At 40.3% G+C, this 144,179-nt stretch overlaps 5 protein-coding genes across 7 annotated transcripts in view; 4 read left to right on the top strand and 1 right to left on the bottom strand.

The window, feature by feature from the left end:
• The window catches only part of nfatc3a (nuclear factor of activated T cells 3a), a 57,382-nt gene extending 37,206 nt beyond the window's left edge, over positions 1-20,176 (bottom strand). The window contains exons 1-2 of the mRNA XM_054610956.1: positions 19,625-20,176; positions 2,735-3,917 (exon numbers count right to left, since the gene is read on the bottom strand). Coding sequence (XP_054466931.1) covers positions 2,735-3,917; positions 19,625-19,709 — 1,268 coding nt within the window. The 5' untranslated portion in view covers positions 19,710-20,176. The remainder of the gene's footprint in view (positions 1-2,734; positions 3,918-19,624) is intronic.
• Positions 20,177-25,249: 5,073 nt separating this feature from the next.
• On the top strand, positions 25,250-27,793 carry ddx28 (DEAD (Asp-Glu-Ala-Asp) box polypeptide 28). Its single transcript, XM_054618464.1, has one exon. The coding sequence runs from the start codon at positions 25,451-25,453 to the stop codon at positions 27,161-27,163; it is 1,713 nt and encodes a 570-aa protein (XP_054474439.1). The 5' UTR covers positions 25,250-25,450; the 3' UTR covers positions 27,164-27,793.
• Positions 27,794-30,003: 2,210 nt separating this feature from the next.
• tln2a (talin 2a) lies at positions 30,004-115,981 on the top strand. The gene is made up of 58 exons (XM_054607873.1): positions 30,004-30,140; positions 53,145-53,192; positions 69,487-69,658; positions 70,273-70,370; positions 71,357-71,486; positions 71,735-71,887; positions 72,671-72,813; positions 72,942-73,069; positions 73,323-73,386; positions 73,519-73,623; positions 76,707-76,862; positions 77,766-77,867; positions 78,441-78,517; positions 80,366-80,546; positions 80,813-80,926; positions 81,162-81,270; positions 81,972-82,180; positions 83,315-83,413; positions 84,086-84,253; positions 85,008-85,142; positions 85,490-85,649; positions 87,270-87,436; positions 89,963-90,091; positions 91,011-91,124; positions 91,410-91,523; positions 92,034-92,168; positions 92,584-92,712; positions 92,920-93,022; positions 93,654-93,862; positions 94,308-94,427; positions 94,685-94,882; positions 94,999-95,138; positions 95,516-95,609; positions 95,730-95,819; positions 95,951-96,073; positions 96,158-96,301; positions 96,880-97,041; positions 97,310-97,450; positions 97,623-97,804; positions 99,199-99,331; positions 99,879-99,980; positions 100,339-100,509; positions 100,706-100,852; positions 102,295-102,396; positions 102,786-102,905; positions 103,221-103,367; positions 104,619-104,785; positions 105,755-105,938; positions 106,112-106,237; positions 107,779-107,895; positions 108,175-108,360; positions 108,495-108,602; positions 109,236-109,341; positions 110,025-110,149; positions 111,606-111,794; positions 111,888-112,070; positions 112,174-112,299; positions 113,015-115,981. The coding sequence occupies exons 3-58, from the start codon at positions 69,523-69,525 to the stop codon at positions 113,141-113,143; spliced, it is 7,629 nt and encodes a 2,542-aa protein (XP_054463848.1). The 5' UTR covers positions 30,004-30,140; positions 53,145-53,192; positions 69,487-69,522; the 3' UTR covers positions 113,144-115,981.
• Positions 115,982-120,562: 4,581 nt separating this feature from the next.
• On the top strand, positions 120,563-130,484 carry LOC129106016 (tropomyosin alpha-1 chain-like). Of its 3 annotated transcripts, XM_054617331.1 has the most exons (9): positions 120,563-120,790; positions 121,527-121,652; positions 123,955-124,088; positions 125,311-125,428; positions 125,620-125,690; positions 125,830-125,905; positions 126,021-126,083; positions 126,265-126,334; positions 129,833-130,484. In XM_054617331.1, the coding sequence occupies exons 1-9, from the start codon at positions 120,677-120,679 to the stop codon at positions 129,913-129,915; spliced, it is 855 nt and encodes a 284-aa protein (XP_054473306.1). In that variant the 5' UTR covers positions 120,563-120,676; the 3' UTR covers positions 129,916-130,484. The 3 variants fall into 3 exon arrangements, with proteins under 3 accessions (XP_054473306.1, XP_054473299.1, XP_054473291.1); XM_054617324.1 differs by lacking the exons at positions 120,563-120,790; positions 121,527-121,652; positions 129,833-130,484 and adding exons at positions 122,946-123,241; positions 127,042-127,124; XM_054617316.1 differs by lacking the exons at positions 120,563-120,790; positions 121,527-121,652 and adding an exon at positions 122,948-123,241.
• Positions 130,485-131,544: 1,060 nt separating this feature from the next.
• fbxo22 (F-box protein 22) lies at positions 131,545-138,815 on the top strand. The gene is made up of 7 exons (XM_054616353.1): positions 131,545-131,722; positions 131,985-132,117; positions 132,846-132,933; positions 134,798-134,896; positions 136,055-136,207; positions 136,307-136,472; positions 136,939-138,815. The coding sequence occupies exons 1-7, from the start codon at positions 131,592-131,594 to the stop codon at positions 137,330-137,332; spliced, it is 1,164 nt and encodes a 387-aa protein (XP_054472328.1). The 5' UTR covers positions 131,545-131,591; the 3' UTR covers positions 137,333-138,815.
• The last annotated feature ends 5,364 nt before the right edge of the window (positions 138,816-144,179 follow it).

Raw genomic sequence — 144,179 nt, 5'->3', positions numbered from 1 at the left:
CTACAGATGTGCCACACGAATGACATCGAAATGTCAGCTAAAACCACCTGTAACTTGTTACGTAAAGACTAACCTGCCAGGTTGCGCAAATCACATGAGATCAAAAGGCACATATACCACCAATAGGTGTCGTGATAGTTGACATCATATCCTGCTTGAAATCCACTGTAAGGTTAACTATTCTGGGTAACAGTGTTGATGAATGTAAAGTCTGTTGTAGTGTCTGAGTCAACAAAGAGCTGTGCTCAATCCTTTTAAGTTTGACTTTCAAACAAAGGTTTTCTACTGACAGCAGCTCTATCTCAGATCTAACACAGTGTGATAGAGGCATCCTAACCCTTGTGTTTTCCTCCCGACAGCCATGACATAACCACCCAGGAAGTGTGGGTTTGCTGCTACGGTAACAGGAGTAGAGGAGGACAGAGGAAATATGAGCTTTGTGACGGAAGAGAGCAGAAGCGGTGGCCTATGTCCCAACACAGAGCATAACCTTTCTCAAATGTCTGAGGCACGGTGTAGGGGCTCCCAGCCTAATCACAGTCGACTCGTCTCGTCTTTTTTATAGTCTGCATGGTAACACTAGCATCCTTTCCATCCCATGAATTAGGGAATCTTGCATCTACACATGTTGTTCGAATGTTATGCCCAGTCACATATGAAGTCATGAAATGACACCATTAAAAAAGATTATCTTGCAATAGATACCTAACCATAAAGATGTACCTCATAACAATGCAGGGTTATATTATTTTCTTACACCTTTAAATCAAAGCCCATTACTTTAATTATTTCCTGAAAACCAGCTCTGAAAACAACCTCTAACCAATAATACCAGCCGTAACTCTGCTGCTAAAACTGCATTTCCTGTTCCAAAGGAACTCCCATTCAGTTATATTTTTTTCTTTCTGTCACTCCCACTTTAAAGATCCAAATACAAAAATTACAGCAAATTAGTGAAACCAGTGGGTGTGAAACTTGGTTGGTTACAATTTTTTTGCTAACAAGTTGTAGCCTAGTCAGTTAGCTCTGCTTACTGACTGGAGCTGTACATACTTTATTTGCCGCAGAGTAATGCTGGCCTTTTGTTTAAATAAAGCTTTTGGTCGCCAACTCATAAGAGTGTCATTAATATCTCATTGCAGAGAGCTCAGGGAGAAAAGAGTGAGAATAGTCTCAGAAGTGAGTGTCTGAACACCTCACCAATTTTTAACCCACACTCACTCACCCAATCCCACCAATCCCAGCTGGACCATTTGTTCTAAACACCGCTCACACATGTGCATGCACACAGGCAACTCAACAGGCTCCTACTTCAGACACAAACTTACATCACCTGACCTGAAACTGAACTACTGAGGGCAGGTTGTGCAAAGGAACAGTAGCTTCAGTAAAAGCAAGTGTCAGGTATACTAAATAAGAGTAAACAGCATAGTTAGAAAACAAATTATAATAAAAAAAACAGTAGCTGCTGTGTTCTTCATGATAAAGCACTCTACAGTAATGTAGACGTTATTCTGTCACTGCTTTAGCCATGGCCTTAGGAAATCTCACTTACATGGCCAAAGATGCAAATATGAAATAGTGACTCATCATAAAGCCGACCCTTTTACCCTGGCTTGTTAGTGTCTGGAGAGTGTTAGGTCTATGTGAGCAAGCATTTGTGTTATGTCTATGCACGTGTTTGTGTATGTGTGTGTGTGTGTGTGTGTGTGTGTGTGTGTGTGTGTGTGTGTGTGTGTGTGTGTGTGTGTGTGTGTCGTGGCCCCCTTGCCATATGTGCCCTGTGGTGATTTACAGTGCTAGGGGCCAGTGCACACAAACAAGGCCATGTCTTCATCTGCTGCACACATTGGAGAACAGACAGCAGACTCCTCTCCTAAAAAAACTCCAATACGAGTTTGTGATCATCATTCTTTAACGTGGAGATTGTGTTTGTGTGTTTGTGTATGTGCTTGAAAGAGTTGGTAGTGTGCCCCCCCCCCCTCCTCCCGTGTTCCTCTCCACACACTAATAAACTTGTATTAGTATACAATGTTTCTAAGTCAGATTTATGCTGCTGATATAAAGCTCAAAGTTCCCCTGTCACTGAACATTGATCAGCAGAGTTCCATCAACAGGCCTTTTATTCATCCAACGCACTACTTGATACTAATTTACTGCCCTGCAATGTTTTCACATCTCGGCAACATCAAAAAGTGTTTCCAATCTTTATGACATCTTACAACATTCTATAAAAACATTTAACACTCAGGTCTATTGTTTAGCTTTGACCTAGTAAGAGCTTTCAAGGTTGATGACAATTGCTGTCTTGCCAAGCAGTGATTACGTTAATATTTCACAAAAATGACACTACCTTCTGTTTTTAACAAAAAAGTAAAAAATGCTTTCAAGTTTAAGGATGGAATCCATCAAGAATCTATTCCACACTACTACTGCGGTAACTACTGTCGCCAAGTCTGTCTCAAATACAAACAGGAAGCAGAAAAGAACAAATGGATTGCAACAGAAAGTTCTTTCAACCAGTTGAGAAAGTCCTCGCTGACATTTGAACAGATAAAAACGTTTGGATTTTCCAGTCACTTCCTCTCCATTGAGTCTTCTACATCTGCATGAATATTTTGCCTAAACTAGTGACTGCTTCTAGGAGATGGAGCTGAATTTAGAAAAAGATGGTTATTAGTAAAAAAATCTTCCACTGTTTTCTGCCTATTCTCCTCAACATCAGCAAACTTACCTGAATATAGGTGTATGACCAGGTTTGGGTTTATTCCATGAGAAGTGGGAGGGCACTGAGAGGAACTGTTCCCCGGGCCCATCTTTCTTCAGGCTGTGCAAGCCATCATCTGAAGGAGAGTCTAGATTAGGAGACATATTTCCTTGGTCATCTAGCCCCAGTTCTCCTTTCCCAGTTTGCATAGACGTTCTGTCTTGTGAGGTCTTCCTTGTCTTGGATGGGATGTCTGCCTCGGATGGGCAACACTGGAAGGGTGACATGCCTACAGAAGGACTGCCAATCCAGGTGTCCTCCGTCACGCTGCCCCTAGGTGAAGGTCCTGGTGTGGGTGTGGGTGAATGATGCGGAGACAACGAGCCGGGGTAGCAGATGTCGGCGCTAGAGTGGCGCCTCTTGCCGCAGGGTGAGGTGGGACGCGAGGAAGGCCTGGAAGGCGGCCGCGGGCTAAGCCAATTTTCATCCGTGACACTGGTGCGTGGCGAGTGACAGGGGGACTGTCGAGGTGACAGGCTGATGGAGTGAGAGTGGTGCACGAAGGCGGGGTGGGGATGCTGCCAGTGGGGCTGCTCCTCCATAGCCCCGCCACTGGTTTGAGGGGAGACACAGCCTGGGGAAGTGAGAGGGGAGCCCAGGGTGAAGCGGGCCGCCGCTTCATTTAGCTCTGAGTCAACATCGTCATAGACGTGTGAGAATGATTCACAGGAGGAGGCGTCAGAGAACCAGCTCCTCGAGGAGAGGCTGCTGCATGGACTAGGGCTGAGCGAAGAGTCCCGGTATGAGTGGTCCAGGGGCAAATAAAGGTGATCTCTTGACAGGGGCCTTTCACCGTGGTAGTCCCCATCAGGACCGTTGGCCCTCAGATCCTCCTCATTGGCATCCATCTCCTGCTGGCAGCTGGGGGAGATGGAGGTGATCTGGATGCTGGGGCACTCAAAGGCCTTTGGTGCCTCCAGGGGAGCAGAGGGCAGCAGAGGGGAGGTGCCGTACTTGGAGTTCTGTGCCTCATAGCTCGGAGGCTCGGATCCTGGTTTGTGTGAGTGAAGGCGCGGGGAAGTGCCGATGATCTGGGAGTGGGACTGCATGCCATGACGAGGCAGGCCCATAGACTGGTGGTTGGTGACCATAGACTGGGGCTGGCCCACATTTAGGATGTAGAACGACGTGTTGTCATCAGGCTCCAGATCTAGGAGAAGAAAAACAAAGGGGAGGTTAAGATACAGCAATCTGGGGATTATTTTCTTATTACTGGTGCTTTTTCCTGAATGTTCTTAGTTTGACTTCATTGTGTTGATGAAAAAGTACCAAACAAATTTCTCTAAGCGGCAACATCCAGAGCAACTGTTATCAAGACGTTTAAAAGCTTATGTTGGTAACACACACTGTAAATTAAGATAAAATAGTGTTTAGAGTTTTAGGAATACAACTTAGTTGTGTCACAGTTCCTAAAGTCACATTCTTGGGATAAGTACCTAGGGTTGTAGTGGCACAGTTAAGGTTGTGTTTATCACACAAAAGCACTAGAAGGCATATAATTGATACATTTGCATCTAACCAACTCTTCAATCATCCTCATTACAGTTTAAATCAGTCACAAGTATGGCAGACAGGAATAGACAGTGTCAAACATGTAATATGAGGTAATTTGAAGAGGATAAGAGGAGAAGATGTAATTCAACCTGCTGATTCTATATTCCACCTACAAGTAGTTTTTTCCTCCTCACCAGGACTACACTAGAGTCCAAAATTGCATCAAAATATTTAATCACAGATGCAGATACAGTTGCGCCCTGAGTTTGCGCTGGCGATTGAGCCAGTTCAGGAAATTAGAGGCCAGAGTGTTGCTGGGTAGCAGGCAGTTATACAGGCATTGTTCCAAGAGGGATAACCAATGAACACCACTACTCAGGAAACAAATTCACACAACGGTGCGTGCTGTCGGCTGTCATCACAGCTAGCGCCGGCAGGCTATTTATACCAAAGGTCATCCGGCACAGGCATTGAGTACACACACAAACACACACACACACACACACACACAAACAAATAGACAAGAGCCCACTGTCCGCATTGGCACTACTCTGTTAGAGGTTATTGATAAACCAACACTGGTTATGCTCTGCTGCTCTCACTGGGAGTAACCCAATGTTTCACATGTGAAACCTTATTTCACTTGCAGAGACATTTTCAAAATAGAATCCCATTGGGAATTAAACATTTTTATTCATACATATATAACCCATTTTTAACCGACAACATATAACCCATTTTGAATAGAAACTAAGCTTAAAAAAAAAAAAAAGCAAGCATCACGTTACATCAGGTCACGTCCTGTCTTTAGCCTTTAAGCTATGATAAATACAACTTCTGCTTTCTATATGAAAAAGGAAATGATTAATATCCTTCAGAAAATTGCAAAATGATCAAGTTAAAAAGGCCTTAGAGATTGAGGATTCATTAAACCATTAGCTAAGCCAAAACCTAAGTGAAGCCTGCACAGGAGGAAGGAGAAGGTTGTGAAATCGTTACACTTCCCCGTATACCTTAAATGTATCTACCTGCCTTAAGATAAGAGACCCTTTTTTACATTAAACAACTTGAATATTTAACTCTCAAGCACAGTAAGATAAATAGGCCATAGCTTGGAAGTAAGTTGATTTAAGTTCCCATATTTGTTTCCTCCAATTTTAAATGATAACTTCATACCAGTAATATGTAAGCTTTGTAAAATCAGATATTAAAGATGGTGTGTAAAATGTTTTTTTGCTTCCTGCCCTCCTATCCTCTCTATCCAACAGCAGCAACAGAGCCAGTAGCAGCAAGCTCTTTATTTATAGCTGCTCAGTTTCGCGCTGGCCCTGCCTGCCTGTCACAAGACCCAGCAATGGATCCTCTGACGACAACATCTGACTGACTGACACGAGCAAGAGAAGGACAACAGAGTCGATATGAGGGGAGAGACGTTGGGAGAAAAGAACATGGAGAGAACAGACAAAGAAAATAAAAACAGAGTGCACAAGTAAAGACAGAAACACTGCACTGGTGCGTTATACAATACAGCAAATCCATTTCATGAGTGACCCCTGCTTTTTTCCTCTATACACTAATTTAAAAATAATAAAATATATGTATAATTGCAACAAAAAAGATCATGATTAAAAGCATATTACAACAATTTACAAATATACATTGTGTTCATTCTCCCTTATAAAAGCCTCTGTCCTAGAGACTGCTTCAGTAAGTTAGGAACAATTTACAGACAAATTAAAAGCCAGTTAAAGTTGCAGCGATTCTCTCCTGCACTTTTATGTTGGTAAATCTGGAACTACATTTTCCTTTTTCTTTGGCTTGATTTGTGCAATGCATTGTTTTAGTAGTGAAACTTACTTGGAAGGTAAGTTTGTTTATTACAACTGAATATTATAAATAAAATTGTCAAATTTAAAAGATTAGACCAAACAGTCACAACTTATTCCATCTACAATTTTCCTCCACTAGTAATGGCATATTCAGTTAATATACTTTGGTAATTTAAACTTCACGCAGAGCCTCCAGTCTAACGAAGCACCTGATGCCAACCAAAGCTTTCAAGTCCTTCATCAACTGATGCAGGTTTAATTAAGGCTGCACTTACCAACTGGCTAAAAATTGTCAGTTCCTGGATCAGGTAAGTTGTCAAATGTGCTATAAAGAGCAGCAGTCAGTAGAAACTAACTGGAGCATGTTAAAACCTGGGCATTGATAGTTCATTTCTGACACTGTGCTTTGTATTTTGAAGCCTGTGCTCAAAGATAACAACCTGTTTAGTGTAAACTACTGCGAAGAAGGACATTGTTTTGCTTCCATGTCTGTTGTGTACCACCAGTAGCAATGGGTAACCAACTAAGTCATCAAGTATATAGTATCATGTTATACCCATGTTTGGATAAAATGTATGATACATCAAAGTACACATCTTACGCACACTACGGCGGGGGAGAGTCTTGGACTTTGTATTAGATATCTGTGTTGGCCTAGTTGTAGTAATGAGAGCAGTAATTTGTCTCTGGACTGTCTGTTTATCAGTCTCCTCGGATAACAGATTAGAAATCCCTCTTGCTCACCTGTCCTACAGTGTCAGTGGTATAACATTCATTTCAAAGAAGTTCAAATTCTTATTTGAGAGCAATAAAATCCATCTGCTTTCCTATTTATTTTAATTTTTTTTACACATCGTATACACTGTGGACAGAAGTAAGTAGCATTGTTGTACAGATAAGGGTCAGACAGGGGACGAGCATGTTACCTGGCCCAGAGCCCTCTCCTTTCCCTGAGACAAGATTAGCCTGCTACCTAAAATCCTCCAGTGTGAGGAAAGAGGTGGGTGGTGGGAAACCTCCCCCCACCGTCAGAGCCAAACACCAGTCACCTTAGGACAGGAGGTCGGAGAGGACCAACTAGTGGTATTGTTGTTGTTTTTTTTTATCAATGGCCTTCGTTGCAAAGCCCCTACACCGTTCCTGAAAGCCCGGTGCGTCACACACTCCTCAAGTGTCCATACATCAGACAGACAATCTGGTTAAATAAAGATCTGTAAGAGGCTTTGCTGTACCTCAGATAATAATAGCTCCGCCTCACTGGGAGATGTTTCAGCGAGGCGTGTCTTTAATGGATGTTTGTGACGCTCCACAAAGACCATTGTGTTCTCGCGGTAACCACAGGGAACGGCCCGGCCCACTGGTGATGGTGGCATCCACGTTGGCTCCTTGACACAAACCTCAACAAGCCTCCGGCTGACTGTCACACCGCCTGGGGATTCTGGCTCTGGGGATAATCCGCGGATACTTTCCCCCCCCTCACTCCTCCTACTCTCACTACACAAAGTGTGTCAGGGTCCTGTGACCGGAGGTGACACACAGGCCCACATTGTGAGAAAGCCCAGCGTACTACTGAGGGAGGGAAGGATTTATCTCTCTAAGAGAAGATGACAAGCTCATTGGCTGCTGCTGGTGCGCCCACGATCTTTCTGTCTACCTCTCTTTATGTGAATATGTGCATGTGTATGGGTATAAAAGTGTGGGTGGTGTTTGACTGTGTGTATGCTCCTTTGTGCCTGTGGTTGTGCCTTCCTGTGTCTGTTTGCATTTACTGTATGGGTATATGTGAGTGTACCCCTTGTGTGTGTGAGTGTTTGTGTGTGTATATGTATGTGCGTACACCCAAACGCATATTACTGTCTTATGTTACCCGCTAGCCCCAACACCATGTGTTGCTGGAGCTAGAGGGTAACCTTAGTCAGGGTTCCCTTTGTGGTGGGCAGGCAGGTTGATTAGAGCGGGCTCTGCTTACATCCCCAGTACAGAAGGCTTTGTGTTCGGCCCAGTCTCCTCTTTCAGCCCTCGTGAAGAGCTGCTGACCAACAGACCAGAGCAAAAGTGTGCCAACACATCATGTACAGTAAAATCTAAAAGCTCAATACTCATGAACCATTTTTTAAACATTTATTGAGCATCCTTCTCACAGACGATAAACTTTGCTTTTAGTCCATCGACTCCGAGAGACACACGTCTTGCACGAGAATATGCAAACTTTTTATCCTCTGAGTTAGGGATGCACCCATCCAACTTTTTCTTTAAAAACTAAATGATGTATGGAAATTAAGCTCTAAGTTCAGTCAGGAAGATTACGCTTTTGCATGCTTGTTGTCTATTTCTCATACATCTGCCATTCACTCCTCTCACACATTCTCACTCATAATATCCTTGCTGTCACATTTGGGGCTGTCAATCATGATATCAGCTGTTCTAATCAGCGACACAAATACGGCGTTAGCCTATCAACTTGCTGCCGTCTCCTTTTAAATAGGATTGTCTCTCTACCTCGAGTACTTTCATGTTGCTGTTACGCGCCCCTCCACCTCTCTGTCTCCACCCAGTCTTCGCTGATTCATCAGCTTCATCCACTCATCAGCCGCCACCAACATTGCCTGGACTTCACAGGGGTTTTATCTCGATGCTGCTCAGGCCAGAGCGTTCAAGCGCCAAAGACTCTGTCAGGACTTTATCATTGCGTATCATCTGTTTATAATAAACCATTATCATTTCATCATCTGACTTAATTCTCCCAATTTAATTTATTTGGGCTCATTTGTATGTAAGGTGACACCACAGCAAGGGTTGCTGCCACACTCAAAACGGAGTCAGTGGCCCGCTGTGACTTTACGAAGCAATATCATGACAATGATGAAGGGTGTATACCTTGATTAATACATTAAATCATTCATGATAATTCATCATTAACTCCTTTTCAAGCACAAAAGGTCTCAAAAACCTTTTAGAATTTTTTATTATATAGATGATGTAGATATTTGTAGTGATTCCCAGCAGAGCTCACAAAAACAAATTTAATTCCTTACCCCCTGGGTTTTCCAAGAACTGCGGCTGGCTAGTTGCCTACTTTTCTAAACACAGAGCCTGTGACGCACATGGACACACATATTGTAAGGGGTTGGCCTACACCTGTGGCTGTAAACCTTGCTGACTGGGTTTGTGCCAAACCTTCTAATGATCCCTGTACAGTACGTGTAGGTGGATGGATCACCGTATGAAAAAGTAAGAGTGAGCTAGAGAGAAATGCAAATGAAGGGAAGAACGAGGCAGGCTGGATTTCTCTAGAGTTACAAGGTGCATATACAGTAGAATCCTACGGTCTGGGTCTTAGTTTAACCCGACATCTCTATAGTCTTGTTACTGTCTTATCCTAATGTTATGTTAGGGTTACAACAAAAAGCCTTCCTGTGCCGTCACAGCAGACTCACTAGCCAGCAGAGGCTTAACAATGGCAGCCTAAGCCAATGTTAACATATGCCGGCAGCTAAATTAAGCTCCTAATTAACAATCTCATGCCGAGATAACATTATGGGATAAACATAGAGTGCCAAGTAACCACCTGAACTAAATACACACCTACGCACGAAGATTCCTTTAAAACACACCACTAATTGCAATTAGATTAAACCAAATTTGGTACTCTAAAAAGATCTCAGGAAAGATTAGTTCTTACATTTTGATCATAAAAGTTTAAATGGTATTTATTCTATACACAAACTTTAATAGTAAAATCCCTATTAACGGGTTTATTAAGTCTGTGAATGTGTTTAGATCCATCTAAGAAACTGTGTGAACGGATTTTTCAAGTAACCCCGTTTCTTAAGACATCAAGAAACCTGGTTCGGGATAAAAACCATATTGGAAACCTGGTGAACACAGATCAGTTTCTGCTGAGGTTTTCACAGTGTATACTTAACTGGGTTTATACGTTTGTTCATGCATGCATTTGCATAACAAAGCCCAGTGCAGGGATTATTACTTGGAGTTCTCTTATGAGGACAAGCCGAAGAACCCTATATGGTTCTAGTTCACACCCCTATTTCTAAGAGTGTAGTTCACATATATGGTAGGTAGGGAAAACATCTGGTTACTGACCAGCTGCATGTAAATGGTAAATGGATGGACTTGAATAGCGCTTTTTCTAGTCCTACGACCACTCAAAGCGCTTATCACTCCATGTCATTCACCCATTCACAACCATTGATTCACTGATGGCAGACTACCATGCAAGGTGCCGCCTGCACGTCAGAACTAGCTAACATTCACACTCATTCATACAACGCATGCACAGAACTACAGGAGCAAAATGGGGTTAAGTGTCTTGCCCAATGACACATCAACATGGACTTAAGTAGCCAGGGATTGAACTGCAACGGAAGGACGACCCACTTTATCACTGAGCTACCGTTGCCATGTAAACACTGATGATTTTTGAGTAACTAGGTCAAAATTAATGTTGCAACCCCCCCAACTTCCCTCAACAACCTGGTTTAATTTGAGCATTTACACAACAATGTCTCAGATGATTCATTTGTGCATTGATTTTCAGCGGAGCAGGAGAGCTACAGTGCATTACAATATGGTCCTTAAGGCCGAACATGAGCTGCTTGATGGCCTGCAATAACCCAGAGCAGATAACATCAGAGGCTACTGCTAGCAGGGGTGACATTTAAACAATCTGTCAGGGCTGACCGTGCATGTGCCTGAAAAAAGTCAGACTGGGGGAGGGAGAAAGAGAGAGCAAGGGAGAGGGACATACAGGGAAACAGAGCTTTCTTTCCTTTGTGTGCGAGAGAAAAAGAGAGAGACAGAAGGTGTTTGAGAGAGAAATACAGAGCGGTGTGAGTAAAGAGAAAGAGAGGAGTTGACATTTACACTGCGGGTCTTAGTAGTGAGACTACTGTATATACACACTACTGATAAATGCACAAGTGTGTCAACCAATATCCTCCAAACCAAGTTCATAACAAATCATACAGATTATTATACTATATACTGTATATACTATATTCCTGGAATATCCAAGCATTAACAAAGTATTGCCAGTTATAGAAATAAGTGTATGTAGAACACATTGTTTTAAATGTACCTGTACACCTTCCTAATCTCCGCATGTCAACAATGGCCACCCCAACCTCCTGGCCTTGACCCACCTTCACACAGATTGATCAAACAACTGTACCAGCAGAACCACTTCCCATCATCGGTGTTGCTGGTGCAGCAGGGGAATGAATGATGAGGATATAGTCACGTGGTAAAAAGATATGCAGTGTCCTCAAGTAAAGGGTCCACCTGCCCTGCTTTGGGGGAAAGCCTTAGAACAGTCCTGCTACTCTATATCATGGCAAACTCAACAGAAAAATAACTAACAGGAAAAAATAAAGGAAAAAATAAAGGAAGACAGCATTCCTCCTCCAAGAATCATAAATGGAAGTAAAAAAAAAAAACTTGGCTTAATGTAGGAAAAGCCCTTCCTTTACGTTTTGTTCACGGCTCTGCAAGTTCATACATGTTTAGCAAGATGACTGTAATACCTTTTACCATACAGGCCCAATTCATGTTTTACACTGTTGAGTGCATGGAGTGATCAGCAGTTAATATTGTTAAAACCTCTATCCACAATTAGTGTGCCCTTTACTGCCCAGCTGTCAGAGTCCACACGGTCCACATTCCAATTTTGACCCATGTAGTAGTGTCCACTTAAACCACGTGGGCCCAACCTGAAGTGTGTCCAATCATCTCCTTGAAAATCTAACTAAGGCCTCACAAGTTTAAAAGTGACAACTGACGTTACCGGGCATCGCAACGATCACCGTTTCTTGATAACTCATATTTAGGATGTGTCCAAACACCTGATCATTGGACACATAACGGCAGTGGGACCAGAAAAACAGCATGGGGTAGAGGTGTCGATCCCAAGCTTTAGCCCGACTGAAATAAGGCGTTGAGACGTAGCCTAAAATAAAATAAGATTCAAACCAAACTAATCCCTGCGTAGCAAGCCATGCCTCATAGTAAAATGGGAGAGAGAAAGAAAAGAAAAAAGAAAACCAGATGCAGGAGTTCAACAGCTTTCTCTCTGGAGTAATGCAGCCCCTGACATGTTGATACAGCGCAGCCAGCGGTAGCTTCAGTTACACTAAATTTAAACTAGACAGATGCCACACATAGTTACTCATGCCTCGCCCCAGGAAACAAACGTCTCATTCATCACGCTGGGTGCTGGGACCCCTTCAGTTCAGTAGGGTTAGGGGGCACCCACATGGTGATCCACCCCCACATGTGGACCTCATGCAGGACCGTCTGACCTTTCACCTCTCTGTCTTTTACATTTTCATGAAAAGTATTAGAACCTGTAGGTCCATAAACTCCTGATACATAAAGCCCTCAATCTGAAACTATACTATTTAGATAGTCTATATTGGCTTGTCTATCTGTCAAACTCCACTCTCCTATCTGGGCTTGTATGTTTTCCTCTCTTCTTTTATTTTCCATTGGACAGTTTTTTGGGATATAATTTGTGGGGGCATTGTTATAATAACTATACTTTTGCATACCAACAAGCATCAATGTCCCACAGTAAATGTCTGATATGTCGAACGTCAACCAGCTTCATAATCAAGATGGAAAAAAAAAAAAAACGAAAGCTTACTGCACATTAGCAAAGTGGGAGTAAAAGGCAAATAAGACAACATGAACTAATATCAGCAACATTTTAACCATAAATGGGAGAAAAAAAAAAATTTGGAGACCGTTTGCCAAATTGCCCATATGTGTATCAATGAAAAAAAGTATATAGTTATTTTAGGGAAGATGTCATTTCCAACAGGCTTTAGGACAGCCTGCACTCTAATGACCGCTGCTTATATGAGTAGTGGGCTCCAAACCCTCAACATTAAAGTCTAAACAAACACACACCACACACACACCTGGCCAGAGTCCGGGAGTGCCGACACACTCACCTGGCGATGTAGCGCACAGCATTCTTCCACTCCTCTCCTCGGAAAGATCGCAAAGTGCTTGAGCAGTAAAAAGTTGAAGGCTGCAGACGTGCTGAGACGAGAGGGGTTCTCCTTCACTAAGTACGAGTCACTAGAACCTGCCGCCTGCCCTCTGCCACTCTCTTTGGGAGCTCAAAATAGTCCACCATGAGAGCGATGTAATTTCAGTCTTTCCCACGACAAGGACTGAGAGGACCGTGCTCTTGGTTCAAGAGAAGCAGAGCAATGACAACAACATAGACAAGGGGCAAGATTTCTTTCTCCACTAGCTGCTCTCAGTTTGATCCTTTCATTACCATAATAATGTGCCTTGACATGTCTTCATTTCTGAACGTGACAAAGACAATCCTGTTCCTGCGGGTACAAGAAATGTCACAGCATGTTAGCAGAACAGAATCAAACCTGACTAGTCACTAAGTGGCTGCGGTGGCTGCTGGCATCTGGAGATTTCATTAGCCTAGATCAGTCTCTCTGATGTCACTGGTGGTCTCACTCACATCCTGAGAAAGCAGTGAGAAAATAAAGAAGCCTCAGTCGTCCCGGTGGTGGGTCTACAAAGTTCTGTGCCGGTATGGCGGCAACCGACAAACCACAAAAAAACTTCTTTCAATTTGTGAAATAAGAAAGAAGACTAAAAAAATCAATACATATGGATTACATACAAAAAGAATGAGAGAAAGGTCTAAACAATAAGAGCTGTTCATCTTCCCCTTACCAGCAGCTAGAGAGTGGTGTGCCCCCTCTCCTTTCATTCCAGCCTGCCATCTGAACCCCACATGGCATGTCTGGGCAGAAAGCCAGACACCTCCGCTATGGATCTACTACTCTGCCACCCATAAAGGGCACCTACCCCCTGCCTCATACCATCTCTGACGCCCAATGAGGCCACTGCTTCTGCCACCTGCATAGCCCTTATTTCCAAACGCCTTATTTCTACCACTCACACAACCACTTCACTTTAGATCACAAATGGAGTAAGTGATACATTAATGGAATACTCCAAAATACACGTTGTAGCATATTGTGTCAGATGGATTCTGATATCTTTGTACATGAAACTAGAATCCAAAACAGTGAAAGGGATACATGTTCTATAATTAGTATGTACAAACTAATCCTGTTTTATACTATATGAAAGTGGGAGGCCACTGTTGGTAGCAAGCAAAACCATTGTCTAATACTGCCACAATCAGTGCTGTTTGTTTCATAATGATAGTTATCTGAAAGCTTCAAATCTTCAAAAGGCTATGACTGATGGCTGTTATCCATAAAGTTACTAAAAACATGACTTACATACATCTTAACACGTGGTTTCCCCTGCCTATGTTAATCTCCAGGAGGCCGCATAAGTGTTTTTTCTTTCCAGCTGCTTAAAATGACTAATTAAAAGAAGAAAGCAGCACTGAGACAAACTATCACACGAAAAAGTGCTGCGGAAAATGACGGTCACAAGGGAACAAGCAGTAGCGACTATTAGTTATTAAAGCAAAATGGAAACATAAGACAGTATGCTGCTGCTTTTCAGGGTGAACATTTTTAGCAAAGGGAATTTTTAATCGATTTTATTGTTAAATAGCAATGTAGTTTGCTTCAAGTTTGAGAGCAAGGCGGATAAAACATGAACATTTACTTTACTCTTCATTGTCGTTTGATAACAGCTAACAAATAAAACAATGTGTACAGGAGCCGGTAAGAATTGACTTCGGTTGACTAGATTTTTTGATCCACTTTTCAAGTTTTAAAACAATATTAATTACTGGAGATAAGCAGAAGCAGATTTGCTAGAAGGACCTTAAACTGATAGCACACAGCCGCTCAAGTTCAACATTTTGAAACTTAAGAGAAAGATCATTAAAGGGACCGCCGACAAACTGGAGTTCCTGGAAAGTCTGTATCTGTTTTTATGAGTTTTCATGAGTTGCTACTTGTTGTCACAGTACACATGAGTCTGGGAATTTGTCCTTTGACTGTTTGTGGCCAAAAACTAAGGGCTAAAAAGCACCGCACGGTGATCAGGCGCCCGATGAGAATCAGTTGACTTCACTTTTAATTTTTCCACTCCACACAATATTTTGCTACTCCCCTCGTCTTGATTCATAGTTATTGTCTAGACGTTAGCATGGGTTATTTAGGCTTGGACTAGGGTACGATTTTAGTCTAAAGTTAAAATGTAAAAAAATGTTATAAATAAATTCACAGCGGTGAGTTGCCATCATTAACATAATTAACTATAGCTTTAGCTACATGCTAACTAATGGACTTCATCCGATTAATTTTTTTCATACAATGTAGCAAACGGAAAACTAGAGCTGAACTGATTTTTGACACCATACCGATATTGATGTTAGAGAATTCAAAATGCCAATGGCGATATACTGGCCGATACTTCTTTTTTACCACAAACATATAACATAAAGAAATATTTTGAGAACCCTTCAAATTTGATTATCAATATAAAATATAGTGAGAAGATATGTGCTGAGGGGAATAAAAAGTAGAAGATGCTTTGAATAATCACTTTGATTTTAAAGCTATTCTCTGTCCTTTCAGATTTATTTCAGTGAATTCTATATGATCCCATCTCACTCTCTAGTTACACAGATTCACAGAGAGACTTGTTCTTTTATTCAGCTGGCACTGTACATAATCAGGGGAAAACCCTTACAGTGAGCTTGCCCAATGCCTCTGAATAGAACAGTGGACTAGTTCACCTCAAAGAGATGACTGTTCCCAGAGCAACAAGAAAACACTCATAGAGAGCAAGAAAATGAAGACAGACACTCAAAGGAACTGACAAAGAAGAGAGGAATAAGAAGACAGACAGAGAGGCAGGGCATTACACTGCACCCCACCATTACAATGAGTTTAATCACATTCACATATGGAAGTACAAACACTGAAAGACTGGACTGAGAGTAAAAGTGTGCAGGAAGCCAACCTTCATTACTCAGCTCAGGTCCATTAAATAATAAGATATCTAAAACAAAGATGTAAAAGAGATGTCATCAACATGAGGAACCAGCTACCATAACGGCACCATTTTGGAAAGTTATGTACATTAATGTAATATATTGTAATTTTCTACTAAAAGGAGATATATAAATGTGGCACTGATGTTTTGTTTTGATTCTGAGACTTCACAGCCCTGTTCAAGCAGCATTCAACAATACGAATCTCAGTGGAGTGAAAAACCTTTGGATATTCACAGCAGAAGTTCTCCAGGTTGTTACAAAAACAAGCCCTGACTTGATCGTTGCCTCCAGAGAAGGAGACCAACTCCGGAGTGTGCAACTCCCTGTTACTCCGGCTGTGTGAACCTGTATTAGACTCACGTAATTAATTTAGACAGGTGCCCCCCTCTTGGGCCAACTTATACAGTCCGGACCCGATTAAAAACACTCGCACAATGGTGCTTATATTCCGACACTTATTCCAACGGCAGATTTTTTTCCCCCTTGTCCCATCTCCAAATCAAACTTATTTTTTAATCGAAGGAAAAATTGATTTTAAGAATGCAAAAGCCAAAACCTTCATGGAGTCATTACTTTCCCAGAGTTTCATGAAAAGGACACAGCTGAAGAATTCACATGTTTCCAATTGGCACGACCCAAAGACGGAAAACCAATGAAGAAGCTGAATTTAGCGTATGTGAAAATACCAACACTGATGCCCTTAATCAATTAATTAGTTGGTTTCAATCCAGCTCATGGCCTTTGTTATATCATTTATCACACAGCCTTTGTACAATGTAATATCTAAAATACTCTTGCAGACGTATTATCACATTTTAACTCAATGAACGACCCAAACATGAAAAGGCAGAAGCTTCTGTCATTCACAGGAGTAGCTTGGGATGTTGTATGATTCTTGAGCGATCAGATAACTAATATATGGTCACCTAAGCCACCTCCAAAATGTTTTATTTTCCTGCAACACCATCTGAGGCTAGTTTCCACCAAGGACGTTTGGTCTGTCATTGTGATGCTCGGTGCAGACATCTGCAAACCTTTATGAGTGCACGTCCTGATTTATAAGTTAACATATCATATTTTTGAGGTGTCTGTAATGATTAAAGAAACAAGCACAAATTACCAGTCATTCATTAATCATTATATTGCCTCAAGTGATAAAAGGGGAAATCTACCCCTGTCAATCATAATACATATCAACTTCACCTATTTATATTTCGTTAGAGACATTATGCTTAAACAGCAACTGCAAAGTATGGCCTAAATGAAAACACACACTTATGAACCTGTACAAAACAAGTCAATTTATCCACTTATCAAATATGATCAATAACTTATATCTGAAGTCATTTTGATTTCAGTCCTGACACCCATAATATTATTTCAAGCAGTTTTTGGATTCCAGTCAAATGGCCAATATACAATGCATCCCTACGAGTGATAACTTACTTTAACAAGTGTGACCATTTGTATGTTCAACAATAACGGTAATGTTCTATACATCCAGAAACAAAACAAAATCATAAGTTTCTTTTCTCTTTTTTAACTGAAAGTATTTCTCTTAGGCAAGAATTAACTTTTTTTTTACCATTAACAGGTACCATGTTCCATCACTTCACTGCATCTTTATACACTTTGAGTGAGCGAAATATTCAAATCCATGCCAACCATTTTTATGGTTATGATGTTTTTGTTCTCCAAAACTTAATAATCAATCATATATTAAACAGTCCCAACAAATTAAACATTTATTCACTTTATTACCAGTTCTTCAAAATTAGGGTTGGCTGGGCGATAATTAAATTTGATAATTTATTGTGTTTTAATAATTGATAATTATCATTAATATGTTTTAATAATAAATACAATTTGTCAAGTATTTCATTCACACAAGAGTATACAAAACCATGTGGTTCCTTCATATAGACTATTGAGTTATTGAAAGAAAAAAACTATTTGAGTTTTGTCCTTTTTGTTAGGTATTCTCATCTTAGAGGGATAGTTTAGCCTGGGGGGGGGGGGCAGTGTCATGCGGCAAAGATCCTCATCTAGATTCAAACCCGGGGCATCTAATTTATTATGGTCGGAGATCACTGATCCACCAGGACAAAGACTATTTTAAGCTCTTGGTTTTGTCATATTTGTTTGATGCGCTCTGAATCTCAGCAATTTATAACTTATTAGTTGAACTTGAAGCACTTCAAGGATCACATATCCTGAGGTGAAAAGATGGTTTATAACCATCACAAATTCTTAAAGTTTTTTAAATAAAAGTTCTTCACTACTTAGGGTTTTAAGCATAATTACAATTACCTGATGATAAGATTTCAATGGTCATGTAGTTTTAAGAGTTAAAAGACTTGACAGGCTACTCACTACCTGTTCCAACTCGTGACAAAGTTGACAAACTTTAACAGACTTTTCCTTTAACTAGCTAGAGCCTATGTCAAAATGTTTTACCCCCAGACATCAGGCCAATTATGGAATCAAATCTGTGCCTAATAGGAATCTTGCTAATGTACAATATAGGGCCATCTCCTCTGCACTGTACGCCCACTCCTCTTAAAATGTATCTGTAATGTCTTGTGTTGGGTTGGGATTGTTATTGGGGCACCCACAATAATAAATATACACAAATGTACTAAATATAAATATATATATTTAAAAGCCTTAATTATATTTACACTTGTATTCTTGCAATATTTATATTTTCCCTTCCTTTTTTTTTCTCCTATCCAGATTAATTAATATCTGGACCCCGTAGAAGCAAGCTGAATAAAATAAAGCTGTTGTAAATTGTACATAAACACAGCATGGGACAATTTGTTGTCTTTTAAATGAACAAATATCAACATAAACAACCCTGAATCCATGTAATTATAAAGTAACGTTACACGTATCTACAAATATCAACAGGAGAGACTAAGTTTGCAGTGAAATAACACAGTTGACCAGGTTGCTAAAATGTTGCAAAAAAAAAAAAAAAAAAAAAAAAACCCACATCTGTCCTACTTGTAATTTGTTTTGTGCACAACAGGTGAATAAAAAGGGTTTTGACAATATCAGCATGTGTTTCTCTGATAAATGTCATATGTGACATTGCAGAGGTTTCCTCCTTCCTCCATGCCTCACTGACACCATCTGACACGGACTCCCGCCACACGTACACGTCCACACAAGCTCTCTGCTGCAAACATTTACAAGTTTTGACTTGGGTGCATAATGAATAAGCCATGTGGCAATAACTGCACTTGTAGCTAACCTGCTAGCATGTCAAGCTATAATGACATGCTGGTGTTGTGGACGGTGGCTGGGCGACGTGTGATGCTTTTATTTCACCTCCAAAAAAAAAAAAAAAAACCAAATAAAAAACCACTCTTATTATTATTATGGTCTGTTCCTCTTTTACAGGAAGAAGGACACACAGGATACTAGTGCGGTTTCAAGCTGCAGGGCTAAATAAGAGCCTGCAGTAATAGTAGCTAAAGGGGTGAGTAACTTCCACGTTACTGTGCCCGCAAGTTCACTACCAAACACCCGGGAGAACCCACTGACCTGCGGGGCCTAGCGGCTCCCCGTCCTCTCCGAAGATCAGTCGGAAGTCCAGCTCCTCATTCCCGGGGCAGTTTGCAGTCGTCATCGGGTTTGACAGCTCGGGGTTTTTTTTTTTTGTTTTGGTTTTTTTTTCACCCCCGCCGCCACTCGAAACGTCGACCCGCTGGAGCAATGTATGCTCTCCTACGAAATGTCACAACATCTACCGACTGCCACGACGCCTAAACTTCAACTTCACAACGTTTGACTCAACGCGCGCGTGGCCATGCACGAGCTCCGTGTTTTTATCCTCGCGGGTTTGACAAATCCAGAATACAGCTCGTTAAGCTGCTCTTCCTCCGGCTTCAACTTCAGAGAAAGTCGTCTGCTCTTCTTCTTCTCCTTCTTCTCCTTCTCCTTCTTCTTCCCCTCACTGTTTCTCTGTTAATAAACAAAGAAGCGTCTTTAAAGCTGATGAATTGCCCGTTTTAATTGCCCCGTCCCCCTCTTCCTCTCCCCGGTCTGTCTCTCTCTCTCGCTCTCTCCGGAGCTCCTATCCCAACTTTTACTAACCCCGCGTGACAAGGCTGTTCCAGCGGTGACGTCAGCAGACACAACACAACACAACACGGGCACGCACATATATGCACGCACACACACACACGGACACACACATAGCTCCTCAGAGTTCACAAACAGCTGATGAAAGTAGAAGTTACAGGCCCTGAAATAACTTTTATTTATATTTTTTTAAGTGTTGACCAGCGTGAAGCAAAAATAATATATATATATCTATATATATATACAGTACCAGTCAAAAGTTTGGACACACCTTCTCATTCAATGGTTTTTCTTTATTTTTCTACATTGTAGATTAATATTGAAGACATCCAAACTATGAAGGAACACATATGGAATTATGTGGTAAACAAACAAATGCTCAACAAACCAGGATATGTTTTATATTTTAGATTCTTCAAAGTAGTTGAATGAGAAGGTGTGTCCAAACTTTTGACTGGTACTGTACACAAGTACATATTTGAGATACTTGTTCTTAATTAGTTTTAAGTATTTCCACAAAAATCTGCTTTTAAGAGGGAAATATTGATCTTTTTTTTTTAATACAGTACCAGTCAAAAGTTTGGACACACCTTCTCATTCAATGGTTTTTCTTTATTTTTATTTTTATACATTGTAATTAATATTGAAGACATCCAAACTATGAAGGAACACATATGGAATTATGTGGTAAACAAACAAATGCTCAACAAACCAGGATATGTTTTATATTTTGGATTCTTCAAAGTAGTTGAATGAGAAGGTGTGTCCAAACATTTGGCTGGTACTGTATGTATAATATATAATTACATACAATAGGCTGCATAGGAAGCTTTTGTACCTAAAACTCTTTTTCAATGTCTTTGATAATGTGTTATCACTGTGTTAATAAGCTGTTTTGGAAAAATAAATACAAAATGTACTAGCATTTGAAATTGTGTATAGCGAAACCTTTTGACCTTGCAACAACTAGGTCTTACAGCCACTTTGCTCTATTTAATTGGCCCTCCATTTTCTTCCAACCACCCATCATTAGATTACATCCGATTGCGCCTGGCTCTCAACACTACCTCTTTGTGTGGTTCCAATCCAAACCAGCATTGGTAAATCTAATGACATGATGCACTTTCTACCTTTAGATCCCTCCAGCCTGTCAGCAGGTGGGCCCATTTATTTCTAACCAGCCAATTTGGTCTTGTGAATAGGACTGTACTGTTGGTAGGGAAGAACAGACATTTTGAGCGTATCTTTTTGGATTATTTAGGTTATGATTCAGCCTGAATAGCACGTCAATTATGGCCATTGAAAAGAAAAATGCTGTTTATGTTCTGAGAGCACAGAGTTTAAAAACCTGTAGTTATTTGTCACTTTTATCCCTGATATCTCCAGGCTTTAGAGGGTTGTTTCACACTCAGTTTGAAATGTTCTACACTTATCGCCTCCTCAAATTATAATTTTGCACAAGGTTTTGCACTTGGTGGGACTGAGTGGGTATTTCAAACAAGGACACTACGCTAAAATATTGGCCAAAAGGTGCAATATGTTTAGGATATGAACATGTTGCGATCCAACCATTTGTAAATGTCAACAGTAAATCTATGTGGCCAGTCATAGACATATTTTTAGGCCGCTCCTTAGACCTGCAATTTTTTTTTTTTAAGTCTGACAGGGCAAGCTAATGACAAGTTTTGCTCTGAGGGATTCCTTTCTGCCATTGGTTTATATATATCACAATGCAATTTATTGGAATTTCTTACGAGAGAAAGGGTGGCAAGAGTAAATCTGTGGCTAGAATAAAGCAGAGGTAAACCCATCTGTATGTGGGCTGTTCAACTCCCTTTAACCTCTGTGTCTCTATCCAAAGCATAAATCTACTCAGGTTAATCTTTATTTGGTAGGCAACACAGAGGTTGATGCACTCTAAAGCTTTAATGCGTTGCTGCTTTGATGATATTCTTGCCTGACAACATTTGTATTAGTAGCCTAATCAATTATCATCTGCTTTTACCCTATATATTAGTGCAGAGGATAATGTATGCTCACTCTTTTTTTATTCTATTGACATATAACAAAATGTACTTGCATTATTTGTAGCACATATGGGGTGTTCAAATTCTTATTGTGATGCCCCCTCCCTGTACTATGCACAAACACACACACACACACACACACACTCAACACACAAAGGCACACACACATTTGCGGCTGATCAAGAATATCTGTCACTATCAAGCTTTTAATGTTTCACCAAACGTTTTTGCAACACTGATAAGCAGAGTCATAACCTCTCAAGTTTTTATTACGTGTTTTACTGCTGCTATTCATTTTATCATAGATTAATGAATAAGAATAATATTTTAGGGCTTTTATTATGAACTTGCAATAAAAGAAACAAATGAGAACATGTTCTTTGTGTAAATATCAAATTAACTTTTCATTTGTTAAAAAAGTTAAGTTCTGCAAGAGCACATTCTGATGTGAATCAGTCCATCCATGACGCAAATTGCATGTGCAGCAGACAACAGCTTCTTATTTTTCTGACACAGCCACATTGTATATACCTTTGCTAGATGCATGTGGGCGTAAAGACAGGCGCTCCGCTCACAAATGCATTTGAAAGCATCAATATCACATTTCCTGTGGTCTTTATTTCCAAGCAAAAGCACAAGGTTTAACCCTTTTTTGACTTCTATGCCACCATGAAGCAATTCTCTCCCAAAAGTCAGAGTTCTTACTGTAGTACTATAAGGGCTGCTGCAATCGAATTCCTCTTGAATTTCAAATATATACCAAGCTGTAACATTTTTTGTTTCTTCTTAAAACTTTATACAACTTAAACAGTATCCTGCTGTTGTAGACAGCAGCAGGTACAAAAGTGTTGTAGGAACAGATGTAAAGTTACTTTATTTAAATAAGTATTAAATCAATAATATTGCTTGTTCGGTAACCTAAAAGAAGAAAAGTAATTATCTTCATAATTATTTTGAGCAACAGTTACTGTCATTAAGTCACACATGGTGTTTGTATAAATCAGTATTGTCACACATTAAGTACCAATCAATTCCAGTGTGTATTCAGTTATACTTTTGAAAGAGGTGACTATAATTGTTATAACCAAGGCTTCTATAAGATTGACTTTCAATAGAACAGAGAAGCAAAACAAGTTTGAATGGGATTATCTCACAAATGGAACATTAAAGATTTAGCTTTTTCAATTATAATTACCATAGCACCACATGTATCCACATGAATCTTACCAATTCTTTATTCACTGTCTATAATCAGATTTGTCACAGATATGTTCTTATTAAATTGAATTATTGAGTGATAATCATATCAGTATGTGGCAGTCACATGACTTGACTGCACTTTCTCCTGTGCAGCAAACATGTCCCCAGACCCACCTGAGTCTAATTCAGGTTACCGGCATGTTTTATCTTCGCAGATGACCTTTGAAGGGAGAAGATAAAGAAAACAAATTTGTGTGGGAGGCTGTAGATGTGGTTTGTGATGTTATGTTCTTGTAGAGAAAGTTATGAAGGGAAAAAAACCTAGCATCTGCCCCCACACTGGTCCTGTTTGAGAGGTAACAGTCTTTCAAGGATTGGGGTTTGCATTCGCTGCAGAAATGCAAAGTAGCACCTTGGCAACAAGCGTGATGTTCACTAAATGTCAACAAATAACAAATTGCATGCAGTCCTGTATCAGAATGTCGATTGATGAGGAAGTTAAGGCTCACTTAGGCTATCACACAGTTTTGTATTCAAAATATTCTTTAAAGTTTGAAAAGTTAAAAAAATAAAATAACTGTAATTCCTGTAAATGATTTGTTAATTGATCTGGGATTGACATATATACTACAGTATGTTATAATAATGCAGCAGAGGGGAGAAGTGAAAGATATGATGAATATAGTTGAAATCGTCCTTGTTGATTAATGCTGCCCTCTTTGGTTCAGTCTGTAGAACTGATTATTGACTTTGTGTGACGAGACAGCCAATCACAAGCCCAGAGTCTTGACATTAAAAAACTGTACACAGTGTGACCGTGGGAACTCTTCGCATTGATAAGGTTTATGAAGTAAATCAGTTTATTTATATGGAAATAATCAGTAAACAGCTGCAGTTCTTTCTTTCTTTATTAGGAGACCCCTGCAGTTCATTGGGGTTCCACAGCATTGGTTTGTCCAACACGTGACAGATATTCTATTACTGAAAGTGTGTGTGATGTTCTAAAGCCACAGTTAATCAATCAACGAGCCAGTTCATTCAGCACATGGGAATGGTAGCTGATGTACAATCAATGCTACATGTGACAGCAGTGCTGCTGCTGGATAAAAATACAACTTGGGAAGTTCAAAGGTGTGAACCAACATTAATGACTGAAAACATTCCTAGTATGCAACTTGAGAGAAACAGGGCCTCTTTTACAAATTGCTCAATTAAATAAATAAAGGAAAGAAAAATATCTGAATGTATTTTACTTTGAAGTCCAAGCATTTTTTTTTTTTTTTACAAGAATACTGCATCAGTTCATTGATCATATTGTAATACGTATATTGGTGATTCATCTGCACAAACATTTTCATCAGGAAAGATAGGCTATAAAATATTTTTTTGACATAAAGCACACATTGGCTGTCCTCCACATTCCCATTAAATAATATCTTAGTGCTTTTGAAGTATTATAACTAAGAGGTTTTACATTTGAAACTAAATATATTACATTTTTTTATGCAATAAATATTAATCTTTATGAGTTATTATACCTTGAGAACTTAACAATATTATAAAACAAGCCTATGTGAATATTATTAAACAAAACCCTTTGTGAACAAAAAGGCTTTCATAACTTAACATTTTTGCAGCATTTATAACACGTTTATTTAATGTATTTAATTTAAATTAAATCAATACTAATACATTTATTATCCGGCTTTTTACTTTTCTCAATTTCTGTTTATAAAATATTTTATTATATTGCATTTATGGTTATTTTTTCTATTTGCTGCCGATTTTGAATCAAACGTGAATAAGAGAACTGCTGTGTTGCGTTTCTACGTACGTCATCACTCCCCGCCTACCTGACGTCATCAACATTCGCCAAGAAAGCATGGCGATGCCGCTGTCAAGTTGAATAGGATGCTCACAGCTTTCCAGTGTTTTCTGAACATGTAAAGAGACTTTCAAACATCCCCGGTGCTCTACGCTGCCGTCTACGTCATCGTTTGCTCGTTTATTTGATTTTTTTTATTCTCGTCAGCTGCTCACGAGCCAGTTAAACACCAAAATGCACTCTGTGAAGGTCGGCTATTTGGCTTCGGCTATGTCGCGAGCTCTCTTCTCGAGTGGACTTTACTGTCGTGAGTTTATTAAAGTGTCGTCTTGCTGCCGTGTTCGTGGGTCTGTTAGTCAGACTCGTTGCTGTCGAACAGCAGCCCCTCCAGAGGAGACGGTGATCCGCGTTCCTCGCTACATGCAGAGGCGCGTTGAAAGTGTCAAACAGACCCGAGGCCAGTACAAAATCAACACCATCAAAGCTGGCAAGCTCCTGATCCAGGGCAAGAACCCCGATCTGAACCAGTCTGCGGGATTCACTCAGGGAAAGTTCGAGCAGCTGACTCTTTGCTCTAAAGGATGGAAGCATAACAAATCATTCGGTGACTACTTCACCATCAACAACATCAAGGCTGTCGCACCCTTTGTCGCTGAAAATCCGGATGAGGATGCTGAACAGAAAGCATCCGTGACTTTTAATGACCTCCGCATCTGCGAGGGGCTGGTTGAAGCTTTGGACAATATCAACATTACCCATCCCACCACTGTACAGCTGCAGACCATCCCAAAGGTCATGAAAGGTCTCAACGTCCTCTGTGCCGCGGAGACGGGCAGTGGGAAAACCCTGAGCTACCTCCTGCCTATCATTCACAGACTGCAGGCCGGTCAGGAATCGGAGATGTACGGCGAGGGCTCGCACAAGATCGGCGCCGTGGTTCTCGTGCCTTCCAGAGAGCTGGCCGAGCAAGTGGCGGCTGTGTCCAGGACTTTGTGTGCTCCACTAGGTTTGACGACGAGTACCGTGGGTGGAGGTCGGGGTGTAGGACACATCAAGGGGGTCTTTAAGAGGGATCATCCAGATATTTTAGTGGCCACGCCAGGTGCTCTGGTCAAGGCCCTGCGGAGACGCTGCGTGGACTTGAGTGAGCTGAGCTTCTTTGTGGTGGACGAGGCTGACACCATGTTCGACCCCAGCTTCTCTGACATGCTGGAGGACATCCTGCTCCGCACAAACATCGCCAGGGATCCCAAGGAAACACGAGGCCCAGGCCATAAAGCCCAGCTGCTGGTGGTGGGCGCCACCTTCCCCGGGGGTGTCGGGGAAGTGCTCAGCCAGGTGACAGACCTTGGCAGCATGGTGGTTATCAAGAGCAAGATGCTGCACTACCTCATGCCACACGTCAAACAGATGTTCATGAAGGTAAAAGGCACCGACAAGGTCCTGGAGCTCCACCAAGCCCTGAAGATGCTCCAACAGGAAAAAGGAGGGGGTGCCGCTCTGGTGTTCTGCAACAAGTCCGCCACCGTCAACTGGCTGGGGTACTCGCTGGAGGAGTTGGGAGTGAAGCACGCACGTCTGCAAGGGGAGATGCCCGCTGCCGTGCGTACAGGAATCTTCCGATCATTTCAGAAGGGCCAGGTAGATGTGTTGATATGCACAGACATCGCCTCACGGGGCCTGGACACGTCCAGAGTGCGTCTGGTCGTCAACTACGACGCACCAGAGTCCCACACGGACTACATCCACAGGGCAGGGAGAGTGGGGCGGGCGGGAGGGGTGGAGGATGGGGAGGTGCTGAGCTTTGTCACTCATCCGTGGGATGTGGAGCTGGTGCAGAAGATTGAGACTGCTGCACGTAGGAGAACTTGTTTGCCAGGGATGGAATCTGATATACATGAGCCAAAACCCAAAGAGGTAGAGGTAGAGGTAGAGGCAAAGGAGTAGAGGGTAGAAGTGTTTTTGTTTTTTTTCATGTTTGCAAGTGGTTGCAAAATGTTGCTATATGTCAAACTCTAAATGTACAATTTGTTGGAAACTGAATTACAGGGAGCTGTTTTTTTTGGCCCACATTGACTTAAAAAATAATATATATATATTTTTTTTACCCTACAGTCATTCAAACATTCCCATCGGGGATAATTTGAATTGTTTTGCCAAGCTAAGGCCTGTGACTTCACAGGAAAATCCATTCACATATTTTCTCTCCTTTTATTTATTTAATCAAGCAATTTGAAAAAGAAGGTGATCTGTGAACAATCTACTAGCTAGTTTCTCTGTAGAAAAAACATGATTTTCTTTAGCCTAACTCTATTATTGAATGTGCAAAAAAACGTCAGCTTCTCCTTCCAATGAGGGTATAAATTGGTTGGTTTGAAGTAAATCTCAGTGAAACTGTAACAAAGTAATGTGATGACTGTGGAAATCTTGTCATAGAAGGAGCCATTGCTGTAGACTGTTTTTTACACATTTATCAAAGTATCATACCCAGTATGGAATTGAAATAATAAAAAATATTATTTCAATTCCATGCTGGGTTATTGCAACAAAGCATGAAAAAAATGTATTATATTTTGTCTGATCAGTCTTATAAAACCTTTTAAGACTTGTAAAAATATGTCAATAAAAATGTTTATATTGTCATTCATAAAAATCCTGAATTCTTTGGAGATCCACTCTTACCACAATTTCAAAGTGGTAGTAGTTTTTTTTCTCTGTAATGTGTACCGCATGTGTTTAGCCACCAGGTGGTGGCATTTGTCTGATTTCAGCTTAGGTAAATTGGCTGCACAGTACATAGGTCAAAACATGTACACTGATTTGTGTGCTTTGTGCTAAATACAATTAACTTGGCACATGATCACTAGGTACTGGAAGCAGTCACAAGCCCACCTGCTAGTTTCTGTAAGGTTTTGTGGACTCCAGTACCTTTTCATGTTTTCAGTAAAGAAACACTTCCTCACATTACAGCACTAATCATTATCTTTAGTCAAGTTGAACACGGGGCCAAAACCCGACTTCTCTTCTGTTGATGTGGTAGGTCTGCTTAACTTGAAAAGGATTTTTCCCTCTTTCATACCTGCGTGTGCTTGTTGAAAGGAAACTGGAAAAGTGTCAACATGAAAATCTTTGGGATCCTATTTCAAAGGCAATAACTTCCCTTCTTTGACCATGATATGGTTTTTGTAGTTGTTGTTTTTGGCAACTTTAGTTAGTTTTTACATGAATTACTGACTGATGACAACAAACTTCCAAGTTGACATTCCTACCTGTTGATTGTCACTCAGTCGTGTTACTCACCTGATGATGGAGTGTTTCTGGAAGTATAGATTATAGAAGCAGACAGAAGGACAGACGTGTTAATGGCTGTGACAGTAACAAGGGGCTTCCATGAGAATGTCTGGAATCTGGCTAAGATTGTCCTGCTCCGGCTCGGGTCAACATCTTTAGCTTAGCTCCCCCTAAGGTTCACATTTCAGCCAACTGTACCCTGACAACAAGGACCCAGTATCTAATTATACCATGTGGAGCAAATGCCTCCTATCCCTCAGTTTATATTTTTGTCCTGCTTCACCTCAAACGACCCCTGCAAAAAATAATAATCTCTATCAAGTTTCGCACTTCCAGGCAGTTGCTGGGTCAAACATGAAGTATTTTATGGCCGAAATAATTTTAGCGCTTAGTCTTAAAGGGCCACTCCAGACATTTCACTCATGATCAGTTTACTCAAATCAGAGGATACTTTGCAGCCCATGAAAACAGTTGTTACGTATAATCTGTGGCTCTGGAGGTGCTTTTCTTCTTGTTTGTTTACTCGATGTTTGACCTTCACTGTGCATAATGATGTATGATACTAGAAGGCTATTTCATTCACATTCATCTGCTGAAAGAGGAATGGTTTTTTTTCTGTCCATCCCAATTTAACACCTGTATGTCTAAGCATACTTTGTTACATAACAACTAGTCAAGCAGCCAATCGTGGTCCAAAATGCAACTAAGGACTAATACTATAAGAATTTTTAACTAATCAAACTAGTTAAATGTATGTAGTCCAAGCAGGGTATTTTTATATGCAATAAAACATGACAGGATGGTGGTTTCATTACAGGATCAGTCTCACAAGTCCTCTACTTTTGTTAAAGTTTAATACTAAATTGCTGGATTATCCCTCAAAATACTCCTGGATAATGGGATCAAGGTTTGTTGGACAAAGCGAGTGAGAAGCATGAAGTTGGCTGGTTGGAGGTCACTGGTTGTCACCACCCACAGCCTACAGTAAAACAAACAATGAGCAGGCCTGTATTTGAGCAGGTGGTGATGTTTGGATGCCTTTCACAGGGGATTCTCCTTTCTTTCTTTCTTTCTTTCTTTCTTTCTTTCTTTCTTTCTTTCTTTCTTTCTTTCTTCCTTTTGGCTTGAGACCAATACTTAAGGGCATTTACTTATTACCCAAACACAACATGATAATCTGGAGCAAACCAATAATTAAATGAAATGCCCAATTACTACAAAAAACAACAACATGTACACGTGTTGCAATTAGTCTTTAAATGATCCAGCATCACACAAATATATACACTTTTAAATATAATCAAATATCTCTGCAGACAACCTGGTTGTATGGATGGACTACAAAGCGATCGGTCCATTAATAATGACGCATTTCCTCTTTGCCCCACTGTAGGATTACCCCCCACCACCACCACCCCACCCCCACCCATTTACACACACACACACACACACACACACACACACACAACACACACACACACACACACAGTGCCGCTGCTCGCACACTGTCCAGCCACTTGGAAATTTCCCCTCAACGCGGAGGAACCCGTACTGCTGAGGAGCGGGGACTGCCGGCTAATGTGCATCTTCTCGGGGCTGACTTGCTTGAAATGCCCCAGTAGTGGATCTGAAGGTAGGTGGTGTGTTTTTTTTTTTTTTTTAACACTGTAATCGGATTATTCTTCTGCCCCATCTCGCCCACAGCAGCAGACGTGAGCAATTGTCTGACCTTCTCTCCGACCAAAAAGCTTTAGAATAAAAAAAAAAAAAAGATCTGCACGCTGTATATGTGTGTGTGTGTGTGTGTGTGTGTGTGTGTGTGTGTGTGTGTGTGTGTGTGTGTGTGTGTGCGGGAGCCCAGCATGAGTCCCAGCCCGCAGGATGGGAGCCTCTCCGAGACCGCTTCACGCGTCTCGGGTCCTCCGGCTGTTGAATGGGTCTCTGCTTATGGAGCCTTGAGTTGTGCGTTCACAGGCTGCGATGCTCATTTGAATCAACTAAACTTGTGGTGCCTTCAATTGTCGACTTATACACGGGCATTGGTTTGTGGTTTTGGGCGACTTTACAGACCACGGGGGGGGTTCTGCAAAAAGGGGTGGTGGGGGTGGGGGGTTAACCGGTGAGGATTTCTTTTCTTTTTTTTTTTGGCAACGCCGTTGTTGTAAAAAGCCGCAGGATTCAGCGCATGGACATCGGGAGGGTCCGTGTCTGTCGGGCTGTGCAGAGTCAAAGAGGCATGGGGAGTTCACGGACCAGCCCTCCGCCATGTTAAGTCCCCATGTCATTCAAGCTGCCTCTAATGCCACAGGGGAATTGTTGTCCAACTTTTGGTTATTATTTTTGTTTTTTTTCTTCCAATAATACATATCGTGTATTAGAGAATGACCATGGCTGACACGCGCATTAAAGGGCGGCCACCTGTGTAAAGCGCGTGGCTGGTGCGTTAAAGGAAAGGGGGAAAATGCACACACTATAGCTTCCACCACACCGTTACATATCCTATACCTCTGCTGGGAAACCTCTATGTTATCAGCCCCTGGGCGTTTTTTCCCCAGCATGTCTTCCACCGCTGGTTGCCACGGATAAGAGCACAATGAGAGCAGAGCAGCATGGGAGAAAAATAAAATAATGTATGGCTTCTCTGCAGCAGCTATTCTTCCAGGTTTTTATTGAATTGGATTGTGGGGATGGCTGCCTGTGTTTGCTCTGCTGCCACACCCCTTCATAGAAAGACAAGGCTCTGATTAGCCTGCCATTCAACATGCTGTATCTGTTGTTGTTAATGCAGGGGAAATCTCATGATATATATATTTTTTGTTGTTGTTGTATGTGTGCTCCTATTTGGCAGGGAATTGAGTTGAACGATCACTTGTTTATGTGCCGAGTTTTATGCTCAAGGATCAATAATACTCTCCAAGAGGCATTGCATTTCAGCAAGGCGAGAGCCCCCTGTGTGGGACTGTGAGCCGGCTAGGTGACAGGTCATATGAGATGGGTCCACTGGTGATGAAGCAAGAGATGTTGTTTGATGTGCATGTGAGTTTCTTTGGCAGTTTAATGGGGCAAAAGTAAATTGTCCCCTGAAACCTACCATCGGACACACACACATACACATACACACACACACACACTCCATTCCCCACTCCCCCCCCCCCCCCTTTGGCTGCATAGACCTTGGCTTGTCAGAAAAAGACACATGCCCTTATAGGCTGCAGGCGGCTCCAGTGTGTGTGTGTGTGTGTGTGTGTGTGTGTGTGTGTGTGTGTGTGTAATGCCTCAGGAACGAGCGCTCTCCTCTGACTGGTTATGTTACACATCCTCTAGGTATGTCTTAACACCCGTCTGTGTGTTGGGGTCCGTTTTGGATGTTAGGACAAAATTTCTTGTGGGAATGTTTGGCAGTTATTGAATTGATTTTACTCCAAAAATCTATAGTTAATAAAGGTGTGAAGAAAATTGCAGAAGCGCGAGAATGTCATCCCATCCCTTCAAGTTGCCCTATGTTAAAATTTGTCCTTTTCAAAATGGCAGCTCTCGTCTAATGAGCCGGGCCCCTGTTCTTCTCCACCGCTCAGTTGTGCTTCTGTTTCATCTCTGTGAAAATGTCATTTTCTCAAGCCTCATAGATAACTGTTACCATCAGCTGCTGCTGCTTAGTATGCGGCTCCGCCACCAGCGACGGCGCCAATAATTTATTAGACTGACCAAACTCTATCTGGCCTTCCTGACATAAAAGCAGCAATCAAAAGCTTTTCCATTATATTATCTACTCCACTGACCTTTTGGAGAGTGTGTTTATGGCGCCCATTATGCTAATGGTGGTTTGAAACCAATCTTCTTGAAGCAGAGTGATCAACAATTACACTCTTTACTGGTAGCTGTTAAGTTATTTAGTGCTGAAGTCCGTGGAAGTAAAGTAGAGGCCGTGTGAATATTCAGCAAATGATACCTGAGTCTGGACAAAGCTCAAAGCTACTATCTTTTTGCATCAATGGAAGAACTTCAAATCAATCTGTAAGTAACTGTTCCAGAATAACCTACAGCCCTTTGCCCGGTTGCCATTTAAACATCTAACATGAAACACAAACAGTTTACTGATTTCCAAAGTCCTGTAGCTTGCTCTATAGCCTTGGTCTACTTCCGATGGCCATGTGCTGCTGGCTCATAAAAAAACCTTCAAGCCCAATCTCATCCGGAAGTGGAGGGGTTACTCATCAACAGCACATGGCTAATTTATTGATCGGTCCCTTTGTTCTGCATGAAAACAGGCCTTGGCTGTCAACAGTGACCACAGAGAGGAAGTAATAAGCAACCCGTAATGACACTTTAATCTTCAGAGGGAGCCACCCGTTTGCTGCTCAGCCAGGTAGCTCTGCTGCGTACAGGAAGTGTCAATCAGACCGTCAGCAAGCACGTAACATATTATCTGTAAGAGACCGTAAGTGCTGGTGGAAGAGAAAGGAAACGCTAAGCTTGTGATCTGCGCGCCTTTCTATGCAAAAAGTGTGATGGAAAAGGCTTTTTTTCAGAAAGTTGGAAGTAAGTTGGAGCGTAGGGGACACAATTTAAGCTTTACAGAGAAGAGTCTGGTTAAATTACATCTCTGACTATCAGCATCCCTTGACACTTGTTCCACAGTTGTTCTGAAATAAACATAATATGCTGTTAATGCAGCAGTAAACGGCTGAAGCACCAGTGTCTGCTCTGCTTGTTTCTCAGTGCAGCTCCCAGTTGGTCACCTGGAACTCATTCTTTGTTTTTTATGGATCTCAGAGCCCCGAAACAAATGTTTGGAAGTGGTTGCCAGGTTTGTAACTAGGCATCAGCTGCCAAATTGGCAACCAAAGAGCAAATGTAATTGCCATGGGTTAGTATATTTGACTGATAATGGTTGTATGTAATTAAACAAAGTCGATCCTTTTGAACATGTTTGTCAGGTATTGTACATTTATTGGCAAGGTATGTTTTAAAAGGATGAATGATGACCTCATGCAAGTGTGACCACATCTGTAGTGTGTCAGAATGGATCTGCTCATGATTTTCAGTTGAAGATTGAAATAAAAGGTTTTCTTTAATCGTGAGAATGTAGTGAACAGTTTAAGCCAGGCTTGCCTGATTTGCAGCTTTAATATTTCAACTCATAATGCCTATTAGCTTTGGATTTCTGGCACATCATCATCCTCCATTCTCCTCTTTAGAAACCTTTTTTTTGTGACTAACCTTGTCCATCTATGATGTGCCGCTTGAATGAGCAAACTTGCCTGCTCAATGATGAAGTATATGCCATGCAGGGTTGGAATCTTGTTATAATTGAGTGCTGAAATTGTATTTCCATTATGTGGCATGGATTCTTCTGTGATACTGATGTGTTGTCATTTTGTCTTTTACCCCATACTTTCCTCGCCCTTGGTCATGCTGTAAAAAATGTGATTATAATTTATACTATGAATAAGGAAACCATTGCTGTTCATCCCTCGATGCACAATTGTACTACTTCATGAACTCAAGCCCCTTTTTTCATACTATTTGCTTATGGCTGCATTTCTGCAATAGCCAGTCGATGTATTTACATTCTGTAAATTTATTTTACATTCTGTAAATACATTTCTATAGGCCTGCCGTAGTTTTCAATGTGGGTGGCAGAGTCCTCGATTAAGGCTCTGATTTTCAGTTGCCTACCTACACATACCTACAATGTAAATGTGTTTGGTTGAACTGTTGATTATCTGCTGTTTTTGTGACAGAGTAGCTGCTGTAGTATTAAGCAGCACTTGCAGTTACTACGGTAACCACACTTGTTGCCAAATCAGCCATGACTGAAATCTTAAAGGAGGTGTACTTAACATTGTGAAGATTAATATAGCAGCAAACAGCTAATTTCTGTTTAAAGGTACAATGGAATAATGTCTACCTGAGCAGAGAATGAACAATCTCCCTCTGTGTGCATGTTAGTGCATGTTAGCGTGCCCCACTGGTTGGCTCACGGCCGCTGCGCTGCACTGCTCTCGAGTGACGACCGTGTCAGCGCAGAAGCGTTGCACTCATCCCTCCATTTCCCTCCTCAGATAAACGCTGTTAACACAGTTATCACCTTTAGCTCGCTGACGACATTTTGAGAGATGATCAAAATGCTCCCAATCCCAGATCTTGCACCTTTTTAAGGAGTATAACTTTAATGTTTCCTACTACAGTTGAGTGGCAGTATTTCTAACTAACTGCAGTTTGCATAGTTTAATGCCTTACAAATTGCTCTGTTGAGGTGATGTGCTTAATGCGTGGAGTTTTGCAGTGTTTGGGGGGGGGGGGTGTAATAGAAAGGTCTGAATGGAGGCGGAGAGTGTCTGTCCTAGTTCAAGTTAACAATATCACAGAATTTCACACTTGGTTGTGACAAAACCGAAGCATGCGTAACCTTAAACGGTCAAACCACAAGATTCCAAGCAGGGCTTCCTGTGAGAAAGTGGGCCCCTGTGCTTGACCCTTCCATATGTAGAGTGTTTTTTTTTAAAGTTTCAGACAGAAAACACGTTGAATCCCTTTTTACATGTTGCTTTTTCCAAGCCCCAAACTAATATAAGAAGGAAGGGTTATAAATAAAAAAAGACAGCTGGTTGACAAAGCATTCAATAGTCACAGCTTTGAGCCAAACTTTATTTATGTAAAGGTCAAAACTGAAATGCAACAATGATAGCAAATATATATGACAGGGAGTTGGTTTTAAAGATTGTAGACATTTATGATGAGATTCTTTCCATCCCCCCCATAAGCAGAGAAGCATGCAACCAAGGTCTTTTTTTTTTTTTTAATGGTAATGTTGTGAAGTGTATCTTCTGAAGGCTGGTCATTGTTGGATGGATGCAGTAGAGGCTGTCTTTTTGGCACATCCCATCTTCTTTCTGTTTTTTCACCACCTCCCACGGAGTTCTGGTAATTCTGCACCGTCCAATGTACATTGCATCACAAATGTATGACAGTACAGTGGTCGCCTGCCAGTAAAACCGAGAACTATTTCTGCCTTTGCTAATTGATTGGTTTTAAATACTCTGTATGACTCAAGGATAGGAAATGTTGGCTGTGTTTTTTTGGGTCTATAATTAAACATGGAGTGCATTTCAGGAGGAGCAGTCCGTCTGAGCAACCAGAGCCCTGAAGCGGTCTGCATATGTGGTTCTGTGTGTGCGCCGTGACGTTAGTCAGTGGACCCCCCCATCTGGTTTAGAAACACAACATTTTGGTCCTGCTGAGAAGTCTGGAGCAGCAGGAACCAGTTTGGTTGTCATAGTGATTAGGGATGAAATCTCGTGCTGCCTACTACTTAGTAGGCATTTTGGAGGGAGTTTTTCATTTGAACTGTTACCGCAGTAGAAGAGCATGACAAATTTTCATGACCACGTTATGTTCATCTATTGTAATGGATGGATTTTGGTGGACAATCTTGCACATTGTTTAATAGTGGTAGTATGTAGCTTGTACAAAACCAAATCAACTTTGTCATTTGGCGTTTGGGGACTTAGAAGCTGAGAATTCACCATTTTGCCAAACTGACTTGTTGACGGCTTCACACCTGAATGATCAACGCTTCCATTTTTAATTCAGTGTTTGTCTGTTTGTGCTAAAATGTCCCGATCAGCACTTCAAAACATCATGTTCTTTAGGTAAAATACACACATCATGCTTATGTGTTTCAAGAGGACTTAAGAGTTGTCTCTGTTGTACCATGATATGTATCTGTTAGATTGTCAAGCTCAAGAAGTTAACACCAGGTTAAATATGATATGAAACTTGAAAGACCCCTGTGGTGAATGGTGAAGTCCTCCAGGTTATGTTTGGACCTTTTTGAAATGAATACCAGCTATTTCTGAGCTAAGTCTTTATTAGCTTCCCAGAACTGTTCCTTGTGGGATCTGTAATAGCTGGATCTGTGTTGACTTTGTCGATATCTTTTTCCTTGCTATTATTCTAATATTGCACCAGTGTGATAAAATTCCCTTTTGTGGTGTGGATTTTGTTTACCTTTGATGAAAGATTTGTAAATGATGAAACTGTCTATTGTTATGTATTTTTCCTGGGACACCACTGTAAAATGTGGCTTTGGTTAGTTGTGATCTGAGCTTACTCTTTACTTAATTTCATAGAGAAGTCAGGACATGAAGTTACAAAAACACTCGTTTGGCCAAATCCAGGTTCATTTCAAAACCCCAGTTTATAATTTCAATATTTTGAAAGTGAGAGTGTACCGTCATCTAGGCCCCTGGCTGAAAGTGGATCTGCTCTGAAATGTGTTTCAGGTTGCAGCTGAGCTCTTCAGCTATTACTGGAGTGCATCTCTGGCAGAAATCCCGGCTGCCATGGTTGCCACCTCAAGGCTCATGCCTCCTAGTCACCAGGGCAGAAATGTAACCTAATCAGGTGTCTGCTGCTCCCAGTACATGAGCACACCGCACTGCGAACAGAGTGTAGGCTGGCTGCTTTGTACGACACATTGTGAGGCCAAGCACCCTCATGCACTATTTTACTATATGAGACGCTGTCATTTCACATTTCACTTGGATTCCTTATTAAAACTTGCGTTACTTTGAGCAATACAATTTTTTTTTCTCCTTCTGATTGGGGGGCTTTTGATCTTGCTAAAATAACCAGGAGATGCAGTAGTTGCCTAAACATTACAGAAGCATGCCCATTGCATAGGAATTGCATTAATTTTGCCTCCCCAGACCAAGTCAGAGAGTCTGCAGCTTTTGAAATGAACAGTGTAACATCTTCTCCACAACAAGTGCTCCAGAGCTCCAGAGTGCTTTATCTGTATTCACTCTGTGGTCTACTTGATGACAAATGCTACTTGTTGTGGTTATTTTTGGTATCTTATCCGAAGCGTGTTTGCATGCGTCACTCCAAGTGCTGCAGATGAGTCTGAAAACATTGCCTATTTGTACAAAAAGTGTGTTGTCTATGCTCATATCTATACTGTAGATAGTGTGAGAGGAGGAAAAAAAGGCTTGGCATTTGAACAAGACAGGATATCAATTGGATCTGCAAGCAAATTTTAAAACAAGGGGATAGGCGGATGCAGCGTTGATGATTCTGCCAATAAAAACTTAAACCCCATCCATGCAAGCAAGCGTGATTGCATCTACGTTTGCTCTGTTGCTTTGAAGATCACTCAGCAGTTGGGTGAAACTGTATCTATTACGTCATGAACAAATGGTGTTCTCATTACTCAACATGTTGGTGTTTTTGTTGACAAATCTCAACATTTGATATCACCTATCAAAGTATTTTCCCCCATCCCTGTGACGCAGTGGTTTGTGAAAATAATCCTGTGCTGGAATTCCCCAGGAAGTGACTGTGGAGCTTCGTTGAGCATGGCTAATTGAGCATTCTGGAGGTGCTGGAAATGTATCCTACCCTTTGCCTCCTCCTCAGCCCTCCTCGCAGGCCTGGGGCATCTATTCTTGGTTTTCTCATAGGGATAAATTCTTGCGAGAAATGTTTGGTAGCTGTTGCATGGAGAGTGACCCCTCTGTATAAGGCCACGCTGCTGGCAGAGGGGCTGAAATGTTCCCAGTGTTGCAGGATAGAAAGGAAAAATGTATTATGGATATGTGAGTGTGAGGAACAGATTGTTGGAATTCAGGGTATTTGGCGGAATGTACGCTGGGAGAAATTGTCCATCAGTCAATTAAAAAAAAAAAAAAAAAAAAAAAAAAAAAAAGGAACTTGGTCAATCATTTATCCCAAGAAATGCCAAATGAGATGTTAAACAACCAGCTACCACACCCCAAAATGTTTTAGACAGTTTAGAGTTTTAATGTCAAATGACCATGGAGTCAAATAACATAAGTTAGTAATGCAACTTGTCACGATTCTTCAAATACATTATTACATTTTTCAATTCTATTTTAACGTCACAATTAGATTTTTCTTTTTTTACTTTTTTTGTTTAATCACTGATCACTATGCTATCGTTAGACCATTGAGTCTTGATACGTAAAGATTTCCATAGGTCGCTGCGGTCTTTAAATCTTCTGCAGCCTTCTAACTGTAGTTTTTCTTTTGTTCGTTGACTCATGTAGAAGATAACAAATCTTTTTTTTTTTTCCCACCTTTTGCCTTTTTTTATGCTTTATACCATTCTTTTTTTGTTGAGATAAACATTGAGTTCTCTCTTTGTGTAATACATGGTATTAGGGTGCAAAGTGCATGTTGACCAATATAGCACCATCACACATAGTGACACTTGACCACAAGCAGTTTAAAAAGGATTTAACACACACGTTGAACGGGCAGGGTGAGCCTCGTCTATCATGTTTCCTGTGATACTATTTGGAAATAATCATAGTCATAGTGTAGTTGTAGACCCACTACAAGAAAATGTGATTTGTCAGTTTACTTTTCTTGATGTGTGACACTCTACTTTTTGTTAAATAATTTTTTTTAGATACATTTTGTGTTGGAAGTGTCTCACTTTGCAGCCCTCTCAAACATATCCAACCAGGATGGCCTCAGAAATAGCACTTAAAGTGGCTCTCAATATACAAGTGTTACACAATCATACTTTCGCTGCTCCTTGCCCTTGGCCGGAATCTCTCCGTCTGGAAGAGACTTGCATGCACTTCCCACCTCCCTGCAAGCCTCTGATGTCGCTTGTGGAGGTTGAAGAGTTTGAATAGAGCTATATAAGGGAAACCATTCTTTGTTTATTAGTTAAGGGAGAGTACACGAGAGTGCTGCCAGGCCTCTCGGAGTAGAAAACGGGGACAGAAAGAAGAAGACGAAACACCACTCAAACATAGTGTACTCTGCCATGTAGAGCTGTAAACACTGCTCCTTTTTTTTAGGGCGGCGTTGTGAGTGTGACAGCTGGCTTACATTACATGTGGAAAGCTCAGTGTTAATCAAGGGGCTGAAAATAGACTTTTATCTATGCGCTGTGCTATGGGCAGTGTGCGCTAATGCAACTAACCTCAAGGATACAGTGGTTACATTAGCTGCCTGATTTTGTCCGGTCTGTAGATTTATGAGCAGTGGAGGCTGTTGGAGAGAGGTCACACACCTGCTGATATTGATATTGTAGTAAAGCAATAGTAGTAGGTGGGTCTTGGTTGTATTTTCAGTGTACTTTAGGTAATGAAACCTACAAACAAGGCCTGCTAACAAAACATTTAATGAGTTATATTTGGGGTTTTTTCACTGCTTCTTCACATGGAAAAAGAAATTGATCTGATAAGACATTGGAGCCTCTCAGTTAAGATGGTTGCTGTAGTGTTTACCGTTGCGGGTTGTTTCTTGCAGGTGCCAGCTGTCAGATGGCTGTTAAGTTGTTCAAGGGGCTACCTGTGTGTTTGGCTTTTTATAACCCATTTATAAACGGTATTAAATGTCAAGGTGTCTCTAGAGACATGTCTCCGATGGATTTGATGTGAAGGTGGTGAGGAGATCGTTGGTTTTATTAGCTTCTTTTACCATGGGGCTAAATCTGTCCACGGTCTCTCCACATGTGAAAACTTAAATGATGCCATCTGTCTATGGAAAATACATTATACGAACTCATTAACAAGGCTTAGGTTTATTACAGTTTTCGTTTGGGTGGTGGACGGCAATTGTGGCGGTGGTGCTAAGTCATAATTTCCAATGCTCAGACTCAGTTGCTGTTTTTGTATAATTAGCATGGCTGCACAGTTTGCTACTGCATTAGACTGTTCATTGAATGCACTCTGCGTGAACTGCATGCTGTTGAGCAAGGCCTTACCTTCAACCTGTTGGTGTTTTTCTTTGTTAAGGATTAATGAAAAGCCTGGGATTTGATGCTTCATTATTACTTATTCGCTTATTTTCCAAGGCCGCTGTCTGCAAACCTTTGCATAATCAGTTCTGTCCCAGTTTGAATTTAATTGCGATAATCCAATATCAGTCTTTTCTGCTGTGCCAATTTATAATAAGATTGTTTATTGTAATCTTCTGAAGTTAAAGTTGGTGCGCAGTGTTTCATATCTACGTGTCTATGGGGAGCTTGTTCTCCAGCTGGCTAAGAGACAAGTGCTGCATTGTCAGATTCCTCTCTTCAGAAAGATTCAGGCTTTTTTTGTCTTTTGGACTCGGGGTAGAATGCCAGCCTTGTGTTCAGCTGGGTTACTTATCTCCCTGGTGCAGTGCACACCCTCGGGGAAATTACTAGGGAGGGCATCCCCGCCCACCCCTTCCACCTCCTCGACAGCATGATTGAATGCTGTCTCTCCTTTTTTGAGGACTGAGTTCCCGGTTTGTTACTTAAAGTCAGGCATCCTTTTAATGTGCTACAAGATTATCTGCGTTTGTAAGGCTGGTAGGCAAACGCCAGGTGGGAAATTCATCGCTGGCTGCTCTTCAGGGAATGTTCATGCAGAGACTCAGTGTTGATTCTGAATCGCCAACATGCGTTGGTAGGATGGTGGATTTAAATGCCATTTGCAAGTGGCAGATGGGAAATGGGATTTTTTTTGTTTTTGATCTATTTTCCCTGATGTCAAGTGCAGCTTGTTCCCTGATTGGAGTTCTGTTAGCTGTGCTTCAAAGCCTTTTACTTTCATGCAGCTGTGGGAGCGGACCTGAGCAACCTTGCATCCCCCTGTGCTTTTGACTGCCACACATTCCACAACTTCCCTTGACCCCACAGAGCCGTTTTAAAGCAGGCCACGCTTTGAAGAAACACACACACACACACACACACACACACACACACACACACACACACACACACACACACACACACACACACACACACACACACACACACACACTTGCTTTATGTTTGTATGACTGTAGATGCAGAGGTGGCACTTGACATGTTGTGCTTATGGGGTGTTAAGAGGCAGGTTTACAGATGTCAAAGGTGAGACTTGGATAAGAAGATCGATATCTGACCATTCAATGCGGCTTTAATGAACATTTCTTTATTCATTATAGATCACAGCACTACTTAAATGTGAAGGGGGGTTTCTCATCTGAACCCCACAGCTGTATTTGGTCTTTCAGGTCTAAAAATGTAAATTTTTGCTCTTTGGGCGGCCTTTCAGGCATTTGTTGGGATTAAGTCCCCCCCCCCTTAGACATATAATTCTTTAGAAGTTAGGTTCATCATCTTCACTGTAGTAATCCCAGCATTCTGCAGCTTGCGATGAATTCCTAGTGCTGTCCTCTTCTCCCCCCCCCCCGTCCCTGCCTTTGGTGCGGTTGTGGTATTTCTGCTGAAAGATAAGCCGTCCTGGAATCAGCCCCAATCTGCTGACATAGCAAGAAACAGTAGCAGACACCCCCCCCCAACCTCAGCCTCAGCTCAATCCACCAAGTGTTCCATCTTTATCCCACTCACTTTTTTTCTGCCACCCCAAACCTACTCCTCTCTTAGTTTCTCTCACCACTATCTCTCTTTCACCACCCTGCAAGTTCTCCCTTCAACCCCTTGGGCGAGCAAACATGTCAACACCTCAGCTGCAACCCAGTCGCACGGATGAAATGACACAGGTTGCCTTCACTTCGGGCTGTAAATCAGCACACACACATCTGGTAAATGGATGGAGGGTGGTACATTGATGGACAGATTATACACACTACCTGCTTGACATTTTGAATTTGTCTCATCGCGTTCGTCTGGGTATTTTGAAAATGGACTTCTCGTGTGTGATTTGTGATGACAGGAAATAGGTCCCATGACCTTTATTTAGCTGGAGTTTAGAGTCTCTGTCCCTTGCTTGCTGGGACACATCATCAGAAATAAATGCTTGAGCTTGTTTATGTGCGGTTCAAATGGCTTAGTACCATGAAATAGGAGGAAAATCCACCTAATGAGTATTTTCACACATTTTCTCACACTGTGAGTACTGTGACTTACATTTTGTTTCTCTCAAACACACATAAGTAGGCTAAATTAAATGATTACACTAATGATAATGACATTTTACCAGTAAAAAGTATGCAAAATTAACCTGTTCGAAGTCAATCAAATGTCCAACAAATAGCTGATTTCAGGTTTCCATAAATACAAAATGTGTTTTGGTTAAATGATTCATGTGAGAGGAGTCTGATTTGAATCAAAATAAATGCATTCATGTTTTAGGCTACAAGCTGAGGAGGGGTCAAGCAGTTTCACAGTAGGGAATTCTTCTGCAGATATATTGGTTTGACACAAAACAACATACAAGAACCTGTTGAACATGAATTTGACAACATGCATTATGGTCGCACAAATTAGGCATTTTGATTCTTGAGTAGAGACTACGATGGGGCATCTACTGATTGGCTCCTTCACTGAGGATCTGCACTTTTTCCACACAGTTTATTTAGATTCAAAGTAAAGTAATCTACCATTTAACATTAGCTGCAACCATGACATATTTTGCGTGTGTGTGCGTGCGTGCGTGTGTGTGTGTATTCCCAAGCATTCCCAAGGCATGTGTGCCTGCCATTGCCATTTGACTCCCCAAACAATGCAGAGTATTTAATGTGTATGAGGCGAATAGGGAGCGGCTCCTGCCTGCTCCTAACAATAGCATTGACAAGCAAAGGGGGCCAGGCTTTCACTTTGCAGACAGCAAGGAAAAAAAAAAAAAAAAGAAGCTTGGAGTCGCCGGATTGTTCTCTTACAATAGGCAGCCGCAGCCCTCTAGGGCAGGTTACCTCCTGTGTCATGTTTTTCTTCTTCTTCTCTGGTGTCCCCGAGCCTCTGCCCAGCCACCAGCCGGCTTTTAATTGGTTTTTCTGCCTAACAGTTGGCTTACCTGCCTGGAATTGTTATCACGTCAACTTTCCCTGGAATGGCAGTTGACTTTCCAAAAGGGTTAAGAAAGTGTCACACTTTAAAAGAAAGAAAAGGCACTAAGAAACCTTGCTAATGGAAAAGATAAGGAATGGCAGAGCAAGTGCTTATCCTAATTAGAATGTATGTCAATCCATATAGCTGTTGACTAAATTGGGTTTTGGAGGCCAAAGCGGCTGGCGCTACAGTAGCAGACAGTTGAACGTCTGCTCGCAGCTGTCCACCCAATGAGCGGATTAGAGGACTCTCATATCTCTGCAGATGAGATGCAAAAGGAGATTAGGTTGGTAGCTCATGAAGAGGGCCGGCCACTCCTAATCTGCAGGACCGCCAGGGTGAGTCTGGGCTTTGATGATTTATTGTGTCTTGTACATTGCTCACCACTGTGACTGCCTATGCGTTTTTCTATGGCTCGTTTGTTTGGATGACTTTAAAAGTGAAGACATCAGCAGCCCATGTGTGACTTCCAGCATTAGAGGCAACACGTTGGGTTGTAAAATGTGGCTAAAATGTGCAGAATAGTTCCATCTAATCAACTCATTTACAGATTGTTCTACTTTAAAATAACTTGTGCAGCATTGTCATTAGCTGTGAAGCCATTTTTTGTCATGCAGCACTCTTTTCTTTGTTGTTGGGCCTATATCAGCAGTAGTGGGGTATATAAAGCCATTGCGGCTTAACTGCGTTCCACAGTAACATAATTAGCACGTAGAGACCCAATTGACAATGTACAGTAGGAACATTGAAGCCAACTTGATTTTAATCTCACATCCATATTGAGATCTCCGGTTCAGGTGGTGTTTGGGGTTCATGCAAAGTGACCAGGCGGTGTAACCAGAGCACAGTATTTGTCATACTCTACCATGGAGCGTGAAAGTGGGATTTGATTCAAGCTGCTCTGCTATGCCACGACTGCTTGGCAGCTGGTGTCTCCACGACCAGTACAGCCCAACTGAAACATGGGAAGATGTCCCAACCTCAGGCTTCCCTTGTTCAGGGCAGATTGGGGGCTGTTACCAATCATTATTCTAAGTTATCTAAAAATGTGATGGATATGTAGATTTGTTTTTTTGTCAGACAATAAAGAGGGAATTGGCTTGTTTGTTTGTTTTGTGCAATAGAATGTCCTGGTCCTTGCATGCGTTACATCCACACCCATGATGACAGTTACATTTTAGCCTCTCATGCCCTTACCTCTCTGTTTTCTGTGAAGGGTGCTCTGTTCAGCTTTTAAGATGGTGGAAGAGGGACGGAGCTTTCTGACATAACCATCCTTTCAGGGGTCACACATTTTAAGGGAATTCTCCAGGGCCACATTTCTCTTGGGGTTGAGTGCTGATTACTGAGTAACAAAAAGGAAATGGGTGATGTGCAAAAGTAAAACATTTAGGCTGGAAGTGCTGGCCTTAATGGCGAGTAGGATTGTCAACTGCGTCAAAATCTTGCTAATGTATCCCTATAACACTGTTCATGGTAACATTATACTCTTACAATCGTTAATGAATTGTTTTAGGATCAGCACATTTCAATTTCCTCCGTAAATGCAGCCTTGCTGTTACAATTTAATTGTCCGCTATATGCTTTTCTCATTCTCAGTTCTTATTGTGGTTGCCGGATAGTATGCGCGGCAGACTTGCGATCATCTCATTTACTGCTACAGAGGAGAGGAACATTGGGAATGCAATTCCCTTAGACTATTACTGTAGGCTTCAGAAAGCTATCACTTGAAATGGTATGGGAATTTGTTTTAAGGCTATAAGGAACAGCTCAGATAATCCCCTCATTTGCAATTTTGTGTCTCCTTTTGCAGACCCAGTCTCTGTTGCTTCCCATACCACTGGATTTTAGCATTCAGGGCTTATACCTTTGCCTGTCTTTCTTAACCCTGTGGTATGAAAATATAGTTGTCCACAAAAAAAACATATTTCGTAACCAGTTTCAGCGCTGATGTTCTGTTCTATTGTCACCTAACAACAGACTCTTCCAGCAAATTTTTAAAAACCTTTTTATATGTTTATATGTCAGAGAGCCTATGGAATCCTTTCAATTCATTTTGTCTCACATTAGTTTACAGTGTTCAGCCAGAGGGCAATAGGACACACACAGTCGCATGCAGAAACACCCCCCCCCCCACCCCCAGAAACACACACACACACACACACACACACACACACACACACACACACACACACACACACACACACACACTGGGGCCCTCTCACAAGCTCGTGTAAACCAAATGTAAACACATTGTTGCCTCTCTACTCCCACCCCCAACTTGGCTGGATGGGTTTGATTCCATTCATGGAACTGGGAGTCGGCCTGAAGAGGGACGAAGGTCTGTGTAATTTAATTAGTAACTGTGCCCCCCCTCCGGGAGGGCAGGACTAATCATTGGGAATCTCTGCCGTCCCAAGAGAGGGTCGAATAGTTGCCTTGTATAGAAGAGAGACCAGAGGGGCTCTTTCTGCAGTGTGTGTTTGTTTTGTGTGTGTTTACGTGGGTGTGTGTGTGTCTGTGTGGGTGTGTTCATCCGTGCCTATTTTTGTGAGTAGATGTGGCGGCGGGGTGTTTGATTTCCATAGATTGTCTATACCTAGACCAGATTAAATGGTGCTTCTGGACACAGGGCTCCTGACCCCCTAACCTCTAATGGTGAGGCCATGTAACAGCTGTGTGTGTGTGTGTGTGTGTGTGTGTGTGTGTGTGTGTGTGTGTGTGTGTGTGTGTGTGTGTGTGTGTGTGTGTGTGTGTGTGTGTGTGTGTGTGTGTGTGTGTGTGTGTGTGTGTGTGTGTGTGTGTGTGTGTGTGTGTGTGTGTGTGTGTGTGTGTGTGCTAACATGTGATGCAAAGCAACAGCTGTTCTCCAGATGTCCTCAACTACCCCCCCAAAAAGGGAAAAAGTAACTCATGAAAGAGAATCTCAACCCCAAAGAGGTAAAGATGAGGTTCAGGGAATATTTACTGTAGTTATTCATTCATTTGTGAGTCATTGTAGGTCTTCATTCATAGAGAACTCATGCACTTTCACGTGAAGGCTTACAGTTAAATTAATATTGTGAGTGCACAAACAATTATGAATTGATTGGTTAAAGATCATAGAAATAATCAGCAACTATTTTAAAATAAAGTCCCTACAATAATCATATTAATCATTTACATACATTTTTCAAGCAGAGATGCCAAATATTCTCTTGTTGCAGCTTCTCCAATGTGAGGATTTGCTGTCTTTCCTCTTGTCTAATTTGCAAATATACCTAATATATTTGGGTTTGACAAATAAGCGATTTGATAACAATCAACTTGGGCTACAGGGAGTGGCGTGGGAATTTTCATTTCATAGACCAAATGATTAATAGATTAATAAAAAAAATTACGTAGTGAAATTTAGGGATGTCCTCGACCAAAGAAATTTCAAGTCAACTTAATTTAATTGACAGATCTGTAAAAACATTTTAAATCTTGTTTTTTATCAAAGATGTGCTTGTAAGTTTTTTGGAAGTGAGTCATTCAGCATGAAAAAAGCATAAAAAAATTACTAAAGAAATCAATCTTCTTCAACTAAGGTCAAAATGAGATTTTTGCATAAATTCCTTTTTCTTTTAAAGTAACCTCATCCACGAGAATTTTTTCGCCCTATATTTAATTACGTTGTCGCAATAGTTGAATTGAACATTTCCATCATCACATGTTTTCCTGCAAATCTATAATTTGTACAATTTCTTGGATAATTTTTTTCAGCAGCTCCTGCTCTCATTCATAACACCACTGTCTACGTGATACCATCTTCGGAAGTTATACAGCAAAACATTGTTTTGATATTTGATTGTGGACGCACAAATAGGCAAAGAACTGGATTGCGGCCATTTAGTAACCACAGACAGTTACATACAGTTTACATAGGATCTATTTCTTCTGTAGAAAATAGTTCAAATGAAAGGTGTTGGTGGTGATGGCGGTGGTGTTGGAGACCATATCTGTGGATAATCCAGAGTGCCCAGGACATTGCTTCTGGAAAGAGAAGTTGCTATTTGCATGTTTTTAGCAGCTCAAATTTAACTTTTTGCATCTGGGTAGTAGCAGAAATCCTAGAGCTGGATATCTCCAAACTTAGGTATTGATCAAATGATAGTCTCTTTTTTTCTCTTTTTTGTAACAGAAAAACATAAATATTCCCTTTTTTAAAGGTCAGTGAAAGTCTAGTTTTTGATTTCCTTTCGGGTAGAAAGCTCTCGTTCTAGATGATAGGAGGATGATATCATTGCAGGACTCCCCACAGTCTGCATTGCTGTTGAAAGTATATTGCTTACTCATATGCACACAAACACAGCAAGAGCAGATGGTTTGTGTTTATAAAGATGGAGTTTAAAAAAGCTTGTTATTGGGAGCGGAGCACTGCTGGGTTCTGCTGAAAACTGGTGTCATTAACTTTCTCTCTCTGTGACCTTGGTGGTAATTCTAGTTGATATTTGCACTGAATATGTATCTGCTTCACACAGGTGGTAGAAAATAGGAATGTTTGCTAACTTATAATAGAAGTATTAATAATTTGCATATTTTTCTGGGTGTTTTGCACATTAATTAGTAGTGTTGCATGGGTGCCCTTTTCTATCTCTATTTTTCTGGAAGTCAAATTATTCTAGAGGCTAATAAGCTCGATATGATGAGTGCAATCCCAGACAGGTGGCTCCCAGTGAGAGGGCGGTGGGTAATGAGTCCCCTACCACACAAGGAACTTCCCCCCCACGCTGTATTTATTAAGCCCAGATCCCATGGATCCATTTGGCTAATTGCATATCTGGGTCTGCTACTTATCCGAGAGATTGGCAGTCGAAGCCAGACAATTAGTACGTGGGCTTTGGTCAGCTCGCACTGCAAGGCTAAGCTTTGATATTTGCAATGATTAAGGACTTTTAATCCTTTTGCAAAAAACAAATGGAAAGCAGCAGCAGCATCATCCTCACTTTTGTCTCTCCTCTTGTTATTGCTCCTCAAATTTCACCCCGCATCTCTGATGGAGCTGAATTCATCAGTCCCTCCTGTGGATAGACGAGTTGTTGGCAGTGCTCCGTCTTTGCATTTTAGAGGTTTCTATGCTTCAGTGTTGCGTTTCATTGATGCAGTGTAGTGAAGCTGATGGAGGAGAGATGTGTAGATGATGATTGTTATGTTCTTGATGCTAATGTTTATGATTATTAGCTTCAATGTACTTGAAAACGGAATATAATTTCAAGTTATTTAGCCGAGATACATGAGCAGGTCGTACTTTAATCACAAGGTTGCTGGTTCCATCCTCGGCTCCTCTTCTCTGCATGTCGAAGTTTCCTTGAGCAAAACAGGCCAGTGCCTTGCATGGCAGCTAAGGCCACCATTGGTGTATGAATGTGTGGGAGCTTGGTAAAAAGGGGAAAGTTGTAAAGTTCTTTGTCCGGTAAGATAGAGATGCTCTATATAAACTCTGTCCATTTACCAAGAGATACAGGATTGCCCCTCATGTAGTGCATCGGTTTGGAGTTTGCATTTGTTCTCATAATAACCAATGTGGTCCAGGAGACACTTACTGTAGCGGGAACTACCACAGAAGCGGTTTTGAGAACTTTGCAAGGTGTTTATTTTATGTCTGTCTGTGGATAGATTTAGTCACTGTGATGGCAGCACAAACGTGCAAGATAAATTCACGAAACATTGCAGGTGTGTAGTTCCGATCAAAATTAAGGCAGAGTTTGAAAATGGGTTTGGTTGGAACAAGGGCGCCGGAAATATCGGGGTAGGAAGTGGGGAAGGGACGATTTAACGTTGGAGTGGCGTGATAATTGAAAGATAAAAAAATCAGGTTAAAATGGGGAATTCAAATTCACGATTTAGCTTTTGGGCTATGCTTTGTTTTATTCTCGTGTACAAAATCACTTTCTCACACATGTTCACACACACCTCTTTGCTCAATAACACAAGTTGCCGCTTTGACTTGTGTGGAGTCCAGCTGTGTTGTTGGTGCGAGATGTTGAGAAGTCGTAGTGAGCAGCTTTTATTAAAGCCTCATTTCTGGAGCTGGAGTTGGGGGTTTCTCAGGCAGGCACCATATTGTCTGACCTGTCCCCACCCTGTCCTCCTCTGCAGTGTGTGTGATTAATGAAACCGCAGGACGGAAAGAACAATGAAGTCTCCAGTGTTCTTAAGATTGCTTGTGGCGATGCGCCCCTGTGCCCCACCTCTGGAAACCCCAGGGAACCAGAGGAGTTCTCCCTCTCATTCAATATTTCACAAGGCTTATTTCCTGCCATTTTTATTTGGTGTTGACAGATTTGACAAGAGTTAATCTGAAAGATATACTGAAAGTTAATTTGATTTTTTTTCCAGCACTAAGTAACTACTGGTGTCTGAAATGTCTCACACTCATAGTTGGTGTTTCCTAAATGTTGAATTTTCCTGGAAGCAATCCCCCTCGGAGAAGACAATTGCAGGAATGCAAATTTCTCTTAAGTTGTGTGAGATAAGGTTTCTCTCTCCTCAAGCATGTTTTGTTTTATTTGGGTGCTCACATTTATTTTCCTTGAGGCAAAAGGCTTTGCATATTTCCTTTGTCACATTATTTTCAGCTCTTCGCAGCAGAGATTCCTTTCCTATTCGTCGTTTGATCTGTGAGAAAGTTTTAATTTGTTTTGAATATGAGGCCCTGTTACTTGGCACCTTTCACTACAACTTATAATTATTAAATTGTAGAGTGCAGTTTAAGTAACATTTGACCTATAGCAGTATTTTCAAACGTGAAAGTAACACTTGATCACTTTGCCAGCTTGAGCAAATGGATTCTTTGAAATCTCAGTTCCTGAAGACTTTCAAATTAAAGGGCAATTTCATCATTACAAACCATATTGGTTTCTTGTGCAGTGCTACTGTGTGAAAAGTAGTTCTGCCTTAAGTGGTATTACTCAAGGCAACATTGGTTGGAGCTGAAGACTACAAGTCTGACAATGAAAACAGTCTGGGGGTGTTGAGTCAGAAAGAAGTAATCTATCAGATCTCAGTAGCTCACTCCTTTGCCTGAGGCTAGCGGCTCGAGGCTTCATTAGCCGCTACTAGCATAACAATCCTGAAGCTTGGATTAAACTGTCATTGGTCAAGTTGAATTGTGGGTTATATAGACAGCAGAAAATCTTTTTTCCTGCAATTATTTTTAGCGATTTTAAAAAGATCGTCCATCTTGAGTCCGACAGTGCTTTCAGACACTTTGCTCTTGTATGGATTAATTGATGAATTTAGATGTGGCAGCCCTGTCTTACTATGCAAAATGATCAATCTCATCACGCCCGCTGTTTGGGGGTAAACAAATTGACACTTTACCTATGTATAGGTTTGCATGGCTGACACATCAATGCTTAGTCAGGTTGAGTATGTTTGTGAGTGTTTGTGTAACTGCATCACGTGCAAAACCTCCCCGAGGGAGAGAGAGGACCTGCATGACAGTGACAGCCTGCAGTGGGTTGCTTTACCCTCCAATGATCCACATTGAGAGTGTCTCTCAATTGTCTCCCATCAATGTCCAGTCAGTGGAGCGGCTGCAACCAGGGTATCATACTGTACAGCCTGGACAGGTCTAGTAATAATTACCCACACTGCATATTGTGAAATATTCTAGTAGTCCTGCTATGGATTTTTTATAGAACATTTTGAAACCTTGGCAAAATACCACATATAGGGAACAGACTGCATTGAATGTGGCATTGACACTGTTGTGTTACAGACTTGCTGTTGTTTTTACTGCATATCAGATGGAGTGGACTTTGTCTTTTAACTAGCATGTAGAAGTAGAAGTTGGTGAGCTAGATTTAGAGAACTTAACACATTAAACATTAAAACATGACAGAGATAAAGAATGTCTTAACAAAAAACACGTGAAATGATAATCTGGTGACCATTTTGTCGACTATAGATCATTTTCATGACGGTCACTTTGGCTTGTTAATTTGGTAAAAGCACAGGTGGAATTAATAATGTTAACGATGGCTGCATTCCATTAAGGTGAGTTAGTTCAGGCGCTCTGGTATTGTGTATGAGCCCCCACTGATATAACGTTGTAAATGTTAGCATTTACACCTGTGCAAGAATCCGTAATGAGAATACTATCTCCTGCAAATAGCAGTAGAAAATTGGTGTCCATTTTTGGAGTTGACCTAGCTGCAAAATATAACTCTGTTGTCTTGTTAATGTTTATTGACAGCCAAAGATGGTTTCGTAAGAAAGAAGATGCAACTCTGTTATTTTCATGTTTCAAAAGATAAAGAGTGGATTGTGTCTTTTTGCTTTTCAAAAATTGACCAACAGAGTGGTGAGTCTTTCTCTGTATAAACAAGCTAGCTGATAACAGACATGTAGCTAGCTTTTAGCTCGTTAGTATAACGAGCCACAGCTGGCAGTTAACAGACTGGTGACTAAATCTCGCAGCTTAAAGTACAAAGCGCTTCATGTCACTGTTAAAATTGTTAAATGCTGACAAAACTTGTGTGTTGAATAATTAGCCTGTTTTTCCCATTTTAAACTATTTGACCACTGTCCATAATTCAGACTGCTGTCATCGTTAGTGTGATATTTATTCTTGACATTGATGGTTTCCAAAACATAACTTGAGCTATTTGCATTTTCAAGACACAGAGGTAATTGGAGCTGTTTCTCTGAAAGTATGAAGCAACCAACAGTGCTTTCAATGTGCGATACAAACCATTCATGAGCAAAGTGACAATCTTGAACCTCATAATGCTCCCTTATGAATGCCCTCGTTGGATATCATTTAATACATTTGCTGACAGCTGTTTATTTGGTCATGCTGCTCTGTGGTTATAACACCGGCGTGTGGCCTTGGCAGGTTTAAGTCTTTAAGAGCACGGTGGGGTCTTTTGCAAAGCTGCCACAACATGAATTCAATAGATCGTTTTCACGGCAGACATTTTGACTGCAATGGTAGAAAAAGCACGGGTGTATTTAAGTGAGCTGAATAAAGTCGATACGGTCGACTTAAAAAAATAATGCCCTGAGCGGCCTTGATAACAATGCTGTACAAATATCTTTATAGAAAATCTCTGTTTAAATATTTGCCTTGGCCTCCACCATGTAGGACACCTGATTTAAGTTCACCAATGACAAGTTGGAAATGTTCAGTGTAGTTTATGTTGAATTATTATTATTAGTATTAGTATTTGTATTCCTACTCAACTGTATGTTAAAGCAGCTGTGGCTCAAGAGAGGAGCGGGTTGTCCCTTATTCACAACGCTTGTGGTTTGATCCCCGCCACCTACAGTCAGCATGTCAAATTGTCCTTGAGTGAGACACTAAACTCAAAGTTGCTTACCGGGCACTTTACAGCAGCCCGATGCTCCTAAATGCACAAGGATTGGTTAAATGCAAAGGTCAAATTTCATTATTTAATATATGTGACAATATACATATGGTTTAAGGTTTTCATTTTGACGTTTAAGTGCATTTGAAAAGCAACTGAACTGCGAGTTCCTTTCTATGTTTGAACATGCGTTTTGAATTTGCAGTCATCCACTTAACCTGCTGTTATGGTTTCCTTATTCTTGGCGGCGAGATTCCCATACATTTAAATATCTTCATTTTGTTTTGCCTTGAGTTATCCTCATGTGCTGCCACATAAGGCAATGCCTATTACAAATATCTAAACATATAGTGCTGAGCATTTTGTGCCTATAGAGATCTCTATGTAGCAGGAACACTTCTATGTAGGATCCTTTTCTTACCTTTTATATTTAGGATGTAATTCTCGTTATGTATAAAACTATATATGTATATTCTCTACATTTGTCTCACACAAGTCCATTGTTTCTTTTCAGCTGTGAAGATCAGCAGAGATCCAAGGCTGCGTTTGCCAAAGCAATAAGGTAAGAAGCTGCTAAAAGAAAAGTCTGCTACACAGTGCATGCATGTGTGTATTCTCAGCACTACAGATGGTGTGCAGCACCACTTACGCATTGAAGAGAAGTAGCTCAAAATATGTCATTTGGATATTCATGAAATTGAATTAAGCTGTGAAAGCACATACTTGAATATCGTAATAGAAACATTGCACTTTGAAAGTTATGAAGTGTTGACAGAGACTTGGAGCCAATTAAATCTTCACATTTGTCAACGCCTGTGATGCTATTTTACTGTGGCCAACCTCATAGAGATTCTTACACACACATCTTGGTAGTTGGGTTACATTAAGTATGGCATGGGGCATACTGCTATACTGGAGATGTTTCTTTAATGTCAGTGTTGGTGTACAGGTCCATGTGACTGCTCTGTCCTCTGCTCTTTGTTTGTCATGGCAAGACTTGAGGATCAGAATAAGGAGTTGTGTCCAGCTGATACTGTGAAAGGGACAAAGCCTGCACTATTTCTTCATGATGTCTTGTGTCCTTCAGGCTCTTTGCTGCTGCAGTTAAGAGCAGCATATGAAAAAGCAGCTACATTTTCTCGCACTTATAGTTTGATATTTTGTCTGTTTGTTTCCCTTTTTTTTCTCTTTTTGATTCACTCTCTTTGCTTACACAATCGCACAAATGCAGTAAAAGCAGGGTGTTGCGTTATGTTGTCTGTACTTGTACCACGATTAAAACTTAACCATATATTTCCTCTCCTTTTGTGTTTACCCAGCAATGCTGAGTGTATGTAACCCAGACCGACTGGGTTCTAGGGCAGTGCATTATATTGATATTATAGCTTAATCGTGATATTAGACTAGATATCGACTGTCGTGAAAATAGCATAAGCATTGTCTTTTTCTGGTTTCAAAGGCCCCATTACAGTAAAAAAAAGTTACGTCATTTTCTGGACTTACAGACGGGGGCACTGGATTGATTAACATGTGATCTCATCTGTGGACACAAAAGAACTTGCTAATTACTTTCAGATATTTAATGGAAGTCAATACAATTAGCTTAGAGATTATCTGCCTGAACATCTGCATCTCTCCATGACAGTATACAATAATGTACATTTTCAAGCTGACTCAATGAGCTGCTCTCAGTGGGCAATTAGAGTAACTGGCAGCATCTGGCACCCAGCCTCTCTTTGTAACGAGGCTCCGCTCCCCATATGAGGTTTACGGTTTCTGTGGATTTTAGGTTTCCAACGATTAATGAGCTCTTATGTTGATTTGTCTCATGCCATGCCTCAATAAACAGCCGGATCTCACCTTAAACAAATGTGTGTTGAGTCCAAAGCTGAAATACAATAAAGATTACGGCTTAGATATTGTTCTGAAGAAGTAGTAAAATTGCGATTCTTTGGTTTATCCTTCGATGTGTGAAAATAGCTCCTTTTTCCATTTGACGAAGTGGTCTGGAAGGAACGGGCTAGAAAACAAATCAATGTCCTGCAGTGTGTTCGAAACACAAACACAGTGTTTTTATAGTATTTTATCATTCTTAGGCAAATAGTTTGGTTGAAATACATGTTTTCCTCTTCTGTACACGTTTTCTGTATCTGTATCTGTCCCTGATTACTTTGAAATGCTCACAAGACATCTGCCACCTATCCATTTGCTTTTGTTCATTAATGAATAATCCATAATGTGCTTTGGAAGCACATCGTGATCTGTCTGCTTTACTTTTTAGTGAAGGTTTTTCCATCAGTCCATGTGCAAGGAAGCATACTGACCTGGCAGTAAATCAGCTTTCTGTAATTTACCCATTTTGGAAGGAATTGCACCTCATTTTATTTTTTTGACATTTATAAATGACTAAGAGCCATGATATTGATTGGGCAGCTGCAAACCTAATTTTGTGACGAATACACTCATATTTTTCTTTTTTGTTATGTTGCAGACTTTATTATTGGTTTATTTCCTTAGCCAAGGTTTCTTTAGTTATGGCAAGTATAATTACTATGTAAGTAGTTTTGTTACATTTTAAACGACCCAACTTTTCCACGTAGTTTTTGACATTGTAATTGGATGTTTTTCTCTGGGCGGTGACGTACTGTCAGCCACTTTCTTGCCAACTACATCAATTAATTGTACAGACCTTTTAAGTGCAACTAAACTGCTAGGCCATGTTCTCTCTAAAGAGAGAAATGTCAGTGCTGAAGGTGGCTAAAGAGGTCCATTCCCAGCCTGACGGATCTCATGTTTAGACGTTCCTCACAGAGTGTATTCCTCTGGACCCCGGCCAGTGGGCCTCAGCCAGGATCGACTCTGCAGTAATGCTCTGCACACTGGGACTGCACCCAGAAGAGCTGCAAGACCATAACGATCAGTGTAACAAAATCATTGCACATTTAAATCATGAATATTTTGTATTATGTAATCTAACTGTTTGTCACAGGCAACACATAAACCCGAACCTTAACTATACTTAGCAGCAGGGTGCTGAACTGTGACTTGAACCTCCTCATCATAAGGAATCATCTGTGTAGACATTTAAAAGCTTGGTAGTTTTCATAGACTTTATTCACGGTGGTGGCTGTAAAGGCAGCGGTTACATCTTACTATGACCAGATGTTGTAGAGTTATTGAGTCAACACAGCAGGCATCATTTGTCAGCACTGTTACCTGCAGTTATTAAGGGTCCATTTATCAGAACCGATGACAACTGGGTCTGTTAGTCAGCTCTCTGTGCTGACTGTTTATGGTCTTAGAGGATGTGGTTAGTCCGCCAAGTGTTCCCTAAACAAGCTCTTCTGTGCTGTACTCTGTAAACAAGGAGATGATGTCACACTCGGGAGAACAGACAGGCTGTAGCAAAACCTTCTTGCTAAGCACCATTATACATTTCCTTTCAAGCTGTAAGAAGTGAGTGATTCACAGAATATTGGGTCAAATATCAGTTTAAGTATTGCTTTCATGAGAAGTGAGCCTCAGTGCTGCGATGTGACTAATCAGTGACTCAACTTGCCATTAGTTCATTTCACGAGACCTTATCTCGCTGCCTCTTACCAAGCCTGGAACACGACGAGCTCTCGACCACATCTTGTACTCTGACTCTTCAACGCCATCACTGCATTTCTTCCACTGACAGACGTTTTACTGGTAGGCAGAGATCATGCCTCCTGGTGGGGGAGACCGAGGCCGCCGCCACAGCAGCTGGCTGACACCGTCGCAGTGAATCAAGTTTTTTCCGGCACGCTGGCCGTCTCATCGAGAGGGTTGTGTAATCTCAGTTGCATTACTGCCAAAGAGATAAAGCCTTAGTGTACAGAAACCCAGTGGCCTGCCTGGCATTCAAATTAAGGCGGCAACCATTGGGCTCCCCCCTTTTTTTTTTTTTTTTTTTTTTGTTCCTCTTCAAGTGAGTTTGAGTGTGATTTAAACAGCCTGGCCCTGATGTTTTTTGCAAAGAGGCCTCTAAAATTCTGTGATTGTTCAAAAAATGTGACCAGGGGTTATTAGTCGCTACCACTGGGGTTATAAACTACAGCATTGATTTAGTTAATGGAGGTGTTTTGCTGGGGGTGAAGTTATTAGTGTTATAAGTTAGCAAGTCATCCACAGTCTAAAATACAGTTTGACTCGCAGGGGGAAAAAAAACACACCCAAGTCCCAGCTCACCCACAGTCTCACCGGTGAAATACAATCTAGTTCGATTCTGCTTGCAGTTGCTATATGCTTCGCTTCCCTGGAGTCAAAACAGGCGGAGTCCGATTGTAACATTAGTATACTCGGTATCCAGCAGCAAAAGTTAACGACTCGCTACAGGCGACATGCTCAAGACCATAGAGCCCTTTGTTTTCAAAGTTTATTAGTATTAAATGTGTTGCTTGTCAAAATTGCACCAAATTTGAAATGACACTCCCTTTGGTCCCCATCAATACACTCGCCAAGTGTGAAGGAGAACGGATGAACAGTCGAGATATGTGAAAGACATACCCACATTAACAGACAGAGATTCTTTGCCTTATAGTGATATTGGCTGCTATTGGCCCGATAATGATTTTACCAGAGTCATTTTCTTATTCTTTTTTGGCCTGCAGTCATACTATCATGTTTCATAATCATTATACCTGCAAAAACACTTAAATGTAGCAGCACTGACTCCAACTAATGGCATTATTCTCCCTACCTGCCGTCTGATTCTGACCTCTGATTCTAACCAATTTTATTGAAAATTGAATTGACCAATACAGTAAACAAATCTCTCTTTACGACACAGAAGGCATTTGAGTAACGATTGAGGGAACTCCATAGACTAAATCTAGGTCTGACAGCCAGAATTATACCTGGCCTTTAACTACACCAGAAAGTCCAACAAGGAAGACAAGCCCCTCAGTAACTTAAATGCACACCAAAGCACAGATTTTGTGTGGCCCTTTAGTATATGACAGGATTTATTGATTCCCCAGCTTCTAATGGTTCGCCCATGAAACCTCTGGGTTGAGGCAGGGTTTATGTGACATTGGTACAGAAGACTAAAAATGCCACAAGTCCTGTCCGAAGTTAACCTTACAAACATCTCTGCCTCAGCCCTTTTAGATTAACCATGTAAAATACAAAAACATTGAAACACATGCTAGTCATGCTGCAGGACAGGTAGGTTTTTGATTAGCAGGTGAACAGGAGTGTAAAGCAGAAAGTAAGAAGTATCTTTTTTTAAAGAAGTAAAAGCACCGATACTATAATGTAGACTCACTCCAGTACAAGTAAAATACACTCTGCATTCATAATATTACTTAGGTGTAAGTACAGATGTTTCTGCGACAATGTACAAAAGAGACTATTTGATGAAAAGTAACCACGGCTGCCACAAGTTACAGTTATGGGAGGATTAGCTAATCTATTTTTTTATTTTTTTTTAGCATTAAGCTAAATTCAAAGCTATGCAAGGGGAGAATGGTCATTGAGTCAACAAAAATAGTCTGTATCGTCCTTTTTTTTTTTTTACAGAAAATCTTTACATTAAGTTTGCATTAGCCGCCATTACATTCACGTGTGTTAAATTCAGCCAAGGTGTGTTTTTATTGTTTATACATTTATTTGTGTAAGAGGAAGAGTATCAACAGTAAAGGTTCTCTCTATGCAGTATTTCTCTGTGCATGGTTATATAGCAATGCATCATATTGTAAGCCACTCATGATTTGTATTTTGGATGTAGGCTAAGTGTTGTGACAGGAAAGGGTGTTGTGTGGATGATTAACCTTTTGAAACTAATTGCGGGTTTGCACTTGGAAAGTATGTGTTACTTGGTAGATACCTGTGTATATTTGTTTTTGCTTCATGCATAGCTCCTCATTGGGATGTGATTGTGTCTTTGCATGGATTATGGTGATATTGTTAAACACAGTTGTTGGTAAAAATGGTAACTGATTGTAATTCAAAATCACCTCAAAAGTGTTATTCTTTTAAATGGCAATTAAAGCTGGTTCAATGTGCTTTCAGGCGCTACAAATCCAAACAAAACAATGTTATTAATCTATGATTTCATGCAACACATAGTGTACCATTATGGTCTGAATACAGCCTTGCCTTACAAGAACAAACTTCACAGGAAAAAAAATAACAATTTTTCATCAGCTAGCAAAAGCTTTAATCGACAAATATATATATATATATAGAAACAAAGATCAATTAAACTCTAGGATTCTCTCATTTATATGCCTTACAACAGATAAGATATTAGTCAGACCACAACCAGCCTCTGTATCCATGGCAACCGGTTTTTCAACACATCCTCAAGTGGCAAGAGTAGCCAGAGCAATGTTAAAGGCTAGATCTAAATGGAAAACAAAAGCTATATCCTTTTAAAGGAATACTGAAATGTGGGAGTGAGTTGTAATACAAGATTAACTCTTGAGTGGTGGCTCATAAATGTGTAGTCTTGTACAGCCCCCCTTGTTTTCAAGAACCAATCAAAGTTGGTATTTAGGTATGTGCCAAAAGGTGGGGGGGGGGGGGGGGGTTGACTGTGGTTGATTTCAAATTGATTGCTTTCACTGGTGAAGGAGAAGCTGAATTGATCTCCGGTCCATCCCTGTCATGGTTTACTTTCACTTTGAAAACAAAGAGATTGGAAGGAGGATATGCTTAGCTCAAAATAATGAGTTTTCACCCTTTTTTTTTCGCCTCATAAAAACAACAGCATGGCTATAACAATAAATGACAACGTTCCATGCGACTCTATATTGTCGGGGCTTGAGAGTATCGCTATTGGCAACCTTATTGCGAAATGTGCAACCAATTCTAGGCAGTTTCAACCACTTTTTATCACATAGGGACAGCAAACAAGTTGACTTTCAAGTTCTGCAAAGTATCAGATAAAACACATACTACAAAGAACTGTGTTGGTTACTTTAATTAAAGTAAATAAAAGGTGACTTATAATGGCAACCATAGTTTCCGTTTCGGCCACCAAAAGCTGATGCCTTGTTGTCAGCCTGGCGACCAGTGTTAAAAGTAATTTTTGATCCCTGACTATATTATGTTGAATGAGGCTTTACCAACAAGCTCTGTGTTGGATATGTGGGAGCGCTTGGCAACTGTTTGCCTCTCCTCTCCTCTGCAAGAAACACGACACCTGCGTTGGTGCTGCTGCCGACGGGGAGGCATCACCTGTCTCTCTCTCTCTCTCTCTCCCTCTCTCTCTTTCTCTCTCTTTCCCACTCATACACATGCATGCAAATGGGCACATACAAAACCACACAGGCAGACATGTAGTGTCTGTCACTCAGGAGGTATGCAGTGTCACCTGACACCACCACCAACCAGGTGAATAATTCTGCTAACAGGCTTATTTCTCACATGTAGCTTCCTTTTCATGTATGAGGGGTGTAGAGGACCGTGGATTGGCGTACATGTGTGCCAGAACTGTCTGATGCCATATAGTGAAAACCATTTAAACTGGAGTTTTAAGCTGTAAATATTTTATTCCCTCTGGCATGTTGGTGAAACCTATTATTTAAATTTGTCTCAACATTTCTGATGCTTTAGAAAAGTAAAAGAAGCTAGTACACTAAGTTTTTTTTATTTTTTATTCTACTACCTCCCTCCGGCCTCATGCCAATGTAGGAAATGGATAAAAACTTGATTTATAGACACATTTCTGCAACCCTGCCCCTCCCTCACTCTCGTTCGCTCCTAACAAGCAATTATCAAAACCATCTTGCTGGCTAAATAAGGCTGAAAAGGGTGGAATTTCTCTTTAATGATCAGCAGGTTTTACTCTGATCGAAACAGAGTAAATCAACATATCATACATATTAGAGTAATATTAGTTATAACTTCCAAATCAACTCCTGTAGACTGTCTACGTTATATTCTCTTTGACAGACCTCAAAGACTTTCAACATTCAATCAGCCTAAATATCAGGCTGAGCGTTATTTACCCAGTGTAATCTTTTAACCTTCTGGCCGCCGCCGCCCCATTCAGCCAACTGGATGGTGATGACCTCATTCTGAACTGTGCCGGCTCACTCGTGTGTGACTAAGACTGTATGCTTTAGATCAGTTCCATTTCTGCTTGATGAGTAGCTAGAGAGTCTCAGTGTTATGTTCACTCTGTAAACTGTGTGTGCATGGAAATGAAGGCCGTGGTGATAAATAATCTGGTTTATTAGCAGTGTAGAGGTTATGATAAAGAAAAGATTGGCTTGCTCTGGGAAACTGATTGAATCTGATTCATCATAGAATAATAAGTCAACCAACCCGATCTGTATATGGGGGTAATGTTGAGAAGCTTAGACGACACTGATTAAATGGACCAAATTACATTATTTCTTATCCTAAAAGCCTTTTTTCTTTGCTGAGTGAAACATACTGTTTGAAAATACAAAAGGTATTAAAATACATATTTTATTCATGATACTATAATATAACTGCAGTACAGTGTTGCTCCTTAATGTCCATGTTTTTTACAGGGCTTCTCATCTGGTGACCGTGCTTGGAACATGCAGCTTAGCCTCAATATCTTATGTCTTATCTGAAACTGTTTTTTAGCAAAAGTATTGCTGAGTATTGGCTTACGCAAGCCATATAAACCTGAGAAAATCTGGTAGCAACGGTCATTTCAGGATGTCAAAATCTGCAATCGTCAGCTAGGAATGAGATGCATGCATTTGTTTACTTGTGTGTGGAATACCAGAAGTATATAAGAAACATCGTCAATTAAGACAACTTTCTCTGTGAGGGGATTCAAAATAACTAAAGGCAAATATAGGGAAACTAAGGTGTCATTGCAGCAAAGTGGAAGTCAAAAACAGATGCATGATATCAATAAACCTAACTGCATTGTACAGAAAGTGAAACAAGATTCAACAAAGTTCAGAAAGCTTTCAAGTGGTGCATTGCGCAAATTCAAGTCTGAAAGTTAAATCATTGTGAAAGCATCTAAAAGTTGTATTATCGTATTAGCTCACACTGGTTGTGATGATTCTGTACCTAAATAATTGGATTTGGTGAGACAGGTTCTTTTTACACAGATATCTCACTATACCATCTTAATATGGCAACAACGAAGCCTGACTAAGTGTTGCACTACACAGTCTAACTATAATTCAGTAGCAGTGCATATAAAATAGATGGATCCTAATATGCAACATGCTCCAGGGGCAAATTAGCCCCACCCCCCCCCCCCATGCACTTGTTAGCGAGGAATCATTTTAATCAAGCTTTTGTTACAGCTTTTTCTTTTATGTAAATGTTTCATCTTGGGCTCAGCTCTATCAAGTGTTTTAGCTTTTAAAATGGGCTTTCTCTGCAGTCAGATGTATTTTTGCAAACGATTGACTTTCCGGCAGCCGTCGTCCTCGCTGCATCTCCTGAGGCCATGGGTGGTGTCAGAGTGAAAGCCGCGGTCATATGATGAGGTTGTATTGTGCTGTGCTGTGTCGTATTCCATTGCAGGGCCAAGTTGCATTGCTTTAGGTCAGGAACAATATGCTTTTAACCATACATTAGAAAATACATCTCTGGAGGAAACAAGTTGCTATATTAAAGTCCAACTGCATTCATTTTATTCATCCCTTTTTTGTAGCCAAAAATCATTCTATAGTTTGTAGTTTATAGGTAATAGTTTGTTACTATTAAAAGGAAGGGAAAAAGGTCTTTGGTCTAGATAATTAAATATTCTCTATTTTGGTGTTGCATTTTTTCTCTAAGGGGATCTCAGGGAAGGTGATTTACAGAGCAGATACTATTGCAGCAGACAGCATTCAGAAAAGCTAATCGGTGTTAAACCAAAGAAAGCTGATGGACTAATTATCGTGCCTGTGTTAGCCCAGTTTTGGCCCTGTTGTCGAAACTAGGCAACCGACATGCGCTGGACGAATATTTGATATGTTCCCTGGTCCAGAACTCCTCCAGGATCGGCCTGTTTCGCTTGTGGGCCGTTCTATTATTGGATTAGAGGCCATGTTACTGTAATAGGGCCTGGGCATTTCCAGCAGGCGCTGCTCTGCCTCATTGATCTATTGAACAATAGCAACATGTTCCAGTGCTCTGTCTCATTTTCCTTTTATCTCATGAGCCGTTGTCTGACTCTTAGGCTGGCTGTTTTTCCCCGAATTAATTTGAATTCTGTGAGCGCACAGGGGCAAATTGTAATGGTCTTTCTTAATCTTTGGTGTTCTCCTTGTGCTGCCTCTGTCCTCCTCCGGTGTGATGTCTGTATTTACTGCATCTATGTCAAAGCCCAGCCCCACAACTACAATGCTTTACACAAACTATACCAGCGGCTCACATTGTTTGAAATCTGTCAAAGTGTCAGCTCCAGTAAAATGGAGCTACAGCCTCCAGACTCGCACTGAAACAAAGGAACAAAGTCTTTTTAGGTCCTTAGATTTTTGACACACTAAAGAGAGCCCTGTAAACCTGCTCAATTAAGGCCCAGTCAAACTTTCATTCAAAATGGTGAAATTTCTAGTCCAATGAATTTCGCTGTCTGTTTATCTGACCTTTTCCAAAATGACACATCCAGGAGCCTCTACTTCTGCCCCAGGCCACTCTGTTGTATTATTTTTCCTAGTGGCCTCACCACCACAAAGTCTTTGGCAGGTAGATGTAAGTCTCCAGTGTGTGCCTTTTGTTGTGGGATCAATGTGATACAAGGCTCAAAAGCACTTTCTAGGCTTGGCGGCTTGAATGCATCTGATTCTTTCCATGGTCGCCATTAGGCCTGTTATTAGGGCTGTAACTGTTTGTGTATTCATGCCGAAACCATCACGGTGCAGATCCACGGCCTGGTGCACGCTGCCGCACACATAATACACAGTATGTAGATTTATGCACGTAATGCCTAACCAAAGTTCACAAGCGCGACCACTGCCCGGAAACTTTTAGCTTTTTGCCGTTGGCAACATATGCTGAGGTTAGCAAGACTACAGCCATGCTAGCAGCTCTGTGAGGCTGTACTTAGTAGTGCTTTGATGTCATAATGTCAATATGCAACCATGCTCACAAGCATGTTGACGATGTTTAGCAGGTATAATGTTCATTATTTTCAGTTTAACATGTTAGCATGCTAACTTTTGTTAATTATCACATCACACAAAATACATCAGAGGCTGATGGGAATGTCAATACGTTTTGTAAGTCAAAAATCTAAAGTATTGGACAGAGTAAAATCTTTACCAGATGATGCCGCTAGATGAAAAGTCAGTGGATCAATGTTATTACAATTCATTCTCCGGTGACCATGAATACATGTAAAAAATGTCATGATAATCACACCCACGGTTGCTGAGATTTTGTTAAAAACCAAAAAGGCCACTATGATGGTTGTAAAGAGAAGGTTTGGGAATATTTTAAGTCAGTAGGATTTATTCTCTGGAAACTGTGAATGTCTGAAATATCAACAACTGCTGGGTAAATTGCCGTGAAATTTTGCACAGTCTTGGCCAAAGTGCTGGGCACACTGACGGATGGACGTTGCTGTCCATAGAGCCATGCTGCTAACACGCCCAAAAGTTCCTAACTCAATGCCCACTTCCTTGGTTTGTCAGAAGCTATTTAACCGCAACTCATTATCATGGAGTTTGCTCAGTTGTCATCATGTGACCTAAGTGATGAATGTATATACATATTGTTTGAGGGCTGAACACCATGCACAATCATATATTCCTAATAAATATCTATAAATAATTTAACAAAAGGCCAGTCCACTATGATTTAATTGGCCCTCAATGAGCTTCGGCTGTCAGTGGTGTAAAGCACATGAAAAATGTAGCTAACATTAGAGTGGTACTGTTGAATATTCTTTGTTTGGTGAGCCTGCAGTAGATCAAAGACGTGTAGGTGTAACCGGTGCAGTTGGGTTTGAAGTCGGGAGGGAGAGAGATGCTTTGTGCTTATGTATTACAGTGTGGGAGTGCACAGCGTATTAATGATTATGGATCTGTGTGTTCTCTGCCCGTGTGTGTGTGTGTGTGTGTTTTTTTTTTCCATGCATTGGTGGTTCAGTTTACAAGGTCAGCAGGTCCTTTTACTCTGCTCAAAGGGTTTACTTTTTTGGGACTTTTCAATTTTGGACGCCAAAATTGCCTTGATTTCTTGATGACTGCAAAAGGTTCTTGATGTTGTTGAGGATAGCACTGCTCTTCTCTTGTTTGGCATTGAAAGTAAAACAATGGAAATTTGTATTTATATAGCACAATTCATTACAAGTGCACTCAAAGTGAATTAGATTTAAGGACAAAATGTAAGAATATAAATATAAGCATGAAATCATATCAGCATAAACAACATAAATACAGGAATGGATAGTAGAAGCAAAGCTGACGGGTATGTGTGTAAAGTACATTGATAAAGCTGCAGACTGACAGGGTCCTGGTGGGATGGGTCTTGTAGTCGGATACAGCAAGCAGGTAAATAAAGCATGAAGGCAAACAGATGGGCATGCAGCCAGATGGATTTACCAGCATGGAGAGAGATGGAGACAGGGCTGATGGAGCAGGTTACTGTAGGTTAAACTAGACTGCTCTATTCACGTCTGAAAATGTGGCTCTGCTTCTTCTCATGTAGAAATACCTATCGTGTATTTCTACTTGCTTCTTGTTCCTTGTGGTGTTCAATCGTAAAGTCTACTGATAAAATGTCTTGTGCTCCTGCATCTGTAATTGTATCAACCTATTAACTAAATTGACCTCAATAGGCTGTCTAGTCCATCAAAGGCAACAGGATTGGATAATTGGATTATTTTATATATATATATTTAATCATTGGATTAGAGACATTTTTCCATTGAACATTTCCCTAATGATTGACTTTGAGTATGACTGACAATATGCCCTTCAAACATATTATTAACCATGGCTAAATTTGGGACCACTTTAGTCCAGATTGATTCTCAACAACTATTGGATGGATGCCAGAGCATTTTGTGCCATCATCCGTGTATTTACTATAAAATGAAAATCCTGCACAGATGTTTTTTGAATTGACATGCTTATTGTGCTGACACTGATGCACTTGAACAGTATCCTATTAAATATTGTTCAATTAAAAATATACTTTTAAAGCTTGTCCTACTCTTTAAAAATAGTTTATATATAGACATATGCAATTATTATTACAAGTCTCTTTTTTCAATCATTTTTTTTGTTTTAAACTGTCTGTTTAATGGAGTTAGGTCCATACATGATTATAACTAAGGTGGGTTTGTTACTGCTGGAGCCATATTCCCACACTAGATTTGGTAGCAGCCTAATGAGTTGGTTGTCCTCAAGTGTTTTGGGGGCTTTACAACCGCATTTGATCTCGGCAAATCCTTTCTCATCGCAGGGAAGGGAAAATGTATGATGGGATGCTTTGGTCGTAATCCGGCTTCGATGAATACTCTGCTTTGTCTTGATGCAGGATGAATGAGAGATTTACCTCCATTTTTTTTAATTAGCTTTATTGCAGTGTCATGCTCATAATTTGTTTTGTAAGGCGTGATTTGTGTCTAATCAGTTTAAAAGTTTGATGTTCAACGATTTGAAAGAGTTTTCAGCTGTTTGTTTATGAACAAATCAGTCCTTATTTCGAAGGCAGTGTTTGTGTGCAGTGAAAGAAATTATAGTTCACAGAGGATTTACATCAGGGCTCATCATGGTTTAAGGGAGGATAAATCAACAGTGGTTTGTGACATTATCAATTTACGTATTACTGCTAAGACTAAAAAAGATATTGTGTGAGCTGATGTGTTAATTTTTGTTCACTTACAAAATTATGAATTTCATTTTCCGAAAAAAACATGATTGAGAAAAACAACTCATGGTCATATTTACGGTATGCAGACGTTAGAGTCAGCTGCACCACACAATGAGGACGTTCTTTTACTAGCTTCAAATCCATTGATATTAAGGAAGAGGCTAACATTGATGTGAATGAAGGACATAGTTGCAAAAAAGCAAGTCAAAATATTCATAAACTTTTAGATCTGCTGTTTTTTACATTACAAATACAATTACAGTGAAATGAAAAGGCACCCCAGGATGCCGTTAATTGCAGCAAAGTTAAAGATATTGAACAATGATGTAGCATAATGTTGAAATCCCAAATTGATTTTTGTGTTGGAAATTCCACGGCTATAAATAAGCCCCTCTACAGTTCATGTACTCTGAAGTCCTGGCAAACCTGCTGCTGGTTTCACTGATAACTATTTCATCATATTATTCGTTTATCCTGTTGTGTCCTTATTGCTTCCTCTTATCTCTTCACGTCTTCCTGCCCCTTGCCTGCTCATTCCTAAGACTTGTAGAGACTGATGTTGCAGCAATTACATTCTAAAAGAGATATCTCACATCATTTCTGGGGTTGTTCTATTTGCGGAGGCCAACAAATACAGACCCAAAGGTAAAAACCACACCACCCAGGCTCCAGTCTGTGATTAAATCAAAACAGAAAAAGGGAGGGGAAAAAAATAACTGTTACCTTAAACAGATGGTGATGCTCTGTGGATTCATAGGATGATTTGTAGTATTTAAACAAAAATGCGTTCCTAAACTTGTAAATCACCCTAAACCCGGTCAGCGTTTCCAAAAAGTCATTTTTGTTGCTTTCATTCACTAAATTTGCTCTTTCGCTGGTCTTTTAAGGGCATCACTGAGAGATTTTTTCTGTTTTCATCCTGCTCCTGTGAGTCGTTTTTCATTGACAGGTTAGGTTTAACAGTTTGGGAACACTAGAATAATGGGTCATATCTGTTCTAAGAAAGGATTTTGTCCTTAAAGTTCAGTCAGACTCAGACCGTGTGAGTGATTGTACAAAAGTGTTTGGCTGTGGTCCAACTGCTATCAACAGGAGGTTTGTGGAAGTGGTTGACTGATTGAGATAGAGCCGAAAGCAATAACCGAGACAATTCAACAGGCTACACTAAAACCTAGTGCACCAATGAAGGCAGTTAGTAAGCCACGCTACAGAGCTACCATGCTACAGAAGCATATTTGAAAGGCTGCCTAACATGTTTTTTTTTATATATTGATATTCTATCCAAACGTGTTTCATGGTAGAGATAAGTCCTTAACTCTTATGGCAACTTATTGTGCATCTTAGATACTGTCTAGTTGTACTCTTACCACAGTTAGCTTCAGGATACTGCAGAGGAGTGTCAACATGATGTTCTAGACAAACGCCTTCACTTCTGTATGTGAACACATCTCACATAGGAACCAGATTCTGAACGTCTGAGTCAGGGTCAGAAGCTAACGGAGCAGATGAGGGGCCGCCTGTGTACTTCAGCCATGGCCCGGACTGACCCCTCACCTTTGAACCCCTGGCACAGAAGGGCCTTGTGTTCCTATTTGATCCAGACAGGAGGTGCTCTGTTAAGGATGTCAAGCTTTTTATTCTCTTTTTTTCCTGAATTTAATCTCTGTGAACCATAGCGGTGTCAAATCATATTTTGTATTTGTGTTTAATCCTGTGAAAACTGATGATGGTCACTTTGGGGCAACAGAAACAAGTTGTAAACATTGCATTGACAAATCACCACTGGTGAACTTGTTGGCAGACAAACATTATAATTTAATTGGAATATTAATTAATTGTGTTCTTGGCCACCTGGTGAATCTAAGTCCAATATTCACTCTTTTAGCTCCGTTTTTGGTCTCCACCTGATCTTGAGGTAAATATATGTCTCTTTAGCTGCTTTATGCTAATTCTATGTTCACCAGCTTGTTGCTAACAGTAGGTTCATCACTACGAGCAACCCCTTTCACATAGTTGGATGTGTATGCATTATTATATAATAGTTTATTAACATATAACTACAAGATTGTTTTACGTGTAGTTTTCAATGTATACACAACTTTAGTGAAATGTCTAATGGAGTGAGACATGGACATTACGTAACCATGAACAGATGTGGTAGCGGGCTGCCAGCTGTTTTTACCACAGTATGTTGTTCAGTGTGTTTGTGGTTAACTTTATATTTGGTGAATATGGAGCATGCTAACAGTGTGGGACCAAAACTGACTTTAACTTCAGAAGATGGAAAGCTTGGAATTGTATATGTGAAGAGGATGATGTGCGTTCAGAGGCAACAAAGCTGAGTCTTGTTGATGTTTTCGTCACTGGAAATGAAACAGATTTCAGAAGTGTAATGTTTTACGAAGTGGTTTATTTCTCCCGTCTCATATGAAAAAGTCTGGGGAGAGTTGCATCTCCAGTTCCAGCTGTTGTAGGTAGATTTGTTTTTAAAGTTTCTTGCTCAGAATATTCAGTGACTTTTCTTTGTCTCCAGCAGGGACCAGATGGGCTGTTTTCAAAAAGTGATACATTTGTTGTCAGCTCTTTTGTTTTATGAAGCATAACAATGGCCTCACTGTTCACAAATTAGCACTTTCTTCACATTCATAAAACTCTATTGTTTATGCAAGGGAAACCGTGCAAAGGAAATACATTTTTTTCATAATTGCAAACCTAACTATAAGAAATGCAGATGTGTGAAGGGAAAACAGCTTTATTTTCTGCTTTTTCTAATGGGGTAAATAAAAAAAGATATTTCCTGTTTTATCAAGCATAGCAGGGATGCCAAAGTGGATTAATGTACATTTTAAAACAGTCTATTCAAATTTGAAAATCACAATTATCCCATTTGCAAGAGATTGTATCAGAGTGTAAAGGGTATGCACCCTCTCTTTTACAACAGGAAAGTTATTCTCCTACAACATCTGGCTCATTCATCACAGTCAATGAGTATCATCACTGTGCTCATGTTTTGGACCTCCTGAACTCAACCTCTGCTGCTCTGTCCTTCCCCTCTCTGTCCTCCTCGTTTTCCGCAGGTGTAGCTGCAGCCCCCGCCAACACTGCCTGCCAAGATGGTGGTCCTGTCGCTGAAAATCTGCATCCGCCAGTGCAATGTTGTGAAGACGATGCAGTTTGAGCCCTCCACAGCCGTCTATGACGCCTGTAGGATAATCAGAGAGAGGGTCCCCGAGGCTCAGACTGGGCAGGGTGAGAATGATGAGATGAGACTGGATTGGTTTTAAACTTTTAAAGGGATGCAAAGGAATAATGAAAGATGAGAAACGCAGCGTGTTTAAGCTATAATTAGTCAGGAGTTTTCAAAGCTAAAAATCTGAATATGTTTGGTGTTATAATTCATATAACTGTGTTCTTCCACTATGGTGGAAAGAAAAAAGTTCTTACACGAAACTTCTCAAGGTCTCTGGATTATCTTGAGTAACCTGGTCATAATTTCTTGACGGAGACATTGCTGTTATGTTTTTCAAATGTATTTTTTGGTGCTTGGAGCACCACAAGCCTAGTGCCATATATTCCTATTATAATGGAAAGAAGGCAGACATCCCTATGACTGTTATCTCCAAAACTAAGCACTACATTTAAGAGGAAAAAGCAATAATATTTTATGATAAACTAATGCTGGGATCAGACCGCATGATATTTTTCTCTATTTAGACAACCGTAGAGTCATAAATTGTTGATGTTAATGTTATTGTGTTTCACCTGACAGCATCATCATTCCCATTTGCTGATCCTGGCATAAGGACTAACTTCCATCACAACAGTGATCTCTAAAATGCTTATGTTTCTCTTCACTTCTCCAGCTTCAGATTATGGTCTGTTTCTGTCTGATGAAGACCCCAGAAAAGGCATCTGGCTGGAGTCCGGAAGGACGTTGGACTACTACATGCTCCGTAATGGGGTAAATATATCCACCTGTTTAACCCAACACACAAGGGAGGGGGTGGAACGACAACAACACAAGCTAATAGGTTTACTCAAACCTGTGGTCATTATTTAATTATACAGTACTTTACTTTGCGTCTACCTTCTGTCTGTCTATCAATCTCCTCCACTGCGTATCAGCACCTGGGACAGCGCACACTCACATCCTCTACACACATAATATCCAAACTATCCGTCTGAGAATTACCTTTATTAATGTTGCTCCATTATGACTAATAAGGGATTACTATTCCCTATTTCATGTGCTGTTTGGGATTTTTGTCTGGGTAATAGTTATAAAAAAACATTATTATTATTTTTATTTTTTTGTTTGTTTGTTTTAGTGACCTCCATACATGAGTCCTGTTGTTCTAATGGAAACATTTAAATAGATTTAATTAATTGAGAAATACTTAAATAATCCAGCAGAAAATAGAGAAGCAGCATGAGAGAATAAAAGAACAGGATGAAATTGGATATCAAGAATAAAATGTAGCACATCAAAGGATGCTTTTTTGTAAAGTGACTTTAAAGAAGTGCTCCGGCCAGCTGTAGATACTTTGCCCGTCTCTGAACCCTGCTGCCAAACGCCTGAGCGACTCTGGTTTGTCGTGTAGTGTTGCCTCTCAGTACATCTGTGGGTTTGGTTTTGCAGCTCTAAATGGTTTCTCTTCTTCAAATCCACCAAAGGCAACCCAGGTAGAAGGCATGACTATGACCAATTATTCTGAACCAAATCTCGAGCTGTGATAGGCAGCCGTTAAATAAGGTTTTCTGACTGTATTCTCCCCTCTCTCCACGCAACTTTGATGCATTTGATCGTTTTCTCAGTGGGTTCTTTCTCTGCCTCTCTCTCTCTTTCTCTTTCTCCTTCTTTTTATAGACTTTCAATTCCTGCATTCCTCTCTTCTTTTTGACTATTTTTTTTTGTGTTCCTTCCCTCTAACTGTTTTCTTGGAGCAGGACATCCTTGAATACAAGAAGAAGCAGAGACCCCAGAAAATCAAAATGTTGGACGGGGCTGTGAAAACCATCATGGTGGACGACTCCAAAACAGTGGGAGAGCTGCTTGTGACTATATGCAGTAGAATAGGTACAGAGTTTTGTTTATTAGTCACTTTCTCCATGCTTTTGAAGTGTGCTGTTTAGGTTTCACATTTTCAAAATTTGAATTGCTTTTGTTTTACAAGACCTTCTGCAAACACATTCAATTGTGAATGTAAATCACAGAGATACTCAAAACGTTAAGCAAAATAATTCTGTTAAATTAAACAAATATACAACCGGATTGTGGGGGATATCGTGGATGATTTATTTATTTTTTTCCCCTTTTGATTCCAGGCATCACAAACTATGAGGAGTACTCTCTGATCCAGGATACGGTGGAGGAGAAGAAGGAGGACGGGATGGGTACACTGAAGAAAGACAGGACGCTGCTGAGAGACGAGAGAAAAATGGAGAAGCTGAAAGCCAAACTACACACGGACGACGACAGTGAGTTCAGTGGCATTACATTTGACCAGGTGGTGTAGTTAATGCCGGTCATTTATTTTGCTTAAGCGTTTATGCAAAACACTTGTTGACCTGCAATTATGTGTCGATCCCTGATGGATTGATCTACAATGTGATCAGCACAGACGCTTTTCTTATTTACACCAGTAAATTCCACATTGAATTTAGCCTTGTGCCAAAGTGTAAAGGATACTTTTAGAATTACATGGTATTTTTGACAACAAAGGAGCAAAGGATTAGAAAATATGTTTCCTTTAGTTTATGATTATTGTAAAGCTCTTTGAATTGCCATATAAAAAACAGATATTTGTAGAAGCCGACTGGCACCACTGGAGCATAGTGTTACTGTTATCTCATTAGACACAATTTAAAAAAGCGCACACATTCTCACACAACATTACACAGTTCACAGTGTAAGGCTTTGAAATGTCTTTGACTTTTCATAGAGCTGGCCATCAGGGCTAACTCAGTAGCCACGCAAATGGAGAGAGAGTAAAGTATGATGAATGGAGGACTAATGGAAATGGCTCAGAGTTGAAAGTCTTGTAATCTAGATAATATAGATTACACTTAGAACCCGCAGATCTCAAACACGGTTATATAACTCGCACCCGAACATACAGGGATTTCTCTTATCTCTTTGCTTTTAAATCCTCTCTTTTCTCTGTAACCACATAGATTGGATTACTGTAAAGAAAAAAATCTGATATTCATAGCTAGATTTTTTTATAATCTGATCCCCATGGCTATATTCTGTGTCGTCAGTGAACTGGCTGGACCACAGCAGGACGTTCAGAGAGCAGGGGGTGGACGAGAACGAGACCCTCCTGCTCAGACGCAAGTTCTTCTACTCCGACCAGAACGTGGACTCCCGAGACCCCGTCCAACTCAATCTACTTTATGTGCAGGTTATTATTTTTTTTTTTAAATAAACAGATGCAGATACTTGACTCAGAGCTATAATGTAAGGTGTTCTCAGTTCAATTTATTTTTACCTTTTGCCTAATTAATGAAAGGTTTTATTTTTTTCTTTCAGGCTCGAGATGACATCCTAAACGGTTCTCACCCCGTATCATTTGACAAGGCTTGCGAGTTCGCAGGCATTCAGGCCCAGATCCAGTTTGGACCTCACATAGAGCATAAACATAAACCCGGATTCTTAGAGTAAGCATTTATCCCACAAGAAGAACGCTGATCCATACTGAATTATTTGGCATTTTAAAGAAAAAAAAAAACCTTTTTCTTCCATAATATTTTACAAAAATTAGGTGTAGAACTCATTTGATTTGGAAAGTCAACCTTTCACTAGAGTACCTATTGAAACATTTGTATTCGTATTATAAATACAGCTTCAAGAGTTTATGAAATTGATATTTCTTTAGAGTTTTAAAGCTTCTGTGTTTCATTTCTATCCTAGCTTGAAGGAGTTTCTACCCAAAGAGTACATCAAGCAAAGAGGATCTGAGAAGAAAATATTCCAGGTGTGTTCCTTTGGTACATTTAAAAAAAAAAAAAAAAAAAAAATGCACATATTAATTGTTTTTCATTCAAGACATTTGACAATTGTGGACCAATTGTTGAGATGCTGAATACATGTATATTCCAACCTGCAGGACCACAAAAACTGTGGAGAAATGACAGAGATTGAAGCAAAAGTGAAATATGTCAAACTGGCACGGTCTCTTAGGACATATGGCGTCTCCTTCTTCCTGGTCAAGGTAAGTTATTACACATTCGATTTTTTTCTTTAACTTCACAAAAATACATCATTTTAATGAAGTTCCACTGCACACTGAAAAGAGCCTCTAGCCTTTTTTTTTTTCATGTGATTGTTAAATAAAGGAAATCAGTTTTTGGAATTGGTTGAAATGTAGTCAGTGCCTTTTATCTCCTGGCTGTGAAATCTGTTCTTTGGGCTTGTTAAGTGGATAAAAAGGTTGAAAGCAGTACCCAGCAGGTGGTAAAATTTTCAGTGTCCACCTGAACTTTCAAAGCTTCTCATGTATACCAAACCAATAGAGAAAATGCCTTACTCAAATATATATAATGTTATGTTACATAATGTTATTTTTATTGGCAGTGTAACGATTATCAACCCTCCAAAAATGTTACATATCTTTTATACATAGCTATTGTGACTAAATCGCTGAAAGTAACTGTTGGGTATTTTCATGGCATAAATCATCCCTCATACATCTTATACATCTCCTAGCTGTCTCACTTATTCACACACACACACACACACACACACACACACACACACACACACACACACACACACACACACACACACACACACACATACACACATACATACAAGTACACACCGGTTGAACCTTGTCTGCAGGGAGTTCAGCTTGTTGTTGGAAGGAAACCAAATGTTGTCCATGCAGCCGAGTGTGCCACTATAGATTATTTCAGAGGAAGTGGGAAGGAAGTGTAGTGATTGAGGGAGATAGTGGGACGCTGCACAGTCAAACCTGGGCCACTTACTCCACCAAATAAGTCCAACTGCCAGGGAGATGCCTGCCGAAAACGAGCAATTTGCAGATTTTTTTTTTTCTTCCTCTCACATCATTTGTCACCACGAGGACATCCTGCATTAAGTCATGGGAAACTTCCCTGTCTGCATCGATAAATTGCTTTTCAATTGTCACCTGTTCTGACTTCGTATCTGAGCTCTGGTAGAAAATGAGATCATTTCTGGTAATTGCCTGGGAAAAAAAGTCACTTGTGCTGCTGTTACTGACTCAGACAGTTCCTGGCTTTTCATCAGTAGCTTTCAGCACCAGGGGATAAGGGTAAAGATGAAGCATAAAAAAAACACAGACTCTCTATTAGGTTGGAGCTCACCTCATCAAATCCTCATTTGCAGGAGCTCACACATTCCGCAGTCCTGCAAGTCCACACTGTACTTTGCTTTTTATTCCTATTAAGTGTAAAACGCACAAATCTTAAACCATGTCCCACCTCCTGGCCTTGGATCTGTGTTCCTCTTGATCGGTTTGAACATCTTATCTGCTCAGCTTTGTTGTTTCCGTCATACTTGAGTGTATTCCAGTGGAGCAGAAACATCTTAAAAATAACCCTGGAAAAAATGCAGCCTATAGTTCCTAACCCATAACCCCTGGAGGCCCCAGAGGGTTTACAGGCCCTCCAGGACTTTTACACAACTCGCCTCTCTGCCCTCACGTCACAGCCCATCACAGTCTGTCCATCTGCAGCTCCTGGAGAAACACTTTCTCTGTCCATGCAAGGGAAAGGGAAAATAAGTCAGCTGTTCTGCCGGCTCAGAGAGCGACTGAAGTATGACATTAGAGGCTTAGTGAATACAGGGGGAGGTTGAGAGTTTTTGACAGGCAGATAAAGACATGATTAAGACATAATGCTTTAATTACTGAGTGGGGAAAGTTTTTGTTTTTCATAAAACTGGTTAGACAGATGAATACCCATCTTGGCAGATCAGTGTGACAGCAGAATTATAGTTTCAAGCTGGAAGCCTATAAATTTAGATTATGTTGCTTGAACTGTTAATCTGTCCTTTTTCTCTAAATGCCTTTTATTCAAGTAATACCCTCAGCAGTGCCTGGGAATATGGAAATTAGTTTTTTGCTGAAGGGAATAAAATTGACATTTAAAATGGTTTGTTTGCATCATGGGGGTTGGTGTCTTGTTGCTTTTATTAATTCTACTTGTGCAAAATACTTCCCTCTCATTGGACGACATTGGATAAGTGTCCTGCATACATAAAACAAAGAAAATCGTTGACATGTTGCACTTATAAATACAGACGAGATAAGACAAAATGACATTAAAGCACACAAAGCTTCAGTTGAAACATGTGGATGTAAGGGAGCGCTGCATGGTCGCCAGCAGTCAAACTAAGTGTGTACTAAGTGTGTACTAAGAGTACTTGTATCACTATGTTAGGTAAATATGGTCCTACTACTACTGCAGGAAGTGTCACAGTATGAGGGCTAATCCACCAGTACTAGTATTAATATCAGTACCAGTACTCATAGAGGCCTGTCGTTCATTGTCAGAGTCCATTGGGTGTGTGCGTGCGTGCGTGCGTGCCTGCCTGTGTTTTAGCAATGCTGCAAGGTTTTTGGGCAAAAATGTGGCAGAAGAAGAAGTAAGCAGGATTATGATAACTGACAAGTGATAGTGAATGTTAAAAGATACAAACAGACATCAGAAATTCAATATATAATGAAATGCAAAGTATGGATTAAAAGCTTCAGGAAACCAAAAATGTCTTAAAAATGAAAGTGAGGTGATAAGAAATAAGGGTTACTTCATCTAAATGGAGCAAATATTTATATTATATTTATTTTGCCAAGTTAACTTTAGTCGTGAGATCTTGTCAGTTTGATTTCCTAATGTGCAGAGTTTTTGTCAAAATAGCTTCATTAACATACAGCAAAAAGAGCAGATCTCTATTAACTGACAGGAAAAGGCAACTCACTTGTGGTCGAGTGTACACAGTGCTTTGTTAAACTCATCCGTTACTAAACTGAGACTGCTATGAACTAAACTATATTCTAAAAAAATGTCAAATTAACTAACTGCTACCTGACTTTATGAAAGATCCATCATATTTCTAACCAAAGGAAAAGACAGTAGTGTGACACCCGTTCGATGCTGCCGCTTAATACCACGTTCTGTCTCCGAGCAGCCATCCCTAGATGATGTGTTGTCAGTCATCCAACAATGGTTTCAAAATGATGCAACTGTGAAGATATTTTATGTGCTTTAAACATTCGGAAGGATTGAATAAAGTTGTTTTTTTCCTTTGCAGGAAAAGATGAAGAGTAAGAACAAGCTGGTGCCACGGCTCCTGGGGATCACCAAAGAGTCTGTGTTGAGAGTGGAGGAGAAGACCAAAGACGTGGTTCAGGAGTGGCCACTCACCACTGTGAAGAGGTGGGCAGCGTCACCCAAGAGCTTCACCCTGGTAAGACACGCATGCAAACACACCTTCAATCTTACTGGACCCTGATCCAGTCTTACACTAGGATTAATCACAGAGGCACCAGTTCTGAATATGTTTTCACAAGAATTTGGTTCTGCTGGCTTTGTTCTCTCAGCCGTTATATGTTTCATTCATTCTGTCCACACTGAGCATAAATCCCTTGTAGTAAATAAGAAGGACAGGCTCACAGTGAACCCAGCTGTTCACTGCAGTGGCCATAAAACAATCACTGTAGAGCTCCGTCTGCCCGTCCTTTCATTCCATCACGCACTTCAGTTATTGAACGGACTCCTTGGTCCTCCCTGTCGATACCTCTCCTTTGTGTCAGCACCCAGAGTCAATGAACAACTTGGTTTTAATCTTGCAGATCTGGTAGATGAACTGTCTCTATTAAATGAACACACACTCGCTGGTCGCTGTTGATTCAGCAGAGTGTTTAGTGGTTCAGGCTGTTTTTTTGTGACACTGGGATTCAAAATGGATTTGATTTGTCGCTCGCATGTTAAAGGAGTCGTTGATTTTGATCTGTCGAGAATTGGATGGGGTCACCACATTGATTTATAGTTCAAGTCTGCCCATTACAGGTGAACACATCTTTACTGAAAACGAACTCCACATGTATTTGTTTCTTCTTGGTTTCTCTACATAAAATCTACTCCAACATACCTCTTGAGTTACTCCGACTCTCTTTGTTGCAGCAATTTGTTGTCACCCAAAACAATGTGTAGTATTTATCTGTAACTAGCTGGCTACATGGATTCACATTAATCTTCACAGTGAATCCTCAGCCTGTGTACAGTACAAGCATTACAGTGGTTAATTTCCCTGCAGCCGAGTATAAAATGTTTAAGACACAAGTATGTGTGTGTGTCTGTGTGTGCGTAGGACTTTGGGGAGTACCAGGAGAGCTATTACTCGGTGCAGACCACTGAAGGGGAACAGATCTCTCAGCTCATTGCCGGTTACATCGACATCATCCTCAAAAAGGTGAGACATTCATCTCTGGAGACACAGATGAGTCATAATGGATCGATGAAGTCTCAAATCTGTTGATGCTTGATGTGTTCAGGCTTCTGTGTCGTACAGTTGCAGTTAAATAAACAGAAATGCAGCACAGCTGGGCTCTTATGGCGAAGGGATACTTGAAAGAACTCAAATCCCTGCATGCATATATGTGTTTCCATTATCTTTTGCCTCAGGTAAGGAGGTTGACACAAATCTGTAGTTTTCTTGCCTAATGCCTTCAAAATACTAAAGAGATATCTCTGCACACCTGTCGAAAGGAAAGCACAACTTGAATATCAAGCGAAAAGCTCTGTGCACTGTTTTGCTTTCATCTGGTTTATTTCATATATCATTTGAGTTTAAATTACCTTCATCTGGTGTATTTATAGCCTAAAAATAGAATTAAATGTGTCAATCTGAGACCAATCTGGGCCTGGTTTCTTTTTAAATGTTACACCAAATCTGACATTTAAGATGGCTTTGGGATTGCTTTTTAGAAATCACTGTGAGCTAATTTTGAAACAAACATTTTGTGTACTTTTCTCTCTGCTGCAGAAGCAAAGCAAGGACCGCTTTGGATTGGAAGGCGATGAAGAGTCGACCATGCTTGAGGAATCTGTGTCCCCGAAAAAGTATGTAAATTAATAATTACTAGTAAGTGTTTTGAGGTTGTTGTTTTTTTTATCCAGAGTGAATATGAGTCGGTGGAAGCAAGCAACTCTGGGATGTTTTTCCATTAATATGGTAAAACCATTTGTGTTCTCCCAGGAAGGAAGTGTAGTAACTCAATTTGTCCAATGTTTTGCATCATGACCTGCAAAACTACACATTCCTTTCAACACTTTTCTGTACTGTGTTAAGGGCTAACTAGCAAATATTAGCACGCTAACACACTAAACTGACATAGTTAATATTATAACTGCTAAAAAATCAGCATTTTGCTCTGTTATTGTAAGCATATTAGCATGCATACGCTAGAATTTCGCTCAAAGCAACAATGTGCTTAAATACAGCCTCAGAGAGCTGCTGCTACTTGTACAAAGAAATGTTTACAGAAGCAAGAAAATGGGGGGAAAAAAGCTACAGGACAACAAACTTGTAGTTGTATAGATTAATCCTTACAGTAGTTCCCATGTGATCCTATTCCCTGCAGTAGTTTCATCATTTTATAGTCCAGTATAAACTGAAGTAGGATAATGGTTTGTCCATGAGCTCAATTTACTATTGCATAGTTATTTCATATTCTATCAAAACACAATATCAGACTGGGTGCTTTTTCAATTTCCTTCTCACAACCTCCCTCGGCCACAGACCACACATCCATCTTCCAGGACCTCATTTCATCACATGAGCGCCTCCTCAACTTTACTTTATCCTGATAGATAATCATGATGTGGGGAAATCTTGTAGCACTGGAGGAGCAGAGGCCCTTTCTGAACATTTCCTGATTTAGATGTGTATTAGCTCATTTATCCACTGTGGACTCTCAGTGCATAGCTGAAGCCCCTTTTCCTGTCTAGCCTCAATTGATATTGCTTTCCTACTTTAAACTGAGACAGCATTAGCTGCACTTTTTATGGTATTTTTTCTTTTTATCTGGGCTTGTGCGCAGGGCCAAAGGCAGAAGTCTGTAATACTGCAAACACATAGCAAGTCAAACTCTGGTAGGCCTGATATGAGGAAAAACACAACAAAGCTTTGTCTACCAGAAGTACACAGTGGGAAGACTCTGCCAGTGTCGGTCCGCTTTGTATTAGTGGCCCACTGTCACAAACGAATACAAGCATATAACTTGGTGTTTAATCTCTCACATAAACACTCCCACACACATAGTGAAAACGAGAAACAGGCTCTTTTTTTTCTCTCTTTGTGTTCTTGTCGTTCTTGTTGGAGTAAGTATTTGCTCTGTTTTTAGTTTGTTTGTTTGTTTGTTTGTTTGTTTGTTTGTTTGTTTGGTTATTTATTTAAAGAAAAAAATAATTATAGGCTCTATTTAACTGGCCATGGAAAGACAAGTGGAATACAACACCATGGTAATTTACTTACCTTTTATTGTGCTTTGCTCTCTGTTAAGAATGTCAGTGCCTTAGCATAGCATGCATGATGCAAAGTTGAGAAGAGGGGTGCAAACGGAAAGAACTGTCATTCAAATGAGGCAGCGCACATTTTGGTGGAAATAGGGTCTGTGATGATAGCTGAAAATAGACTTCAATAAGGACCAGGTCTGTTTTTACAAAAAAAAATGTGATTCTGTCAATACTGCCCTACAAGGACTGAGAGCAGTAACTTAAGGCAGGTAGTCCAAACCAAAACTGATAAATAGTACATTTTAAGCAAATTATTTAAAATATTTGCTTCGGACAAACTTAAGAATGTAAGAAAAAAAAAAAAAATCCTTTAGAGTGTCATGAAAAAAAACATGGTGATTATTCCTTTACATTGCTAGATGTTGCACTAACTTCCTGTTTGTGTGCCTGCAGGTCCACCATCCTACAGCAGCAGTTTAATCGCGTGGGCCGGGTGGAGCACGGCTCGGTGGCACTGCCAGGGGTGATCCGCTCCGGCTCCATTGGCACAGAGTCGCTCAGCATGGGCACCATGCCTTCTGCCCAACAGCAGATCACTATGGGTCAGATGCACCGTGGACACATGCCACCGCTTGTAAGAACAGCAAAACGTCTCTCAGTGTGATGTTTGTGTAGTTTTCATTCACAGATGAACTCCTTGTAAAGGTGCATGGCACTCAAACTAGTTTGTTTTAGGTGGCACCACTAAACAGGTGGATCATCCTTTTTTTCCCCCCTTGCGGCTTGTAAACAATTAGATTCACAAGGGGCAATCATCTTCCCTCAGCACGGCTTCTTTAAAAATCCTTAAAGGCTCCATTCTGTGAGAAATAAACCTGTTCTGTCTTCCTTTATGTATAGAGTTCAGCACAGCAGGCTCTGATGGGAACCATCAACACCAGTATGCAGGCTGTGCAGAAAGCCCAGATTGACCTCGGGGAGGTCGACAACCTGCCGCCGCTGGGACAAGACATGGTACTGTAAAGGGCACAAACATGTGCTTACAGTTAATAAGGAACCCTAGATACTCATACTCTATACACATATTATGGTAATATGTCACGTTCAATGCATGATTTCAGTGAAACAGCTGTAAAACAAAAGCATCGTGATGAATAATAATTCTGTCTGCAGACTGACAGCCATGTTTAGGTATATTTCATGCATGTTAATTAATGACCTTTGATGTGGTCTCCCTCTGTGTACCTAGGCTTCCAAGGTCTGGATCCAGAACAAGATGGATGAGTCAAAACATGAGATCCACTCACAGGTTGACGCCATCACTGCAGGAACCGCCTCTGTTGTCAACCTCACTGCTGGTCAGTAGCACTTGCAGCAGATTGTGCTTGTTTGTTTTTTTACTGCAATTCACTGGATATTAAATGTCAATGTCTTGATACTAGGCCACATTATGTAGCTTTGCATAGCCATTGTGGGATTTATAAGAGGCCTTTTAGGAATGCTTAATGAAACCAGCGAAAGTGTTAAGACGCGCCCACAGTTTTACAAGTAAGTTTTAGGGGTGCTATTTTCTGCAGAGCCCAAATAATCTGGCCAATTAGTGACTTTAAAGCCGATCCTTTCCATCTGTCTGGTGTTCATTAACATCTTTGTAGATCCTGTATAAAGTCTAATAGATCCTTCATATTCTGCTGTGGTTTGGTGAGTTTGGGCTGCTGAAGGGGTCCATTGGCTCTGTGCCAATCTGAGCCATTCCAGGTTGTAATTGGTGGATTGGTTGTATTTTTTCGTTCCATTTGTGTTTAAGAGTGATGGCAATTTGTTTCTTATTTCAGTCCTTTTTCCTGCTTATTTCCCTTTGCTAAAATAGACTTAAGTGTTTATGCAGTCTCTTATCTCAGTTAAAGACACATATATTGTCTCTTGGTTAGGAAATAGTCTGTGAATCTTAAGAACACTCACTGGAGAGCAGTTTGGACCAGCTTTGTATTATTCACTTCTCTAGGCCTCTATTTATCTGATGGCCTTTATTAATCTGTCCTCTCTACCCCGTACTCAGGTGATCCGACTGACACAGACTACACCGCCGTGGGCTGCGCCATCACCACCATCTCCTCCAACCTGACAGAAATGTCAAAGGGTGTGAAGCTGCTGGCCGCGCTGATGGAGGACGATGTGGGCGGAGGTAACGACCTGATGAGGGCTGCTAGGACACTCGCAGGGGCCGTGTCTGACCTGCTGAAGGCTGTGGAGCCGGCTTCTGGAGAGGTGAGCAAAGGAACCCTTAGATAATGATGCCATGTCTTTTCAAAACACTGTCAGTCTATTTTTACACCATACATTTTAGTATTCTATACTGTATCGTCTGTTTCTCTTTATTTTGCTTCTGAAATCAGCCGTTTAGGATTGTCTTCCTTTCAAACATGGCAAGAATGGGAGATATAATGTAGACTTTGAAACGTGAAAGGAAGATAAAAAAAAAACATTGAGCCCAAACCAAATAGAGAAGGAGGGGAACACATGGATAGAGAGGGCATATAAAAAAAGACAGAAAATGGAGAATAATGTGTCAAAGTCCGACACTGGATTTTAGCCAAGCAAACTCGACACTATTGTGTTCCTTGAAAGGTTTGTTTTCTATCCAAATTGACAACCTAAAAAGTTAATCAAATTTGCCATGTAGCAACTCTACTCTCAGACAATGTATCACCTCTTAATGATGCAGTGTCTGTTCTGCTCCTCCAAACTACATCTAATCATATTAACATCCTCTGCTGCTGGCCGGCTTCGGCTAACTGAATTGTCCAGGTCGGTATTAATAAAGAACTCGGACTGAGGCTCGGCTGAATGGCACACATTTTGCGCCTTTATGGAAACAGAACGTGCTTAATGTAGTCTCCATCTACTTGGTTCGCAGTACTGTAATGTTCTCACCGAGATCTATTAAGAGTTTGTTGTGGAAGTACCATTCAGAAGTTAATGTACTGTACCGTTGTTGGCTGGTAATCTGCATAATGCACATGTCTGTCTAGCTTTGGGAAAACCCTGAGCTTTATACACTTGTGCATTATGCATGCAAGTAGTTGGAAATATAACTTGAAGCCTGTAGGATAGTTCGACGAAGAGATGTGGGCTGTTTGTTAGTTAACTTTGACTAAATGTTTAAATATGGTTATATTTCTTTGTGTTTAAATAACTAATAAGTTGTTAAGCAATGTACAGATTGCAGTACTTAAATAGCACTGATGTTGTATAAGATGTAGCAGAGTAAAACCCATTACATGTTACTCAGGAGCCATATCTCAAGAAGCAAAATGATGTAGTTTCCAACCAAGCGTCCAAATGCAGTTTCACATCCTGATGCTTTTCTGTGTGTGTTTGTGTATGTGTGTGTGCGTGCAGCCCAGACAGACTGTGTTGACGGCAGCAGGCAGCATCGGCCAGGCCAGTGGAGACCTCCTGCGCCAGATTGGAGAGAGCGAGACAGACGAGCGGTTCCAGGTAACCCCCCCCCATCCATTTATCATCATCATCCCCACACTCTGTGTAATAATCAAATACAGCTGAGTCCTTAGTTAATCAAAAACACATTGTAGCCAGGGGAATATGCCTGTATTTCAGCTCGGTGCTTTGGTTTGAATTGAATGCTCTTCTAGCTGCCAAGCTTGTGTTTTTTTCATTTTTCATGTAGCTCATACTTGGCTGAATCACAATTGTTATTGTAATACAATGTTTGCTGAAGGTTACACATAGATCAAATCTACACAACTTATTTTACATCCTGCCTGATTAATTTAGTAATTGAGTTGTACATATTTGCAGTAGGTAAATGGGTGTGTGTGTGTGTGTGTGTTTTTTAAATTATATTAGAGTGTGGAGTATATATTGTACAGTAAGCAAACACTTCCTGTTAAAAATGAATACAGGCGATAGTTATATGTCCTATTTTTACTCTATTAGCGCAGTTACACACTACAGACACAATCCTATGACACATAGCTATAAGGAATTATTCTTTAACCTTTATCTGCACTATCCAGATAATTACGCCACAATATTTGTCAACCGTTTATGAGAATAAGATAAACATTTTATAAACACACTGGTTGCTGATGAGATAGTTTGTGTGTTTTTTGGGGGGTTTTCTTTCATCTTTCCCTCCCGTTGTTGTAGGACATCCTGATGAATCTGGCCAAAGCAGTGGCCAATGCTGCAGCCATGTTGGTGCTGAAGGCCAAGAACGTGGCCCAAGTTGCCGAGGACACCGGGCTTCAGAACCGGGTCATTGCTGCTGCCACCCAGTGCGCCCTGTCCACCTCCCAGCTGGTGGCGTGTGCCAAGGTACAAGAAAATGTTTGACTCATTGTACTAAAGGACTGGAATCATATCAGTATTTGAATGATATGAGCTTAATTCCCTAAAAGTAAACTCAGTGGATATTATACAAATGCTTGGGTGGTGTAATGTTTTCCCATTTATTATGGAACATCTGTCTCGATTTAAATATTACCCTTGCAGTTCGGTGACAATGACTCCCCATTTGCTCTGTTATCTTTTCTCATAAATAGACTGTGCAGTGAGCTTTGGTAAATAAAGATTCCTCAAATACTTAAATAAACTCCAATTTATTTGCAGGTAAAAAAAAAATTGGAGAGTGAATATATCAGGATGCACCACGGTACAATTAAATACCCTGTTCCCGCATTATATTTGAACGTGTTTAATTGAACAACCCACATGCGTCTAATTAGTTTAAATGCTCTCACGGCTCCCAATCAGAATATTTGCATTCACTAAACAAATCCTCAACTCTTCGTAATGTGGCAATGTCATGAGAACCATCTGCTGAATCATTTTCAAATTGTTTTTTTCCTCTCCCTTTGCTGTTCCTGCTATTCTCTGTGAGTGATTTAATGATGTAAAATCTGTAGCAGTGGCGTTTCTGTTTGAGGCACATTAGGGAAGTTAGATGGAGATTACTTTGGGCATTATTTTATTTTATTTTTTTAGACTTTGTTTCATTTATGTTCATTCCTGCTTCACCATCACTTTTCTTTCCTCACTTTTAACCTTGTTGTTGTTGTTGTTGTTGTAGGTGGTGAGCCCCACCATCAGTTCACCGGTTTGCCAGGAGCAGTTAATCGAAGCCGGGAAGCTGGTGGATCGCTCCGTAGAAAGCTGCGTCCAGGCCTGCCTCTCGGCTACAGAAGATGGCGAGCTCCTCAAACAGGTCAGCCTGATCGATGTTAAGACCAACGGGGCGCTGAACTCTATTGTTCCGTGTAGCATTTCTTGTTTTGTCTGAAAAGATATATCACAAATTTGACCCAGAAAATACTAATTATTAACAAATGAGTTGACTAGTTTCTTAGAAAACTGATTCTCAAGCTTTTTTTTCCCCTCCATCTTAAACATTTCTGTATTTATTTAGGGTATTTTTTGTACTGACACCCAGCTTAAGAGGCAATGAAGATAATGAGTCCAGTGTGCTTCTCCCCAGCCTGATGGAATAAGAAGTAGGGAATAATGCAGCTTAAGAGACACTAAAGTTAATGATGTGCATCTCATGGGTTGAAGGTGAGCGCGGCAGCCAGCGTGGTGAGTCAGAGTCTGGGAGATCTCCTGCAGCATGTTCGGCAGTACACCTCAAGGGGAGAGCCTATCGGGCGCTATGACCAGGCCACAGACACCATCATGACCGTCACTGAGAGCATCTTCTGTTCGATGGGAGACGCAGGTGAGTCCTAAAGAAGATATTGATTTGGGATGAAAAGCTCAGAAAATTAAGGAATCTTAATTGTGCATCCACTTTCAGCCATCGCGGGAGCTTTTTTAAATATGGTTATTGCTATAAAATACAGAAAAAGGCTGAATTATGTTGAAATCAATTAACTATGTACACCACCTAGGGGGACAGGTTCATTAATTGCCCGTTCAACTGAAAGTTGTTTTTTGCTTTAAAAAACAACCATGGTTCAAACTGTCAAGAAGGAAAGTACAACCCACAGCCAGATACTTTCAGTGAGGTTTATATTTGACATCATTTTTGTGAGTTCTTGTTATGCTTTGAAATTCAGTCTAAAAGCCGGTCTTAGCCAAATATCCTGTTTTAAATAAGTGATGAAAAAGCTCATAAAATCACAGTTTCAAAACTTGCTTTCCACAGCTTTAAAGTTTCTGCTTTCTAAGTAGATGTTTTTCTGTGAATCGTTTATTCCGTCTTCTCCTTAGAGAGACTGGCATGATGGTGGGTTTGAATGGTCTGCTGTCAGCAATGGTGAAGCCACAGAGAAAAGCTGACAGGGATGTTAGCAAGTCTGACAGCAGAGAAAGACAGATGGATAGAAAGAGATTCACAGAGAATAACCCGGGCCAGCGGTCAGCTTAGCCGATTCGATCGGCTTGATGGACAACTAGAATTGCTGTTTGGTCCGCTGAGGCCTGAATACGTGCAGCTAGGTTGCAAATATCGCCTTTGAACTGGTGTCAAATATGTCAGGTAAAAAGCAGAGTGAATCCTCCTGTTGGCAGATCATCTGACGCTCACACATGAATTAATCGCCAAATAGCTTGTGTATTGCGCCAGGTCTGCTTTGACAGAGAGAAAATAAACAACAACCCTTTTCTTATCACCTTTGTCTTTTCTAATTAAATATTTTCAGAGGGAATTGAAAACACCAGGGCTGGGGGAACAGTTGCATCTAATTGTGTCTTCACACGTCACCTACAGGTGTTAAAACATGATGCACATCTGATCAGGGAGAGCAGTACAACTGTTCTACAGATTCAACCACATTGAGCTTAACTAAAAGATGTTTATGTCTTGTTTTCTCCCATCAGGTGCTTTTTTATGATGCTGACGTTGAACTTTCTGTTTAAATGCTCATTGTTGTTTACGACTTCAAAAAAATAAGTCAACGTACTATCAATCATTTTAACCAATAAGCTTCAAATTTCTCTTACTGATACAAATCTAATGGTGTCAAGTTGAAAATCAATGCAGACTGTTGAAATATTCATCTACTCCACTAAGATTTTCCAGCATTGCATCATTATCCCCAACTTGCGCACAAGAAAGAATTCATCAAGCACAGTTATTTTTGCAAGCGCTTAAAGAATTATTATTATTTTTTTTATTTTTTTTGTCCAAATTATTCATGACAATAAACTCAGGAGGATTTTCAGCATAAGGACGGAGCTACGCCGTTAAATTGAAATATTCCTGTATAAGCACGCTTACATTCTCTTATTAGTATGACTCATCCATTAATCCAATTATCTCACCTTTTTCTCATCTCTCTCTCCCCCCTTCCCCCTCCCCTCTACACTCCCTCTGTCCTCTCTTATCTCGTCTCAGGAGAGATGGTCCGTCAGGCTCGGGTGTTGGCTCAGGCCACCTCAGACCTGGTGAACGCCATGAGGTCTGACGCTGAGGCCGAGGTGGACGTGGACAATTCAAAGAAGTTGCTGGCAGCTGCTAAATTGCTGGCTGACGCCACAGCAAGGATGGTGGAGGCAGCAAAGGTAACAGCGTGTGAGATACAAAGCATGTAATATTTATGAAGTGTATTACCAGCAGCAACAGAGATGCTGGTATAGTTTCCACACTCTGTGTGCGTGTGCGTGTGCGTGCGTGTGTGTGTGTGTGTGTGTGTGTGTGTGTGTGTGTGTGTGTGTGTGTGTGTGTGTGTAGAGATTATGTCAGTCTCTAGGATTATTGTAATTTTGCATTTATATCTCAGCTTTTATCAACAAAAAGCAGTACGTTTACTGAACTGAAGATGTACTGTAAGACAAGCTTTAGTCCAAGCATAATTGACTTATATACATACAGGTATATAATGAAATTTGACTTCTGCATTTAGCCCGTACTCAGCATTTCGGAGCAGTGGGCTGCTGTAAAGAGCCCCAGGGAGTTTGGGGTTCAGGGTCACCTAATCAGTCCACCAAGAAAAGGTTTTGGTTTTAATCACAGTTATGGCATTTCCTAAGACCAGATGAAAGTCTACAGGTCTGGCCTTTATTCTCTTGTACAGGGTGACCTTTTCAATGACAGCAGAAGGGAAAGAAGCTGGGCCAGAGGCCCCAGGAGTGGTGTTTTTGTGTGTGTTTGTGAGTGTGCGTGTGCGTGTGCTTAGTGTATGTGTGCACTTTCTTCAATAGAAAAAATAGAACATGAACAGGTCTGTATTTTGGAAACCCCCCATTGCCAAGGTGTTTGGTAAAAAAGGTTTTGCAAATTATTTTTCCGATGATTTTTGAATGGTAAAATCATAATCTGCAGACATAGTCATTGAATTAGTGAGCAGTTTTTTTTTAGTTTTTTTTTAGTTAAAACAATTATTTACTCTCAATGTAACAGCTGCAGGTTGCGTCATGAATGGATCGGCAAATATTTAGACTTTGCAACACTTCCAAACCGGGTTCAATGCCGCTCTGAAACTCTTTGGTTTTTATTTTGTTTCTATTATAGAATAACTATAAACTACAATCCGTTAATAGATTTTAGAGAATAGAGAATTTAACCTGGAGCTCTCTAAGCCACAATTTCTACATTGATTTATACACTGCATGGCCTCATCCTTTGGTTTAATAGCAATGCTTTTATGGCCAGTTATTGCCCTATGAAGACATCTGAGTACAAAATGAATAATCAAATTAATACTAAATCATATGGTTGAAATAATTGAATCCATACAGCATTTAAATTTTCCCTCCAGATTTTCTCACACCGGGAAGTTTCCAGCCTAACATTATTAAGAGCTCAAACTCTTTCTTCTCTGACTGCTTAAGGACTCATCCCATCTCCATCTTTCCAAACCATCCATCCGTTATCTCTTTTAATCTTTTTAGTCTCATTATCTGTCTGCACAATCACACTGATATAACTCTCTACTTCCACCATGAAAATGAAATGATGCCCTCAAGCTGGTTTGATGGTCGAGTTTGATGCCAGACTTATCACCGATGCAGCTGTACATTTATCTCTGTCAATGGAGGCTCACACTTCAGCCAGCCGTTGCCTTGGTAACTGATTGATTGAGCTTGTGCAGTTTAGTTTTTGGACTATATCTCTTACAGCTGTTCATGCTTGTTTTTTAAAGTCTTTGTCAGGTTATGTTAGATAATTATTGTACATGTATTGTAGCTTTTTTAAGGCTGGTTTCCCATTATTAATTATTGCATGGGATATCTTGTTAGTTCTTCTGGAAACAGCACTTTTTAATAATTATGCAAATTGTCTGTTACATTTAAATGGTGTCAGTATTGCCAACAGGCAGCTGCAAACACTGAGTTGAAGCTGCTCACTTACATCTAACATATACAGTGAAGTCAAATGTTGAAACAAAAACATTTTCCACCCATGAAATTAAAAGAAATTAACAGCAAAAACATTTTTCTGTTTGTACACTTGTGTGCCTTGTTCATAGTGATATTTATGTCTTTGGTGACTTGTGTTAGTAGCATCTGTGGGGTTAAACATTACTTTAATGACACACACACTCCCAAATAAATTAACCTAATGGCAGCAGCACCTAATCGAAGCTTTCTGTCCAACTTCAGGGCACACAGAGGTACCAAGTGGTCTCCACTGAACCCAGTTAACTTAACCAGCTGGTTTCATAAACAGGAAGATGAAAATAGCTACTTAGTAAATTGAATAAACAGCATCTCTTGACATTTTAGCCTTCATCAAAGAAGTGATGAAGACGAGCTGCAGCTGAGTTTGAGTGCAGTGATTTTAAATCTGTGTCATGTTCAAAGGTCTGACTAGACTTATTGGATGTTCTAATATGACTTGTATATGATGATGGCAGTTGTGTGGGTCTGCCGCATGTCCCGCTAGATGTAGGTGATGAGTGCTCACATGTTGATGCTGATGGTAATGATAATGCTTAAAAAAATTTTTTCCATTACTTCCATCCAGAAAGTCAGGAAGTATTGTGAACAGATCCTCCTTATTTTTTTTCTTTCCTTCGTTATACCAGCTGTTTTCACATCCCGCTAACCTGTCGTTGTGTATTTGCTGATCTGTGTTCGTGTTGTCAGGGTGCGGCGGCGTACCCCGAGAATGAGGACCAGCAGCAAAGACTGCGGGAGGCTGCCGAGGGGCTGCGTGTTGCCACCAACGCTGCTGCTCAGAATGCCATTAAGAAGAAACTGATTAACAGACTGGAGGTCAGTGATGCCAGCTTAACCTTTACCACACTTTGTCCCAAGAGAAATGGCTCCTTCAGGAAGAGGAATCTGAATAAAACATTACGTTAACGCTTAGCTCAATCCTAAATGTCACCATCTCTAAATCCCCAAATATTAAGTTACCACATTACCATCATAAGTACAAGTGGAAGCTTTTCTTGGCTGCGAGTATTTGATGTTGATTTCAGCAGTATGTCTTGTGCCATTAATTGTCAGTGTTTTTAGACTGTTTTATATTTGTAGTTGCTCATTATAAATGGTCCTGAAATAGGAAAAACATTAATCAATAAAATGGATGGAATGGGGCTCATTTTCCTTAGGGTTATTTGACGGCTCAGTTTCGCTTCAAACTAAGATATTAAACTCATTAACAGAGTTTATGAATATCGCAGCATTACATGCTTAACAAGTTCTTTGTACTTTTATAGTCTGTTATAATGTGCAGCTGTATGCACATTTACTTCATGATTTTTAATTGTTGTAATATTAGGATTTTTATTAACTACAATAATTTATTATTTTTGTAAAAACAAGGTGTAAAACCTTAAATTGAACATTAATTTAAGGGCCAACCTTTATTTCTGCTGCATTTACACTCAAATGCATTGTAATATGCTGTTTTTTAGTAATGTAGTCATGCATCTTACACTGACAAATCAGATGCTTTCGGTTCATCATCTTTGTGAGATAATTTTTTTAGATGTAAGGAAAAACAGCAGAACAATAAGTCTTTATTCCACAAACTCGACAGGAGAATCTTTGAACATTCAGATTCTAAAGCATAAATGTGACCTAAGAAGTCTTTCATTTAAATGGGCAGACTGATACAGACATGGATAGAGCTACTGTTTAATCATATTGTACATGTGGATATTTTATGGGTCTTTGTATATTTCAGAATGCTGCAAAGCAAGCTGCTGCTGCAGCCACACAGACCATCGCTGCCGCTCAAAACGCTGCTGCCTCCAACAAGAACACTTCTGCTCACCAGCAGCTGGTGCAGAGCTGTAAGGTGAGACTCAATGCTGACAGTTGGCTGCTTTATACGCTTTGGTTTATAACATTTTTCCTACTTTTGAGAAATATTTAAAATGCTTACTTAAAATGCTTACTTTAAAATGTTCTTTTATATCCTAATTCACTTAATCAGCTGTTTTTACAATGCCATTGTATAGTGTGCATTCAAAAAGCTTGCTTAAAGATTGATAGTATATTAGAGGGATTTTATACTGAGTGTCCATTGTGACTCTGTTAAAGCCTGTTTATATGCATGTGTGCTGTGTTGTTTTGTGTATAGGCAGTGGCGGACCACATCCCTCAACTGGTCCAGGGGGTGCGTGGCAGTCAGGCGAAACCAGAGGACCTCAGTGCACAACTAGCACTTATCATTGCCAGCCAGAACTTCTTACAGGTGCAGTACACACACACACACACACACACACACACACACACACACACACACACACACACACACACACACACACACACACACACACACACACAATATGTTATTCCCATTTCTCTGGTTTGTTGGAGGCGAGATTCTTTAAACTTTATGTCCCCATTCTCAAATTGAATAACTTGAGTCCTACATCAAGACCCAGGCTGAACAAAGTATAAATAGTGTTTCTGTCATGTGCGGAACCATTGAAAATAGGCCAGTAACCTCTTTTTGGTGTAAGCAGGCTGTTAAAGAAGCAGTGATCTGGTGGGATCATGCATTTATGCCTCAGTTGCACTTTTAGAGCTGATGGACTAGCGTGGAGTCTCCACAAATAGAAACGCATAATTAAACCTTTGGCCCTTGCTTCTTGCCTGGTGTAACGTTTAGTTTTCTAGACAGTTTCTTAATGCTCTCTAAGGGAAAATATAATTATAAAAAAAAAATTAAGGTTAAGAATTCCTCTTTTCCATTCTGCAGCCTGGTAGTAAGATGGTGACCTCGGCCAAGTCATCTGTTCCCACGGTGACAGATCAGGCTGCAGCCATGCAACTTGGTCAGTGTGCCAAGAACCTGGCCACCTGCCTGGCTGAGCTGAGGACGTCTGCACAGAAGGTAGGGCACAGACACACAGAAGCATTCACATACGTGTCGGTGCATGCAGGAAGTGACTGTATTTGAAATGCAAATACATGCAAAAACAAACGTATTCAATTTATTCAAACTATTTCATGGTTAAAATCATGGCATGTGCAAAAACAATGTCAAAATGTGATTTAATTTGCTGCTTAGTCCACATCAGAGACAGTAAAGTGTAAACTGGTGTACTGTAGCTTTAGACTGTGACAGGAGTTTGATGCACTTTCCTCAAGTGCAAGTGTTTGTTTTGTTTAAAACAGTTTGAGTTTATCACTAGCTAAAGCCAATAACAAAATAATTTTTTTGTAAAAGGATCAATACAGTTGCAAAACATAAGCAATATCCCATGTAACGATGTGAATGGTGAGTGACGGCATCCTTTACTTTCTAGGCTCATGAAGCCTGCGGCCCAATGGAGATCGACTCTGCGCTCACTGCCATCCAGACCCTGAGAAGTGAGCTGCAAGATGCCATGCTGGCTGCTGTTAATGCCCAGCTGAAACCACTACCAGGAGAATCGGTAAGAGACGTAATGTTAGACCCATCAGATTGAATCCAAACCCGACATGAAAAATTGCAGTTGCATTAAGTTCAATCCAGTTACACAAAAGATATTGATTTACGGAAACTCGCGCCTAAGGCAGGGCACAATGGGATTTGCAGCCTAATATTTTGTTACTTACACATAAAGCTGCCGTTTTATTTTCCTCCTTTCCCTCTGCTTTAGTTGGAAAAGTGTGCTCAGGATCTGGGCAGCACCTCTAAGTCAGTTGGATCCTCCATGGCTCAACTGCTCACCTGTGCTGCTCAGGGAAATGAACACTACACAGGTTTGTACTGCTGACACACTGACTTCTTCAGAAGTATATTGAACCTCAACCAAGGAGCATAGCTCATGTAATCTCACCTCCATCCACCTGTTTTCAAATAAAATATATTTCTTGACTCTTTCATCATAAACATACAGCTTTAGCTGGGAACACACAATCTCAACAGCCACCATCAGCATGTAATAGAATATTCCTGGTTTTATACTTTTATTGACTAAATACTGTGTGGTTACTGCTTCATTTTTCTGACTGTTAGTTCATCTTTATACTTAGAAGGATTTTTGCTTTGTATTATTTGCACTACTAAAACTATCCAGTTACCCAATACACAGCGTCCAAAGTCTGTTCATAGTTTTGCCCTGATCTCACATCGTGCTCTAAATAGGCTGCTTTGTGTAAAGCAGTAGGGCAAGGCACTTTTTAACACACTAACCTGTAGCTATGTTTGTTCTCCTCATTTGTCAACATGTCTTTCTGAAGGACTTTTCATTGCCTTTTCATAGTGTCCTCGATTTAAATACAGAACCTTTATAAGAAGTGCTCATATTTCTAATGTGACATTTGTTGCTCTTGCCTGTCACCAAATCAGACTCGCATCTCTAATTTCTGTTACCTGTGATTCTGCGTGTAGGAATAGCAGCCAGGGAGACCGCTCAGGCCCTGAGAACACTGGCCCAGGCGGCCCGCGGCGTCGCTGCCTCCACCACGGACCCCAAGGCTGCTGCCGCCATGCTGGACTCGGCTCGTGACGTTATGGAGGGCTCGGCGCTTCTCATTCACGAGGCCAAGCAGGCACTGATTTCCCCCGGAGACGCTGAGAGTCAGCAGAGGCTGGCACAGGTGAGATGGTTTGGGATTGCTCGGGGGGAATGGAGTCTATTATTCATGTCTATTCCTTTTAATACTATGTGTGACTGCAGGCTACAAGGCTCAGTCCTTCATCTTTATAGCTATAGCACCAACGCCTTAAAACAAACACCATCAAATATCAATGCATGATTTACTTGTAATTGAGCTGTTATTCTAACCACATCATCTCCAGCCTCCAATAGTACATTTAAGGAAATGTTAGTAATATTTTTCTCACCACATAGTCTTACATTATGTATCGAAAGTCATCTGTTTTACCCAACCCAGCTTAATTCTTTTTCTCTATATATTTTGCCAAATATTGTTTTGTGGATAAAATCTGGGCCAGATAAATGACTACATCTGCTTGGGAATACTGCTGTGTATAGATAACACCCTCTAACCCAATCTACTGTGAACCTGCTTTGTGTTCCAGGTGGCCAAGGCTGTGTCTCATTCCCTGAATAACTGCGTCAACTGTTTGCCTGGACAGAAGGATGTGGACATGGCTCTCAAGAGCATCGGGGAGGCCAGCAAGAAGCTGCTGATTGAAACTGTGAGTTGCATCTGTGACTCACCAGACCTCTGCCAGCTGAATTAGCATCATCTATGTCTTTAAGTGCCGCACAGCAAAAAGACCCTCGAGGAATGATTCAAGATTAATGACACGTTAAAAGTGAAATTGACTCCAGTTTTATTTTAAATCACTGAGTGCTTATTCACAGGCGTGCTATCACGCCTATATGCCGATGTTACTTAACTGCTTTTTGTCTTTCTTTCATTGTGAGCTGCTTCTCTGTGTCCTCCCTTCAGATCCCTCCGGCTTCCAGGTCATTTCAGGAGGCCCAAAGCGGGCTGAACCAAACAGCAGCAGAACTGAACCAGTCAGCAGGCGAGGTGGTCCATGCCTCCAGAGGCTCCAGCAGCCAGCTGGCGGTGGCCTCTGGAAAGTTCAGCGAAGACTTTGATGAGTTCCTGGATGCTGGTATAGAGATGGCCGGGCACACTCAGGTCTGTCTTTCTTACAAAGGGCTCTACCGGGATGTTTTTTTTCATTCAGTTGAGACAGCAGGGGCACTTTTCAAATGCAATGCAATTCAATTTGATGATGTCATGTGTTATTTTAGAAAAAGGACGACCAGGTGCAGGTGATTGGTAACCTGAAGAACATCTCCATGGCTTCCAGCAAACTGCTTCTGGCAGCTAAAAGTCTGTCTGTCGACCCCGCAGCAGCAAATGCCAAGAACCTGCTAGCTGCTGCTGCAAGGTACTACAACTATCCACATACCCACCTGCAAATTGTTTTTTTAATGCTTTTATCTAATGTGTTCTTAGAAGTGCTAGGTATTCCCTGCTAAAATTGTTAAGATTGCCGCCTGATTAGAAAGTTGATGGAATATTCCCCATTATATAGGGAATATTAATCATTTCAAATATTTGCTTATGAATTACTTAAGCTTGCACACACAACCACGGGCATACGGATGCATACAAGGATACAATCACAGGCTTCGTTATTAAAGCACAAAAACGTCCAGTAAATGTGCTCACACATGTCACAGCCTGCACAATGGCAATGGCCTTCAATGGCTAGGGTGTGATTTGTTGTTTTAAATTGTTGTTCTGCTTGTCTGTTTGTTTCAGAGCAGTGACTGACAGCATTAACCAGCTGATCACACTGTGTACACAGCAGGCTCCTGGCCAGAATGAGTGTGACAACGCCCTGAGAGAGTTGGAGGTAAACAGAACTTTTCAACCTTGTCATCAAACAGGGACAATCAGCAAAAATTTAAACAGAGGAAAGATGGTGAGTTAAGGACACTTCTACTAATTGTCTCATGTTGCATTCATCTCCCAGGCTGTCAGAGGAATGCTGAACAATCCCAACGAGCCGGTCAGTGACCTCTCCTACTTCGACTGCATCGAGAGCGTGATGGAGAACTCTAAGGTAGGCCTGCAAATCAAACAGCCAAGTGATCAAACACCTCAGCACTCTGCAAACATCAGAGCTTAGCCTCCTAATCATTCCTCCCTTTCTTCCCTCTTTGTTCTGCTGTCCTCCATCTTTGTTTGGTCCAGGTCCTGGGAGAGTCTATGGCAGGTATTTCTCAGAACTGCAAGACTGGAAATGTGCCGGCATTTGGAGACTGTGTAGGATCAGCCTCAAAAGCCCTCTGTGGCCTCACTGAAGCTGCTGGACAGGTACAGAATCAAATGGCCTTTTTGTTGATAGTAGCAATGCTGTTACATGCTGATGACAGGAGTTTTTTATTTTTTCTTCCACAGGCCTCCTACTTGGTGGGTGTGTCTGATCCCAACAGTCAGGCAGGGCACCAGGGGCTGGTGGACCCCATCCAGTTTGCCAAAGCCAACCAGTCAATCCAGATGGCCTGTCAGAATCTTGTAGACCCAGACAGTAGTCCCTCCCAGGTACATGCACTTAACAATGTTCTCTTTACAACAATCATCTGAAAAGTCAGCCTGATTTACATTATAACAAGATTAGATGATTGCAGTGTGATCAGATGGGTATCTTTGCTTTTCTGCAGAGATGTGTCACAGTATGATTTATTATCAGGTCAGAGTGTTGCATGGATGAGTGTTTAAACCTTAAGAATTTACTGATGCTGTGATGATTGTTTGTTTTATTGCTCAGAGTACATGCAGATGTCCCCATCGTGTTGGTGTTGTCCCTGATCCTTTTCCTCATGCTGACATTATAGACTAATCTTTGGATATGTTACTGCGAAATGAGGCCCACTTCTTGTGTCAAATGGAATACTTAAAAAATAGAAGTAATGTATTACCCCATGACACTACAGGTCTGAAAGTCCAATATTCACTTCATTATAACCTTATTATTTTCTTCAAAAACATTCTTTCCCTAATTATATGCCCCCCAAAGCGTTCTTACATAAGCCACTTTCCAGCTTGCCGGTCTATACCAGAATTTTAGGGGAGCTCAATGCTAGTTCAGCTAATTCAACCTCTTGTTTATAATGTGGCAGGTGCTCTCTGCAGCCACCATTGTCGCTAAGCACACCTCGGCTTTGTGCAACGCCTGCCGCCTGGCTTCTTCCAGGACGACCAACCCAGTTGCCAAGAGGCACTTTGTCCAGTCTGCCAAGGAGGTGGCCAACAGCACTGCCAACTTGGTCAAAACAATCAAGGTAGAATTTATTTTCCAGTCTTGTCAAAATTTTGTTTCTTTCTCCTTATTGGCTCACAGCTGTATTGATATAGAGTTATCTTTGACAGTAATGTCCTTTGTGATTGATGTGGGAGAATTTTAGGAAATCCTCTGTTGAGTGGATTCTGATTCTGATTTGATCATTTCTATCAAGCGTCTATCAATCACTTGTTTAACTCTTGACTCGGGTTTGACAACTTTTTCGTATTTTTTTCATGCACCTTCATAATCTTCCTCACCCTGCCTAGGCTTTAGATGGTGATTTCTCAGATGAGAACAGGAAAAAGTGTGGAGTCGCCACGGCTCCTCTTATCGAGGCTGTTGAAAACCTGACAACATTTGCTTCCAACCCAGAGTTTGCCAGCGTCCCAGCTCAAATCAGCAACGAGGTATCCCAACATGAACATTAGCATTTGCAGTATTCATGCACAGCTGTTACATGTATTATTAGAATAATAGTTTTACAACACATAGAGGCATTTACTGAAAAAAAAAACAGGATATTGTAATAAATGCATACATTTCTTCATTTTGCTGAAGTTTTTCTTTGTTTTTATGTAGGGCTTTGCAGCACAGGAGCCCATCATCCAGTCAGCATGCTCCATGCTGGATAGCTCCACCTACCTGCTAAAGACTGCACGCTCATTGGTTATTAACCCCAAAGACCCGCCCACCTGGTCTGTTCTGGCTGGTCACTCTCGAACCGTGTCCGACTCCATCAAGAGTCTCATCACAGCCATCCGGTTAGTGAGCAAAAAATGTATTCTGATGTAACAAATGAGATGCCAAAGAAATGGATGGCTGACAAAATTCATTATCTGAAGGTCAAAGTATGAAGGAATAGTTTGATATTATGGGGAAATTCTTGAATGATATATCTTTATCACTCTTATCACAACAGTCAATAAATATGAAGTTACTGCCAGAAACCGGTTAGTTTAGCTTAGCATAACAATCTCCTTACTAGCACCTCTAAAAGCACTAATCGCTACATCTTGTTTACTTGGTTTGTACCAAAAACATGTTGTGGTTTTCTACGAGTAGTTATGTGACGCACTATTTCTCGTCCGATAACAGTGACTTCCTGGAGGTTTGCCTAGCAACCAGACTAAATTCCAGGAAGTTTATCCTTTACCCTATCTTAACACCACTGCACTCCTTTTCCCTGCAGTGCTGTTGTTATTTCTGGATACACAAAAGGGGATTATGGGAGGTGGAAATTATAATTAAGTTTTGATTCATTCAACTTTTCATACATTGCACTATAAAATGCCTGTGAAACTAAAGCAGCGTCCTTGACAAAGTATGTCCAAATGCTGTAACATGGCGTGACAAATGGTTGTTCTTCTACCTCCACAGCTTAAATATTTAATCTCCACTTTCACACCTTTTGTACCTGACCTTGATCGCAACAAAACTGATTGCCCATGAGGAAATAATTCCCACTGAAATTTAAGGTTGCCGCTTGGCTCAGAACATCCACACCTAGCTTTCGCACCCAGCAGGATTAGCATCTTGAATTCTAATGCCCTCATCGCAGTCTCCATTTTTAGACTGCAAATGAAGTACTGGAAGTTCGGCTCTGGCTTTTTAATAGCATTTAGTTAGACACTGTATTGCCAAAGTACACAAATAGGAATGGACTCCATCCTGCAATATCAACCTGATATCTTTGTTAGTCTAATTAGGTAAAGTTTTCCTTGAGGTTTTACTGTCAGTGTGCCCCCATTCATGGAGATGGATGTTAAACTAAACTTATTCGGCCGATGTGGCCGACGCTCAGAGGCTTCAAAGCTAATTTGGCTGCCCAGCTTGATCTCCCTGTGAAGTGATGAGACCCTCCAGGCCACATTTCAGCTGTGTGACCTGAGCAGCAATGAGATGAGGGAGCCAGTAGAGAAGATGTTAAAGAGACATCCTGGATCCTGTCTGTGTTTTAACAAGTGTTAGTTGTGTTAACATTTGCACTTCTTTTCTCTCTTCCTGTCTTCCAATATGTCTTTTTTCCTCTCGTTGTCACTGTCTCTATTCTATTTTTCCCCATATATATCATCCTTCAACTTTTTTCTCCTTTCTGTTGCCAACCATTTTAATGCTTTCTGTTTCTCTTCTTCTCCTTTTCCCATTTTATTCTCAGGGACAAGGCCCCAGGCCAGCGGGAGTGCGACTCGTCAATTGATAACATTAACAAATGTATCCGGGACATTGAGCAGGCCTCTCTGGCAGCAGTCAGCCAGAACTTAGCCAGCAGGGACGACATCTCACTGGAGGTAAGCAACCATCAGAAAATGACATTTCCTCAGACAACTACGGTTATCTTTCTCTGTTAGCACTTGTCTCTATTTGTTTGTCCTTGCCTGGTTGTTTATCTTTCAGTTTTACAGTGAGATTGTTGTTTTTTCTAGTTCTTGTCTGGCTTTTTTTGTCTCCCTGTTTTAATTTGGGATCTAATATCTAGGTCACAGACGCCTCATAAGACAGAAATCAGGGATTTAATGTAAAAACTTTTTGCGGTGCAAGCCAATGTTTTATTGATCCTCCAGTAGCAGACCTGCAGTACAGTTTGGATCCCGCTGGATCCTTATAACTCTCCACCTGTGATCGATATATTTAAATGCAGAACTGGTCACAGACCAGTTTTGTTGCATCTTAAAGAGTTTAAGCTTGCATATTAGAATCTTGAGTAGCTGGGGGAAAATTGTTTCCCTGTTTAGTTCCATGCCTTGTGCTTTTTTAGTAGCTGAATAATTTGAATGTACCTCTGTCTCATATAAAAAGCGAGACAAAAACTAATTTATTTTTATTTCCTCTCTTCAGGCGCTACAAGAGCAACTGACGTCCACTGTGCAGGAAATTGGCTACTTAATTGACCCTGTTTCCACCGCTGCTCGAGGCGAAGCTTCCCAACTAGGACATAAGGTATATAGGGCAGCGGGTTAATTACTTTACTTAAATACTGGAGCTGTGGAGCAACACATTAATACTTTTTTTAGTGGGTAGCAGTACTACACTTTCACATCTTGGAAGTTGGTTGTCTGGACAAAATGAGTATTGATCATTATCACAGCATATCTCTATTAATATCTCAAAATAGTATTATATACCTATTCTATATGATTATTGTTTTTTTTCTTTGCTTCATAGGCTAAATGCTCTAATCTCTCTTTAAATGATCATTGATGCTGTTCATTTACTGTAACTCCTCTTGTCCATTGAAAAATGCTATAATTGAGGAGTTCTCAAGGACCTCATTAGAGAATGTCATCCTTTGCCTCAGGTGATCCAGTTGGCTCGTTACTTTGAACCTCTGATCATGGCCTCTGTGGGTGTGACATCCAAGCTGAGGGACCACCAGCAACAGATGACTTTCCTGGACCAAACTAAGACCCTGGCTGAGTCTGCCCTGCAGATGCTCTACGCTGCCAAGGAGGGTGGAGGAAACCCAAAGGTATAACTATCGCTGCTCGTTCTGATACGTTGCTGCTTCACCCCTGGAAGGATTAACTGGACATTCTTATTCATTCAGTATCAGGTTTATTGCCAAGAAGGTTTTCACATACAAGCAATTTATCTCTGTGTTTTTGTGCATAACAATAATCACACTAATAGATAACATACAAATGTCCTTGTGTCACACTTCACAGGCATCACATACCCATGATGCCATAGCAGAGGCAGCCCAGCTCATGAAGGAGGCGGTTGATGACATCATGGTCACTCTGAATGAAGCTGCCAGTGAAGTGGGCATGGTGGGAGGAATGGTGGAGTCCATCGCAGAGGCCATGGCCAAGGTGAGTGCCTTTTCTTTTGCCTGGATACCAAGATTTTGATTGTTGACAAGTCAATATCCTTTAGTCTTTGTTTTTTTCAACTTCTTGCTGCACCGATTACTGAAATGAAGGGAGGACAAGAGTTCTGGTTGCCTGCAACTACAAATCAAATTACCGTTTAATCATTATCAGAATGAGTTGGCAAAATTGCATAGCTAAAAAAACATGTTATTTTGGCAAGAGACAGAATGGAAAGACCCAAAATACGGGTGGAATAAATCTGTAAGAAGTTGATAGTGAGTACAGGGAAACTGGCATGAAAGCAACTAATTAAGATTTTCTTTTTTCTTCTTCTTCTCGTGATTTCCTGTTCCTGTGTGTAACGTCTTGATTACAACCTCAGTGTCTCATAGGCACCATTAAAATGTCCCTGATCAGCATATTAATACAGATCACAAGCCATAGACATTACTTGTCAACACAGTCACTCTCATGCAATGTTAGGTCTTTGGATCATCTTTCCAATTAACAGTCAAACTGTTGGCAAGTGCATGAGGTGTGAGGCAAGAAAAAGTCCATATCTCAGGTGCAGCCAGAATAGCATCAGCTAATTTCATCCGTCTCTCTGAGTGAGAGTTATCACATCGCTGGAAAAGTGCCTCAGGTGTGGGTCACCAGAGGGAACAGCCATCGCTGCATTACCTTTGTGTGGGACGGCATGAATAATTAATGAAAGTGGTTCATTTTGGATCTGCATGATGAGCGTGGTGTTTGTTTTTTCCTTGTGTCACTCAGCATGTGCACGTCAGCAGTTGATTAAAAGGAGATAATCCTCTTAGATAATCCATCAACATAATGGTCACTCTCTGCAGAAGTGATTTTAAAGGCTTTCCTGATGAACTTTTAGTCACTTAGTCAAGACTGCACATTCAAAGGTGTTATCTCACTCGGTTGATTAAGCAAACATCATGTACTTGCAATATTTCAGATTAATTTCAGCAGCAGCGTTCTCCCATCACATGACGTCATCTCTCTCGTCTCCTCAGTTTTGCGACGACTCTGGGAGCTGTCTAGTTTAGCAGAAATGCCAGGAACATAATGTATGCACTGCAATCTGATGATCAAATGATTTTGTAGTTGATGCTATTTAAATCTGTAATTACAGAGTGGATGTGGCGGATCATTTATAATGAGTGTTTATCTTTCATTCAAGTGTTTATTTGAATGTAAAATTACATTAATGTTGGTTTGCAGATATACTGATGTCTGCGCACCAATAGAATTATTATAATTGAGGGGTAGATTAGATTGAACATGTCACTGCAATTTTAAGAGCTGAATGATTGATTGTTTTCATGTTTGAATACGTTTGTACCTTTTGTGAGGGACAAACCAATCATGCCTGAAATGAAAGTTGCTGTACCGTTTAAACTGTGTGTCTGTCTCTTTGTGTCTTTCCTTAGCTGGATGAAGGTACACCGCCTGAACCTGACGGCTCATTCGTAGATTACCAGACCAGTATGGTGAAACACTCCAAGGCTATTGCTGTCACCGCTCAGGAAATGGTAAGCCTTCAAGATTGTTGTTTACATTGTTAGACTGTTGTGGAAATATGACCACTATTGTTGATTTAGATGGAAAAAACTTTTAATATGAAATATTTTCAGTATTGTCATATATCTAAAAAATTAAACCGGCCTGTGTGTGATAAAGTAGAACATAAAAAATGTGGTTAATCAATGTCTAATACACTTACAGCCTTAGGTGAAATGTCTCCTGGATTAAAAAATCTTTTAAAATGTACATACTGTTTTTTTATATGGAACACATTTTAGAGCTTTATAATAAAGCATATTACAGTTGTACAGGCAGCCCCTTCGTGTGTAGTTAAGGGCAGTGGAGTAAATATGTGTTTTCCAGTTTTGACTGACACTGAGTGCTGTTAATCCCTCAGATGACCAAATCAGTGACATGTCCAGACGAGCTGGGCGGTCTGGCCTCTCAGGTGACCGTAGACTACAGCCAGCTGGCCGTTCAGGGACGACTGGCTGCTCACACGGCTGAGCCAGAGGAGGTGAGGATGGCCCGGGTGTCACCCAAAGACTCATAGCCTTCACTGTTATACAGCTCTGCTACATCAGTGTGGCAGATTTGTCTTCTAAACACTTATAGCGACATTTTTATAAAACATGGAATGTGACCAAATAGCATTGATGAAATATATCATTGTTGAGCTAAGACACATTTTCTGTTTAAACATTCACAATAAAGATTTTATTATTTATATAAATGATCTCTTACAAACTTGATTTTCTGTTGTTTTTTTGTTTTTTTTGCATAAGGATACTTGCTCAGCAAATTTGAATTGTACTGTGTTCTCTGTTACCAGATTGGTTACCAGATCAAGACTCGAGTGCAGGAGCTCGGACACGGCTGCATCTTCCTCGTCCAGAAGGCTGGAGCTCTGCAGATCACTCCCTCTGACGGCTTCACCAAACGAGAGCTCATTGAATGTGCCCGTGCGGTCACAGAGAAGGTATTACCCTATCATTAAAAGATCTGGGTTCCAATTTTGTGGTCTTTTATTTTTAAGAAATGCATATAATTGTGTCAGTTAATGTCTAATTAATAAAAAAAATGTTATCCTATTTATTGTCCAAGTTGCCCCTTACACTAACTTAATACATCACTTTTCCATGTGGGCTGGAGGTTTTCCTGCTCGGCCTTCTATGAACCACAACAAAGTATCTCAGTAGCGGTTGTTACTGGAAGAGTAAAGCATCATTTTCTCACCAAGTGATTCTTTTCTCATGGACTCAACAATATAAAAGTCTGGGTGCTATAATTAATTTAATCATATGCCTCCTGAATGAATGCATTTGGGAAGAGACCATTTGCTAAAGGATGCTTAAGCTTCTAAGGCTGACTGTTTAATTGATAGTCCTTGGCAAAAAACATTACCCTGCAGACTGTTTTAATAATTCATGCTTAAGTATTGCACCAATCATATGCAAGCAGACCATCAACATTGTAAAGATGTGGCCTGTAAATGCAAACTGATGCCTAGAGGTATTAGTACTAGAGAATCCCCAGCATTTTGCTTTATATATACTACTCTCAATAAAGCAAGAGTTTATTCTTTTGCTTTACATCGTCACGACAAGAAAAGAAAAGCATTGCCTATGTACCATGCTCATTCTGTTTTGATTCATTATTTTTCCTGCTCCTAACCCATCATTTCTTTAATATAAGAATTCAAGTGCCAAGTCATTTCTTTTTCCAGAAACATCAGTTAATCATTTTCAACTGCCACTCAGGCATGTGTAAGGAAAACAAATAGATTCCAAACCAGTTTGACATGTACTCATTTCACCAAGTGAGTGATGTTGTGCATTGCTCTGCACCAACACTGTGTTTTGCTGTCACAGCAAATTTTTGTGCTTCTCAGTTGAACGCATTATTAGGCACGGTCCAAGGAGATGTATATCACAAACAATGCAAAATGGAAACGTTCTTCAGAATTTGTTGCTATTATCTGCCCTGTTTTGACCAGTAAATATGTGTTGAACTCCATTGCATCTGACCAAAAAAGCAATTAATACTTAACAGTAATATTAGACAGTAGTGGAAACTAATAAAAAAAAAATGGCTGTGTACAAAATAGATAAAATGCACTATCCAGCTGCTTTTTAAACAGTAAAGGTATTTTAAATGTGCTCCCTGCCTTAGGTCAGGATATCTGCACACCTGTATGATTATAGGGTGTGATGTCTGTCTCTGTCCACAGGTGTCCTTGGTGCTCTCGGCCCTGCAGGCAGGCAACAAGGGCACTCAGGCCTGCATCACAGCAGCCAGCGCAGTGTCTGGCATCATCGCCGATCTGGACACCACCATAATGTTCGCCTCCGCCGGCACACTCAATGCAGAGAACGACGAGTCCTTCGCTGATCACAGGTTAGAGCTGGGAATGTGCCAGATTGTGTCTGTATACAAATATTACATTACATTACAGTCATTTAGCAGACGCTTTTATCCAAAGCGACTTACAGGAAATACAATTATGTCAGACATCACTGAGGTCTACAAGTGCAAGAAGTGACTGAAGACTAGTTTAGATTTGCCCTCTGGTTATCTTTCATCTGAAACAGACAGCATGACATATTAGCTGGTGAACAGGGAGGCAGGAAGTCTCTGGAGTTAGAAACTACAAATTACCCTCAGGGTTTGAAATATGGAGGAAGTGTCACATCTCTTACTCTTCTTGCTCTCAGACTAAAGACTCCGCTTGGAGGCAGGATTCCCATTGTGCTAAAAAAATGAATCTGATCTCATTTTGGTTATATTCTATGAATCTCATATTGTTTAGTTAAAGTGTTCATGAAGTATTGTCTGACGGTTGATAAATGGCCTTGTTATTTCTGAATTAATTTTAGTTCAAAAAGATAAATATCTAATGATCCAAGACGGGAGTCGTCACATTACATGTCGCTATGACCAAAACTTATTAACCTTACAGATAATTGTGAGTGAAATTGTACTGCACCCCACTGAAGAATCATGAAAGCAAAAATGTAAAGATGCCCTGCCGGGGAAGGATCAAAGGGAATGGAATCACTTTTTTATCTCAAATGATGTCACGCAGCTCACTTAAAAATCAAGAAGAAACTCTGCAGCAGCTTCCTGCAATTTCTCTTGTCAATCTCAGAGAAATAACAGACTTGAATAGTGACACGATCTGGCCTATCCTCCTTGTTTTTGCACCACGTTTGATGTACAAATGTCTTTGATATGAAAAGAGAAGTGTGCCAGTGTGCACCATTTTTGATTACTGTGAGTCAAACACATTCACATTTTTAGTTCTCAGATCAGGGATTCAGTCTTTTGTCTCCCTTCCTTTTTCTGCCTCCTCATCTTCTCTCTCAGGGAAAACATTTTGAAGACAGCCAAAGCTCTGGTGGAGGACACAAAGATGCTGGTGTCTGGTGCGGCTTCCGGTCAGGACAGGTTGGCTCAGGCCGCCCAGTCTTCTGCCAAAACCATTACCCAGCTCACAGATGTGGTCAAACTGGGAGCTGCCAGTATTGGCTCTGACGACCCTGAGACACAGGTTAGCCGGTCTTGTATTTCATCCCTCAGTTTTCTGTTTGTCCTTTATTCACGCTGACTGTTATCAGAGATATTGAAGAATGAGCCATTCATGGCAGTAACCTTTCAGATTCTCATCTCTTTCCCAGGCTGAGTTGATATACATTGGTGTCTATCTGTGTGTCCTTTCTCCAGGTGGTTCTCATAAATGCTGTCAAAGATGTGGCTAAGGCGCTGGCTGAGCTCATTAGTGCCACCAAGTGTGCCGCTGGCAAGGCAGCAGATGATCCATCTATGTATCAGCTGAAGGGTGCTGCCAAGGTGAGGGGATCAGGGAGTCTGCAGGTCCTGAAACTGTGTCATCTAATTTAAAAGCCTCCAGTGGGCTTGAATACAGTTAAATATGGTGACTGTGTTGTCTGCAGATTTAGATTTCCGAAATAAACTGATCAACTTCTCTTTTTTTTCCCAATGACAGTCTTATTTTCCCTTGCAACTCATATGATAACGGTCTATTAAAATATCCTCATATTAATTCATGAACTTGTTCCGATACCATTTTTTCCTTCCTGATACTCATTCGAATTTCCAGAACTTCTGTATTGGTCGATACGAAGTACGAATGATAACAGTGGGTTAAAAAAAATTTTTTGGGATAGATGCATTGAGTCGCATACTCGCCATTTTAGGTTGAATCTGAGACATTTCTGATACTGATATTGATATCGGAACAAACCTAGTATGTTGGAATACCAGACATCCTCCTCTTCTTCAGGCAGGGCCATTCATAAACTACAGCACCTCTCCTGTCATTATGAAACCTGTTCACATGAGTTACGTCCCAGTAATGTAAATAGCCAGGAAATTAATATTCTGGATAAAAGGAAACTGGGATATTTGTATCAAAGATAAATATTGTGAATCCTTTGCTTAAACACATAGCCAGTGTAGTGGACATTTGTCTGAAAAATTTAAATCAAATTGAAATCAAAGGACTACTGACGCACCATGGGTATGTGTTATACGCAGGCAAACTTAATACTAGTTACTTAAAAAAATTAAAACAGAAAAATTAGATATCCTAAACAACTAAATAATTAAATTAAACAAATGAGTTACAAAAACTATCTTAATCTGTCAAAAATCGAATCTAAGTAAAGCAAACATCTAGAATATTTAAACAATACAATTTAAGAGTAAAACACCTAAATACTAACAAATAAATATCCCCTACATGCAGTGTAACATTTTCCAAGTCACACTGAAACTGCTCATTATCACCTCTAGCTGTGAAGTTTGAAAACAATTCACAGTCTGTTGGCGCTATGTGTGTGTTGGAGTCTTTCAGATAATTATAACATGCCTCACATGCTACTTTAGGACCTGAAGGGAAAAATATAATCTTGTAAACCATTTGTAAGAATTCAGCATCACGTCTTTATGGCTGTGGTCTTTCCTGCATGGGCTCTGTGCGCCCTCTATCTTTTGAGTTTGATATTGTACAACCTCATAGTCTTGTGCAATGCTTCAACCACAGAGCAAATCTGTGGGAGGTTATACCAATCATACAAAAAAATGCAAAATTTGCTTGATAATATACTATGTAAGTTGTCCTATTGTGTTGCAGTGTAAAACATGACTTTGTCGGTATGTAAAGCTGTCAGTTGTTCTCCTCTCTGTTTGAATCTTTCATATTCTCTCATTGTTAGCCTCAATATTACAGAAATTAATTAATTATTCTCATAATTCAGTCATCATGACGCTTAAACATACTCTAATGCTCCATTGCTCTGAAATGTTGATATGTGGGAACAATGATTTGATCAGTTTTCATTTTCTATCTTCTCTTGTTTGTCCGTCAGGTGATGGTGACCAATGTGACGTCGCTGCTGAAGACAGTCAAGGCTATAGAGGACGAGGCCACTCGGGGCACCAGAGCACTGGAGGCCACCATCGAGTGCATCAAACAGGAATTGGCGGTGAGGATGTGTGGAGGGCGTGTGCATGGATGCTTGATAATATGGACAACAGTAACGCAGTATCACTAGTATGACTAATCCCAGATTGATGCTGAATTATGTTTTTGGTGATTCAGGAAAAATAAATCTCATCATGAAAATGTTAAAGGGTTGACTCAGCAAACTTAAATTTGTTTTCTTTTACTGGATATTCTTATTTTTCCTTTTTTACCAGTGTCCCAATAAAATTTGCATACTACCACTCAAATGACACCCACCCACTTTGTCGTCCGTCCCCAGGTGTTTCAATCCAGGGACGCTCCCAACAAGACGACCACACCTGAGGAGTTCATTCGCATGACTAAGGGCATCACCATGGCGACAGCTAAAGCAGTGGCTGCAGGGAACTCTGGCCGGCAGGAGGACATCATCCATACAGCCAACCTCAGTCGCAAGGCTATTTCAGACATGCTCACCACCTGCAAGGTTCTTTTTTTATCTTACTAGTAGAAATTTCATACATGTCTTATGACTTAATGTCATGTTGTTACTATTTATACTATATATAAAAAAGGAAAGTTATACAGTGAATCTGGAGTGTATATGTTTCTGTTTTTCAGCAAGCGGCCTACCATCCAGAGGTCAGTGAGGAAGTGAAGAACAGGGCACTGATGTTCGGATCCGAGTGTACAACTGGATACATCGATTTATTGGAACAAGTGCTATTTGTAAGTTAAAGATTGTGTCAGTCAGGAGGAGAGAGAGTGAGATATATTTAGTTCTTTGCATTCACAAGTAAGACAATGAATGTTTATGGCAAATAGCATTTTTAGAAGTAGAAAACATGCTGTCATAATAGCTTATGACAAAATACATTAGACTGATTTTCACCATTAACTTCCTATTCTTCGCTTCAATTTTTAATTTATTTTCAAATACAGGAAGAAAACTTGACAGTACACTGTGTAAGTTGTATATTTTGTATCTAATTGTTCCAACACACCTTTGAAACAGTTTTATGCTCATAGTGAAATATTCAAACTCAGGATGCCATCATTTTACAAGTGCTAAATTATATAAACTGGAAACATTCTAGATTTAGCATTCATCTGCTTTTAGTATAACAAATTGTATTTCTTTAGAAATTCTGGGACATTAATTTAACCTTTGGTAAAGTGTTGTGATTTTAATGATGCTTGGCCACATGGAGTTTGTAAGGTTGGAGCCAATCCTCATTTTTTGCACACTACCAGAAGAACCTTGTCTCAGTCTTCTCAAGCAGTATAGTGTTTGTTAAATGTATGTTTTTGTGTGTGTGTGTGTGTGTGTGTGTGTGTGTGTGTGTGTGTGTGTGTGTGTAGGTTCTGCAGAAGCCTACTGGAGATCAGAAGCAACAGTTAGCATCTTGCTCCAAACGAGTGGCTGGAGCTGTCACAGAGCTCATCCAGACGGCAGAGGCCATGAAAGGTAACGGCTCACACGCTTCACACACTGACTCCTTCTACAGTGTTATGTATGATCAACTCAGAAAACTTTTATTTCTTTACTAATGAAACTTCCAACAAAATCTGCCATGTTTATAATCCCCAGTAGGAAGCTACTCCATCTCCAAGATAATAAGCTTCTTAATTTCCCAAATAACAGCGAAACATTCCTTTTAAACAATCTTTTTGGTTATATCCCTGTCCTCTTTCTCTTGCCACAGATGGAGGTAAGTTAGGATCGTTTTCTGTACTGTGACTTATTTCACCGGTTGTGAGCTGTTCGACACCTCCTCTCCTCGGCGCTAACATTGATTCATTTAATCTCCTTTTTGAAATCCAGCTTCTCTCAGGCTTCTCATGTACATTGAGTCAGCTCCAACCATCGCGCTTCGTTTAATTTGCCACCTCATTTTGAATAAATCACTCCATCTTCATTGCAGTGAATGGCAGTTTGTGGCCTCCATCATCAGCTATGCATGGGATGCAGTGATGTGTGGCTCTCTTTTTTTATGTGTGTGTTTGTGTAATCACAGTATTGTTGTTGTTGTTGTTTGGCATGATCTTTTGACACACCACTTCCTGTACTACTTTTTTGAATCCTGTTTAAAAAATTCAAATCTTACTATTGTGTGTGTGTGTGTGTGTGTGTGTGCGTGTGTGCCTCAGGCTCAGAGTGGGTAGACCCCGAGGATCCAACAGTGATCGCAGAGACGGAGCTGCTCGGAGCGGCAGCGTCCATTGAAGCAGCAGCTAAGAAGCTGGAGCAGCTCAAACCCCGAGCCAAGCCTAAGGTGGGTTACCACATGACATAACTCACTGTGACGTTTTCAGTGTATGGAGAGGAGAAGCAGATAGTGATTTCACTACAAAGTTGTTCCTGAAAGAGTTGCAGAGCAGTAGAAACATTTGTTTAGCAGTATAAACCTTTAATGCTACAAGTCTGTGTTGAAAGTTTTTCTAACCACAGAAGAAAATGTTCATTATTTAACAGTAAGGTTATGACTCGTAAAACACAAGATTTCATTACAATGGTTAATATAATGTACAGATTGTAGACAGTAGAGGAAGAAGTTATCAGATCTTTAAGTAAAAGTATTAACACCACAATGTAAAAATACTCCAATAAAAGTTCTGTATTCAAAAGTTTACTCAAGTAAAAGAAAAGAATATAGTCTATGTTAGACACGTTTCCTTTGTAGCAATGCTTTGCAGCATGACCCTTTATACCAGTCATCAATGTTCTCTGCTTGTCAGTAAACGTCTCTATGTTGTTGTTTGTGGTTTGTATTCAAGTTTCAATGTTGGGAATTTGAGATTTCACAAGAACAAAATGACACATTTTGTTTTTTGACATTTACAGAATGTTGCTCTGTGTCTTGTGTCGTCTACTCCCTGTTAAATATTCCCATCAAACTTTTTTTGCCCTTGATTTAAGATCACAACTTCACCAGAATCTCTTAACTTGAACTTTCCATAACAATCACCGACATTCAAGTTTTACCCATTATTGGATATCGGTACCCATGAAAGTTGTACTTTGTATCTCTGCAGCTGAAACATCCCTCAATGTTGAATTGAAAACTCATACATTATATATTATCTTCAGCCATATTCCCTTCTGCCATGTGTTTCCCGGTCCTCCACCCGTCATCCGTCCTGTGGTAGTTGTAGCTAAAGCTTGTCCCAGTATATGTCCTCTGGCTCCCAGTTAATCCCTCCCCTCCTTCCCTGCCTGCCCCCACCACCGGAGGCCTTCTCTGCAGGGCTCTGTCTGATATGTTTGATATATTAGGTTGTTATTCAGTTCCAACTATATATCAAACATATTCCTACAGTGTCCCGCCCTGTCTACAGACTTGTGGCGTGAATGTGTGTGTTTTAAACAGGCAGACTAGAGTATGATTGGATGTGTGACACTGACAGATAATCTTCGTGCAGAGTCTCGTTTCTTCTCCGGTTTGCATCAAGCTCCTTGTCAGCTGTTAAAAGAAATGCTTTGTATCTGTCTGCTTGAAGGTTTTGGAAGACATCTTTTGTAGAAAAATCATCAATCAGATGTAACTTTCTTCATTTCAAAGTTAAAAAATGCTCTCAGTGGCACGAGATTGAGTTGAAAAGAGTTACATTTCGGAGCGATTGCCGATGATTTTACGTGGTATTTCACCTAAAATCCTAGTGGTACTGAAGGTAGCAAACTTCATCCTCTCGAAGGATCCTACCTGACTGATTGGTCTCCTTTACCCTCAGCAAGCGGACGAGACACTGAACTTTGAGGAGCAGATCCTGGAGGCAGCCAAGTCCATCGCTGCAGCCACCAGCGCTTTGGTCAAATCGGCCTCGGCTGCCCAGAGAGAGCTGGTGGCTCAGGGCAAAGTGGGCCTCATCCCTGCCAACGCTGTGGACGACGGACAGTGGTCCCAGGGGCTCATCTCTGCTGTAAGTATTTAGTAAGGGGGCCATTTTACACAGTTTACAATCTGAGGCACAATTTTGCCAACAACATTTTCGGTCCCTGCTTTTCTCTTCCAGGCTCGTATGGTAGCAGCAGCGACCAGCAACCTGTGTGAGGCAGCCAACGCCTCCGTGCAAGGTCATGCGAGCGAGGAGAAGCTCATCTCTTCAGCCAAGCAGGTGGCTGCCTCCACCGCCCAGCTGCTGGTGGCCTGTAAGGTGAAGGCTGACCAGGACTCTGAAGCCATGAGGAGACTACAGGTGCAGCTCAACTACCAATTTGTTCTCATAACCATGGAGCAGGTTCAGTGTTCTTGTTAAATGCTGCTACAAGCTGTTCTCAACGGATCTCTTTCTCTGATAGATTGCTGGGAATGCAGTAAAGAAGGCGTCAGACAATCTGGTGCGGGCCGCTCAGAAGGCAGCGTTTGACAAAGCAGATGAAGCCAACGTGGTGGTCAAGACAAAGTTTGTGGGTGGAATAGCACAGGTAAGGCCGCAGAGCAGTGGAGAGAGCCTTTGAAAGTTGGTTACTCTTGCTAACCTGAGTGGGGAACATGTGATACACACATTTGATAGTGTATTTGTTATTCTAAATTTGGATACTTATTTAATCATTTATAACATATAGACATATTAGCACTGGATAAGGTTTATTTAAACATCCAAATCTTAAGAAATACTGTCTGTCCTCACTTACATATAGACTCAAATATTTCTGTAATTATGTCACAATTATTACATTCTTGAATTGTCTTTGCTACACTGTCACATTTAACTATGCACTGCAAATTTGCAGCATTGATTTAATGCCTCTAAAAAATGTAGACCAAGTTTGAAATACGCTCAGCTTCTAGATTAATTCCTTCCTCCTCTTGTCTCTTCACGTTTTATATGTTCTTAGGAAATATATTAATCCTCTTTAATCCAGTACTCATGCCAGTAAATTCCCCCACTGCGGGACTAATAAAGGATTATCTTATTTTATCTTAGTACTGCATTTGATACTTGAAATGTGGGAATTGAAGCTTAGTACACCTGCAAACACATACAATACACACATAGAAAGATGACAGATTTGTTAATATTTAAGCGTAGGTTTTATGTGAACCACACGCTGGCTGAGTGGAATTGAGGGAGTTATCTTAAAATATGTTTTACAGAGTTGTATTGTGTGTAAGTGTGTTTTTTTTTTTTCTGTCTAGATCATTGCAGCCCAGGAGGAGATGCTGAGAAAGGAGAGAGAGCTGGAAGAAGCTAGAAAGAAACTGGCTCAAATCAGGCAGCAGCAGTACAAGTTCCTGCCCAGCGAACTACGAGAGGACGACAACTAAATATTCAAACTCACATCTGCATACGCTCTGAGCTGTGTGAAGAGCACATCTGTATTTGTGTTGAGAGTTGTCTCCTTTGAACAGGGACCTACAGGGTCTACAGGGACTTCAGATACATTGTGACTGATTTAACACACCAGTAATGCCCAAGTCTCCAGTGAGTCCACATCACATGGAAAGATCTCAAAGTCAACTACACGCAAGTTTGAATTACTACTATATGGAACTGACTACTTTCTGAAAACTGACTGAAAAAAAAAAAAAAAAAAGAGTGAAAAAACTGCTTGTTGTCCTCATGTATAGCAGATCTACTTTGACTGATCCAACCTGAACCAGAATGTGACATGCTCTGGACAAACAGCTCAGCTCACATGCGCTCATGTTTGCCCATAAGCTACAGCTTCTTCTTTTTTTGTTTCACAAATTGCAGCTCTTAATCATAAACTTCTTGGATGAAGAAAAAGATTGTATTGCCATTCATGTGATATAGCCGTTTTAACTGCAACGTCACTCGGAGAGCAAAAAGATTTCAGCTCGGTACTCTGATATTGTTTGAATGTTCGGCCTTTATGCTCCAATTTGGCACCTTTTTTAATATCCGTTTCAATCACGGGACGAGTCTTGACTTTAAATCAGTGGTCATTAACCCTTTATGGGAGGTAGGATGCATATTAGTGTTGCTTGGACCACAGTGTAAATTTCAATAACATACAGTTATTTTGGGAATCTGCCTTTAAAGTAGACAGTGATGTAAGCGTCTTTGCTTTCATTTTTTATGTGAATATTGATGGGCTCTACATGCAAAATGTCTTTTCTAAGGTGCAACAAATTCTACATGTTTGTCTAAGCTCTTGAATATAGGCGTCATCGTGTGCAGCCGCTCAGACTCGAGTAGAATGTTTTACATTACCTTAACGTGAATGCTTTTCTACACAGGACCACATATTACCCTTGAAGGAATATTTATTGCTCCTGATTTGGTTTTTTTTAGCAGAGAGGGGTCAGAAATGGTCTCACTTATTTACCACCACTAGCAGAGCCTGTGGTTAAAAACCTCCCCAATCCTTCATACATCTTTTTGGTATTGAGACCTACTTACAGTATAAACTGCATTTGATCATCATGCATTAACATGGATGGTGCTCTAGGGGGCAGCATTGGTTTCCCTTCCACCATGCAAACTTAAAGTAACAATATAGGATATGATATTGTATAGTCGAGTGCTTGTTTTAGTTTTAAGTATATAATACGTGGTTAGAGTAACCAGGCAGGTTTATTGGATACAACATCTTGCAAATTAAGAATACCTGTAAATACCTCAGACGGCTTTAATCAACTGATTGCTGTGCAGTGCCACTTCTGTGCTTTGTCTGACGGTTACTACTCCCTGCAGATTTACTTTGGCCCCTTCCCTTGGTGATTTTCTATCTCACTGTTAGAGAGTGATCTAGTCCTCTCTCCAGCAATACTCAATCACTGCCAGGTATTGATTTGAGTCCGTTCGTCTCCAATTCTGTAAATTCAGAAAGAAGCACATTTCTAAATCTGAAAATAACTTGGCAATAATCTGATTGTTTCAAATAAATCTTGTTAGAATTGATGTTAAATAAGTGGATTGAAAGTGAAGTGACTGCAACAATAATCACTGCAGCTCATCTCCTTTGTTTTGGTCCATCAGTCTATGAATTGAAGGGTGCTTTGTGCGACTATACTGAATATACTACTATTGCTGCAATAGAAGAACCTTTTGTTTACCGAGTTTGATTGTAGTGTGTTTGGTTTCCTCGTCTTACTTTATGGGCTGTGTTTCTATATTAAACTACAGTAAATCGTAAGATAAAAGGTCCTGCTGTGAAAATGCATGGCTTTGTGCTTCAGATGCATCTCTTTGTTTATACAGTGACAGAGTTTAACATTTAAGGATGCACTGAGTGATTCTGACCTCCACGTACAAGACAGTATACCATAGCTAATGGTTCAAGACAGACCGTCACTTACAGTTTTTTTATTTTACTTTCAACAGTTGGGTCTGAATTCAGAGTTGTTTTCTGACATTGTATTTTGTGTGTGAGTGTGGGAAGAAGGGGGGAGGGGGGTCCACTACTCATCAGTCAAGTCTGTAGTGTTATTATTATTAGTGCCTTAGTCCGTAGCCCATACAGTGTCTGGTCAGTTTGAGTGACAGCTTCACCTCATCGGTCAGTAAAAGGTACTGGACGAGCAATTATTTGGGAATGCAGGTTCATGTCAGTGGGGTTTTTCTAACACTTGTTGTCCCACTTGTTAACGTACTGTTCCTCTTAAGTGCTGAACCAACTGCATCCCCTCTATTTTTCTCTTTTACACTCTATGCCACATGTAAGGCCTTTTGGGGAATACAGAGGAACTGTCCACCAGTCAACAAAATGTGTTGCTGTAGATGTACCAGCTGATGGTATATATATATATATATATATGGACACATTTTTGTACTGCATTCCATGGGCATGTACCACAGTGCTTCTAAACTACAACAGACTGGAGATTTTAGTCTGTCAACTGCTTTATTGTATGTTATGAAGTCACTGATATGTTATGGATTGGCTTTTTTCTCCTCGTGCTTTTAAGCCTCTATGAAAGATAAATGTGATAAGAACATGTCGATATATCTGTCACCATTAAGATGTCGTGGCGCATTTCAACAATGTGGAGTAATTGAAGTGTCCTGTACGTTTTTCCCTCCGAACAGAATAAAATTATGAAGTTACTACAATAAAGATAAGTGATAACGTACAATATAATAGATATTTATCCGGCCTCAATAAAACTATTTTTTGTATTCACTGAAAATAAAGCATTTCAATGTAACTTTGTGTGTCAAGTTTCCTTTGGTGGTTATTCATTTTGTGGTGCAAAGCCAGTAATGTACATGCATTTCACTGTTATCATATCCTCACTCATTTCTTTTTCATTTTGAGACCTGCAAAACATGCTTTTTACCATGTGTATTATGTGTTCCCTCATTTTGCTGATGCTTCCAGGTTGAGGTCCTTTTCCGCTTTTGTTCGTGTGAACGTAAATTTGAACTTGGAAATATCTTAAGTCCCCCCCAATTATAAAACTTTACCAATACTGCATCCAACCAGAACATTTTAGGAATTTCCTTCAAAAAGGGAAAACACCTTTATACAACAGGTTAATATAATCAAAACAAAACAAAGATGCACATTTGACTGTACTCCAGAGTTATTTGGAGCACGCAACCTGAGTCACTGATCTTAAGGATCAAATATCTGTAACCACATTCAGGGTCATGGCTACCATTGAGGACACGGGGGTCGTGTACTTTCTCTTTTTCTGTGTACATTTGTGAGGTTTTAGCAACCAGGTGAGAGTTTACATTCTACAATTCAAATTTGTGATTATATTTGTCATTTTACAGGCTGAATCCTGTTTTTTCAGACTTAATATACTTAAATTCGACTACTTTTAGGTAACTTAAAAAAAAAAACTACGGTTGGGTATCAACATTTGTACCAAAAAATACCTACCTTTGGGTGATATAAACTTATTTTTACTTGTTTTACCTTTCTCTCATTAAACAAAATATATAAATTTGGTTAATACATAAGTGTTTGATGAAGGACATTGCCTCAATAAAATAGTCTTAACTAAGAAAATTGAAATCAGAAAATATATGATCAAAGAATCCTTGAACAAGACTGAGAAACAGACCAAACATTCAATACCCACTTTTGACAGTTTTCAGTCATTGATGCCACAAACACATTTTGGTTGGTACCTAAAATGTATAGAGGATCAAGACCCAGAGCTAGAAGGACACGGTTCTCCACCAGAATTTTATACCTGTCAGTTTTAAGACAACTTTGAAACAGCATTTAGACCTTTATCTTGAGAAATGAAGTTCACAGAAAGTAAGATTTAACAGTTGGCTAACTAGATCTGACTCTCCATATGTGTGTGTTACATCCTCTTAGAAGGCCTCAGCAGCAGTACTGACAGGATGCAGAACCACAACAGGTTCTCCAGTCTCTGTGAAGAACAGAGAATGGAGAGCTGGCAAGCGAACAAGGTATCTTTACGCGTGTCAGTTGAGTGTTAGGACATGATGTTATTTCTGAGTCAGCGCTAAACCTGGAGCTATATTCAGTTCACGCTAAGAAGTGAGAGCCGTTCTAAATTTGTCGGGCACTAAAATTTGAGGTGGCAATGTCAATTACTGTGGCACAGCTGCTCCGAAACACTGCTTTAAAATCTGGAATCCTTTTTCTGCCATTTTCTCCTAAAGTGGTTTTTTTAGGCTACTAATGCATACGCTTTTCCAAGTGACAGAAATCTAACCCCTCCAAAACGTTTTTAATATTTTCCAGTTCCTACTGGATCGGACTTTTAACAAGAGGCCCTGTTACATTGACTTGGCTGAGGGGGAGACGCTAAAAGGACGAGGGCATTGAATTTAATGTGGACAAGCAGCTGATAGAAGATAGCTCATCCATTATTTTTACAGCCTAAATCTAATTATGATAAAAGTCAGAAAGCGGATACGGTTACTGATGACTGCTGCAAGCTACATAGCAAGGTTATAGGCTCCACCCACTAAAGACAGTTTTATTCAATATAAGATTACCTGCCCTGACTTGTAGGTGCCACAAGCACAATGAGTACCTTCTCAGCCACAATGACCCTGAGTCACTGCTTCATTTCTAACAGTTTCATTTCACTAAAAGATGATTGTCACATCAGGTTGTTGGCTGTGTTACTCCGATGATGTAAAATGACAGACCAATGAGACGCTGTAACAACCGTTGTGCACAGTAGCTAAACCCACTCATCACACTGATATTTTTACATGACCTCACATATAAGCCCCTCACGTCTAAGCGGTTCTGATGAGCCTGAACAAGTTGAATCGCAGCAAGAGATGAAGTTTGACTCAGAGGGATTGGGTGGAACACCAACATTGTTCATCTTGATACTTTTAATTACTGAGAAGGAAGTGAGAAATTACAGTCCAGACATAAACAATGAAATGCTCAGCCAGCTGTCTCAACACATCTATGATGAACCATTCAAAAAGCTCTGGCCTTCATTCTTTTACTCACTACTGGGTCTGCAAACTGTTAAACCCCTTTAAAAAATACTCACAAAAGAGCTGTGATACACCACAGAAACAAAGACTGTTTAGATGAGTTATGAGTTTTTCACAACAATAAATCAGTTATGCATACACGGCCATCAACAGACAATGGTCACCTAATGAAATCACATTTCAAAGGGCTTTAAACTTCATATGTGACTCTTCAAAAGGACATAACATCATTGTTACAGGCCTACATAGCTCCCTGCATGATGGGTATTCTTGGGATACTGAGGGTAGGTTCAATTATATCACCCGTCACAGTGAACTTAGTTCAGCCAATACAGCCTTTTTACTTTAAATCTGGAAGTGTCGAGTATTTATATAGACTTAAGATTGTGGATTGGCCTGATTAAAACAATATGATAAAAGGCTTTAATGAAACTGTGAAGATGTCCACTTGGCAGGCAAAAATACTCAAAAAATGTTGTTCATGTATAATGGTCCTGGGAAGACAATATAATAACCACAAATTGAATTACATTAAAAAGACTTCTGTCTGCACTGTAGATAACTCTGAGCCCAAGTATTTTAGGATTATTTACAGACAATCAAAACCCAAAGCCTTAATCAGAGTATATCATTAATTGTTGAAGAGGTACAATGTGTCGATGTTCGTCTCTCTATGTATCCTGGGTGCTAGGGTGACATGGATTGCGCCATGATCCTCTCTGATCTCTGTATATGACTGGCATGCCTGGCTGGCTGCTTAACAGTCCACAAAACACATGGCGGGATGACAACACAGTGACAGCTGACTGCCTTAATAAAGCTCCATGTCCATGCCTGGAACACCAAAGAGATAAAATATAGGAGTAAAAAACACAGAAGAAAAGGGACAAATTATTTTATGCAAAAAGTAAACTTTCTAGAAAATATTCTAAAAAGAAGTTTAAATTTCACTATCAAAACTTGGACAGCACTTTGTTGGATCCTCCAAGTGTTTCTAATACAGTCCTTTCTTCATAAAGGAATCACTATGGTCCGATTTGAAAGAAAGCTAATTACCCCTTTTGTAAAAATCAGATTCAGTAAAGGTCATAGTGGATGGGAGAGCCATGGACAGAGTCAAACAGATGCTTTGAAAGAAGGAGGACCCAAAACACAAGCAGAAAAAGGAAAACAACGAAAGAAAGGAAGGATGCTAAAATCTAAAGGCTCCAAACAACAAAATACTGTCAGTGTGGGTTTTTAGGTCCTCATGGACAAAAAAACACTGCTGTTCATAAAGTATTACATAACCCTAGTTAATCTGTCTACAGCATACATCTTAATTTTACCCATTAATTTATATTTAGCCACATTTGGAGCTTGATTCTTCTTCTCAGGGTCCAATTTCCCCAACATGTACAAAAAGTAATTACTGTAGTCGACAGTAAACTCTTATTACTCAACCATCCATCCGTCCGTCCAGACCACAGGTTGTGTGTGACAGCTGCGGCTGTGCCAGTGGCCCTGTGAACTACCAGAGAGGCACAGAGAGGCACAGAGAGGCACAGAGAGGCACATAGAGGCACAGAGAGGCACAGAGAGGCACAGAGAGGGGAGCCGTGGAAATGCCAATGCTTCTGTATTTTCCACGGAGTTGAACAAGCTTGATGATATACCTTTTACATAGAGCAAAGCCTATCTGGTTGCTGTTCGGCTGTTCAAACTATGCTATGAGAGAGATGCTGAAATCATCCCTGGAAGACAAACAAGCTACACTGGTTTCTAAAACATCCCACAGGGGGGAGAACTTCCACAGGGGCTTATCCAATCAGATATATATTTGTTTTGCATGAATAGCTCAGATACAATTCATTCTGGTGGCAATCTCTGTTGAAATGCTGAAATGAACATGTTTCATTTAACAGTGTCTGAAATCCTTTATTTTGGCATATGCAGAATTAAAAACTATACAAAATTGATAAACAAATGGTCAAATTATTTCTAATTTGCCTCTTCTCATATGCAGTTTATGGGTTATTTTCCTGGTTGTTGACGAATATCAGCAAGTTTCTCGCAAACACCCCCCTCAGAGGAACTACTTCTTTGATTCTTCACACTCTACTTCCTACCTGTCACTTGCGGGGTGTTAGAAACAGGAGTGGACTGAGCAGTGTTGGTGTGACGGGGTGTCCTCCTCCTGCTCCTGACGTCCACACCCCGTGTATAGTCACCGCAGTGGTCAAATGTCTGGAAAGAGCGAATCACTGAGGAGATCCAGGAAAAAAAGATCCCACGTTGACATACAGCTGCAGTTGTTTCCCAAAAAGTATTGGGTATCCATTAAGTGCCTGGCCAAACGACATATCTGACTCACTCCAGCTGGGCGTTCAGTGTGCTTCATCCGCTCCGGTCCCTTCATTCAGTTTCTTCTTAGTTAGCGCGGACACCCCCGACAATAAGCAGCCATGGATGCCATCAAGAAAAAGATGCAGATGCTCAAGCTCGACAAGGAGAGCGCCCTGGACAGAGCTGAGCAGGCCGAGTCAGACAAGAAAGCATCGGAGGACAGGAGCAAACAGGTCGGCACCAGTGTGAGACCGCGCTGGTGCTTTTACGCACCGGTGCCAAAGGCGCGGCACTGCATGGTGTCCTCTGACTAAGGATTAATATGTGTGTTTTTATAGGATTAAATACAATTTTGGAAATCATAATATATTAGTTTTTGTACTTCGTTATTTTGGCTACAGGAAGTTGGCAACAAAAAGGGAATACTTAACATAATTATGAAGTACTACCCTGAGCCTTCCTCGTAGCACTTATTGTATTCGTATTAGTTTGTAGCACTTATTGTATTCGTATTAGTTTATTACACTTATCCTATTCGTATTAGTTTGTAGCACTTATTGTATTCTGTTGCAATTATTGTTTTCGTAGTAATTTGCTTCTGCACTGTACTTTTGCTCTGGTTTATGCTTTAAGATGCTTGTTTAAGAAAGGAGATGCACTTATGACTTCTGGTGACTAGTAGTTCTCTTGAATACCTATGTTGAATACACTTCCTGTAAGTCGCTTTGGATAAAAGCGTCTGCTAAATGACTGTAATGTAATGTAATGTAATTATATTCCTTACAATTCAGCTAAAAGTATATTCTAACAGCCTAGAATGGTTGCATTTCTAAATGGTTGATCTGGAGTTTGCTATGTAGAGCAAGTATTCAGAGACACTATGAAGTGTCTTGTACTTGTGGTTGAGTATGGGAGTAATGATGTCTGTCTACAAGTTAGTAAATCTCCTCCTGTTTTTCTGTAATCAAGCTTGAGGATGATCTGGTAGGTCTGCAGAAGAAGCTGAAGTCAACTGAAGATGAGTTGGACAAGTACTCTGAAGCCCTGAAGGATGCCCAGGAGAAACTGGAGGTCGCTGAGAAGAAAGCCACAGATGTGAGTAAGGGCTGACGGAACCACTGACTGGTGGAGAAGCCCCAGTGGGTCACCCATTGCCTAAAGGTTTGACCTTGAACCACCCTTTGGGTCCCCTCAGGAAACTAAGATTACCAGGCCCCATACAGATTTAGTCTAATGATCAAGTTATGCAAAGATTCATTATAATAGATTAATGTCTTGAATGAAAATATGGATAGTTAAATTTAGCTCTTGTACTGTATATGGTAATGGCACAGCTAATTGGCTTGCCAGTGCATTCCACAGCCATTTGGATGAATCTGAGGTCCGGTGTAAGGTTTCAGTGCGGCCTTAAGCATATTTTGGCGTGCAAAATCCTTGACAGATTTGTGGTTCTTCTAGTTTCAGCTCACACTTCTGCTGGCCAACCCTGATGAAATGACCTGATTATTGACCGCGTTTAATGTTACACCAATCACTCTTAATTGATTCCATCACAATCTGCCATAACAACGTCAAAAACGTCAACAACGCAACAACAATATTATTGAGATAACATAAGATTATAAAAGATAAACTTGATTCCAAAGATAGACTTTATTAATTTATTGATTAATTGATTAAGATGATTGATAGGGAAACCTAAAAAGTACAAAAACAGATGAATAACACAAACAAGAGAAGAAGACTAAAAACTAGACCTACCATACATGTTGACTATGTACTACAATCTGAAGCATGATGATAAATGAAATAGAAGTACCCTTCCTCAATACATCAAACATCCCATGAAATCACAACTTAAATCCGGACATAAAGTTGCAATCAATAAATAAATAAATACACAAAAAAGCACTGAAAAGCAATAGGGTGGTGAGTTAAATTTATCGTGTCTGCATAGCAGAAAGAAATACACTATTGCATTTAAAGTGTGTGTGGTCTAATTAGTACAAAAAAATAATAATAATAACTAGTTATTCTTGTCATAATAGTAATAATAATATGATTAATGCTGGGGTAATTAGACAGTTAATTATATATACAGTAGGCTACATGACTGACCCAGTGTCTGTTGTTTGGTGTGTTTTTGATAGGGTTGGCTCAATTTACCAGTAGGGGATGCACTCAAACGCCAGGTGTAAAGCCTAACTGATAAAAAGTAGAAAAACTACATAAATTAAATTGAAAAATGACTCAAATTGAAAACCAGTGAAATAAATTCACGTTTCATTCATTTTATAATATTTTTTTTTTTTTTTCTTGCGTGTAAAAGAAATCGTCTACTTCCGGGGTTGGTAGCACGTCCCAGTCCCAATCCTCATCAGCGGCTGATTAAAGGCGGTGGGGGCAGGGATCACACGCGCCGCATCTCCCAGTGTCTGCCTGTGTGTGTGCCTGTGTGTGTGTGTGTGTGTGTGTGTGTCTGCACTGAGGCAGCCCGCACAGAGCCGACAAACACTAGCTTAGTTCAGACTTTAAAAAAAAAAGGAGGAAAAATGGCCGGTGGGAGCTCTCTGGAAGCTGTTAAGAAGAAAATCAAGTCGTTGCAGGACCAGGCCGATGTGGCGGAGGACCGGGCTGCGTTATTGCAGCGGGAGTTGAACCAGGAGAGGAGCGCTAGGGAATCAGTAAGCCACCCCTAATTATTTAAGGCAATTAGTCCCCAGGCTGCCGCCGGCATTAGGCGTAGATCCGGTCAAAAAAAGCGTGGCTGCTAGGCCCAGACAGCGACGGTATATATGCTCGTATCATGCTTGAAATGATCCCTCTGTAGGGTGTGCGTAAACGATGGGTGGATGAAGGGACACCACCCCTGCACGTCCCCAATACAAAAACAGCCTGTAACACTGCAGCAGCAGCAGCACAGGTTAAAATCATGTCTTCTGTAAAACTCCAACAGGCTAGTTAGTTGGATCACAGGGGAGCTGCTTTTCCCCCTTTTTTTAAAAAAAAATATTCAAATTTAGCCATGTTTGAAGCTTTAATGGGACAAGATAACCAAATCACAGTGACACAGGGAATTGCAGGCTTGACTTGAGAGAGGGAAGGAAGGAAGGAAGGAAGGGTGCATAAATTTGTCTAGAATTGTCTGTAAAGGTACTGACAAGGTGTGGTAGGTCTGACATTTGTTTTAAAGGAAAATGTATGTCATTCACCCCTCAGCCTGCAAATAATATGTGCACATTAGATCCTGCAGACCTCCCTCGGGGCTCTTGAGTCCTGACCCAGCCCAAAGCTTTTCCCTGGAGATTATGGGATGGGTTGGATGTGGCGAGCCTGCAGAGCCAACCGAAACAAATGCACTTGATCTGACTGTTTTTGCGGTGTTGTGCTCTCCCAGGCTGAGGGTGATGTAGCCTCCCTGAACAGACGTATTCAGCTGGTGGAGGAGGAGTTGGACCGCGCTCAGGAGCGTCTGTCCACAGCACTGACCAAGCTGGAGGAGGCTGAGAAGGCTGCTGATGAGAGCGAGAGGTGGGTAACATGCACCTGCAAGACGGACCCCACTCATAAGACCCTCTGTCCTTGGTACTATACAGAAAATTCAGTTGTGCTCTTCATATTTTGAGGGTTATAGTTCCGTATCACCTAATGTAATATTTGTTTTGGTGCAATATACTATTTATGAAAAATTATTTTAGATTTGACAGTCAAACAGAAGAAAATTTGGTCCTGAATCACTTCACTGTACTTGGTATCAACACGTTGTAGGACTCCACTGGGATGTTGCTGCTTAACCTCAGTATACTGAAAATCAAAGAATGCACCTGACTCTGCTGTTGGAGTACCACTCCTAACATTTTACTCAGTGCTGCCACTGGTGGCTGGAATTAATATGGCACTAATGTAAAGTGTGTACTAAATTGAAACATGGGGATAGAAAAGTAGTTTGTTTTGATGATGCTTTGCTTAATGGCATGCCAAAATAATCATTGATGTTTGTGTATACAAATGTCTTCATATTGATGCAAAATAACTCTTGACCAATAGTGGAAGCGGCCAACCTTCAGCTTTCTGATTGAAACTTGAATGATATCTTCTATTGCAACAAGTGCAGGTATCGACAGCATGAATAATACAATCGCACTCCTCACCTCACTAATGCTCTCAATCAATCAAACAACAAAAGCAATTCTGCAAGTTAGCAATTTGGGACCAAGGCACTCAAGACAATAGAAATGATGAGTCATAATTGATTAAAAGCTATTATAACAGCAATGGTGGTATAACAGCATAAAATAAAAATTAGATTTATTAACTTAAATACATTAAAATAAGGGATAAATAAAGTAACAATACAATAGAATAAAACATTCAAATAAAATAAAATATATTTTTGTGTGTCTCTACCTGCTGATTAGTCATATGCTCACAGTCTTCATGTACACAGTGTTGACCACCATCATATGACCGACCAATGTGTCTGTAAAGTATCCAGAGGTTTTGTACAGATGGTAATCCAATGTGTGTGAAAGTCTGTGTAGAACTTCTCGAATTTTAGACCACCTTCACCAGTAGAAGACATCAGTAGGAACCATTTGCTTTATTTTAAGTCGCATAAGAAATTAACTTCCTGTGCTCTTAAAAGACAAAATACCGATCTCTCTCTGTCAGTCGTACAAAAGGAAATTATTAAATCAAATTGACTTTTTGTTGTGCCCATGAGTAACCCGCCACACTGTTTTCTTTCATCCAGAGGCATGAAGGTTATTGAGAACAGGGCAATGAAGGACGAGGAGAAGATGGAGCTGCAGGAGATCCAGCTGAAGGAGGCCAAACACATTGCAGAGGAGGCTGACCGCAAATACGAGGAGGCATGTTTCTCAGCTGTTCAACTGCACTCTGAACTTTGCATTATTTTACTTCAATGTAACAGCTGACATCAATGAATACTTTCTGACTGATTCATATTGTTGTCGCCTAGTCCTAAATAATGAGAGTAACAGTTGTTACTAGCGATGTATCAAACTGGTGTGGGACTAAACTCTGTACGTTGTGACCTCAGGTGGCCCGTAAGCTGGTGATCATTGAGAGTGACTTGGAACGTACAGAGGAGCGCGCTGAGCTCTCTGAGAGGTAACAACTTCCTTCCCTTTCCCCTCCATCTGTTCCTTCAAGTGGCAACTTTAAACAACCATTCAGAATGACATTTATAATGTTTTTGTTCCTCTTTGGCGTCTTCCTACCTGTTCAATCAAACTAAAAAAAACAATAGCAAATGCTCTGAGCTTGAGGAGGAGCTGAAAACGGTGCAGAACAACCTGAAGTCTCTGGAGGCCCAGGCAGAGAAGGTAGGACGGCTGACCAAGACGAAACATTGCAAATAATCCGAAGCATGAACACGGGAAATGTGTTTAAAATTGTCTTGTATATTTGCCTAACTCCTGCCTTCGTGTGCAACCACAGTACTCGCAGAAGGAGGACAAGTACGAGGAGGAGATCAAGGTTCTTACAGACAAGTTGAAGGAGGTGAGTTCAAATAATTTAGCCTAATTCACTAGTGAGAAAATAGTTTATCCATCCTGCGTTTCTATTTTTGCATAGGCATTTTTAACAGCACTTAATTGCTTTAAATGCTTGCAGGGCTGTGGCCAGTGCTGTAAACCTCTTATTGGACCTGCTAATGTTTGACTCTTATTTCTCCACTCAGGCTGAGACCCGTGCTGAGTTCGCTGAGAGATCAGTCGCCAAACTTGAGAAGACCATTGATGACCTGGAGGGTATGAGTCTTTTCCACTTAATGTTTAGGCATTTTTTCAAGTTGTTTTTTCCAAATGTATGGTCGTCTGTTACATTACAATTGTGACGTACAAGGCAGTTACTTCTCAACAAGCCAACCCGAAATGGTAACATTGTCAGGTCCTCTTTAGGATTCCATGTCTAGTGAGCTCTCTTCTAATATCAGAAAATAAACACTGTTTTTTGGTAATTTCTCAAAGGGATACTCGCAAAAGAAGTGCCTCTTTTGTAACCATTGGTGCAGTGTGAGGTTATTTATCTGGTCAGCAGGGAGTTAAATCAGGCCTCAGTACAAATATCTGCACGGTCAGTTGTCTATCATGGAGGGGAAAAAACAAAGCGGTGATGCACACGGGCCTGCCTGATATTATTCATGTTGCCAACAACATTTCTCACCACAATGCCATTTGGAATTCTGGTGTAGTGACTGATCAAGGCCAGCGAGTCCAAAGCAGTCCTCACAGGGTCACGGAGCATGTGATGCAGTTTCTCAGTGACTCCTCAGGAATCTGACACAACATCGCCAGCTGTTCCATATACACTTCCTATTTCTGTCCTGCCTTTTTGTTCAAGTTTCTCTCTTTGCATTTTCCTTTTTGACTTTTGTTCTCTGACTATTATTTTTTTCTTTTGTCTTATTTTATTGCAACTCCTTCACTGCCACTTCAAAATAATTACCACACAATAGATGAGCTGTATGCCCAGAAACTGAAGTACAAGGCCATCAGCGAGGAGCTGGACCACGCCCTCAACGACATGACTTCCATGTAATTCACCACATGCTTGTTTATTCTTTGTGCCTTGGCTCTCAACACCACTAACCACTGTTGCCAGGATACAATAGCTCCCTCTTGTGGGATGTTTGAGTGCTGTGATTTTAATTCAGCTGTTTTAAACATGGGTGGATTTTAAGAAATCCTCTTTCACTGCCTGTCTAACCTTGATGTGTGCGTGAACTGAAGGTGCTTTAGATGTGTTTTTGACTAGATTCCTAGGCTAGATTTCCCAGACTTTTTTGTTAACTTATAATTTCATTTAGTAGTGGCGCTAGTCTCTCCAGAGCTTCTTGCAAATTAGCCACATTTCCTCAAAAGCTTTATTTTCATTTTCTTTAGCCTGTCTGGCTCAGTTCTGCATTGTTTCTTCCTCTTTCGTTCTGCATGTCATTTATCGTCTTTACCACCTTTCTTTTTATATCTCCAACACTTTTGTTTTTTGTTCCTTTTTTTTCACAGCTAAACTTTTACACCCCTCACTCGAGAAGCTGGTTGAACATCATCATCTCTCCCCTGTGCAGCGCCGCCCAACTTTCTGTCTCTGTATTTCCTTACTGCCCCGCTACTACTGCACATTGGGCTGGCGCTGCTGCTATTCATTTGTTCATCATTCACACAGACCTTTGAGCCATCTTGCTTCTTGTAAAATAAACATTCTTCCATCTATGCCAGCCCTTTCCCCTTTTCTCTTGCAATGTTTCTTCATTTCTATTTGTCCCATTTTCCTTTTTTTTTTTTTTTAATTTGTCTTCTATGTCTTTTAATTTGTTTTGTTGAGTAGCTTTTGAATAAACTCTGAAGCTCCGCTCACATTTACTCTTCCTTTTTCTGTTTGAGGGGACAGTTATTTGGTATAATGCAGTTGGGGGTGTTAATTCATTCTATTTACCTGAGACACACTAGTGTGCACATGAAATGGGACCGTTGTCAACTGTTACAGGTTACCTTCTTCTATAGACAGTTTGTTTGGCCCTTTGTGTGGCTGCTTTATGTATTGTATCTTGAGCACACTTTAGTGGCCAAAAGGATCAACTGCACCACCAGGGATTTTACATTTCAAGTACTGACTTAAACATCTTAATGATCTTTAGTTTTTGCATCCCCCTTTTCAAGGAAGGGAGTTCTATCGTGAGATAAAATAACCTCTTATAAGTCGATTCAAGCCCAAACATTTTTTCTCAGTTAAGGCTACAGCAACCACAATTGCATCAAAAGGAATAATGAGGGGATGTTGCCATGGGTACCGAGGACAGATAGTGAGTGATGGCTTGTGAGCCCTAATGGACATGTGAATGAGAAATGGAGTAAGATATTGCTTTAGTTTGATGTGTTCATAAAGAAGTCCAGCTTCAGTACTTACGGTAGGATGGAACTTTGCCTTATAAGATCACATTGACAATTGTTCTGTGATTAACTTCAAAGCACTAACTCTTTGTCTTCTGTACTAACCTTCCTTCTCTTTCCCTTTTCTCTTACCTGCTTTCTGATTGTCAAGACCATCTACACAGGCAGCTTGAGAACAACCGCCTTCTGACCAATGAACTGAGAGTAGCCTTAAACGAGGCGTAGACTGGAAGGGGTTCTCGTATGCTTTCATTCTTCTGATTCTCAAACGTCCGGGCATATTGTCTAATGCTGTGCTATAAAAAGGGTATAGACAACTGTGTCTGTGACACAAAGCTTAAACCAAGTAATGCTTTTAACAAACCGGAATAGGATGTAAGATTTTCACCTTATGCATGCTAAAACTGTGGTTACAGGTGGGAGGTCAGACAACCGCAGGTTATGAAAAGTTGCAGAGTGGATTTTATATTTACTGCTCAGTTATCCACAGGTCTGTCTGTCCCAGCTATACTGAAAGGACACTTTTTTTCTTTTTCTTGACAGGCTGCCCCTAATCTCACAGTTTGTATGAGTGTGATTAGTTGAACAAATAAACCTTCTGAATTCACTTAAGTCTAAATAGTAACACAGAAGAGAGTATGCTTTGGTCTAAAGCAGGAAGGATGTCGCACCTTATCTGTTAAGATGAGCATACTAGTTGTTCGAGATATGTTGAAGTCGTATATGATTGGAAGGTGTATGTAGAGCATTTACCTGTTAAATGAAATCGAAGGGAAAAATCATGCAGTGTAATGGTACAACTTTTAAGCTTTAGAGTAATATTGAGAAAACTGTGATAATGATGGTAAAGAGAGGGGGAACAATATAAGGGGTAGTTATGAAGGGAGATCATTTGTGGCAGAAAAAGGGAGGGTTTTCCATTGGGGAGGAAAAAAAGGAGGTCTCAAATTTTGGATTACATCAGTGCTCATATTTTTGATTGACCTGAAATTGCTTGGAGAGGGGGCTTGGACTTGATACTGTCAGTCATTAGCATAATTTAAAACCTTGGCAAATGGCTGTTCTTTTGTCCTTAACCTAGCAACAGCCCTGTCTATAGCTTGAGTATAACATTCACAGTGAGTTGGCTTACAGTATCGGAGCTGAGAATATGTACGTATTTAATCAATGCTAACTACTTTTGTCGAAAAGGAAAAAAAAATAGTGAGAGGTGTTCACTCATACATTTTCACACTCATAAGGTGTGGAACAATATCCAACACATGTCTAACACTGTTAGCTTTGTCTGTTTTATATCCTGTGTATCTTTGGGCTGTTTGTTTTTTATGATTTTTAACCGATGCAATGCTATATTGACAGATAAACTCACACGTGCTAAAGAAGAAGGCCTGAACGTAAAGCAGATGCTGGATCAGACTCTAATGGAGATGGTAAACATTTGACCCAGCTCTGTTCCTCTCCCCACATTGCCTCAGCTGCTCTGAATATGACTGGCTTCCATATACGGCTGCTACAGATACTGTTTGGCCTTGTGTTTATAAGTGTCTCTGAACTTCTCATCCTGAAGAAACCAGCTCTACACAAGGTAGCATACTCCACTTCTGTGAGCTACAATTAAACTACACTGTTTGCAATACACACTGAAATCAAAGGTCTGTTATAATTCATTGCATAGCTTTAAAGTTTACATGTATATGTTGGTAGACTTTGCACTTTTTGGGGTGGAAATGCACTGCACATAATCATCATCAACAAAGCCATAAATTAAGCCACGGTTATATAAAAGGAACTTTTATTACTTCTGTAAAGTTGTTTGTCTTTGTTTCTCCTGTATTGTAAACATTCATTCAGTGTCGGTGATTACACTTCCATTTAAGCAAGGAAGGAATTCTTGGCAACGTTTTTTTTGAACATACTGTTTGATCAGTTAAATAAAAAGATTTCCACGCTGTACTCACTTTTCTGTTCATGTTAAGAAATTATTTGTTTGATTTTGTCCCTCCCATTTTATCCTGGAAATGTTAAGATCATGAATAAATGGTTCGATCAAGTATACTTTATTCCAAGTCTGGCTTTATTACAAATGTTTTATTGGTATGTTTGGGATAATTTCAGCAATAATAAGGGGGAAATGTAAGATATCAAGGGAGAAACCTTTATTTGACAGTCTACTGTTTCTTAAGTTATATTCTCTCTGTCACTCAATTTAAGCAATGCAAAATGGAGCACCTTTTACAGGAGAAGTGCCACTTGTATTTCAAATGAAACGCAGCATGAGGTAGTACTGTTTTAAACATGAACTATATTCTCGTAGTTTGTTGCAGTTAATCACCTGTGCAGTGAAATGTGATTGATGTCACTTAGGAATATATTATTAGGTAGCATTGTACTTGTAATGCTCTAAAATGAAACAATGTCTACATGTGACACATTATTTCCCTTCTCTACAAGTTAAAATTAAATAATACTAAAACGAGGTGAGGTGAAGTGACAAGCATTTCACAAGGGAAACAATTATGAGCAGAAATATATAATACTTAATAATAATAATACTTTGTATAACAGAAATATGTTCTATGGTAACTACCAGTCAAAATAATCATTACTTAAAAATGTACCTTTAATTAAGTTTTACAAGAAACTACAGAAAATGTTTTGGGAAACATAAGCTTTCGGCGCAGGCTAAAAACTCACCTCTTCAAGAAGTGCTACCCTGAGCCTTCCACTTAGCACTTATTGTATTCGTATTAGTTTGTTGCACTTATATTAGTTTGTTGCACTTATTATATTCGTATTAGTTTGTTTCTGCACTGTACTTTTGCTCTGGTTTATGCTCTTAGATGGTTGTTTAAGAAAGGAGATGCACTTATGACTTCTGGTGACTAGTAGTTCTCTTGAATACCTATGTTGAATACACTTCCTGTAAGTCGCTTTGGATAAAAGCGTCTGCTAAATGACTGTAATGTAATGTAATGTAATGTAATGTAAGCTAAGCTGCTATAGCTCCTCCTCGCCGCAGGGGGCAGTGTGTCGCATCTGCAGCAGTGGACGAGCAGAGGTGAAAGGTCGTAGCTGGGCAGTCTGCTGGAAAACCCCGACCACGATTTGAGAGCAAAATATGGGTGAAAATGAAGAATTTACCGATTCTTTACAAGACAGCAAGGCTGCATACGTCCTCAGCAATGTGGCCGAGGTGGTTGAGCGAATTCTGACGTTCGTGCCGACCAAATCTCTTCTCCGGATCGCAAGGTAGCGGGAAATGTTTGCACGCTGCACAGTTAACTTCGCCGACATCAATGGCTGTCTGAATGGAAGTAAAACTACTTTTTCCACAGAGGACAGTCAGCAAGTGAATGTGGCAGCCAGAGTGTTGTAGGGGTTGTTTTTACTTTACCTAACGTTTCTGTCATTTCTTGCAGCTGCGCAGTCGTGTTTTTCCTGCAGGAGCACGAACTTAAAGGCTCCCAAGCTTAAATGTGTCTGTGTTTGTGTCTGTGTCTGTGTTTGTCAGTGTGTGCAGACTGTGGAGGAACTGTGCCCGCAGAGTGCTGAGGACTCAGCAGCAGCTGACCTGGGTGTCAGCCTGTGGGCCGTCAAACACAGAGGCCCACGTCCTCTGCAGCATCTTGGCTGAGGAGGTTGAGGTAAGTTAGATAATGGAAAAGTTGTTTGGGATGATAAGATAAAATAAAATAATCCTTTATTAGTCCCCCAGCGGGGAAATTTACAGGATTACAGCAGCATAGGTTATAGTGCAAACAAGAGACATAGTAAAAGAAAAACAAGATAAAAGAAATAAAAAAAAAAACAAGTATTATAAATAAGCAATAAAAACAGTAAAGAATCCACAATATCTGAAATATTATATGTACAGACAGAAAAACTATTATAACTATAATTGCACAGTGTATTGTATTGCACAGGTTTTTAGTGTCATGTGGTCTGCTGGGAGCAGAGTTGGTTGTGCAGCCTGACAGCAGCAGGAAGGAAGGACCTGCGGTACCTCTCCTTCACACACCGGGGGTGAAGCAGCCGGTGGCTGAAGGAGCTGCCTCATAATAAAATGAGGGTGTCCTGCATGGGGTGGGAGGTGTTGTCCATCAGGGATGATAGCTTGGCCATCATCCTCCTGTAACGTAACTTGGCACGTGTGCAGTTAGCACAATATTGAGGATAATGGTGTAAACAGATTGCAAAAGTATGGTTAACACTATGATTGTTCATGCTCGGCCTGAAATTATCTCTTTTTTTAGATCTCTTTTTTTAGTTTAGGGTGTGGAATATTGTTGGGTCATTTAATGTATCCAGACTGCAGTTCATAAAGGTTTCAACACTGTTTTAACATATGCCCTTCACTTGTGATTATTTCCAGAAAGTGTTTCTCGTGCCCAAAACAGTTTTGACATTGGTAGACTATGAGGGCTTCACTGGACGAGCCTATTGCTACAGACAGAATAAAGGTTGGTATTGAATATTGGAATTCACTGCTGTTTTTTACATTTTTTTATTCTGTTCATTTGAGAGAATATGTTTGGTAACTGCATAAATACTCAATTGTGAGTTGTGTTAGTTGAAAGCAGTGGTGCAAGAAGTATTCAGATCTTTTATTTAAGTGAAAGTACTGATACCACACTGTTAAAAAACTCCACTACACGTAAAATAATGGCTTTCAAAAACAGTATTCTCAACAACCAAGTCAATGTTTAACTATTTTATATGCTTTTTTTAAAATTCAAATTACTGCTGCATTTACGTGTCTATTGTATCTTAATGCTGTGTATGTCTAAGGTTGTTCTATTTGTAACTCCTTTATATACTGTTGGATAGTTTAATCTACAGCAATGCATCATATTCTCTAAGATCGTCATATATTTGTAGCGTTGCTATCCTGTGAGATCCACATATGTCCAAAAAGGACATTTTTCATGAGCTCAGAAAAACAGCCCTGTTTTCAGCTTTGTGAAGATGCACGTTCCAGCTCACCCAATACTCTTTTAAATTGTTTATTCAGCTTAAGAGGTAGGAGAATAAAGAACGTCTTCATCTCTTAGTTTATCACCAACATTTTAAAACAACAAATTTGGAGATGCATGGTTTTCACTGGACAGGGAGGGTATGAAAAAATATAATATGCAAAATAATTCAAGCTGTCAGACAATATGTTTTGGAGTAAATAGTACAATATTTGTCTCTGAGATGTAGTGGACTAGAAAAATTAAAGTAGCATACGATGGAATTTATGCAAAGAATAAGTGCCTCAAATTTGTACATAAGTACAATAGTTAAGTAAATGTACTTAATTACATTCTACCTGCGGAAGAAAGACAAGGCCTATATGAGTTAAGTGAGGTACAACAAAATCCTTTAGAAATCCGTATTTATTTTTATCAAAACACTACCATAGTTGTGTGTTAGTAGGCGTCTCAAAAGCCGAAAATAGATTTGGGATGCATATAAAAAGCTTATATTATGTGTGTTTTACACATATGTTAAATATTTGATGGATGAAGTTAGAACTAAGGAAAGCTTCAAAAGGTTTTTCCTTATTCCAATTGAGGGTCAAGATCTGAGGGTGTTTTATTCCGTACAGATTGTAAAGCCCCTTACGGCAAATTTGGGATATTGGACAATATAAATTAAATTGACTTAACTTTAAAATCATGGGTTGCTAAATATTCAAGATGGTTCACACATTGTCCAACGAATACAGAATTAAATAGAAAATGACAACGGCCTCAATTGTAAGAATCATATACATTTGAAATGGATTTAATCATCCATTTTAAACAAATTCAGTGCAAGAGTGTTTTTCAGGAAGCTTGTGTAACAGTTATCATTTCCTGTTGCTTAGCTTCAACTGTTCCTCTTTATCGTTGCATTTTCAGTTGCACATGTTGTTGTGACATATTAAATAGCTGATGAATTTTTGTTATGACTGAGTAATAATTTAGGGTCTGTTTATGCTCAGTTTAAATCATGTTGAAGTTGATGTCTTAGTTGCTATGGTTATTTGCAATTTAATAAAGGCCTAGCTTGCGCACTGATTTTGGACAGTGGTTAAACTATTGACGAGAACTAATTTAAGCCTTCTGGATGATCAATCATAGGAAATTCAGGCTTGCATACTAATTTGCTTGCACTGTTTCATATAGATCTTACTGAAATTTAAAATGTTGCTATATAAGTATTTAGCGGTGTTGTTCAACACTTAACAATGCTTTGCTGATGTAATGTTTTTGGAATCTAAAATTCAGAATGTGTATGTTTCATATCACCTGCCTCAATAATGTCTTTTTTTTATTTTTTTTATCAACTACTCTGAAGCCAAAAAGAATCGCCACAGTCCGGACACGGTGGAAGAACTGAACCTGCTCTTCCCCAAAGGCTGTGACATCATGGGCATCACCACACCAGGAGTAGTCCGTAAGTGTTCCTCTTTTCTGTCTCATTTATATTTCCCCATTCAAATAGAAGAAAATAAAATCCCCACGTCACCCCCAATAAAACATGATTGGCTACATAAAGGAATCATGTTGTTAAATGTTTATATAGAAGGTTTATTAATTTTGCTTCAAAAAAAATGTTGGTACAAATATGTGGCCTTAGCATGTTCATCTTGCTAGGGTGTTTTAAAAAAATAAAGCTAACCAGGTGTCTTGGGTATATCAGAGAGGAATAGTTCACCTTTCAACGTAGAGGACTACTATCAATCCCCTCTGCTGCTGCCTAGTTGTAAAGCACCACTGGTGGATGGCGCGTCCATGCGTCTACCTCTGATAGATTGCCTCGTCTGCCTGGTGCTGCGCTCCCCATTTTTCCATATAATCACAACCCTGCGGAGAAGTGACTCTCCATCAGCCATGTTCTCTTTCCTCAGGATGATGGCTTATCAGGCTCCCGTAGTTGATCAGGTTTAATGGCAGCCTCAGCTGTTTGTTATAACACTCATTTTGTGATATAGCAGATGAGGGTCACTACAAGGTCTCCACACACATCAAATTAAATTGAATTAAATCTTTGATTGGATTAGGTCGAATCCAAAGATTACTTGTTATAAATCTGCCATATAGCCTACATCTCTTTATTCATGCATGTTGGTAATGGGTTTGCCGGGTATTAAAGAGATATGCTATACACCTAGACATAGTATTTCTGCATAGCTGCTTATGAATTCAATAAACTGTAACACATTGTAGGATGTCGATGGTTGAGATAGTAATGTACTAAATTTGCTCATTTTAAATACAGTAAAATGTTTTCTGTAATGTACAAATTCAGTTGCACACCATGTAAACCCTAAAATCTAAAAGGTGTACGAGTGGTGAATGTCTTTTAATCTTGTAAATGTTTGACAACACAGCACAAGGTTTTCTCATTTGCACGATAGTTCATTCGTCTGCTTAAATATACAGTATTTGCTGGTTTTGCAGAGGCTGTAGTTTGTGGTGTTGAGAACATCTACAGTTAAGTGTCTTCAGTCTGCAATGGCAAGGGTCTCCTAGTGACCACTGTTCCTCTTGCTTTTTTTGTGGTTAGCATTGATAACTTAATATTCTACCTCATGCCTACTACTCTGTGCAGTGACTCCTAGTGGCTCCTGCTCCAGCCTACCTCAGGAGTACCAGGAGGGGGAGGCTGGCTTTGCAATCATGTTCCCCAGCATAGAAGGTGTCAACATCAAGCCTTTTCATTTTTGCAAGAAGTCCTTTTCCCCAACAGGTCTGAAAGAAGCAGGTGAGTGTTGGCTCACAGAAATTATTCAATAATCTAAACAGAAAAAATGCAGAACTTGTTTTTTTATTAGTACTTTTGTTTGTTGTACTTTCTTTCCAGGACTAGTTGACAACCCAGAGCTGCGTGTGGTGCTGATATTTGTCTATGAGGCATATAAAGCTGGAGGAGCACACTTCCTCAGCCAGATTCTGGAGCCTCTGGCCAAGAGCAAAGCTCTCATTGCTGGAGGGCTGGTAGAAAGTGTCTTCTCTCCTGCAAGACACTGGTGAGATAATGTCCTTCACTAATATCATGTTTTTTATATTTATTTTTAGAAAAATAATGATTTCATACAAAAATAACAATTGACCGATCTTAAGATCCGCCCCCTTAGCTACTGTTGCAAGGTCAGACAAGCTTGACATAAAGAAACTTAGCAAAGCTGGTTCCATTTCAAGTGAAAAGGGGCGGGACTTAGGAAGGGTCAATTGCCTGTGATTTCCTGTTTTGCAAACATCCTTTGACTGAAAGGCTTTCCATAGATACTGAGTAAACTCCCCTTATTTTAATCTCTGTATTTCTGTCACTTATACCATTTATGGAAATGCCAATAGGCTTTGATTGAATTTATAGATAAACAGTGGAATCGATCATTTTAACAGTTGCATAGCTAAATTAGCAGTGGCATTTGTTTACTGCATTCTTTTCGCAATATTCACGATCTCACTCTCACATAATCTCTCACTCCGTAGCTGTAGCCAGGGGGCATATGGTGTGGTGGGACTGGCCTTGAGTGGCCCGAAGGTGCAGGGGGCATCTGTGCTCTTGGACCAAGACATCAGCAACCCAAAGGAGGCTGAAGCTACGATCCGGCGGCTAAAAGCGGCCAAAATTCCAGAGAGGAACACCCTGGGGTTCATGTTCGCCTGTGTGGGGAGAGGTCAGAACTACTACCACAACCAGGCCAATGTGGAGGCCGACGCCTTTCACAAGGTGTTCCCAAACACCCCGCTCTTCGGCCTGTTTGGCAACGGCGAGATTGGCTGCGACCGAATCGTTAAAGACGACTACACGCTGTGCGACACTGACACGGACAGTCTGCAGCATGAGTACACTACAGTCATGACCCTGGTCCATTTGGGCTGACTGACTGACCCACAGTGACAATGAACAAGCAGTAGTAAAAGAAAAACAGCAAGTCGGGAACAAGAAACATTTTGTACAGTTTCACATTACACTCGCATTAAGACTAAGAATATTGCTGTCACCATTTCTGCTCATAAAGCAGGAAAATGATCCCTTTAGCCAATGTTATGGCATCATTTGGGAAACTGGTCCCTCTGAACCTGTGTGTGTAAACACAGCTTCATATTAAAACTAGGGAGTTTCACAAAGTTTTAATATTATTAGTATTCAAATGTGATAGAGCACTTGTAAAATATATCTGTATATATTTTTCCCAAATTTCGCCCATATTCAAGGCATATCTTACCCGCTGACATTAACCTCATGGTCTGTTTGTTTTGCAGGTAAGTTAAGATATACACTTGTGTGTCCCACAAGCTATTGATGTAGTTGGTGATTCAGCGCAGGCACTTTTTATTCTTGTAAGTAAGAGGAGTGTGGTTCCCCTTCCACACCACACAATCAAGGCAATCTTGATTTAAATGCTTTTCTTCTTACGTAGGTTTTACACTTGTGTGTTTGGTTTTTTTTACAAATAAATAAGTGTTAGCCCACAAAATGAATAATCTTTTGCAAGATATCTCGATATCATTTTTCAATTGGGCACAGGGGCATCAGTCATATTCTTACAGTGCCTCTTTTTTTGTCCACGTCAGGTCATATCTCCTACTACCTACTTTCAACTGTTAATTGTTGGGCTTAATGGTTATTGCATCTGCAGCTTAAAAGAAAAAAATCACCCTAAAACAGAAGAGAGAGTAGGGCAGAACGGCTGCACTGTTGGCTGTGTAAGTGTCACCGACCAGCAGAAACTCTCAATGTCACATCAGTTAAGTCTCAGCTATTCCACAATTTCAAAATTTAGGAAATAGTTGTCAATTTATACTTTCTAAGGTTAGATTAAATTAACAAATATTAACGGCTATTTATGAAATCCTGTTGGTACACCCTAAGACTCGAAAAGTGGTCCAAATTTTACACATGCCTTTATACTATTAAATATTGTTCAAAATCCATTCTTGTTTATAAATGTGTTATTTTCTAGATGGCTCTGCAATTGATTGATGCCATACTTTTCCCTCACTAAGAAAAATATTCTGATGACATGAAGGTGCAATTTCCAGTATATATATATATATATATATATATATATATATATATACTTTGTTGGTCAGGAAGTTATGGCTATATGTTGAAGTCCAGCTTTCCGATAAAAGCTGCAACAATTGTTGCAAGAACGGATGTTTTTGAGAAAATTCCAATGTTACTTTTTGAAAGAATTATTAGAAGTCCTCTTTTGTATCATAATTCCCACATATTTCCTCATAGGTTTTGAAGAGGAAAGTATTATGTATTTGAATTGTTGTTTTTTTTTGCTCATAGGAGAAAATTGTTTTGCTGATAATGCACTTTTCTACATGTGCCAAATAAGAGGCTATCTGTTCTGCTCATTTGCTCAATAAATTACATTCAATACTTAGATTTGTGAGTTTTTCTATTTTCTTTTCCTTCTCCCTTTTACAACCACCACTACAGCAGCAGCTTTAGACCCGGTCCCTCAGCAGCGGGGCGTCACGCATCCCTCCTCGGTTGTAACTACAGTCCTACTACTGTGAATTCAAATCACCACTTTTCCTCATATTGGCGCACACCCTGACATGTGAGCCTCAGCCTATAACATCTCCAGCAGCCCACGTCCAGGCGTGCTCAGATAAAGGAAGAGACGCTTCAGATTGATTGATGTGCGGTTTAACCATCGACTGGCTAATCCCGATGAATGACAAACGGTTAAGCCAATTGCTGTAAAGGCAATTTATATTCCCATAGTATCTTTATTTTGGGAAACCATAAAAAAAACAAAAAAACGCTCATGACACGGAGAGGGACGACCTACCAGGCGTTAAGATAATAAAATCATCTGTGCAGATAATCCGCTCACAAATTGGCCTCAATGGGGAACTGAGAAAATCTACTCTCATGCTTTTTTTTTTTTTTTTTTTTTTTCTCTCTCTCACACACACACACACACACACACACACACACACACACACACACACACACACACACACACACACACGCACACGCGTCCATCGCACAGCCAATATTTTTAGACTGCTATGTCGTGACCGGAGCGTTGCAAATGTCACACGATCCATCGGCTACAGTCAGTCTCCGGCACCAAAACCTCAATGTTTTGATGGCGTTTGGATAAGATCTCGTTCCCCGGGCCTCTGCTGTGTGGACACGGAGGGGGGGTGTAGGGGAAGAAGGTAAGAGAGCCGAGGCATCGTCGGGCTCGCTTCAGCACCTGGACAGCTCCTTTTTTTTTTTTTTTTTTTTTTTTTTTTTTTTTTTTTTTTTTTTTTTTTTTTTTTTTTTTTTTTTTTTTTTTTTTTTTTTTTGCAGGGTTCCCCGCTGCTCTCGCCGGGGAAACCCTCGGCTGAGGAGCGGAACCCGCAACCCCTCACCGCTCCAAGCCAGGAGGAGGCTGCACTTAAAAAAAAAAAAAAAAAAAAAAAAAAAAAAGGGTCTTTTTGCTCAGTCTGAATGACACTTAGATTGCTAATATGATCTTGTCGAGTGACGATGCTTCTTGCATTTGAGCATCAGACCCTCTTTTGGTTTCGCACTGAAATCCAAGCAGCGCAAGTGGGAGCAGCAGCAGCAGCAGCAGTGCTCCTCCAATGCAAAAGTGCTAAGGATAGCTGCAGCCTACACACACTGCGACCCTGCTGCTGCTTCACTCACTCTGATCACCACCGAGGGAGACATCACTATCAGCAAGGGGGCAACGCGAGGCACGATTACCCGTCAACAATGTAAATCTCACACAGGTAGGTCCTTTTGCTGCGAATAAATGATGTATTTATGTACAGAGAGGAGCTCTCGGTAGATGTGAGCAGAACTCTCATTTAGTTGGAAATCTGAGTTTTTTTTTTGTATCACAGGTGCATTTGTTACTCTGATGGCAGGAATTGAAAAAGTCTAACATATGTGTGTTGAATGTTTGATCCCAGAACTGTGAGCAGATAAATGCTTTAAGGATGTGATTCAAAGTTTGCATTTGCAAAAGTTTCCCTAAGTTTGGGGTAACAACTGTCTTTTTTTTAGGGACTATTTGGAGTATAGCCAAGTCCTATAGTTAATCTAGCATATTGTGTTTTACATTTTTGATTGCATTCAACTTTTCAAAAACATTTAGACCTATGAAGCTGCTAGGGTTATGGTTTCTGTTAGTCTGACTTTAACCCCTGTCGCTGAACATACCTTAAGACAATCCTTCAAAGAACTTCCTCATGGCTTGTGAAAGAAAAAAACGAGTTTCACCAATTTCATATTTTTCATCACCAGATAAAAAACAAAACAATTCATAAAGGAACCAGTTAAGAACGGGCTTCATTTGGCTATCCAGTTTTCTTAAAATGTTTATGGAATGCCCCTAAAATCAGAAGTTGTGATCTTACAATATCTGTCACCAGACAGATACTTCGATTATTAGGCCTGTATGTAAAATTAGTGAAGCTTTCTATGTTTGCATCACTATGCAATAACTTTTAAAATAAAGTCTTCACTTGCAATAATTGCCATGTTCTTCCCAGGTTCAACATGAAAGCAGCGTCTATCAGGTGAAAAGGTGAACTGCAGCACTAAAACAGCCGGAACTGTGTGGAAACCTTGTGACAACCATCTCCACATCTCTCTTCTCCCCATCAGCCAGCATCATGGCAAACACTGAGTGAGTACAGTCCTTCTTTCTTCTTTTCTTCCTCACTCTCTTCTTATAATCTAAACCAGTGGTTTTTTCCTTTCCCAACATATGGAAAAAGAAAATGGGTCAAATTATAACCTATAAAAATATATGGTCAAATGTCAGAGATGCAGATTTGTTAATAGGGACTGCCCGTCAGACACGGACCACATTCTTATGGATTCCTTCCTCTTCCTCACACTTAATGTTCCCAGTATGCCTCTTTTTTTAATCTCAACTTCTTCTCCTCACACAGTCTCCTCTCTTTCACTGCTTCCCAGGTTTCTGTGCCTCCCTTTTCTACAATAATGACCTTTATTCACACAGACACTGCAACCGTTGAGGTGTCTCTGACCCTCGTCACTCTGAATGCTAAACACAGACGCACACTGAGACGCAGAAACCAACCTGCACAATGCTGATTACAGAGCGTCCATTCTGCAGCCGTAGGTCACTATGTTAATCCTTTATGTGGAAAAACATACAGCAAATTGATTATTAGTATCCATGTTTATTATGATTTAACACATTTTCTAACGACTCCTTTCCCCTCCAAATTTTCTCCCAGCTTTCCATTTTTAAACTGTGCTCTCCAAGTGCGTAGTGAGAACAGCTGATGCATTACAGAGGGAATGTGCTGTAGCCTGTGTGTATGCTTGTGATTGTGTGTGAAGACAAAGTAAAGGGAGAACGCTGAAAATCATTATTCTTTGATAACTTGTCATTCTGCTGACATAGCATGATTCTAATTTGTCTCATCTTAACTAGCTGCATTTATTCTCTTGACCTACATGAATAGCCCTAAATCATTGCTCCATTTGTGCTTTTATAAGAGAACCAGTTCTCCTCCTGGTCCCATACAGAGCTCAGCGGGTCTCAGTAGCAATGTCATATCATGCTGCTTTTAAGGTGAAATGCGTCCTGAAACAGGTGACTATAGCTCACAGTTGCTTTTTACAGTTCACCACAAAGAAGCTTTCACTCTTAAAGACTGATGATCATGTTGTTAAGATACGGTATAAAACAAAACCATCTCAAATGAGAAACAAACATTGGTTTTAATTCCTCTTTTTATTATTCATCCAGATTTGCAAAACTCATTTAACCTTTTAAATGGTGTTCATAGGGTAGTAGCACTGAATGTACAGTATGAATGGTATTTATACTACAACTACTACATAAAAGTGATTATTAGGAAAAAAAAGACCTGGATTTTATGCAAATCAGTATTTGATAATATGTTAAGAGTCTGACAAATTCTCAGCTTCATGAACATTCATATTTGGATTTGAAAGTACAAGTAGGTAATGAATTATTGTTTTGTCAGATCAGTCTTTTATTTTCAGTTGTGGGAGAAGTGCTTATATCCTTTATTTAAGTACCAGCATAAAAATGTAAAAACACTAAATTAAAAGTAGAAGTACTTCATTCAAAATAATACAGAAGGAGGTACTTGAAGTCTCAAACTAAAAGTACTGGTTCTGCAGAAAATGGATACTCTCCAAATGTTATCTTTTGTGACATTTGGAACCGTCCTTGCCTGACTTTTCTTTTTTTTTGACGAGTGAAGACCTGTATCATTACAGCTTCATACGCCATATATCATCATCACTGTCATTTTCAAACTAGTCAGTCTTTTCTGTGAGGAAAGTCTCCCTCCAGTAAATTGTTCCTGGAAATGGCATTATAATTATAATTATTCACTCAGTCTTTACTGAATTAAACATTCACAATTTAAAAAGATAACAGCTGTTGCTATGAATTCTGCATAATGCTCAAGATGCAACAGGCAACACCTCAAATATAGAAGTACAGAATATACTTTGTCTCTCCAATGTTTTCCCTACATGCAAAAATACAGAGTAGAAGAAACAAGTCAGTCAGTTTCACAAGTCCACAGAAATCTGACTCAGTAAGTCTTTTAAGACCTGTATTCCCTTAAGTGTTATTAAAATAATCTATTATTGGAAACTGACACAGTGTAAAAATGTCCACAGACCTCTCTATTGTGAATAAGGCTTATGTTCATATGCTGTCTTAGTCCTGCCCCACGAGGGTCTCCGTGTCTCCTGTGTCTTAAACAGCTTGTATCTGTAAAGGTCAGATAAGAGACTGGTCACACCAGGGCCAGAACAGTCCATTGTGCAGTCCACTAATTCATCATACTTTAATCTGTAACATTATTAATGAGCTAATGTGCCTGGCAGACTTCATTAATATCCACTGGCATGAAATTACAAAAGTTCCTCTGGAAGTTGAATGGGGTGTTGTAAAAAAATTACCTGAAGCAATCTGTAAATTCTGTAAAAGTGACGGGTGTTTTGTACGACAACATGAACACGGCTAAATATCAAGTCATATTTTTTCAAAGCTATTGCCTTGAAAACCCTGGTGGGTGAATCGACCAAGGTGTATACTGACCAAAAGGCAACCGATAAGAAAGGTGAGGTGAAGTATTGTATTTCTGCAGGTATCACTGTTTTAGCATTGTTTAATCAGGATGCCAGTGAAGTCCCGTAGGTGGAAGATGGCAGTTTTTCTTTTGCCTCATCTTTATCTATTAGTGTGAAATCCATATTACATTGTATTTGAGTCAGCAGAATAAACTAAATTACTCACAGTTTCTTTTATTTTATGGCACTAAAACAAACACGCAAGTGTGACATTTCTATATGCTGTAGTCACCAAGACACATTTTTACATTTTAGGCATTGAGTCTAACTAAGATGAGATACACCACCAGTGTACTTACTCATATGTGATGAGTCTGTAACACTAATAAACACTGATGTCCAGCTTCTCCAAAGTTCCCCACAGCAGCTGGTGGGAGCAGAGAACATCTGCTTTGCGTCTCCATGTTCTGGCCAAGTTTTGGGTGTGTTTTAGATCCTCAGGCTTTGTGGTCAGACAGCCTAATCTAACGTGTGTGTGTTGATCTTTTGGTCTACTGGGGCTGTGTGAAGTGTGGTTCAGGATGAAATAAGCCTGGATGGAAATACATTTTCTTTATTCCCACAGAAAGCTGGCATTGGGCTTTTCAAAGGGGGATGACAAACAGCG

Source organism: Anoplopoma fimbria, chromosome 2, assembly GCF_027596085.1.
Source record: "Anoplopoma fimbria isolate UVic2021 breed Golden Eagle Sablefish chromosome 2, Afim_UVic_2022, whole genome shotgun sequence".
Classification (NCBI taxonomy): domain Eukaryota; kingdom Metazoa; phylum Chordata; class Actinopteri; order Perciformes; family Anoplopomatidae; genus Anoplopoma; species Anoplopoma fimbria.
Note: the sequence above shows the minus strand (reverse complement) of the source record. Positions and strands in the feature narration are given on the sequence as shown.

Excerpts from the sequence above, each read along its gene's own strand:
- LOC129106016 (XM_054617331.1), top strand. The coding sequence starts at position 120,677 with ATGGATGCCATCAAGAAAAAGATGCAGATGCTCAAGCTCGACAAGGAG. Across the intron at positions 125,691-125,829 it reads CGCGCTGAGCTCTCTGAGAG|CAAATGCTCTGAGCTTGAGG; the intron begins GTAACAACTTCC and ends AAAAAACAATAG. Across the intron at positions 126,084-126,264 it reads TTACAGACAAGTTGAAGGAG|GCTGAGACCCGTGCTGAGTT; the intron begins GTGAGTTCAAAT and ends TTCTCCACTCAG.
- ddx28 (XM_054618464.1), top strand. The coding sequence starts at position 25,451 with ATGCACTCTGTGAAGGTCGGCTATTTGGCTTCGGCTATGTCGCGAGCT.
- tln2a (XM_054607873.1), top strand. The coding sequence starts at position 69,523 with ATGGTGGTCCTGTCGCTGAAAATCTGCATCCGCCAGTGCAATGTTGTG. Across the intron at positions 73,624-76,706 it reads TCTCCTTCTTCCTGGTCAAG|GAAAAGATGAAGAGTAAGAA; the intron begins GTAAGTTATTAC and ends TTTCCTTTGCAG. Across the intron at positions 102,906-103,220 it reads ACACGGCTGAGCCAGAGGAG|ATTGGTTACCAGATCAAGAC; the intron begins GTGAGGATGGCC and ends CTCTGTTACCAG.
- fbxo22 (XM_054616353.1), top strand. The coding sequence starts at position 131,592 with ATGGGTGAAAATGAAGAATTTACCGATTCTTTACAAGACAGCAAGGCT. Across the intron at positions 134,897-136,054 it reads CACCACACCAGGAGTAGTCC|TGACTCCTAGTGGCTCCTGC; the intron begins GTAAGTGTTCCT and ends TACTCTGTGCAG. Across the intron at positions 136,473-136,938 it reads TTCTCTCCTGCAAGACACTG|CTGTAGCCAGGGGGCATATG; the intron begins GTGAGATAATGT and ends CTCACTCCGTAG.